Genomic DNA, 120105 nt, shown 5'->3' with positions numbered 1-120105 from the left:
TTTGTCAACAAGTCCTTTGTTATGCAGGTTGCCTGCATACCACTCTGTGTTCAAGAGCAAATTAAGTAGTCCATGTATGTAATATTAATGGCTGGGGAAGCGATACTGCAGCTCTGTGTGTGTGTACTGCCAGCTCTCACTAAGAAATTCCCTTTGCATTTTAAAGACGGCTGCTAGATTACATACGACAGGCCTCTTAAAACTGCTCTCTGAGCCCGGAGGGGATACACTCCAGCATGGAGACATCTTTCATTCCACCACCTAGCAGAACTCATCTGCTTTCCCCTCTGCTTTTCTTTTGCTCACTCTGTTGGTGGAAGCAAAGACACCCTCGCTCAGTGCTTCCTTTGAAGCAACTCAGGCTGCTTCTCTCGCTTTGATTGAAATAAGCGAATTATCTTGTTACCTGCAGAATGACAAAGTGCGAATATTAGTTATTCTGCACCCAAAGCTTCCCTAGCACGCGATAGTGCTTCGAATATCCATAGCAATGTCTGAATAATATAGCTTTCAGCTGAAGTCAGGAGGCTCCTCTTTCCTTATTTTCATTCAGAATTTTTAATTAAACAAGAGCTTTCTACCCTCAGCAACTACATAAAAACTGATCAAATTTGCCATTCTCACCACCAGCCAGCCATAGGCCCAGGGGATCCTAAAGGTGTTTTAAAACCCCTTTGCCTTCTTCCCACACTGATTCTGTGCTAAGTACGTCAAAGCTCAAACCTACTTTGCACATTTATCCCTGCACAGGCCAGTCCTAAGGATGCTGCAGTATGGTAGCTCCCTTGTAGCACTGCTGCAGATGGCCTGCAATCAAAGTGCAGAGGAGGGCTTTCCATTGGGGGCTATAGCAAATTCTAAAGACCATCTGAGCTGACAGCCGGCCTGAGCTGGATGGACTGATATATAGATTCCATCTGAGAAGCCAGCCCAGAGTTGACAGATATTTAGTTTTATCGACCTGTTTTTATGTGTGGGGCAGGCAGGGGCAAGGAGGGAGGGAGGGAGCCTTATAATACCGGTAAGGAAACAGAAGTCCTGTCTATTACCTGTATTCCAGAGTATTAGAAGAAAAACAGTGTCAGTGGATACAGCACTGGCCTGAGACTCAGGAGACCTCTTTAGTCCTAGTTCTGCCACTGAGCTGCCGGGTGACGTGGGAACATCACTTCTGCATCCAGGGCTGCCCAGAGGATTCAGGGGGCCTGGGGCAAAACAATTTCAGGGGCCCCTTCCATAAGAAAAAGTTGCAATACTATAGGATACTATATTCTCATGGGGGTCCCTGCAGGGCCCGGGGCAAATTGCCCCACTTCCCTCACCCCCCCGGGCAGCCCTGTCTGTGTCTCTCTTTCCCCTACCACCTTCTCTATTTAGATTGTCTGCTTTCCAGAGCAGAGACTGTCTCTTGCTATGAGTTTGTTCAGCATCTAGCACAATAGGGCCCTGATCTCAGCTAGAGCGTGTAGGTTCTACTGATATACAAGTAATAGAAGCTTCTGCTCCTAAAACAGGTAGTTTGGGATGAGGGTGGGGAGCGATTTGTAATCAAAGGGTAAGACTCTCCTCACCTCCACGCCTGGGCCCTGGCTGATTTCAGTGGGGTTAATCCAGATAGGCACCGGGGTGAGTCTGAGGAGAATCAAGCCCTGACTGATTTCTCTGACCAAAAAAGAGAGAGAGAGAGAGAGAGAGAGAGAAAAGTCCTGTGCTTTTCAAAGGTCACTGTGTTAGCCATTTTCTTAAATAAGCTGAGCACATTTAATGGTAGCTGATATAGTGCAGGAGGCGGGGGAGGGATTACATAGCTTTGGCAGTTTGCATCGTGGAAATTAAAGGCCAAGAAGGGGAGAAAGTCTCTCCCTGGGTTGGACACTTCTACCATGCCTGCATTTCTCTATGGATCCCCTCTGTCCAGCTGACTATGGGTACCCACTGTCCTTTTATCTTCATGCCAGAAATCCAGAATCACTCTATTCTTCTCTGCCATTTATACCATCTTACAGCTTTCTTTCATCATTCATCCCACTCAGACCTAATCAATAGCTTTCCTCTTAGCATTTGGCATTCTTTCTGTTCTGTCCCAAGGTCAAACCAGCCCCTTTTGTGTCCTTTCCTTAAGCAAATAATATTAAGCTGCCATGACTTGACTCAAAATATTTTGTGTTATTGAAAGATCCCGAGCATTGATTAGATTTAGCACCATACCTTGCTGTCTACACAATCTGGAATATGGCTTTAGAGCAGTACTCAATAAAATGTCATTTGCAAGACCAGTTCATACAGCTGAAGAGGCATTTTCTCTAGGCTGCAAGTCCACATTCAGATAGATTTATCACAGCATGGCAGTGAGGTAACACAGCCCCTCTGTGATTAATGGGATTTTAATTGGCTGCTGTAAATGTTTGCTTTCCCCTGGTACTGTATGGAGTCAGTGCCATACTCTTCTATAAGACCATGCAGTGCAAGTTGGCAAGCACTGAGTAGCTACATGAAAGGGGGCTTACTCAAGAGAGTAACCCAGGAGATTTAGTGATAAGATTCATAAAAGGGAATGAGGGAAAGGAGAACCTGTTAGGAGGACAAAGGCAGAGAGAAGGAACAAGTGTGCTAGCTAAGCAGATCAGTAATTACTCAGTACTAATCACAGGGCCTGAAACAGGTGGAATTTCAAAGCTCCAGGGCTGCACATTACCAAAAGATAAAGGGGCTTTCAGCAACCAGAGCTAATCACAGTCTAAATCTTTCCTCTTCTAAAACTAACCCCCAGTCTAATTGCTCTCTGAGCCATAGCCTTATATATGAAGCTTAGCTCCACCCCCATTCCATAGCCCCGCCTACATCAGTCACCCACTTTATAAATAGCCTGTCCTCCATTTTGAATTCAGTGATGAAGAGTCTGGAGGCAGGAAGCGATTCTGTTCTGCTGCAGGTAAGACTTCTAAAAACATAGGGGAGAAAGGAAAGAAGGGTTCAGGAGGCTGGAGAGACACATGCAACAAGATGGGCTGTGGGTGCAGCTTTTTTGTCTGCCTGCCCGCCCAGCCTTACGTGGCTATGAAAACAAACATTGGGTTTGGTGCTGCACGGAGCCCGGGGTTATTTTGTAGGTGTCCCTGTTGAGATAATGAAAGGGAGAGTCGGGCCTGTGTACTGCAGAGTCGCTGTTCCTTGTCCTGGCCAGAATACAAATGCCAGTCTTGAAAAAAATCACCTTGTTATTAGCCTGGCAGTCTCAGGTACAGCCCAGACCAGTCCACATTTCAGCTGAATCTCTCTCTTGTTTCTTGGCTTCGGAGGGGTCTGTGCTATTTAGCTGGTTACGTGCTTCTGCTCGGTTCTATTGAGTTCACTTCTGAACAGAACAATGGACTTTCCCCAGTGATTTATATCTATAGATTAAATGTCCTTTGTGAAAAGTTACTGTTCTAATCACAGCTTCCCAGTCTGTTACCGGGGAGGGTTAGCACTCAGGCATGTTTAATGCTGTAGCAACACAGAGATCTCAGAGGGGGATGCCACACTATATTGGTACCATCCTACGGCTTTGGATGGGGGTGAAGGGTGGGAGGTTACAGCATCGCGTCCTGTGCAGGCGGGGAGCCTTAACAACAACATAGAGACATGAGATGCCCTGGTTTCTAGTCTTATTCATCATTCCACTTATTATAACCCCCCCTCCCCTTTTAATATTTTCACTTATTATACTTCGAAGAGCTAGAAATAGCTTGTCGGATTGAGACAGCCCTTGAGAAGTTTAATTTTCCTAATGCTTGTTGGAAATCTCCTTTCTGAATTTGCAGGAATATTAAGGTTCTTAGCCTGATCTGTGCATGGAAGGAATTTGTGAGTAAAGCTGGCAGCAAAATGCAATTGGGTTAGAAAACACTCGATTGACAAGGGCTGACTACGGGAAGGGGTCTGCCTCCAAGGAAGAGGAGGAGGCCCTGCTGGCCAGCCCATGGGGTGACTCTGATGCAGAGTGTAGTGAGAGTTTGCGTTTGTTTTCTGGCTATAAACCTGTGAGGCATGTGATTCGGATGCTCAGGGGGTGAAGGAAAGTTTACAAGCAAAAGTAACTGCCAGAGTGCACCAGCTTCTGCAGCTGATTCCACACCAGGACTCCGAACTCTCTGTTCCGTCACAGCTGGTTACTGTTAGAGATGGGCTTGCCGAATTCTGCTCCTGATTTCAAACTGCTTGGAGATCTGGGAGCATTTGCCTCAGGGTTGGTTCATGAGAGGAGGGGCCCAATATTTGGAGTTAGATCCAGGTTTCAAAGCCAACTTCCAAAGTTACAGGGGTGTTTGTCCTGGGTTTTAGGTTCAGCTCCCTCTCTAAAAATCGACATGGTGTGTTTGAGCCGGAGCCTCAGCTGGCATAAATGGATGCAATACTGGTGACGGTGCATGCGTTCACATAGGCACATTCTCCTTTAACTACTCATCAGTGGCTCAGGAGAGAATGGTGGGGACAGGGGGTAAAAGAAGGAGAGGAGGGGAAAGGGACAGTGTGCAAAGAGAAGTGGACGGAAGGGAGAATGAGTCCCCTATGCCTTCGATTTCTGCGCTCCCTTTCAGTGGCATGTTTCCCTCTCTTGCCACCCACTCAGAGTACAAGGGAGAGCTTAGAAGGGCATCCCCAGTGGGTGGATTTTTTTAGCCTTCAGGGTGGTTGATATTGGGAAGCAGCAATATGCTCCAGGGTAGACATCTGCAAAGCTTGGGGTGTGGGGGAGAATTAAATGACACAGACTCCACTCCCCCGAGGGGTGTGGTCCGCAAGAATTCATTGGGGCAATGATCAGCGGTTCCCAAAAGCGAACTGAGACCCGCTCCTAGGGCCCGTGGCAATGGAGGGAATATCCCAGTTCCTGCACTCATCCATGCCCTAAACCTAATGAAATGGGAGTAGGTACGGCTGGCCAGTGCCCACAGCTCAAGCGCCGGCCTTAATGACATGCCTGTAGGAAACTGAAACAAGCTGAAACCAAAGGTTTGCACTCACGTGCCGGCCCTGCTGGTTCTGCGGCAGTTAGTCAGCATGCTCGGTTCCCAGAGCTGGGAGGCCACCTTGGGAGAGTCCTTTGTGTACAAACAGCCCAAGTAAATACACCCTGCGAGTGTCACTTGGGTATTTTCCAAACGGGTAACAAAAGAGAAATGTCAGGTCCAAGCGGCGCAGAGATTATCTCCAGTGAAATGATCCCATCCAAACGGCACCAGTGGAAAAGCCACTAACTCGTTTTATGTCAACATTTGGAAAATTTAACCCAGCTCCATGTCCAACCCGAGGCCTCAATCTAGGCAGATCCCGCCCCAGTGAGATCAATAAGACTATGCACAAGCGGAATCAGGGCCTAGCGTGACCCTAGGCCCATGCAGAGCCCTGGTTGAGGCCTAAGCACCCAATACTGCAAGAAGCTCTGGGCAGGCCTGGGGGATCCACCTGAATAGGCCTAGTCAGCAGAGAGATTAGCCAATTCTACCTACTACTAGGGCTGAGCTTGCTCCCGAGTTCTCAATCTAAGCTTTGTAAGGGCCAGGGCCGGCTTCAGGTACCAGCGAACGAAGCAGCTGCTTGGGGCAGCCAATGGGAAGGGGCGGCACGTCCGGGTCTTCAGCGGCAATTTGGCGGCGGGTCCCTCAGTCCCTCTCGGAGCGAAGGACCCGCCGCTGAATTGCCGCCAAGGAACGAAGTGACGCAGTTGAGCTGCTGCCTAAGTGCTGCCGATCGCGGCTTTTGTTTTTTTTCTCTTCTTCTCTGCTTGGGGCAGCAAAAAACTCTGAGCTGGGCCTGGTAAGGCCCCAATCCCCACGCTCCGGTGGGAGGCCATCTCTGTTACATTTCACTTTGTATTCTTCAGTGCAAGGCAGATAACTCGTAAATGGAAGTGATGACTTTATCAAGTGAGCTGCTTCCTGTTGGCTGAAGCCCAGTTCTCCCCGCTGACAGCCTTCAATGAACTGTTCAAAATGCATAGCAGGTTCACAGCAGAGTTAAAACGTGCAGACACAGAACGGGCCCTTTTCCTCTCGTACCTCACGTCATCGGAAGGCAAATGGTCCTCTGAGATCAGAAAGGCCGAGAGTCATTCCCCTCCCTCCCTCTTTACCTCCTTCTGTTTTCTTCCAGCGCTGCCGGACTCCAAGAATTACTGAAATTAAATATAGCAATTCAAGCTGCCATTGTTCCCCGCTCTGTAATGTGCCGGAGTGGCACCTTCGTATTCATCCATCCATCTCCATCGCCTCGAATGTGCTGCTTGCACAATAGTTATTGTTGTAGAAGGGACCTGGAATGAGCTCTTGCATTATTCACTTCATTTATTTTGATACAATATTTGGAGCCACTTCATTAAATTCTTTCAGAATGTCCTGTCAATTTTTTTTCTCTCCTTGCCAATGCCTGGCTCACACAGATAATATAACAATGATGGGGGGAGGGAGGGAAAAATAGGCTGCTTTCCTGTAAAAGGGACAGGGCTAGAGAATTGTTCAACTTGATTTATCGATCATGGGTATTTTTCCCCCCTCTAAAAAAGTGCAAGCAGCATGAAACATCTCATTTGTAAGCAATAGCTGTGCATCCTAAATATCTCAGGCAATTAAGTCTTCGACAAGGAAACAACTTCTGGGTATACATACAGTGTGTGGGTATGCAGGAGAGAACAGGTCAAATCAACTCCTATTTTTACCAGCAGTGCAGAAAGATGCATTCTGGCTCCCCTTTAAATATTATAGAGGTAAGAGGGGGAAAAAAACAGATGATGCATGAGACTAATGTTCCAAGTGCTCGTGAGCTGGGGAGAGGCTAAAGTAATGCAGTCTCCTTTGTTTATTTGGAGACCCCTGGTTTCTTGGTGCTATTGAATTTCTTACCACTCTGGGAATGTCAAGGTGCTTCTGCCCCAGGTGAGCGCTGCAAATCGCTCTGAAGGGAAGAGCTGCCCCTCTTGTTCTGCAGTTGTATTTTCCAGTGGGCAGGGCTGGCTTTCGAATCAATTTTTGGTTTTAAATGGAGCCAGGAAAGTGAAAACACCTTTCTTTTCCCTTGTCTCCTCTGTGCTTGCTTTTCACTGCCGGTCTTTCTCTCTTCCTTCCCTAATAACATTCTGAGCCTCTTTTAAAAGGGTGCCATGTAAGACAGCCTGAACGCTCACTGTTGGGATGAGTTTTAAGCAGCGGTGCAAGATTACCTGTGTTCGTCTCCCGGTCTGCAGCAGAGATGGACACACAGCAATCCCCACAGCCCGAAACGTTATTGAAGGTAATGGACTTCCGCCGGTCGCAACACTTATTTCTGACAGGTGAAAGACATGACATCTTCTGCTCAGGGGCGGCTCTGTGTTTTTTGCCACCCCAAGCACGGCAGTCAGGCGGCCTGCGGGCGGTCTGCTGCTCACGCGGATTTGGCGGCGTTTCTGCGGGAGGTTCGAGGGACCGGCGGACTTCCCGCAGGGCATGCCACCAAAGGCTGCCTGACTGCCACCCTCACAGTGACCGGCAGGCCGCCCCCCACGGCTCGCCGCCCCAGGCACGCACTTGGAGCACTGGTGCCTGGAGCCACCCCTGCTTCTGCTGGCCCTTTATAGATGTAGAATTCCAAGCCAAGATCGAGGCCAGTGCACCGTGGAGATGTGCCAGCAAAGCATCCAAGGGACTGCACTTCTTGGGTGTGATATTGGGGAGGGTTCTTAAAATAAAGTGTCATTAAAGCCAATCCCACCAAGCAACATCTTGCTCAAACAAGGACTGGTCCTAACACAGTTCTTGTACTGATATCACTCTATTAGATAGTGGTGTAATCTTTTACTGGTGCAGTTATACCAGTGCAACCCCTAGTGTGAACACGGTTGTATCAGTATAAACTGCCTTATCCCAGTATAGCCTATTCCCCTTCCCATATGGGAATAAGCTTATCTAGCATGTTTATACCAGTATAACTGCTTCCTCGCTAGAAGGAGCTATGGTGCAGGTATCGTTTGTTTGTTATTGTGCTTGCTTGCTGTGTTTCTGCTTGATTGAAGTTTATAATGTGGTCAGTTTGCAGGACTGTGTGCTGATCCTGGACGCTGCAAAACTCTCATGTTTCTGGGGATGGCATCATAGAGCAAGATGGCCAGAATTGTAGCTGTGATTAACTGTGAGCAGAACTATTCCATATGGGATGGAGCAGTCAGCCATGTTAAAATGTACCTGAGCTGAAAGAGTGTGCTGTCCTCCTAAGTGCTGTTTTTGATGCAAAAAAATCCCCCACCTCTAAGCTTTCCTGAAACACAGCAGTGCAAAAAATGATAATGTTGGTGTCATGTTTGCCTTGATTACAGTAATAGAGCAATGGCAGCTGTGATGGACGAGAGAGCTGGGATGGTTTAGGAGATTGGTGATGGGTTAACGAGCCTTTCCCCATTAGGTCACCAGTTCAAAGCCATTCTAGGTGGGTACAAACTACAAGTTAGTAGCTGTGGATCAGGAGTACTGAGCTGGTAGACTTAGTCCTTAGTGAGCAATTGTCTGAATTAAAAAAACAATTCAATCACCGTTGCATTTGATGGTAGCTCCCGTTTGTTGGTAGTCTTAGCAGGGACATCCAATACAGAGTAGGCCCCGATCCTGCAAACACTTAAGCACATTCTTGCCTTTAAATAAGTGAATGATCCCACTGGAGTGATGAAGCTAAGCACACGGCTAACGTTATGTGTAAATGTTTGCAGGATTGAGGCCTAAATTATCTTGTCTCCCCCTAATATGATCCAAACTGAGGCTTGGGCCTACCTCTGGTTGTCTAACCTGCATCTGCCCCAAAAGGAGCCAAACCACGATATTTGTGTGACTGGGGGATACTTGTCTGGTGTTAATACAAAACTAGCGGTAACTAGTTGTAAAACCCACAAGGGAAAGTGGAATCTCTGCCTCCTCCGAAACAGGGAAGGAAATCAGGGAGGGAGGCCAGGCTATTCAGATGCTTAATTCCTTAAATCAGTTTAATCACTGGAACTGGAGCGAGAGGCCTGTTCTCAAGCTGGAGGGGTAAAGAAACCACAGTGCAAGCCAGGACTAGTGGCTTAAAGCAAAATGCTGTGGGGAGTTCCCCTGTGGAAAACACAATCTACAGCTACCACTGTGCAGGAGAGAGGAAAGAAACAGCCGTAGTGGTAGGGGGGAAGAGAAGGCTTTTATTATTATTGGTATTCATTATTATTCCGAATGGTGTTCATAATGGCTTGTCATTTTACTACATAATTTTTTGGCACCTCAGAGAAACTTCTGACCACTGCAAGATCCAGAGAGCGGGAGGGCAAGCTCCCTCCTTCCAGCCCTTTAATGCAGGCTTTCTGCAGCAGCATAAATTTCCCGCGGTGACAGAGAAGTGAGCTGCCGAGCGAAAGGCAGCCCAAACTCTCTTTCATTCTAATTGCTCTGCGGACCGTTCCTCCTTCAAAAAGTGCCTCTGCTGAAATATTGCAGTGACCATAAATTTTATGTGTATTGAAAGGGCAGTGCGATTATTTGCCTGTTTAGGCTCCGTTTGCCCCTTAGCGCAGAGCGCGGTTGATTTCAGAGCCCCGTGTGTTGATTCATTGATGGCGTTTCGGCGAGAGGCTGGGTCAACTTTCTGGAAAGCGGTCATTAGCGGCAACCTCGCTTGGAAAGCATGTTGTTAATTATCCCCCTTCTCGGCCAGGCAGGGATTTTTATTTGTCAGGCAGCGAGATGGTTGGGGTTTTCTTTAAGCCGGCCCTGTGTGCTTTCACTGAGCTAGATGGCACTGTGGTGTTTTAGCTGCCACTGGCTGCTCTGTTTCTAGGCTGAGGGAGAGCTCGGAGTGGACCAAGCTTCCAGGAGAAATGACAAAGGAAACTATTCTGGGACTGATGATTGCCCCCGAAATGTTTGTCCTCATCCCCTCTGAAGCCATCCAAAGCTGCAGCGGCTCATCAATCTAAACGATCTGTCGTGCTAATCACTGGGAGAGCCTGGATTTCGGAACCTGTTAGGACTGCCGTTAATCAGATCTATACGGCACGCAACAAGGGGGAACAACGTTCTGGCAAGGTGCCTAGGGCTCAGTTGGTCAACATCTTGCCCCGTTATTTTGCATTTGCTGACAGGCAATATGGAGAGGGCACTGAACTGGGATTCAGGAGACCTGGGTTCCCTTCTCCCTATCTGCTGTATGACCCATAGCAAGTCATTTTTGTTTCTCTGCTTCCCCACCCTTTGTCTTGGCTGTGTAGCTTGTGAATTCTTCGGGGCAGAGGTTGTCTCTTGCTGTGTGTGTTTGTACAGGGCCTCGCACAACAGGGCCCCGATCTGGTTAGGATCTGCAGGGGCTGCTGGAATTCCAGCCACAAACGAAGCCATCATAACGTTGATCATTTTTGCAGGGATGGTATTTTGGCCCCCTCGCTGTGACATTCCCTTCTCTCTTGCTGTGCGTTTGGAGCAGTCTGATACACTCACGGCTGCTTTTGCATCTGGTGCCCAGGCGACATACGATGAAGCAATGATTTTCACCTGTTGCTTTCCGCTGCTCTGTGGTACCGTCTCATTTGCCTTTGACATTTCTTGAGCATGATTCTGAAGCTTTTCAAGCTGTCGGATGAAAGTGAGCAATGGTCCAGCCTGGCTGCAATGCTGGTTTAATATACTAAAGTGGCAGCAGAGGGATACAACGGGGAATTATCACAGCAGGGCCTCATTGGCAACCATTACTCATGCGGCTAACTTGGACTCTCATTACACTCAATGAGATGACTTGCATGAGTAAAGGCACAGATGACATTCACTAGCACAAGTCAGCAAGTGAGACTTAGGGCTTGCGTGCATCCTCTGCACAGGGGTGAAGCTTGCTACCTGTATAAGGGTTTGTATGTTCAGGAATAAAGTTGAGCCATGGAGATGGTCTAGGAAGCAGTGCTGCTTGGATTCCCAGTCTCCAAAGACATACTCAAGTCCGGGTGGTAATTTGACCTGCTAAGTACCTGCTTAGATTTGGGTTGGCTGCTTAAATATATGTTGAGGTGGGGCAGGGGAATAGAGAACCAATCTGTTGGCTCTGATATAAAAGCAGCTGTATTTCTCTCTACCATAATTTTCACATGGGGAGGCAATTGCGTGTCTTACCGGAAAGTAAGTGGCCTGCATGAAGATGTTCAGCTCAGCCTGATTCATCACAGTTATAGACACAATGTTTGCCTACCTGAAGTCACAAACTGATCAGGGCTCCACGGAAGTTCTCTCTATAGGAATAGTTATTTTACTTCTGTATATTTTCAGTCTGTTGAGCCTGGGATACTAAATTGCCTGGGATACTATTAAAGGAGGCCCTATGTAAATTAAATGATTGTTATTCCTGTGCTGTGCAAAGGGACATGAGGTGCATCGTATCATTCGCACCCTAGATGCTCAGTTTGGCTTTGAGGTGTGATCATTTGACGTGCCCCTATGGGTGAAAATCAAGGGATATAGATTAACACTATGGCCTTATGCCCTGCTCTAATGACTAAGAATCCCTAATGATACAGTAAAAGGAATCGAGCAGATAGGATAATGTGACTGGCTATGGCGAGTCCACTGGTCCACCTAGTCTGGTATCCTCTTCAACATCATTTATCATCCAAATTTTACTGCCTCCCCACCATAAAACAACTTCCTCTAGCAGAGGCTGCATTAGGGCACGTGTCCAAAAACAGCTTTCCAGGTGTGTAATTCTCAGATCATGTAGGGCCTGAGTTTCATCTTGCTCTGTTTTGAGGCCATTGACTTCAACAGAGTTACTTCTGAATACACTGGTTGGAAAATGGAGAGGGCTCAGAGAAGAGCCATGAGAATCATTAAATGATTGGAAAACACGCCTTAGAGAGAGAGACTGAAGGAGCTCAATCTATTTAGCTTATCAAAGAGACGGTTAAGCAGTGATTTGATCACAGCCTGTAAGTACCTACATGGGAAACAGAAATGTGATAATAGACGTCAGAGTAGATGATCACAGTGGTCCCGTCTGGCCTTGACTCTGTGAATCTATAACCGAGATCAGGAACTCTTCAATAACATGCAAAAAAGTAAGTAACAGGAAATCTTCACTTGACAAGGCTGAATGAGAACTCTTCTGTGTCCGAGGCAGGCTGAGGGTCTAATTCTGATCTCTCACTGCTGTTAAACTGGTCTAACTCCTTTGCCATCAGTCAATCACTCCTGATTTACACTAGTGTGAGGGAGATCAGACTCTGGCTCAAAATGTACATAGAATACAGGGTTGCAAAAGACCTTGAAGTCATCAAGTCCAGCCTGCTGTGCTGTGGCAGGATCAAATACGGCTAGACCATCCCTAACAGGTGTTTGTCCAACCTGTTCCTAAAAGCCCACAATGATGGGGATTTCACAACTTCCCTTGGAAGCCTATTTAAGAACTTCAGTTCCGTTATAGTTAGGAAGTTTTTCCTAATCTAATCTCTAACCTAAATCTTGTTGCAGATTAAGCCAATTACTTGTCCTACCTTCAGTGGACATGGGGAACAATTGTTCACCATCCTCTGAATAACAGCCCTTAACATATTTGAAGATCCTTATCAGGTCCCGCTTAGTCTTCTCTTCTCTAGATTAAACATGTCCATCTTTTTTAACATTTCCTCACAGGTCAGGTTTTCTAAACCTTTTATCATTTCTGTTGCTCTCTCCAATTTGTCCCCATCTTTCCTAAAGTGAGGTGCCCAGAACTGGACACAGTACTCCAGCGAGGGCCTCACCAGAGCTGAGTTACTCAAGTTACTCATCTCCCCCCTGTAAGGTCCAATCCAGTGCCCATCAAAATAAATGGAAAGCCTCCCTTTTACTTCAGAGGGAACTGGATTGGGTCCTTACAGATTTAAGAGACAGATTCTGATCTCATTGACGCCTGTGGAAATCTGGAGCATTTATTTTATGGGGCTTTCAAACATAGCATCTGAGCACCTTGCACTTATTGATTAATTTATCCTCACAATGCCGCCATGAAATAGACACAGAGAGATTCACAGACTTGTCCAAGCTCACGGAGGAAGTATGTGGCCAAGTGAGGAATTGAACCCAGCTATCCTGAGTGCCATCCTCCCTTTAGATGGTGTATTCTGGACATCATAGTCTGGCCATAAGCTTTACCTGCCAATGTAGTTCCTTGGTAAGTAGCTTGTTTGTCTGTGACTATTCCATTAACTTTTATTTTGTTGGAAATAGCACATGTGGGGAAGGAAGACAAAAACCGTGCCTGTCATCTTCAGCTTTTGATCTGAGCCAAGAAATAGGAATGAAATTGCATGTTTTGAATAATTCCGTATGTTTTCTCACTAGAATACTGAACTGCAATCTTAACCTCTGAAGCAGTTCCCTGTGGTTATAGCTGAGTTAGTTGATTAAAACAGTTTTACCAGAGACTTGCAAGTAATCTTGTGGTCTGATTTATTCTCATTGTTAGCACTTATTTTTACTTTTTCTTTCAGATAACATGAACTTACCGTTCATTTAGCATCAGTGCCAAGAGAACTATGGGTTCCTCTATTGTGTTAGCAAAATAACGGGGCATATTATCTAGTGCAACATGGTGGGTTTTTTTCTCATACTAATGCACCTCTTGAAATACAATGAACAACACTTAGCTGCTTTAGAGAATTAAAGAGTTTCACAGAATAATGGGTACCTGGAGCCATTGTACTGGAACTAATTTTATCCTCCGTTAGACCTTGCAACCCAGCCAAAATCCATGGGGTTGCATACGTGAATCCAGGAACAGAAACTGACCCTTTGAGTTTTCGCCGTGGGTAACCTGGCTGATGATGATATTAGAAGTAAATACTAATACAATAGTGGTACATATCACTCTAGCTCTTCTCATCTCCAAAGGCCCTTGTAGAGAAATGTGTATCTTTACCCTTGTGGAAAAGATGGAGAAATTAAGACCCACAAGTTTAAAGGCGGTCACTAATTTTGGATGACCAGCTTGAAATTCATGATGTAGTAAAGGGGTCGTCATAGTGTTAATTGTCTTACCCAGACTATTAGAGGAGGAGCCATAATCCTCTCCTTTCTTACTTCCTGTTTTAAGGGGAGTTTCCACCTTGCCACCACTCTGTTTGTTGTGATGCAGTTGAATAAAGCAGCAGGCTCCCACACCCTTCTGTCCTGCGAGTAAAGTATTATTTTGGTTGCACGGAGCAGTCCCTTTACAAAACATAGGGTCTGGTTTTGAGAGGGGCTGAGTATAATACTTAGTCTTGCCTCAGTGCAGAGGACTGGACTAGATGATCTATCGGGGTCCTACATTTCTACGATCCACAAGTCTTGTCAGAGTTGGTGGGAGCTCAGAGGTGCTGCCCATCTGAAAACTGAGCCCTAGCTCGCTCAAGTTGGGCACCTTTGAAACTTTTGGCCAAAGCAACTTGCCGTAAACTAGTGAGCCTGGAATTCCTCACCCCCCGGGTCTGCACTGGGCCTTGCCTCCCTTCCAAAAATGAGGCATTATTGTAAGACTTGTCACCTTTTAAACATTAGTGGCTTTTTAAGTGGGAACCTCTCAGATCATTTAGGCTGTAAACATAGATTCTGTTTTAATATCTACATACGCTCGGATATAAACCTAATCATGATGAATTTTACAACTGCCAGGAAACACGCTGTGCAAACGGAATTTCTTTTTAAGGTAAACATTCCCCGGCAGTGTCTGCAATCCAAACTCTGGGAGACAGATTTCTTAACAGAATGCCACAGCAACATGTTTGGGGTCAGGGTCATGGACCTACTTGTCTTCTTCACTCCTCCCGGGGTGGCCCAGCTGTTACCTGCCCTTTTTAAGTGATGTCAGAATCAATGGCCTGGAGCTCTAATGCCTCCTGCTAATGCGATTTCAAATAAGCTTTGCATGAGAATCCTCGGGCGTTCATGAATAACATCTCAAAGAGGGCGAGTGCATACGTGTGGGCTTCCAAATGGTCGCTCCAAACCAGTGGGGATGATTGTAGGCTGATTCTGCGTCCTAGGGTGAACTGCTTAGTTTTTTTAATGTTGTTGCATTCGCACTAATAGGCACTTTTAGCTGCATCCCCTGCAAGGGGTGAAGCAACAAGGCTTTATTTAAAACTGATTTATTTTGCTCAGTCCTAAAGATTGAAAGTTAAAGTCTAGTGGGTTCATGTGACTTATTCTGTTCCACAATAGAGACATTGCAGAAACCTCTCCCACTAGTTCAACAGAATTCTCAAATTTCTGTAGAAAAACTCTGTGCAGTAACTTTCCTTTTAACACACACAGTGATTTTAATATTTTGAGCAGGGAGACACCTACTTCAGCTCTAAGCTCTCCTGACATCTCTGGCTGAGATAATTATGTTCCGTTTGGGGACTTTTTAGCTGTGCTAAAAATAGTTAAGAACAGGGAGAGTGAGGCATTTGCAGGCAACATTCAGAAGATGCTACAGAGAAAACAGTGCCCATGTTACCTAACAGCTTATGAGAGAAAGTCCAATAGCTGTTTCACCGCTACGTCTTTATTTTCTTCTTTCCTAAATAAATCTTACATCACTTCTGTGGTGCCTGAGAGCGTCTAACATAAATGGGTATGGATGTAAATCCACACGTGCAGTACCCACTGATGTGAAGGCTACAGTGGAACAGGAAATAGTTTCTAGTCACTTGAGCCAGTGCAAAAACATAATCATGGCCCTGATCCTGCAAAGACTTCTATGCCCGCTCAACTTTATACCCCGTGAGTGCCCTTGTATCACTGCTCACGATGCACAAAGTTAAGCACCATGCATAAGTCTTTGCAGTATCGGGGCCCATATCTAGAATATCTCTCTGGATAAAAAATAAATATGAAATACCAAAGCAGGAACCAGCCAATCTGTCAGACTGGTGACACATGTCAAGGTTGGAAGCTCAGAGATGCAGGCAGGGCCGCCCAGAGGATTTCCGGGGGGGGGGGGGTGCGGCGCCTCCGGGGCCTCCCAACGCCGCGCCGCCGCCAAAAGACCCCCAGCCCGCGGCCGCCACACAGACCGGGCTGCGCCGCCGGCGGGCGCCGGGGGCGGGGGTAATGGGGGCGGGGGGCGGGCCGGCGGGCGGGGGGGCGCGGGGCCGGGTCCCGAAACAGAAGCCCCCCGCCGCGCGGCCGCCGCCGGCGCGCGCGGCGGCGCGGCGCCCCCCCCGCCGCGCCGCCCCCCCCCGCCCCCCCCCCCCCCCCCCCCCCCCCCCCCCGCCCGGCCGCACCCCCGCCCGCCCCCCCCCCCCCCCCCCCCCGGCCCCCCCCCGCCCCCGCGCCCGCCGGCCTCTGCTCGCGCGCCGCCCGCCAGAGGAGCCGCTCCGTCCGCAGGGCTGGGTGCTGAGAGGGGGCGGCGAGCCACGGCGCCCGCCGGCGCCCGCCCCCCCCCCTCCCCGGCGCTTCGGGCGGGGCTCGCTCGGCGCTGAGCGGGGGGCGGCTCGAGGAGAGCGGCGGAGGCGGAGGGCGGGGCTTCTCTCTTGGGGGGGGGCCGGGGCCCGGGCCCCTGGCCCCCCCCCCTTGGGCCCCCTGGATGCAGGCAACAGAAGATTTCCACATTTCTTTTCAATTAAAGGGAATTGTCTCTGTTTCCTGTTCAAGATTTTATTAACTGAACTGGACAAACAAAATCCCTAGGAAAAATTACAGATTCTATCAAAGGTTTCAGAGTAGCAGCTGTGTTAGTCTGTATCCGCAAAAAGAACAGGAGTACTTGTGGCACCTTAGAGACTAACAAATTTATAAATACATTTTAATAAATTTATTAATAAATGTGTTAGTCTCTAAGGTGCCACAAGTACTCCTGTTCTTTTTGCAGATTCTAGCTTTTTTTCTTTTAGTATATTTTAAAAAATGGAAAAATCAAAGAAGCAAAAACCCACAGAAAAAATACAGACTCCACCTTCCCTACAAATAGCTGTGGACATTTCCTGCTGTACTCTGTGTCTTTGGCTGCAGCACTAATTTTCTGACAGTACCTTGATGCATGGCATCGCAGCCTGTTTCACCTTGGAGTTACCATTAAAATGGTCGCACCCGTGGATTATACAGTTGCACGGTCAATATTAATAGAGGCTCAGAGCAGTTTTCAGGGATGGTTAAATACTGCTTTGTCATTTCTAACATAGGTGGCCTGATTAAATTAATGTTTCTGCCGTCACCTCAAGGCAGCAGGAAAAATCACAGAGCTTTCCTTTGAAACCTTGCACCTAGATACTTCATTGTGATGGGCGTGCGCACATAAAAGAATGCAAAGAGAAAACTGTACTTTCCCATGTGTGTTCATAACATAATAGAGAGAGGTTTCATACTACAGCGGGTGTTGTTTCTTGCGGCTTCTCAACCAGTTGCTTGTCTGAAAGGTTTCTGGTACCGTATATTATGTAACACCTCCCATCCCTACCTCCAGGCAATAAAGTAGTGATGTTCACATGGGGCTCCATGCAATCAGTTCCTGACTCTAAACCTACAGCTTCATGGAGTGTTCATCCCCATGGTGATTCCAAGCTTCAGTTTTCTAAGCCCTGGTCTAAACTTTGTGTCATGATAGGCAGGAGGATTTCTTCCTCCCAGAGATTTGTGATACGTTCACTGTCTCTCGGCGCCATTAATATTAAGCGTATTCATCACCCAATGTACTGAATGTGCTAGGAATCCATTCCTACCCACCTCCGCTGGAGGGTTTCTGCCCCTTCATCCCTCTCTCTCTCTCTCTCACAACTCCTGCCTCAGAAGTTTGTCCATGGCAATTTGCCACTTCGGCTGTGCTCCTCAAGAGTCAGTTTGTTCTAGCATAACAACCTAGTGGCCTTCCTGGAACCACCCCCCTGTCCACTCTGCAGAGGCTAGCTGTGCCTCATGTAGACTTAGAATTGCATGGGTTTTAATGAATGCCTCTTGCCATTTCAGTTAACTCTTTGGTGCTTGGGGTTGCGATTTGCATTAGACTTAGCAGCTGCTACTCATAATATGGTGGCTCCAAGAGGCCAGTGGGCAGCCTTTCTAGTTAAAATGGGGATTAGCTTTAAAAATGTTGGCAGTGCACAGGATAGGGTGGAGTGTGGCTTGGTGCATTTAGATTGTCGCTTCCGTAGACCTGTTAAAATGCTGATAGGGTCAAATCCCTACCATCTGTCAAGTTCACTAGTGGCCTTTAGGAAAGGAGATGGTAGTCTCAGCCCAGTTCCTACTGGACAGGCATCCATATCACACAGAAAACGCTACCACCTTAGTTAGCACTAACTGGCAACTTTGCTGCTGATGTGAGCAGAGACATCCAGCCTGAGTGGCTCTGGAGTGCCTATTACCTTCTCCAATGGACAGGGCTGAGGCAAGTTAGCGTGATAATGTGGGGTAAAGCTAGTGTATACTCTCCAGAGGTGCCAAGCCAGCATCTTTCCTGAGCATGATATTTTCCTTCAGCTTGTTTTTTAAGCTGCCAGAAGCTCAAGGGTGGCCCTTTGAATAATGGGGCTGAGTAATCTTGGAGGACAGCGATGTATCTACTTTGGTACTCTGGCTACCAGAGCACAGTGACCAAAATCTAGCTGCAGAAGATTAAGTGACCGTTAGATAAAGAAATTCACTGTAGCTTCCCCACTCAGTACTTTCAGCCTGGTCAGCATGACCCAGATATTTTGTCTTTGGCTATTTTTCTCTGTGGGGTACATTCTGACTTGAGTTACGCTGGTGTTAATTTGGAGAAACTCAGGTGAAGTCAATGGAGTGACACCAATGTGAGAGGAGAATCAGGTCCTGTCTCTTCAGGCTGCCTCTCGAGTAGCTGCACCTCCCTCTGTGGCTGAGTTTCATCTGTCTCGTGATCCGTAACAGAGGCGTTCTGCTCATCAGAGGCCACACAGATGCTTACCTCAGATGCCTTACTGTGGGGCTCATCACTTGTGCTGGCCTCCATAGCCGCTGTGGCTGCTGAAGAGGATTTAGTGGCTATTTTGCTATTGGTCACCCACTGCGGGATCCTGGGAGAATTCCAGAGCCACAGAACCAGCAGTCTCTGGGGGCTTGGATAGCCAGACAACCAAGCAGTACCACTGTAAAACCTGCTTGTAAATGGACAGGTAGTTTCACCAGCTGGGGAAGGGAAGTAAAGCTCCAAGCGTCAGTCCTCTTAAGGCCATTTCTTCGAGGCTTCTTTTATTATCCATAAAAAAAACCAAATCAACTGAAAAACACTGGGCATTAATTCCCTGAGGCTTTCCCTGATTCAGGCAGGTAGGAGTGGGGAAGACAGACCTCTGCTGTTAGTGACCCAGCTTCCTTTCATTTTATACTCTGCTGAATGGCCATATGACCAGACAGGGACCTGTTAACTCTTCTTTTTATTCGACTCTACCGCCCACAGATTTCCCCTTGTCAGGGCTGGTCTACACTAGGGGGGGGATCGATCTAAGATATGCAATAGCGTAGCTGAAGTCGAAGTATCTTAGATCGAATTACCTACCGTCCTCATGGCGCAGGATCTATGTCCGCGGCTCCCCATGTCGACTCCGCTATCGCCATTCGCGTTTGTGGAGTTCCGGAGTCGACAGGAGTGCGTTTGGGGATCGATATATCGCGTCTAGACGAGACACGATATATCGATCCCCGAGAAAACGATTGCTACCTGCTGATACGGCCGGTAGTGAAGACGTACCCTCACACTGCCCTAGCGGCAGTAATGGTTCTGTGTTGAAAAGGCTTGAGCAAAGAATAAGTAAAAAGGCAAGAAATCTTCCAGTGCCGAAGGATTTACCTTGGCAGCTATGGCTGGGAGCCTTCCTGCGCCAGTGCAATCCTAAATACATCCTGGTGTTTGATTCAGACAAATGACCGTTGCAAGGAGACACATGTTGTAACAGCAAAGCGGGGAGGATGCAGGTAGTAACAAGGGACTAATATTACTCCACGGATACCCTTTAGCACCTTCCAAGACTAAACCGCTAACCATTATAATCAGCATGAAACAGTAAATGTAATTGCCAAGCTGACTTGTGTCAGGTTTGTAACCCTGCTTGGAAAGGGGCTATACCAGGTCCTCGGGAGGTCGGCGAGAGGGTTGACATGGTATTAGGGCACGCTGGATATGTAGGGCACCTATTGGTAACATTCAGCTGTATCAGAAAACTGTTCTTAAACTTGCCCAGCCTCCTCTTACCTGGCAGGTTTCTTGGCATGTGCACAAGGGACATTTTTCCTAGCTGATCTTCCATACAGTCCTTAAAGAGTTAAACGACAGCCGATGCTCAGCCAGTGCAAGCTTCTTTTAAATCCTGTTACAAATTGTGGGCCAGAATGTGAGACCCTTCCACTGAACATTACCTTACTCCCGGGTCTCGTTGACTTAAATGACTGTGGGCTATAAGGTGCCATTCAGCAGGAGTAAAAGCAGTGATAACTTTAATGTATCATCTCTTGCATTAACATCCTTAAAATTTTAGGCTCCAGTTCTGCAAATGTTTAAGCCCCTGCATAACTTTACATATGTTAGCATCCCATTTTAATGTGAAGTTACCTAGCTTCAGCCTTGGGGCCTTAACTTTGGACAATGCTGGGAAGAATCATAGAATATCAGGGTTGGAAGGGACCTCAGGAGGTCTTCTAGTCCAACCCCCTGCTCAAAGCAGGACCAATCCTCAGACAGATTTTTTGCCCCAGATCCCTAAATGGACCCCTCAAGGATCGAACTCATAACCCTGGATTTAGCAGGCCAATGCTCAAACCACTGAGCTATCCGTGCCTCCAGTAACTATGAATACTTGGGATACATCCTCAGACCGATACAGCAAGCAGCCTCATGCAGTGGGCAGCAGAGATCCACTCGTGGTTAGAGTCTAAACTTTCAATATTAAAGCAATGGCTTGAATGGCTTGCCAGTTACAGAACCAGTTTCTCCTCCCTTGGTTTTCACACCTCAACTGCTAGAACAGGGCCTCATCCTCCCTGATTGATCTAACCTCGTTATCTCTAGCTTGCTTCTTGCTTGCTTATATATACCTGCCACTGGAAATTTCCACTACTTGCATCCGAAGAAGTGGGTATTCACCCACGAAAGCTCATGCTGCAAAACGTCTGTTAGTCTATAAGGTGCCACAGGATTCTTTGCTGCTTCTACAGAACCAGACTAACACGGCTTCCCCTCTGAATATTAAAGCAACTAGACTCGGACCAACCAGAGCAGAAGACGGAAGTGGAATAAATTCCAGGATGATGAAATTACTCTGGACAACTTAATGAAAAAAATTTCCAGCTCCCACTGAGCCATTAAATGATTGATTTCCACATGGAAGCACCCATCCCTTCGGACAAGCCTCTGACAAAAATGTTTCTTTCTTTTCTTGAAGAACTGCTCTTGACCAAAAGATTAAAAAGAGAGCGAGAAAGGGACAGAGAACAGGCTACAAGCCCTACTACACAACAGAAAAGATAGCATCAGATAAGATTAAGCCATGGAAAAGAGGGTAACGATTGATCAGATTTTCACATTCAATTAGCAGAAAGGGTCTAATTGCAACATTTTTTAGTTCACTTGGTGTTCAGGATAATCTGATGGAAAATTACAGTTGAAGAAGAAGCACCAAGAGCTTTTAAGTCTTAAAATAGAGTTTAACATCTTCCTCTGATTTTTTTTTTCAAGCGCTGATGTTTGAACTAGCTTAATAGCAAGAGAAAAGAGCTTGTCTCCTTGAGATCAGAAAGTAACTACCTTTGGCTAATTTGGTAGCTCTGAGCCATCCATTAAGATTTTAAATCACTCTGGTCAATTTTGGATTGAAAGTGGCATCCCAAAGGGCTGCGATTAATCCACTGAGCCATCCAGTCTACTGCAAAATGTCAGATTTAACATGTACGAGTCTTACAGACATTTGGCATCTCTGATAAACTGACAACTGCTCAGTAGAATTGTTAACTTTTGCCACTTTGGAAGGCCAAATTTAAAATGTTAACTCTCTAAGTGCCATGAGACATCAATTATAGTTGAAGCCTGTCTCCCCAAAGAGCCCTCGTGTATTAAAACACTTACAGAAAGTGCTGCGGTTCCTCACAGCCCTTTTAATACTCTGGTCCTTGGGAGAGACCATTTTATTTTGTTTGGCTTTTAACTCCTTGCACATTACCGTAATGAGCCATATCTGAAAGGAAAGCTCGACTTTGCTCTCTTTAAACCCTTAAGGAGCTGTTTGTAAAGAATTTCCCCAATTCTATCAGGGCGATATTGCTGTTTTAAGAACCATTTCATATTCTGGCGCTGAAGCTGCTAGAACTAGTAGATGGTGCCGAGGCTGCACAATTCAAATTCTGAGTAAGATCTAACTACTCCAAACTCTGGGTATTCAGACTGTGAATGCTAGAATTAGGGGCCAGCCACAAAGGGCTAGATTCTGACTCAGCCTGTGTGCCCATGCCCATCCTTTGCACCCTTATGCAGGCTACTGGGACTTTACACACAGGGGTAAGTGGGGCTACTCACCTGCTTGCTCCCTCCCCAGAATAGGAGTCGAGCATAGGTGTCGAGAATAGGTAGAGGATTATATCTACTTCCTCCATTTGCTGGCCAAAGTATCTGAGCCAATGTTGGGGGGCAGAGTAGAGTAGTAATTGATTACTGGTATAGGCCAAAAGTAAATTACTAACCCCTGGGAGCAAGGGAGGAGGGAAAGAATTGTGTCTGAGTCATAGTGCTTCCTGGGGTGTACCTAATTGGATTAATTAACTGTACATGTTGAGGTCCTGAAATACAGTACCAGCCACAGGGGGAATACTCAGTGTGAGTCTTCCTGGGACAGGAACTGGAGCAAATCATTTTGGAGCCATAGCTGTTATTAAATTGAGGCTGGCCTCAGTTGCAGGACTTCACAGGGTAAAGGAAATGGCTCTGGAAAGAGAAAGCTAAGAGTCTATCATAAGGATGGGAGTAGAAGGAAAGAAGGCCTCGGGTCAAAAATTATTAATGTTGAATGTAAAATGAGCTTGGCTGTTTTAAAATTAATTGAGGTTGCATGAAAAGTCCATTGTGCCTTAGTTTATCCATCCGTCAAATGGGTCTACTATTTACCTCACAGGGGGATTATGAGGCTTAATGAGTATTTGTAATCCTTGGATAAAAGGCTGGATAACGTACGAAACATATATGGAGTTGGGTGTATAAATACACATTTATTGTGACTGAAAAATAGCCCCTTGCAAATACTGTAGCCCTTAGCTTCCTAATCTTAGCTAGACATGGTCTTACTGCTCCCAAGAAAAGTTAGGTGATGAATGGCATCTAAACTGAATGCCAGTGATCACTGAACAGTGTCACTGGATGATTGTATAAAATAGGCCAATGTGCTGTTGTCAATACAACTTGGGTTAGTTTTTAATACATATATTTCAGGAGGGTTGCTTGTTTTCATTCTTTCTGCACAGTTATCACATGTAAATGAGTGTATTGCTCTGTTTCCCGGATGCTTTTTTCATATGTGTAGATTAAATGCTGCATGAAAAATTGCATGTTAATTACGTTTTGTGGGTGTAGCATAATTTCTTACTTGAACACATTTTTTGCTGGAAGTACTGCAAATGGCATATTCAGGTACAATTTGACAAGGTGTAAAGTTGCTTGATATTTGGCAATTAAGGGTATTGCATTTAAAACAAGTTTTCTAATCATCACACCATTAACTCAGTACTTAGCGGTGGAGCTGAACTCCGGCCCGCTTTTTCTTTTAATGACCGTGCTTCTGCATATTTGTCAAAAGACGTGTGTTGTAGGAAGGAGTGGAAAACAGGTCACAGTAGTGCAGGTGGAGGATCAAGGAAATACAGACAGGGAAGTCCTGTGAGAGCTGTTTCTGGGACACTGGAAGTCAGTGGAACTATGTCCATTTATTCCACCTGAGCATATACCCCCTTGTGGTTCCCTGGAAGAGTTTCCTCTTAAATTCCTCCTTCAGGAGTTAACTTCCCATGGAAGAAGTGGGGGACTGGCTAAAAGAGAGACTGTGGCCTGCAGAGCTACATCACCAATGACTGGCAATGGCGCAGCCCACAGCAATGTTGGGCCTACAGTCTGAAATAAGAGTGGCCAGGAGTAACTGATAGGTCAAGATTCATATATGGTGGCTGGTGGCCATTAAACTCAGAACTCGTGCTGACACAATTATTTCTCAGCATCTACATGGTGGCAGACTGCCCCCAGAGAGAGATTTATATCATTGATTTCATGGGACCATTGTGATCATCTAGTCTGAATTCCTCCAGGCCATAGGACTTCCCTGTATTAGTTCCTCCTTCAAGTCCAATAGCCCTGGTTAAACTACATCTCTTTTAGAAAACCATCCAGTCTGAATTTAAAAACTGCCACTAATGGCGAATCCACCGCAATGGAGGTTCCAAAGTCGTTACAATGAGGAACAATTTGCATCTTATTTCCTGTCTGAATTGGTCTAACTGTGGATCTTGTTGTACCTTTTTCTGGCAGACTGAAGAGAGTGCTCATGAAATTTCTGTTCCACATATAGGTACTTATAGACTATCAAGTCACCCCCTAAACCTTCTCTCTGATAAGGAGCTGAGTCTATTTAGCTTAAGTCTTTTACTATAAGGAATGTTTTCTTTCAATCCTTGACTCATTCTCATGGCTCTTCTCTGAACCCTCTCCAATTTATCAACATCCTTCTTGAACTGGGGACTCAGTATTCCAGCAGCAATCGCACCAGTGCCAAATACAGAGGTAGTATTACTATTACTTTCTACTCTTACTCAAGAATTCCCATTCATACATCCAAGGATCGCATTAGCCCTTTGGCCACACTGGGAACTCATGTTCAGCTAATTATCTTCCATGATGCCCATGTCTTTTTCAGTGGCACTGCTTCCCGGAATCGAGTTGGCCATCCTTTTAGGATGGCCTACATTCTTTGCGCCTTTGTATTCTTTGTGTGGCCTTATACTTAGCCATAGTGAAATGCATATTGTTTGCCTGTGCTCAGTTTACCAAGCAATCCATACTGTTCTCTATCAGTGATCTGTCCTCTTAATTATTTACCCCTCACCCAATCTTTGTGTCATCTGAAAACTTTATCAGTAATTATTATACATTTGTTTCCAAGTCACTGATTAAAAATGTTAGCATCGGACCAAAAAACAATCCTTGTGGACCCCCATAGTTGCTTAATGATGATTTCCAGTTTTCAGTTAAATTTTGAGACCTATCATTTTAACCACTTTTTAATCAATTCATGTATGCCATGTTGATTTTGCATCATTCTAGTTTATCAATCCAGATTATGTGTCATACCAAGTCACATACCTTACAGAGGAATATTACATCGACACTATTACTTTTATTAACCAAACTCATCAAAAAGTGATATGAAGTTAGTTTGACAAGACTTATTTTCCATAAACCCATATTGATTGCCATTCATTATATTACCCTCCTTTAATTCTTTATTAATTGAGTCCCATAGAAGCTGTTCCATTATTTTGCCTTGGATCAATGTCAGGCTGACAGGCCTACAGTTAACTGGGTCATCCCACTTGCCTTTTTAAAATATTGGCACAACATTAGCTTTCTTTCAGTCCTCTGGAGATTCCCCAGTGTTCAAAGGCTTATTGAAAATCTACATTACTGGTCCACAGAGCGCCTTAGCCAGCTCTTTTAAAACTCATACATGCAAGTTATCTGCACCTGCTGATTAAAACATGTCTAACTTTAGATAGCGACTGTTTAACATCATCCTTAGTTACTGTGATTGGAAAAATCTATCATATGATATAAATACATCATCTTTTTTTCCTCAAATACAGAACAGAAATATGGATTGAAAACTTTGGCTTTTTCTGTATTATTTACTGGTCTACCATAGCCATATAGTAATGAACCAATATCTAGGACTGTTAAGATTCCTTTTGTTTGTTTTATATAATTTAAAAAACTTATTTTTATTTGACTGTACTGCCCACAGATTTCTCCTTGTGTCTTTTTGCTTTCCTCATTAATTTTCTATACTTTCTAGCTTCTAATTTATATGCATTGCTATCAACTTCTCCTTTTCTTCCATTTCTATTATAATAGATGATTTTCCTTCCCCTTTGAGCCAAGCTGTTTTTTACCAAAAACCATAAGAGCAAGAGAACATATATAGAACGAGCATTGCAGTCACTCCAGTTTTGTCCCCCATGGTTTGCAATGTCCCATGCTATTGAGGACAATACCAACTGAGTCAAACCACTCCAAATATATTACAATCGAAAATTAGAAAAGGTCTCAGAAGTGAATGAAGGACACTAAAATTACTCTTTTTCTTCAGGGCTGCTGACTAAACATTTGCAACACTACCATGGGGTCAATTGGAAAGCCAACATGCACAGTAAATTCATTAACACAAACAGGGAGTGATGCAAAGCCCAGTAAAGTCAATGGAAAGATTCCCACTGGCTTCGGTGGGGGTTGGATCAGGCCCATATATAGCAACTATAGTTTTCCAACAACAGATGTTTAAAAATTGTAAACGCTTTGCGTGTTTTAGAAATAGCAGCCTTCCTTGACACCAGACTGTGGAAAACCAAGATATTACTTGAACCACCGAGCAGTCAATAAGATTGGTTTGTGCTTCGTGTGGGCATTAGCAGGTCTTCTTAAAATACAATATCCTGTTACATTAAGTTCACAATAATAACTCCTGAAAGTCACTCATGACAAAAGTACCAAATTACATAAAAAATATAAATTACATTGTTGCTCCTTATTACAGCCTCCATCCATCTTTTGTAAGAACATTTGCCATTTGTGAGGTCCCCGAAGTTTGGTAATTTTTAAGAGGTAGTTGCTGTCTTCCAATAATTCATAAATAAAGTAGAATATGTAAACAGCAAACAGTGAGTACAATTTTTCATGCTCGAAAGCATCAATGTCTGTATTTCTCATTAGCTCCAGCCAGTTACATTCTTGATAAAAGTGCTAGTTGTGTGATTAATTTATGATCTTCCCCCTTTAAAATGTAGATCATGTAGGCCTGGCTAACATGCTTAATGTATTTATATATTTGATCATTCAAAATAGAGATGAACCCACTCTTTCAACATTATGTTTATCATTGACATATATCTGAATAAATTCAGATTAATTAAATTTGAGTGTAAATGCCTTAATCCGCATTAGCTTTGTCAGGCTACAACACAGTAACTGAGTTTGCATGAGTTCACTGTGGATGAAATCCACCCCTGTGCACAAGGAATAGCCCTCTTTTGAGACCCATATGATCCCACAATATTAAGAAATTGACATATTCTTGATTTCACTGGTGCCGCCCACCACTGGAAACAGGATGGTGAATTGGATGGACCACTGGTCTGATGCAGTATGTTTGTAAACTGGGCAAAGTCGAGTGGAACAATATGTCCATAATATGTGAATTTTTTTCTTTAAAATAATCTGATTACAGTGCCACCATTAAAGTGATACAGAATAAGATCAGTTTCCACATTTGATACCCAATGATTCACTGGAGTCTCAGGACAAGATTTTGATAGGTCTCTCTTTCACAGTTCCATGAGTGGTGTTTCTTCACATACGCTTTTGCCTTTGTCACAATTTCTCTTTCCAAAGTGGGGTCATTCATCAGACTTTTGGAAAGCTGGACAAACTCCTAAAAAGTTAAAGAAAAAATAAATGTTACTTGAGGTTCTACTGATCCCGAAACAATCCTGGAACTGCAGTAAAGCAGTTGAACTTAGAGTGAATACACACACCAAGCAGTTCAAGAACCATTCTTCAGAGCTAAGCACCATTTTATATATACGTACAGATCAATAAATAACACATACAGTTTTTAATCTTTTAAACAGCCCACCAACTAGAGAACTTAAAACCACGGTTAAATCCCTAGAGCGCTAAATCAGATGAAAATATAGACAATTTAATGAGACAGAAAAGTGTTTGAACACCCGACATTTACAGCAATGAAGTGTGCCATAGCTGGGTAAGAAGTTACAAATTCAACTGGTTTCCTGGATGACGGAAAGCTGGTAGCAGACAGTTTTGATCTAGGCTCAACTAGGCATATGCCTGGTTGCAAATGAGGCACCGTTAGCTAACTGCATGCTTTTAATGAGGTTGAGAAAAACACTTCACAAAGATGTCTATTGTATGAAGTAAAGAACACACACTCAGCGGCAAATTATCTGTATTGTGCCAGGGCCTGGATGCAAGATTGATCCAAGCTAATAAAGAACTGTTGCACTGTGTGGTGCTGGAGGCTCGTGACCTGGAAGCTAGGCAGCAGCTGGTGCACGGTAGCAAAAGCTCTGCAAAATGCAGTATATGAAATCCCTTTAGCCCTATGGGACTTGATAGAACAAGACACTTCCCTGGCCAGTTGCTCTGCCATTCCAATTTTGTTTTTAAGAAGTGAAGATACCAAACTAGTGAATGTGAGAGCTGATGTCACAGTTGGAGGCCTCTAAGTAAACGAATCCACCTCTGCATGGCCAGTCTGATTTTCTGCCATTAAGGGATGACTTTCAACATTGAAGCTGGATTTTAGAAGTAGCTCAAACCCACTACAGCAATGTGCACTAGCTTAGAAATGTCAACAGCTGTTAGATCAATAAAAAGTGAAGATCATTAGTTGCTACACAAATCATGATGAAAATCAGTGATAGATTCCAAGTGGAACAGAAGGGCATTTGGACACAGATGGCATTTTCCTGACAATAAGCTGTCAACTGTTAAGGAGAAGATCACTGAGGCCCTCTGACAGAGAGCTGAAAATACAAATAAGACTGAAATTTGGTCAACAACTCATTCATTAACCAACTGTACTTAAACTAAATTATACAGTTTACCTACAAAAAACTTGGTTATCAAAGAGTTCAGATTGCTGATGTAATTCATATGGTCCATGTGCAAAATATGTAACTACAGCATGACCACTGGGAACCAATGCTGATATGTGAAATCATACTGTACACATTCCAAGCACAGCCTTTGATACTCATTGACAAGACATGCAATGCTTTCAATATATGTATCTCTATGACATGTAGTTTATACAGTCAAAGAGGCACATATATTAGGGGTGCCTATGTTGGGTTTGCAAGTAAGTTTCAGAGTCAGAGTTATGGTGGATACTAGACTAAGTAAGGTGAATTCTCACGTCTTACATTCAGTTAAAGTATAGCTTCAATCTTGCATGAAGATCTACATCGGAAGACTGCTATGTTTGTATAGTGCAGAATTGGGGCCTGCAAAGGTAGCAGAAAATGTACATATGTTACCTTAGTTGGCCATTACCAGTCTTTTCCAACCTTCCAGAATTTTTTCAATGGCCATGTGACGAAGTGGGACTGTTCTTTAATGTTTCCTCTGAATACTGTGTGGGTGCCTCAGTTTCTGGCCAACACTCTGTTTCCTGGCAACTAATGACTGGTGCCCTTCCCCACTGCAAGGGAATGCTCAAGGTGTGGAAGAACAAAGAGGTCAGGTAAAAACCTGGCCCAGGAAATACACAAAGGCCAGAGAGGAAGGGCTGGGGAGGTTTCAGTTTGGAGCTGGCTGGGGACGGGGAGTGAGGGCAGACGTGGGGGTCTGGCTCACTGGGCCCCAGAATGGACCCGGCTGAGGGGTCCCGTTCTCTGTACCTACAAGCTCTGTTTTAGACCGTGCTCCTGTCATCTAATACACCTCTATTTTACTGGCTGGCTAAGAGTCACGTCTGACTGCAAAGTGGGGGTGCGTGCAGGAACCACTGGCTTTCCCATGAACCCACGTGGGCGGACTCGCTGTGGAAAGCGCACAGAGGGGCATATGCTAAATGATCCAAGGTCAAACCTAGGAAGGTAAAGCCGTGTAAGCTTTTTGCCCTAAAAACAGTCTGCTCCAAGGGAGAGGAGGCTCCCCAAAGTCCTGACTGGCTTTGTGGGGAGCAGTTCCAGAGCATCGCCTGGGGACTCCGTAACAGGCCATGCCTTAGTCATGTGGTTAATATTAAGCTTATATGAATCACATCAGCAGCTGTAATTCTAAATTAACTGAAGAAATTCCCACAAACAACTTTAATTAAAAAAAAAAAAAAAAGACCTCTGAAAATGTAACCTGGGTTGGGGGATGTAGCTTCATCTGAGGGATGTTCAATATTACCTACCACGTCAGGCTACTAGGTGTTCATGCAGGAAACATTATGCAAGAGGTTTATAAAGTTTTCTACATCACCAGGCTCCCCTCCTAAGGTTCACAAGAAAGAACAAAAGAGCTTCCTTACTTGAGCTAGCAGAGAGGACTGCATTAGTAAGGCTCCCATCCTGTAATGATACACAGGAGGGCATTTCACTACTTGAAGTGCACAGAAAATGAGCTCCCCTTCTGCATAAATGCCAAAGATTCATCTGAGGAATTCTCTGTACGTATTATTTCTTCTGGGTCCATTTGTCTTCCAGTCAGCATTATTAAACAGAATGTCCACTTGTGGGAAAGGTATCTGATTAATTCACAATGGGGCCCTTCACGAACTCAAAGATTCCTACTGGTGTGTTCATCTTTAGCAATATCTGTAGTTGTGAAGCCTCTGAATGGAATAAAAGTATTCCTGCAAAATGCTTTCAGAATTCAGGGAAGTGCTTCCCAAAGGATCTTCCAGCCAGCAGTGCAGATTAATAAGTTTGGTGCTATAATGATAACATCAGAGACATTTAATATATTCTCTTCTAAATCCCCTCTGCTTTCCCCATTCTTTGTTGCAGTTGTCAGCACCAGCATCCTCCATTGTCGTCCAGGATTGCAACCATCTCTGACTCTTCCTTTTTTGTCTCCCACTATATCCAAACCCTGCTGCCTTTTTCCCCCTTAACAACACACAAAAAAAATCTGATCTTTCTTGCCCATGTGGCCAAAATGCTTGTCCATGCCCATAGCCTCTCCCATCTTGACTATGGCAACTTACTACAGTCTAGCCCTCTAGATATGTACATTGCCTGTACCAGTCCATCCAAAACATGACTGCAAAGGTTATTTTCCTTGCTCGGTGACCTGATCATGTTAGAACACCCCCTATTCACCCCACTCCCTTGCATTCATCTACTGGCAACTCTTAAAATACAACATAGAGTTCTAACTTCACATTCTCCCCTTCAAGGCACAGCACAACCTGGACAAGCTTTCAAGACTTGTCTCCTACTGTGTTCCCAATTATTTCTTCTGTTCCCCCAATGAGTCCAATCTTGATAGTCCTTTCATTTCCGTCTTCCACAACCCATCTCTGTGCTCTTTTCCGTACTGCCGAGAACACACGGGAGCAGGATAAGTGGGAAAAGCCTTTAAATGCCTTCACCTATTTAAAGCCAATCTCTTACGCTATCATAACAATAAATAATCATTTTCACTCCACCACATTCCAACTTTAATTTTATGCTCCTGTGGAGGATTTTATTTTGTTTAAAAACAATTTATGTAAATTATACATATCAGAAGCCGCAATGTACCATTGCTTGATGAGTAGTTCAATTAATATTCTTTAAAAATATGTGGATACAGAGGATGAAAACTTGGAAACATGTAAGTGATAGAAGCAATGAGATATTGCCACACAGTTAAAATCCCTTTTGCTGGTGATCATTTCAGCATAATATTAAACATGAATCCAAAGAGGAAAGGGAGAGATGGCAAATGGATAAAGCCAGGACTTCAGCTGTAGCTGTTCTACTGACTCAGAGTGTAACCTCAGGCAAGTCACTCAAGATGAGATCTGAAGCCACAGTATTCTGCATTCATGTCACTAGGTTTCGGATCCTGCCCCTGGAGCATCAAATTTAGGGTCCCTCCATTTTTGGATGCTGAGCTTAAGACTGCAAGGGCCTGATATTCAGGTGGTCCCCACAATTCCCACTGATGTCAGCTGGAGCTGCAGTTGTTTGGCACCTCTGAAAATCAGGCCCCAGGTTGCTGAATCTGAGCATCCAAAAATGGAGGCAACCCAGAATTGGATGCCGCTTCTGAAAATGGAGTCCTTAATTTCTTTCTGCCTCCGTTCACCCATATAAATGTGAGTATAACAACACTTACCTACCTCACAATTGATATGTGATGTAAAGAGTGAAGGCTGAGTTGTTAATTACAGGGCAGAAAAGTTGGGGCAAACACTAGGATGCTTAGATTTATAAGTAATGTGACGCATGCCCTATTTCTGGACAGTAGCTATCCCTCTAGGCCCAGTTATCTTCAAAAGTAATGTCACTAATATGTTTCTCCCTCAGGCAGACTGGCAATTAGCTTTAAAGAAAATGCAAACAGCACATATAAAAAAATTCAGTACAGTATTTTGCAAACAGCCCTACAGACCCAGATGTCTTTGGCAGATGAACCCTGAAAATACAGCAGGCACCAAGCTAATAAAATGCATGTCCTCTGAATTACTGTAAGAACCAGGCTGGTGCCATTTCACAGCACAGACACTAGGCAATTAAGAAGTGTGTTTACACACACACACACTCACACTCACACTCACACTCACACACTCTCTCTCTCTCTCTCTCCATTTCCGCGGCAGGAGAGGAAAGGAACATGGAACTTAGTTCAGTGTAAAGGCAGGGAAGACAAATTCCAGCTATAAAAGTAAATGAACAATTAAGAATAGCAACGCACCTGCTAGTTATGGCAGAGCACAGCAGCTGCAGGGCAACAGATTGGTATTTCCCAACCACCTGAACAATCGTTGCTGGCATTGCCTAAAACAGCAAGCTGCTCTATTCAATCCTGTCCTGGCAGCAAAACTCAAGTCCTCAAGACTAGAAACAGCCCCAGGGCTAAATGCTGGACATGTGGCCATCACACCTTACAGTAGGAATGGCAAGCACCCACACTGCCACAGGAGGGCAACATGCCCCTGGCTGTAGCTCCACTAATCGGTTCAGAGGAGCCTCCGCTTCTTCCCTGCCTCCCTTACAGGTTAGTGTTGCTGATTCCTGCTGCTCCATTACAGCTAGAACCGCTATTTTGCCTGGGGCTGAAGAGGTTTATATACCCCCCACACACACCCCTTTTTGTGAGCCTTCACAGATGCTGGGCATTCCATAACCCTAAAGCTTAGGCTGCTGAATAATGGTGCATGTCCTCCATTTGAACATGCTTCTGTGATTATTTATGGCCTAAACATGGCCCGCTACTCCTTTATTTCTTAGTTATCCATTTTCCTTTCGGGTCACATTAACTCAGTGTCACATATTCCATAAACTTGCAAATTTGAGTAATGGCAGGAATAAAACATGGCTTTAAAAGAAGGGTGCATAATAACTCAAGCATCAAGGTCAACATGTTTTGTGACTTTTCACTTTTATGTTAACTGCTGCGGCCAGCTGGATATTTCCTTTGTTATATTCCCTTTGTTGTCTATGTATACGGTCATGAGGGCTCAGAATACCCACCAAGGATTAAGTATAATGAGTATAATTAGACAAGAAAAGTTGGCTAATTTCTTTGTAAGCCAGGAGAGGTCACTTTTTTCCACTAAAAAGGGAAGTTTGTGCTTCAAATTATTATTGTTTCATAAATCAACTCAAACCCATTTCATTTAGTTTCCCAACATAAGAAGACGTAAAATAACCACAGACTGTTTCACATACCAGGTACAATAACCCAGCCCCTATGTTATCTAGCTTGCTCCTTTTCAGAGTTACTATTTTGGGGGGAAGGAAATAAAACAAATGTTTTTAACAAAGTAGATCTAGGTTTAAATACACAACTCTGCTACGTCTGCCGCGTATCCGAGGCAATGGAGCAATAAAAGAATAAATCCAGTATATCCGTCAAACAGGCTGGAAAGTCAGTTCCGGGGATTGCAAAGGAGGGCACCTCCTGAGGAAGAGGAAAAGCAGCATGAACAAGAGGCTTATCTGAAAGCTGATTGATGAAGGAGTAGGGCTGTGTAGTAGTTATGTAAGGAGGAAGGACACTTGTAAGAAACTACAATGAAAAAACCCTCACAAGTATACTGGACCTTCAATAAGGCCACCCAGATTGCACCATAATGTGTACTGTGGAAAGGAAAAAATACTAATTGTAAAGAAATAAGACTCAAAACTAGATCCAATTATACTGGCTACCCATCAGCTAAACTGTAGACAGGGAAAGAATGATCTAGGATACTGCTTCAGAATGCAAACACCAGCAGGAACATGACTGAGGGTAGGAGTTAACCTGCACTGGGAATAAACCTTTCTTGGCTGACTAAAATCTGGACAATTCAGATAATGTATTTAACAGATAGCAAGTGGCGTCTTCTGCTTCCTGAACGATCTGAATCAGAATCAGACAGGGATGCAACTACATGTAAACCTTTGTTCTTAAAGGAATTCCAAAGGAATAGCTCTAAACAGTTGGTTCTGACAGACAGCTAATTTAGAAGCAAACTAACTGAGGTTACTGTGGGAAATATTTTATCAAATACTTAAGAGCACGTGAAGTACTCAGAAGAGGGTGAAAAAACATATTGCTTTCCAGCATGTAGGTTGTCCTGCCTCTACTGGCATACTAGGTCCTCTAAGAGGAGACAATGCGAAGTGCTACAAAATGTATTACTGCCATTTCCAACAATACAAACAAGTTTTAGCAACAGGTTGAAATTAGAAGTCTTCTAATTTATCTGAACTCTTTGATCTATTATCCCACTCTTGATTTCATGATATATTATATATGGAGGTTTGAAAAACTGTATTTGATACAGATTGGTGGTGTCAAGAAATATGGGATAATCCTGTAATTGTCACTTTATCTTTAAGATTTAGTGAAACTGATTGGCATTCTGTCAGACACTTCAGGTGAAAGTTATCCAGCAATCCCCTGGCGAAATCAGACTATTAACATGCAAACAAACCTTATTCTGACACATTGTAAACCTTGATACTTCATACAATATTTAACACCAAAGAAATTTTAAAGGAGTGTTATTAAATGTGATACAATTGCTAGTGTACAGGGAAAGGACAGAGATTACTTCACTTTCCAAGATAGGGCACTTGCACAAATATTAATTATCCCAATGTAAATACTACCTAGGAAAATGCTAGTTCATATGGTAATACAAGTTAACACCTTTACTTAGAAGACACTCAGAGATGTAGAACAAGAATATCAGGAAAAAAGGGGTTACTGATCTTAGAGACAGTATTTTGGGGGAGAGCAGCAGAAGACCAGACTGAAATGGGATAGAGAAATTGAGAAGTACAGAACTCTAGAAATAACGACATCATATTTACAGTCTTTCTGTACTTCTGATCGAGTAAAACATTTAAGCATAAGAACAGCCTCACTGAATTCGGTTTAAACACATGTTTAAAGTGAAGTGCTTTGTCACAACTTTATGGTTTTAGGTGAAGGGGTCAGTGCTTAAGTATGGAGAAATGGTCTGAAGTAAACGGGATTCAATAAGGACAAATGCAAAGTACTCCACTTAGGAAGGAACAATCAGTTGCACACATACAAGATGGAAAATGACTGCCTAGAAAGTAGTACTGCGGAAAGGGATCTGGGGGTCATAGTGGACCACAAGCTAATTATGAGTCAACAATGTAACACTGTTGTAAAAAAAAGCAAACATAATTCTGGGCTGTATTAGCAGGAGTCGTGTAAGCAAGATACGAGAAGTAATTCTTCCACTCTACTCTGCGCTGATTAGTCCTCAACTGGAGTATTGTGTCCAGTTCTGGGGGCCACATTTCAGGAAAGATGTAGACAAATTGGAGAAAGTCCAGAGAAGAGCAACAAAAATGATTAGAAAACATGACCTGTGGGGGAGGATTTTAAAAATTGAGTTTGTTTAGTCTGGAAAAGAGAAGACTCAGAGGGGACATGAAACAGTTTTCAAGTACATAAAAGGTTGTTACAGGGGAGGGGAGAAAAATTGTTCTTCTTGACCTCTGAGGATGGGGCAAGAAGTAATGGGCTTAAATGGCAGCAAGGGAGGTTTAGGTTGGACATTAGGAAAAACTTTCTAACTGTCAGGGCGGTTAAGCACTGGAATAAATTGCCTAGGGAGGTTGTGGAATCTCCATCACTGGGGATGGTCTAGATATTACTTAGTCCTGCCATGAGTGCAGGGATTGGACTAGATGACCTTTCGAGGTCCCTTCCTGTCCATGAATCTATACTGTTGTACCATTCATTTTTGTTAATTTGACCTCGACACCCTGGGTCATAGGCCCTGCTCCTGCAAAGATTTATGCGTGTGCGTAACCTGTTTCATGATCAGGGCCTAACTGAAGGTGTGTGGGAGGCATTGTGTGTGTTCCTGCTATTTATTAATACCAGGAAGGTCACCAGTATGAATTTCAATATTAGGCCCCAATCCTGCAACTACATCCATGCTGATGGACCCCCTGGGCCTGTGTGCAACCGCACTGAAGTCAATGGGACTCCATGTGGACATAGTAGCAGAATCAGGGTTTAATTACATAAATAGGTCTAGCTTAGAACAGTTTATGACAGCTCTGCCTCTGCCACCCAGAGAGTAATTAAAAAAACCCAAAGGAAAACAAACTGCCGTAATTAACAAAGATTCGGTTGTGAAAACCATAGAGAACAATGAGTGAATTCTCCAGAGAGACAAATGTTACTTGAAATAATTTTTTCAGTTAAAAAACTAATGAAAATAAAAAGAATCCACCTTCCCAAGACTATACTTAATAGCATGCATTAATCACACACATACAGCAAAGCTGGTAAATGTAATGCATTTCCACTTTGCAAAATGAGCAAATAGTCTGTTTGAGGAAGTTTTATTTTATTTGGGGTTGGATAAAAAACTACCATGTTTAGCTGCTGATTGGTATTAGTAAATTATGGTTTATGTAATAAACAGATTGATTCATACCCCCCTCCGAAAACCCCAAACCATCTCATTAGCTTAACTGGGATATTGTCTGACCTGAAAAAACAATGCTTTTCACATAGAGGAGGAACATGGAGACTTGGAAAACTGTATATTAAAACTCTAATAGATTTTCATCACAGCCACTAATAGGGTACTAGGGTATTAGGTGTTTTAGGAATACACAGTAATAGAGCAATAATCCAATACACTGACATGCCAAACAAATAGAAACTACAGTACAACCTCTCTGTCACACTCATGATGAGAAGAGATTTTTGCAGTTTAAGGAATATCGGCCCAGCCCAACTCCAGTGGGACTTGTATCGGACCCCGGGTGACTATCTAGGGATACCACATTAAACAAATGTCCTGCAGAATAAGTTTGTCTTTCTAATCAAAACATTATCCGGCTCTGTCTTAGATTATGAATTAAAAATATTGGCGTCTATTTCTAATCACTGAGCCTTCCCTCTTCATTATCAAAACTAATGACTGCATGGTGAATAAGCAGGTTTTTGAATTCACAGAGCCTTCATAATAAAATTTTAAAACGTCTTTAGATATAATTAAGCTTGAGTCTAGCCGTTTTAATTGTGAAAGCACTAATTAACTTTTGCCATATTCCTATGGTATTACCGTCTCTGTTTTAATGATGGGGAAAGTGAGGCAGAAAAATTACGTGATTTACTCAAGACTGGAAGGAATTTGTGGCAGAGTCCCTTATGCACACAATGCACCAGGGCAATGGCAGAATGGCAAACCACATTGGATAAAAACCCACCCAAATCAAAGAATCTCTAGGACTTAAATATATACAGAGTTCTCTCCCACACCCACAGAGTGCAAAACATAGTCTTTATTTTCTATGTAACTGTTAACTATTTTCTGCCCTACTGTTATTCATGACCTACTAATTCTTTATATTAACATTATCTATAATCCCAGCAATGACCATATTATCCTAAACTTTGGACTCACAGCCCGTTTTGATTTTGTGATCCACTGTTTCTACAATATATGTTCACATTTCAGCGAGTGCTTGAAGGGAAATATGACATCTGCACAACATCTATTCTAGGGTTTGCCTAAGAAACCTCCAAAACTAAATTAAAGCAGCTAAGAGCTCGACGGAAGTGCATTCAAGCAACTGGCAGATTCTTAAAGCTAGAAAGAAGCATTCAGTCAGGCCGACCCCCCCCCCCCCCCCAGCATTCAGTGAACCTCAAAGACAGCATGAGATAGCAACAGCACTTCAGTAAAAGCAGGGCAGGCTTGTAGGTTTTTTAAGAGAATGAGAGTATAACCGCTGAAAGTTACCACAAGCAGAGCACCGAGACACGAGCAGTTCATGGAAAAGAAAAATAATTTTTGGAAAGGGTTGTTTTGTTATGCTCTGGTTTTTATTTGATTTTTGTTGTTCTTGTTACCTGGGGATCTGTAAATAATAGTCCTGTTACTTTGTGTTGTATTATTGCTGCGTTCCCAGGAATGTTCCTCGCCAGCACTGGAACATCTAAATCCATTGCCTAAAGAATGTGGAGAAAAAAGATTTTGTTAGTTAGGGTTCATTTTAAGAGGAGTTTGTGGTGAGAAATAAGAATAGCCATAGTAAGAAACCTGCCGCAAAAACTGCCCCTTCCTACCCCCCACCCCCAAGTAAAAAAAGTAAAACCCAAAAGAGGGTTCCAAGCATGGAGGGCAGCTGGCATAAGCTAATTCAGCCTGTAACAGTAATTTGTATCAGATTCCTCCAGTTCTTTCTAACTTTATTTTTATTGTTTTTATATAAAATATAAACTCATAATGAAAAAAATAATACTTCCATTCACACAATATAAGTAGCCTATAAATAAAATAAATTCACTGTTCATTGTTTGCAAAACCTGGAAAGAAACAAACCACAAACCAAATCCTGAACCTGCAGAGATCATGCAGGGCATCAATTATTAAAGTGAGTGCATGGATAAATAAGTGAGAACATAACCTATGACTATTGGGGGGCTAATATGTACTAAACTGCAAAAGTATGCGATAGTTTCATGTGTCACCAGACCTCCTCAGATTTCTTCTAAGCATTTCTATTAGACAGAGTCATTTTTTCCATTAATGCAGTAGTAGAGATCTCACTAAGTAGGCCTGTGTATGAGGGAGGAATTGCAGATTTTCTCAAAATAACTCTTTTGGCCACTAAAATAGTTACTGCAATCCAGGAGTTTTTGTGGGGAAAAATCTGGCCCATTCCCTCAACACCCACAGAGTCCCCAAGGCCAGGCTTTTGAGAAGTCAGGTAGCATGTTGCAGAAGCAGAAATGCCCTCCCCTTATGTGGCTGCAGACTCCCTTCTATATACGCATACATGGGGGTGCATGTAGCCTCAAGACGGTTCTCATATCATTTCAGGCTGTCTGTAGATTCAGGAGCATAGATATAGCACTGCATCGGTTCACTTCCAGTAAATCGTCTCCATTATAAAGAGAAAGACTAGAAACTTTGGAACGCAAGTTTAAGTGTGCAGAAACCAGTGTGTAAGCCCCAGTCACCCCATCCCTGCCCACCGCCTACTCATGCATTTGTCAAGCCCTGATGTGAAATTTTAATTACCATTCCTGGATTTGGAAATCTTGAAATTCACAAACCCTGAATGTATAATGGCTCGTCTTGTACAATTATCACAGTGTCAAACAGAAAGAAATTCACTCTCCAAAATGTTCAATCCATTTCATACTGATTCACTGTCACTTTGGAGAGAACACATTTTTAATTACTGTCATTACAGTCTCTGATGGGGAGCAATTTTCCTTCAGCATAAGTAGCATGGGAAAAAAAGCTAAGGGGTAGGGGAAGAAATGAGGAAGACGAACACTTCTTTTGTTTTTGAATCTGGACAAGACTTGATACCCCAACCACTAGCATACAACGCCAAGTGCGAGTTAAGGGTAAAGGAATGCATAGCGTAGCAACATGCATTCACAGTTTAAAATATCCAAGGTAAACATAGTTTACACTGTACCACTGTAGAGAAATTTGCCCTACACATACAAATCCCATTGTCCTCTTGATGCTAACATGCTTTTCAGCAGATAGCTCTAAAAATAATATTAATAATCCTTAATGACATACCTCTTCTAGCCTATATACCAGAAATAGTGGGTCAACTGGAGGTAATTCAGAGCAACAGATTGATGAGAAGAAATTAAATGGTCTAATTAGCTTGGATAAATGAGTAAGGACCAGATTTATGTAGGGATTTAGGCACCTAGAGATGCAAAAAGGAGTCTAGAGCGATTTTTAAAAGTGAAAGTCAATGGGAGGCGCAGGCACCTAGCCCACTTAAGTGCTTTTGAAAATCTACAGCATTAGGTGCCTAAATACCTTTGTAAATCTGGTCCTAAGCACATACGTATGTATGGTGGGGGATATGACAACTGTCTCCAGATATGTGAACCAGGTAACCACTAGAGATGGGCTCAAGACACTGATTCAGGCCTAGATTGTCTAATGCCTCTGTTTTTTTATGCTGTGGCCCTCAAGGACAGGATTCAGAAGTAAGGGACTACAGGCTGCCGCTTCTTTCAGACAACCACCTCGGCAATTAACATTTTGGAAGACGGGAGGGAAAGCTAGCGTGATGGCAATTCCCGAAAAGCTTCCTATCCCCCTGAGGATGACAAGGCCTTAGGGAACATTGCTTTCCCACTGGGTTAGAACAGAACAAGTATCAAAAGCACTATCAACTTCCAGACAGGCTCAGAGTGAAATATGGTGGGCTCTAGAATGAAATGATGGGTTCCCTGTCTGAACTAGCTTAGTGACAGGAAAAATCCTCTCTCTGAAAGCACCACCACAAGAGCAATATGACTAGGTGACAATGGACATATTATAAAAAAATATATTTTTATATAACTCTTAGGGTCCAGTTCTGCACTGACTTACGCCCCATGGATTTCAGTGGGGAGATATGCACAACACAGTACTTGGCTCTCTGAATTTTATATTTCTCCTTCACTTTAAAAAAATGCTGTGGTACTTCAAAACTGGCTACTTCGTGTAGAATTTTTCATATTAACAAGGCTATCCTGGATGCTCTATCCAAGTGAAAAAGAGCGTTAGTCAAAGAAATTATCCTTTTTTTTCAGAATTCCTCTCGGTGCTCCAGAATGGGCTGTTGTAACTGTCTGCTATCCACTCAAGTAAATTAGATAGACTGAACAAAAGGACATCACACACCACTTGATACATGAATAATGATGAACAACTCAATTTACTAGTGCCCCATCTCAATTCTGCCTTAGGTTGAGTTTAGTGTTGGGGCCTGGTACATTTATTACAATATTGCTGCACCTCCGTCTGGGCGAGTGTGTTCCCACATTATTATGCACTTTGTCATAGCACATTTATTCATTTTTTGTCTCTGAATGCCACACAGACTGCAGCTCATTAAAAGTGGCCACAAAGGCCCAGATCCTCAAAGGTATTTAGGCATCTAACTTCTATTGAAATCAAAGGGATATAGGCAACTACAAATTTTTGAGGATTTGCACTTTAGTTTTTATTTCATTTCTGAACCCAGTGGAGAAAGAGCGTGATGTTCTTGCTAGCTGGAGATTGAGGACGATTAAACGTAACATCTGAAAAACTCTGAGGCCTGGAATCACATAGGTATTGATGAATTACAACCACTGAAAGATAGAACAGATGGCCAACTGGATAAGACAAGAGTTGGCCTCGCACCAGCCAGTCTTACACAAATGGATGGTGCTGTAAATAATTACTGCATCAAGTAGCCTTGAATTTAATTTAGATGCTTACTCTATTTTTAAGCAGTAAAAAGAATCATAGACTCATAGACTTTAAGGTCAGAAGGGACCATTATGATCATCTAATCTGACCTCCTGCACAATGCAGGCCACAGAATCTCACCCACCCACTTCTATAACAAACCCCTAACCTATGTCTGAGTTATTGAAGTCCTCAAATTGTGGTTTGAAGACCTCAAGCTGCAGAGAATCCTCCAGCAAGTGACCCGTGCCCCATGCTGCAGAGGAAGGAGAAAAACCTCCAGGGCCTCTGCCAATCTGCCCCAGAGGAAAATTCCTTCCCGACCCCAAATATGGTGGTATTGCTGAAAATATATATATAATTTACTGACTTGGGCCCTGCCAATAACAAGTTAACGTAAGAGTTTATTCTAGTGGCCCACTGTTTTGTTACCTTATCCTGACTGCAAATGTGTTTAAGAGTAATTTGAGAAGGATACAGGGTGTAAAGTTACTTTTTCAAGCATGGTACACAGTATGCATTTCTAATTAGCAATGCTAAGTCTGGAGGAGGGAATTGCAGTTTTTATTCACTGTGTGGTCTTTTTTGGAGTGTCCTTCATTTTCTGCCTTATAGCCCTTTCTGTTTGTGTCATTCTGGTATCCCCTCACTTTTTACCTCCTGTCCTGCAGCTTAATTTTTTCTTCCTTGGCTTTCTGGGAGTTGTTCTGAGACACCAGGTCTGGGCTTCACATGATGGCTGAGATTGGATTTTGCACCGCAATACAGTGTATTGTATATTAGAGGGTGGACACCCAGTGATTCCTCCATTTCCGTGTTGTTTTCTTTAGTTGGTTCGTTGCTTTGGGGTTTTTTAATTCCAGCAGGATCTCATGATTTTTACAACAGTTTACATAAATTTTAGAGTGGAGGAAAGGTGCTGTGGTGAAAGGTTGTTAGAGTCAAAATCTTTCATTCAGCCATTACGCAGCAAGTTACTATATGGATAGTGATAGTAATCAATTCCCTGCACCCGCCCAACAATGTTTTATTTCTGATTTATAAGAGGTCAAAGATCATCTTCTAAGCCCACACATTGCTTGTCCCTTCTTCCGTGACTGTTAAGAAGAAAAGGTGGCAATTGTGACATTTTTGTGTGTGATCTGGATGCTAAAAACAGGTCTTAGATGACTAAATCAAACAATCAGATGGTAATGATTTCTGGTCACTTCAAACCAGAGCTAGATTTGAACCAGACATGATTTTATAGTTTGTAGGAACAACTGATGACTCATGAATAAACTTAAGCATGTGCATAAGCATTTAAAGGATATATGGAGGGGAGGGATAGCTCAGTGGTTTGAGCATTGGCCTGCTAAACCCAGGGTTGTGAGTTCAATCCTTGAGGGGGCCACTTAGGGATCTGGGGCAAAAATTGGCCCTGCTAGTGAAGGCAGGGGGCTGGACTCAATGACCTTTCAAGGTCCCTTTCAGTTCTAGGAGACTGGTATATCTCCTATTTAAAAAAAAAAAAAAAAATGACCTCACTACATTTTAAATTTCCCAGTTGACAGGAATTTGGTTTCTAAACCCCAGCATGTTTGTTCCATCTCTGATCAAAACATTTTTAGTTTTATTTGTCTTGTTAATAAAACAAGACCTTGACAGATGGCTCTTCCTATTGGCCACGTCAGGTAGCCAGTTTGCCTAATTAAACTGAGACTTCTTTCAAGAGAGATGTTTTTAAGGGAGGTGGTTCCACTGAACCATCAAATCCTATTGTGTAATTATCCAAAGGGAATTAATACAAAACCAAAATCATTCTAAATTTATAACAGGCACTAGGTGGTTCAAGGGTCAATGTCACTAAAAATGCTAGCCTCATGCAGTTTCTTAATGGAAAACAAAGGACCTGATTCTTCTCTCATTGAGGTCAATGAAAGACTGTCATCAATTCTAAACTGGACTGAGCTTCCTACTGTCTTTAAAGTGAGCTAACAAATAAAAGTTACCACCCATACAGGTATTTATATGGCCTTCATTATTGTAATATCTGGGCACATCATAATCATTAGTGGATTTTAGTCTCCCAACTCCTCTGTGAGCTATTATTCCCATTTTATAGATGAAGAATGAGATTAAGTGACTTGACCAAGGTCATACATGAAATCTGTGACTGAGCCAAAAACTGGACCCAGATCTCTTGAATCCCAATCCAGTGCACGATCCATTAATCATCTTTCCTATACAGTTTGGGACTCCAGCTCGGTAACTTATTTGATGCGAGCGTGACCCAGCATGCTCAGACTTTTGAAGGGGACTAGCGCTGTATCACTGTCACATGGCCTCCAGGGTCAGCTCAGGTTATGTTAGCACACTCCAAAAATGGATGTGCCCATAGAATCAGACAAGCACGGGACTGGACTGGAAGGGACCTCCAGAGGTCTTCTAGTCCAGTCCCCTGCACTAAGGCAGGATAAAAGCCATCTGTCTTCATTCAGCAGTTGACCCAGTGCTGGTTTCATAGAATCATAGAAGATGAGGTTGAAAGAGACCTCAGGTGGTCATCCAGTCCAACCCCCTGCTCAAAGCAGGACCAACCCCAACTAAATCAGTTTATGAGTGGTGGAAGGAAATGGAGTCTCCTTGTGGCTTCAAGTCCCCTGCTCTCAGAGAAAGTACAAGCCCTGAAGGAGCTATTGATTTTTGAAAAATACTTAGCTGTGACATCTTCATAACTCTTTACAGTTGTTCATTCTAACATAGTCCCTAATAAGGTTTGAGTAAGTAGAGTGCTACCATAGTAAGTCAACATTTACCAACAGATATCACTCACGGAGATAGGTAAAGGTTCTCTCCATTACTCCTGAATGGTAACTGGGGCTGACTTTAATAGCAGCACTGTGGAGACAGTAAAGAGAGGTTAATGGCCTGACTTTCAGAAATGCTGAGCGCCTTCTCTGGGGAGAGCTGGAGATCAAAAACAAATGTGAATTGTGAGTTCTCAGCACTTCTCAGGCGGTAAGTCACTTGTCCAAAGCCCAAGAGGGAGCCATTGTCAAAGCAGGGATTATTACTCAGGAGTTCCTGACACCAGTGACATTCTCAGGCCATTAGACAACGCGTCTTGTTATGAGAATATGTTATACAGTATTCACAGTCAAGTGAATTGGACTCAATAGCCAGGGCCATTTTCAAGCCTCCACTATTAGATCCTATTTATCCCAACTGTAAATTATCAGGTAGCATTTTCTTAACACAAAGAAAACTTTGGTAAAATAATATATATAAAGAAATTTGGTGGAGGCAGAAATAGTTGCAGATGCTGCCTTATTTTATCTCCAGAATAGGAAGCAAAATAAACATATTCTGCATCAACATACATAAGAAGAAGAGGCCAACGTAAAACAATCCAGAGTCATAACAAGCTCAGTTTGGAAGATTTGGAAGTAGATGCATTTTTTAATGCATGATTACGCATGAACACAAGCCAAAATTGGCTACATCCCATCAATACAATGATGGAAAATGGGTGGAATGATACCTCTTTAAATAGCATCATGTACAAGAAAAATGACACGCAAACTACCATGGGTCAATTCTTGCACCTAGAGAAGGGGAGTTTCATCTTTCACTTCAATTACTTCACAGGTTATTTGAGCGTATTTAGCAACTACAAAAATAGAAGACTAGCCCTCCATTTTCAGTGTAGTGAGACTCTGAAAATAGCTTTAAGTGGCTTAAACTACAAACACTACTAAACTGGGCCATGTCTAGTAGCTACCCACACCAAATGAGGGTAGAGAAATAATACCAAAGGATCTACTGTATGAGTAGGAAATAAAATGAAATTCAATACAGAGAAATGTAGATGAAAGCCTCTGGGGGATTATGTATCCCAAATACAATTTTTCAATGGGAGGCAAACACCCAGAAAGAAAGAAATTAACACTGTGAGTGACTGAGTGAGATGTGTGATAAAGGCAACGTGCACTGGTGCAAGGAGTGCTCCTTTGGCTTAGTAGCTTTGTGGGGTTTAGTGTACGGACAGGGTAATAAATGGGAAGCCATTTACTGTTCTATTTATATGCTGGTTTTCAAGGAGAATAGAGGTTTTGTGGCAGCCCTACACCTTGAAACTTACTCACTGAAGCTATGTAACAGAAATTTAGACTAAGGCAGGTTTCCCCTTGAAGTGCTGCTTGACTCTTTCGTAGTACAGTTATGAAAAGCTGCATATAGAGTAGTGATAGTCTATCTCTCTCACACAAACCTTCATCAGAATCCTGCTGATAACTGATTTAGTCTTTCAGGCATCAGAACGAAACCTTGTCAGAACTGTGGCTTCAACAAAGCAGAGCTGAAATCAATAATCCCTGAACTGAGGTCAACAGTTTCTTTCAAGTAAATTCACACTGACTTACATTTTTCACTCAACAAACACTTGTTAAAATACTAACCTGCCTGCTAGGCCAGATTGTTCCCTCCCACATTAAAACCTAAGGGAGGGGACTGGAAATCTTAGTCAGAAGATCCTTGTGGAGATTATTACAAATATTCCACCCCCGTGGAAAAGTTATTCCTACCCCCAGCAGAATCAGTTCTGTGGGAGACCCATGGAGATCTTATATCCCCACATTGGTTCTGTTCTCCCCCTCCCTCACCAGATAAATCAGGTCGAGTGTTGGTCATTTCTTGGATGAGAGACCTTTAAGGGAACATGCAAGTGCTGCAGGAGGTAGTAGTGGTAGTGGTGGTGACTTGACAGGTCACACTCATTCCTCTGATTTAGTACTGAACCACTGCCCTGGCATGATGCTCGGAGTTACTGTGCTGCTATTTTCTGGAGGAGATCTAAAACCGAGTTCCAAACCACTTCAGAAATTAAAGATCTCAAAGCACTTTATATGTTAACTCTACACCCTGGAAAATTCAAATTCCGATGATAATATTCTACCTAGTTAACTTCTCTATATAATTTCAGTTGGATGTGGTTGGTATTCCTTGATTCTTCTTAGATCTCAAATTAGAGATAAGATGCTGTTGGTATACTCCAGCTATTCTCAACAATTGGTGAACATTAAAAAAAAAATGCAGCAATGAAAACTTTGGAAGCATCATAGCCTTCTTTAGCCCTCGCCCAAATGCAATACTGCTTCTGGACTTAATAGGTCGCCGAATAAGAACATAATGTTGCTGTGTGCAGTCAAACAGTGTCTGCCTTCCACCCTAGAGGTGGCTGCAGTTCAGTGATGAGTGACATACTCCCTATCTAACATTTATCTACCTTGCAGAGGTCTTATGAAGCATAATTAGTTAATATTTATGAAGAACTGTCATACGTACAGATGAAAAACATTTTAGATGTGAAAACTGCCGTCATTCGTTAGGAAGAGCAATAGGAGTGTCATTATTATTATTATTACTAGTAGTAAAAATAATGTGGTAGCACCTACGAATGTCAGTCATGGACCAGGACCCCCATTGTGCTAAGCACTATACAAACACAGAACAAAAAGATGACTCCTCCCCGTAATGGCAGCATGCAGAGACTCTGCACTCCCAGCTAGCCTGGGTATAAATAGCATTGCAGATGGTGAGGCATGGCATAGGTGAGTAGAGCAGAGTGCCCTACATACCTGAAGCCCCAGGGTATATACCCTACACAGCTCTCTACATGCCCAAGCAGCGTCTCCCATGTCTACACTGCTATTTTTAATGGTGTAGTGTCCTGCTGCTTTCCCACTGCCAGAGCCTTTCCCGATGCAGTGAAAGGCTCTGGCAGCACAGCAGTGACAAGTATGGATGCAGCTTGCCTTTCACTGTGGCATGTAGCTACACATGCAGTGCCTGTCTTCTACATGATGTCATAAATATAGACAGAGCCTGAGTAAATTATGATTTTTCATAGGAGACGTGTGAGAGCAAGCAGGACCCCACTTTGACTGGTATGAAATAAACCTGAGATTTTTTTTTTGCCACCAATATGGTAAATTAATAAAATGAGCTTGTCATTAATGTATTATTCACTTCAGTAATCCAGCCTCAGACTCACTTCTGTAACATGATGTAATAATAAAGCATTTTCTAGTAATTTTATAAGGAGATGAATATTAAACCAGGAATAAGTGACAGCCACAAGGAATCCAGATCATCCTACCTAAGGTTCTGTAATATTAATTTAACAGGCTTGATGAAATTACAGCCTGTCTTTAAACAATAAAGTGTAATATTTAAATACATTTTTAATTTTAAAAAAAATCTATTCTTGTGAAGAAAACATTTTTGTTTTGCCTTCACTGGCTTTGGCTTTGAAATCTGGATAGGAATGTTGACATAAATTTCAAGAGATACAAAGCAATTTCAGATTCACACGCTGCACACATTCAACACTTGGATGTAATTACCTCCAGGATTGCAGCAGACATCCCCTCTGAAATAGAGCTGTTCACCACTGCAAAGCATCTTTTCACAGCAGCGTGAAGATCATCTTGAGGTATCTCCTGTAACAAATGTACCCCAGGTGTCCTAGAAGTAAAGTGTGCATAATTAGGACAATTCCTACTGCATGCACTGTGGACTTTCCCCCTGAATTTAGGGTAGCTGGGTATAGCCTAGTGATTAAAACAACCCTGGCAGTCAGGAATCATGGTTCTGACTGCACTAAGTATCAGTACGTCTACAGTGCAATTGGAGATGACTGCAGCTCATGTAGGCATACCCACACTAGCTATAATCTAATTAGCCTGAGTACCACTTGCAGCAAACTGGCACCACATAGGTTAGCATCACGAGTACATATGCAGGGGGACTGGGTGGGGTTGTACCGACCGCACTGAAGCCCATGCTGCCGCATCTTCATTGCTAATTTTAGCTGTGCTAACTAGATTAAAGCTAACGGGGTAGACCTATCCAAGCTGCAATCACACGTTTGATTGCACTGCCGACATCCCCAATGACTTGCCCATGGGAAAAACAAGAGAGGTATGATGAGTCGTAATTAATATAACTAAATCCTTCGATAAAAGATTCCGTGGGCACAATGTAGTATTATTACTAGCATTTGTGTAGTGCTCTCCATCTGTACTGAATATTCTGATTAGCTATTATTTGTATCACAGTGGTGCCCAGAGACCTCGGCTGAGACTGGGGCCTTAACAGCTCACAGGATGGGGAAAGTGACGTGCAGAAGCTCATGCAGTAGGTCAGTAAAAGAGCTACAACTCTTTTGGATCCCAGTCCAGCACCTCTCTCCCAGACCACGCTGCCAAATGCCACCATTCTAATTTTGTAGCATTTTCCACCCAGTTTGCACAGCTGTAAATGACTATATAAACTGCATGGCCATGGAGAATAGCACTGTAACTTAAAATAACATCAGTGAAAAGCCCAGAAGAGACCCTTAAGGAGACTCAATAAGGATTGGAAGAAATTTTCTCTTGCAACAGAATATTACAGAGAACATGCACTGTGCTGATTCTTAACTGTCCATCTGGCATTGGCTACCAGAGTGAGGAAACTGCTCTCTTGTTCTGTTCCAGTCAGGCAATTCTTATGTACTGCAGAAGAAATCTCTGTTTTCTAAAATTTATATGCTTCAATCAGAAAATACTTAAACTAGAGACAGAAAAGAGCTAACGCAGGTTATCTTGTCCACCCACCAACAGCACGTAAGATCTTGCAGAAACACGGGGGGGGAGTGGAATGAGAATATCCACATGAATTATAAATGGAAAAAATCTACTTCTAAATCAGATACGAGTTAACACAAAACAACATACAGAGTTCTACTTAACTGCTGGAACAGTCAAACGTGCAATATTTTATATGTGAGCCTTATACGCAAACTTCCAGAACTAGTTTGTTAGACATGCAGACAACTGTGCACATAAGGTACAAGGATTTGCGCACACACAGATATAGACAATAAAAGACTAGAATTACTCCCTGCTTCCTTTTAAACTGATAAGGTGCATACCTGCTTACCTATTAACTTTTTCATTGACTTCACTTGTAAACTGTGTATCAACCTATAAAGAAACACATACACCGTTACGTCTCTATTTAGCAATACAACATACAAACTAAACACCTAAAAGGAAAATACAAATTTCCACGGTTCAGTATTTACAAAAATGTGCGACTAGTTTAAGCTGAAAGTCAGATTTTAAAATCATGCTATAGAAAACCATATTTGGTAGATTCATGTTCTTGAGAAGAAGGATGGTCTTATGATTCAGGCACTGGGCTGGGACTCAGGAGATCTGGGTTCTATTTTCAGCTTGGGCATAGATCTCTTAGTAACCTTGAGCAAGCCACTTCACTGCTCTGGTCCTCAATTCCTCAACTGTAAAATGGGGGTGATGAGATTTCCTTTCTCCCACCCTTTGTTCCTCTTGCCTATATAGACTAGAAGCTCTTTGGTGCAGGGACTTACTCTTGTTATGTGTTTGTACATTGCCTGAGACCATGGGGCCTTGATTTCAGGATGATTCTCTAGAGCGACTGCAGTACACAATATTAATAACTATGGGATGGTTTGCCACCTTGTAATCCAGCCTTAGCAGGGAACAGGGCATCTATAAGCTGCCCCGCTGAACAGAAACTGAAATTCGGAGGCAGGTAGTGGCCCAGCAGTAGCCCTTTGTTCAGGATCTGACCATTTGAATTACTTGTGAGGGAAAGTAAAGTGACTTCTTGGACCCCCTCCTCCCCCTCACAAACACACACCCCTTGCTCACAACTGAGCCCGGCACTCTCAAACACATTTAAAGCATTAGTAGAAGAATCTGTTTGAAAACTAATGTAAAAACCTAAAATGTGTGACTATAATGGGAAGAATGTTCTAGATTTATTAAAACACTTCTGCAAAGGTGGGAAATTAAGCAGGCTTTTTTACAAAGACTAACAAAATCAGTTGTTTTCATTTAGTAGGTTGAAAAAAAACCCTATAAATAGGCATTTGAAATCATAACCAGATGAACAAGAACAGCAGAAGTTGGGTAGTTGTTTTGTTTTTGTTTTTTGGTTAAACGTGAGTTGATTAAGTTGATTTATGAGACTGTGCAAAACACAGCATTTTAAAGCGGTGTGGGGACAGTAGGGTTTAATTTTTGCCCCCATGTTAATGTATTAGCTCTCTTTCTAGAATGAGCACATAATGCATAATTATTATGAAAGTCACTGTCTACAGATGAGCTTGTCAGATAAATATTGTACTTTGCTGTGTAGAACAGAGTATGAAACGCATACCCAAAGTATTTTAGAAAACACTTTTTGTTCTGGAAAAGTAATTCTATCGGTAGTGATTACAATGTAAGCAGCACTCTAATACTTGTGTGTGCATAGGCATCCAACCCCAATCCCCACAGAGATAAGTTTAAGTTGCATGCGAGCAACATGACTGAAATGATGTTGGAGACGCACACAAAAATGTTAGTGCTTTCTGAGCCAATCAGTTGTGCAGGATGCCTAGAAACCTCGTAGCCGCAGCATTCAAGTTACTGGTCTCAGAAAGTTACTTCCAGTGCAAAAGATCTCCATGGTCAGATTCCTCGTACAGCCAAGAGTTCTTCTTGTAACATTTTATCTTGTGTTCCCTAACGATGCACCAGGTAAGGGTTGTCATCAGTCACCCAGTGCATTTTATTAAACAACTCTCCCTTGCAAAAAAAAATCCCAAACAGACAGGAAAGCCGTTGAGGATTTCATGTCTCATGAGATATCACTGAGCTTGTGTTGTATGAACAGTTTCTATAAGTGCAGATGAGGCAAAATGAAAATTCTGTGGATGCAGAGAGTGTAAGAAACCACATCTAACAGGCTGAGTTAGGCTATTAGGGAGACACTAGTTTGCTGACAGGAAAGAATCATCTCTACGACGTGTTCAACACTGTGGAAACAGCCATAGATCAATCATTTCAATGATGAAGATGTCTTTGCTTCAGCCCAGGGCTTAGCATGATCAAAATCCAGAGGGACTGTCTGCAAACACACTATATTAAACACTTGCCATTTAAAAATGAACTTAAACTAAAGAAATGGTCCAGAATGTTTTGATGATAAGACTACTGCTCTTGTCTAAACCAGGGGTAGTCAGTAGGCGGACCGTGGACCAAATCCGGACCACCACATGCTTTTGAATGGACCCCAAAATCGTTTTATTTACTACTTATCATCATCATCACTATTATTTTTATATTATTTTCTCTGGGGTCCGGACCTGACTATACCTTGACCAAAAAAAATTCCCTATCCCTGGTCTAGACTTTGTAGAAAGCAGAGCTCATAGCACATTTGCAGTCTGCCCTGCGTGCTGTGCCTGCAACTTCAATAAGAACAGGGTTTTGCTCAGAGTGTAGGGAATGTGAGTGACAGTGAAAGACGACTTCCTTAGCTTCACCGCTGTGGGGGACCTCGTATTCAAATATGATCAATTACTGAGCAGGCTTGTACAACTAGGTTTTAATGGTCAGTAGCTTTAAGGAAAACTTTGGAAAGAACGCAAAATACAAACGTTGTCTTTCAAGGAGCTCTGTCTGTCTGTAATGGGTATCTACAAGAAATTTACAACTTCATCAACCACAAACTGAATCCTGTGATTCTAGATTCCTCTTCCATTATATAGCTAACAATTAGTATTTCTTAATGTCTTCTGATGGATCTGCACCACTACAGCTTCTTCCTCCCTTCCTTAACACAGCTTTGCCAGCAGCTGGAGAAAAAACTAGCTGGAAGCTGTGTGAGGTGTGTTAGATGAAGAGACTATTATTAACTATTAATTAGTTGTATTACTGAGCACTTCGGAGCCCTAATAACCTGGGAACCATAGTCCTGTGCTAGGTGCTGTACAAACACAACAAAAAGACAGTCCTTGCCCCTAAGAGCTTACCACAGCTGGCCACAGACTGGGGACGTACAAGAGAATGATGAGATGATACAGATCAGCATGATAGGCAGTGGTCTCTGCACAACAACAATCTAACCATTCTCCAATATTTTGTAGTCATCACAGTAAAGGAGAGTTTTGAGGAGGGATTTGTAGTTGGATAATGAGGCAGCTTTGAGGATGTTTACAGGGAATGCCTTCCAAGCACGTGGGACTGCAGAGGAGAAAGCACAAAGGTGCTTGACTGAAAATTTAGAAAGGGGCCGAAGGGAGGCTGGCATGATGGGCCCCTCAAAGGCGAGCATCAACAGCTTGATACTAAACAAGAGACGATAGATAGGGTGGAGATTGACTGTGGAGCCTTGATAGTGAATATAAGGATGCTAGGTCCTCTCTATTTGTTAAACTATTAATAATTTGCGCTTCTGCAGTACTTTCAGGTAAAAAGATCTCACTGTGATCACTAACCCTAATAAATTATACTTCCCAACAGATTGAGCCTTCCTGCATGTTTGGGAATATTGTTATCCCCAATTTTCCAGCTGAAGAAATAGAAGCACTGACCAGAGAAGCAACTTGTGTACGGTCTCATAGCAAGTCAGTAGTAGCCAAGACTAGAACCCACAGCTCCTGACACAATAGCAGGGAAAACCCGCTAGACCATGCTTACTCTAAATTTTGATGAATAAATTGTCTCCTGCTACTTCAGATGTCCTAACAAAGATAGCACATGATAAGAACCTGAACAAACGTGTAATGATAATAAGGGTTTCTTTAGGACCGGAGTCCAGTGTTCTGTGAATATTTAACTAAAGTCCCTTTAATTTAGGGTTGTTTTTATCTCACTGCCGGCTGATCATAGCAAACCAATTTGGCGTGTTATTACAATTTTTATTCAAAAGCACTAATAACTACAAAGTTATATAATTTCTTATACTTTGTACGCCTGGCTTAACTTAAGTAATTGGACAGGTCTCATTTCTTGAAAAAACAAAATTGGGAAGGTAAATGAATCAGGCTAAAAACAAAATATCTGTACTACCTACAATAAGGAGGAACACCCACTGAATCATTTACAATAAACAAAATAAGCCTAAAACCTATAACAAGGTTAAAAGAAGGTTGTGGATAAACAATGTGTGAACAAACTATGCTCTACAAAAATGGGTTCCTGCAAAGTAACCAAGCGACTCCAAAAGCATGCAATTCAATGTACAGTTAAAAATGCACATGTTGTTAGTGTTGGTAAAAATGCAATTAAGAAAAAGTTTTGCTGTGTAACTTTGGATGTATGGTATGCCCTATATCCATCCCATATGCTTAAGTCTAATCAACTCAGTGTAGCTTTGCAGTATGCAGAATAAAGGAACCTGAGTGATGAAACTAAAGTCAAACTGAGTTCTTAGGGAACTGAGAAGTCACAGAGGAAACCCAACATACTTCCCTCAAGTATTAACAATATGATAATATTGATATTACAATATAAATTGAATTAGTCAATCAAGGAATTGATAATACTACAACTTAAAATCGGATAACAACAAAAAGCATAATTTAAGACCAACAATTGGTCAGGTTATTACATGAGCACAAACAGTAATCAAACCACAAAGTTAACATAACACCAATGACTAAATGCCTTATTTAATTTGCCTGCACCTATCAGTTTTACTTAGCAGCTTATACTTTCCCTTGTGGAAAGAATGGGCTACGGTTTACATTTTTATGTATACTTCACGATGTATGGTAAGATTTACTACAAGCCTAGGTTAGTTAATACCCAATGGCAGCTTACACTATGGGCTTATATGCACGTGCTATTACTATTAGTGGCCACAAACACACACATACACATCCATGCTTAAAAAAGGCTAGGTTAGCTCTTTCTTAGTAGACATCCCTGCACAGGTGTTGAAACGTCCTGTTAAAGAGACAAAAAGAATAAAGTTACTTAGAAAAAGTATCTGTTCTTTAGCTCGCTTGTCTTGTTGAGCTTCAGAGTCAGTCAGGAACTGCAGTTTGGGCAACCTGGCAATGTCTTCTGGCTCAGGTATTGTCACGCTAGCGGGTGTTGCTCTCGGGTCAGCTGGCTGGTTTGAGATGTCTTTGTTTCTGCTTTCTTTAGTAGGGGAAGTTGCGGTATCAGCCCTTGAGTTATTGTTGTGGGGGCCTTGGAGAGGAGCACACTTCCTCCTCAGTTACCTTGTCTTGTATGGTTGGTGTGATCCCAGGACCACCTCTGTGCTCTTTGATCAGATCAAGGAACCATAGGTCTCCCACCTCAACTGCACTGTCCAGTTTCAATTAGGCAATGTCAATCTGATTCTTGGACCGCTTTTGAGGTTCTCTTTTCAGAATACATTTTCTTAGACACATCCATGAGACTATGTTTTCCCCAAATAAGTTACATTGAGTGAATAACAGGAGAAGATTACTCTTGTCAATATGATCACAACCCCTTGAGTTTAGGTAAACAGCTGTAACTCTTCAATGGCCTCTTGTCTACTGGGGTCTGTTATCTTCCTGGTCATCACTTATGGCTCATTGTCCATTAACTTACAAAAGTAGTTCCTTACCCATTCATGCTTCCTTACACCTCATGCTTCCACGTCCCCAGATGGACACGATCTCATACATAAGAATTTTCAGAAGTGTCACAACATCTGGGATACTGGGTGAGAGGTTATTTCACTCTATCCAGGCTCAAAAACAAGCTGCTTCAAAGCTACTTATTTAAATCCATTAACATAAACTTATTAAAACCATAACCACGTAAAGTTTATACTCAATGTCCACAAGAGTATAGCACTATATGTCCTGCAAATGCATTCTATGCAAATGCCATCTTGATTTCTGGAACTACTTTTGGGGTGCATCTGAAAGAATATTTGCCATATCAATTGCACGATGTTTTAAACAAAGAGGAAATATTGAAAGAATTGACTATATAGACAGACTGACTAAGCTGCTAAGTGAGAGGGGATATAAAAATGTACAGTTATTTGAGGTTGTAAACATCACAGATGGAGGGGAAATATTTATTATAGCAGAAGATTGTGGGGGTGGATACAGGAGAAATGTGATGAAAAGAAAAATTTAGACTGCATACAGGGAAATCTTCCCAATACTGAGGTCTGGGAGCCTGTGGAATAACTTTGTACTTGAATTGGTAGAAGCGTCATTTGCAGATTCCTTTAAAACTAGATTATAAAAACCATTAGAAAACATACAGTCAGGAAGAGTCCTGATTATTTAGGAGATGGGCTAGATGACCTGATAGGTCCTTTCCATCTCTAGATTCTATGATATTCAACTCAACAACTGTCTTGATGGGCACGGGAAGAAGTCAGACATGAAAAAAATAGTTGTCAATGAAAAATGTCATTATAAACATAACAATATTCTGTACTTTCCACATGTATGGTTAAAAATTACATGGTATAGTCAAAGAGGGTTTCAAGAGGGGTTTATTGCAGTACAAGAGGTGAAACTGCAGTAGGGAATGCTCAAATGAACAAAAGTTCTGCAACAGGATTTTATCTTTTCAGAGAGAGATTCTGTAAGCCCCTATCCTTGCAAGGCAGAATTGCTGAAAATCACCTTCTGCTACGAGTATCTTTACAATTTAAAAATAGAAATGGGGGAAAAGAAAAAAAAATTGTGGAGGGGCTAGAAGCAAAGGAATGTGAATGGTATTATAGGACCTGTTCCTGCAACCGTTACTCATATGATCAATCCAATTCAAGTAAACAGGGCTACTCGTGAGTGAAGGATGCAGGATCCAAGCCATAATCGAACACAAACAGAAAATAAAATACATTAGCCTATTATGTGATGATAACTTCTAAGAGCTAGATTGTGATACCCACAATGAATACTATCTTACACTACAAGTAACTCCATTGACTTCAACGGGATCTTGTGGTGTAAGAGTTAATGTAAATACGGGTATTACAATAGAAGTTAGAATGCAGCTAAGATTTATTTTGAGATATAAATTTCTAGTTGCCCCTCCTATGTGCAAATACATTTTAATAGTATTTGGAGAAAATTGCCTTGTGTGTGTGAGGAAATATATTTTTTAAATGTTTTAAGAGTTTTAAAAGTTTGGTCAATCATTCAACCTCTCTGGATATGCTGCATATATTAATGCTGGGCTCATTGTAATAACGTTCAATTCATGAAAAAGTGAAGCAAATTTAAAAAGACAACTGAAGTGCCTAAAGTCTTCATTTGAAGCAGCAAATGCATCTTCCAAGTTGCAAATACAAACTGCATTATACCTGCTCCAGATTTATCTTCCACTCCAGTTCACTTTCAAATCTTTTGGTGTACTAGAGTGGAAAGAAATGACGATAAAAAGGAAAACATAAAAGAGGGAAGATAGTGGCATTTTTAATAGAAATGTATGTAGTGAAATTTAAAGAGAACAAAAATGAGTAAGAAGGAGAAAAAAAAATCATATCTGCCCATTCAGATTTTATTCATTTTCTCATGTTACCTGGAAGCTTTTGGGGTCACGTGAAAATAAGTACAGCAAATTTAACTGTGGAGTTACTGTGTTACCCTGTTGTGAAACTTTCGCTACTGTGAATAAATTGTCACAACTTCCTGAATTCTTCTGCAAAAAAGAATACTGAGAGTGAGTGCAGCAAAGCATTTGGCCCACACGAAGCAAAAGCATTGGGGAAGTCTTTGGGTTAGATGAGCATTTCTTAAACCTCTCTGTTATTTTTTTTTAATGGTTCAGTTTATCATCTTGTACTCAAACAGCTAAAAGCCATCTCTCTCTCGGCACTGCACCTGAAGCCTTAAGGTGATTATAAAGGGTAAAATGCATCCCTTTGAAGAGACCCAGCATAAAGTCTATGCAGCACTTCACTCCTATTTAGAGCTTCAAAATCAAGCTTAAATTCTGTGGAGGCTTTGTGCTGGGCTCCTATGTACAGGGATGCAGTACTGCCAACCTCAAGCATTCAAAAACCATGAGTCAAGCCCTAATCAGTCATGAGGTTGCTTAAAAATAATCAGATTTTAAAATAACAACAACAAATGCTGGGTTTTTCTTTTGCCTTGGTTTTAAGCCTGTGTGTTAACATTTTCAAGATTTTTCTCCACAACCATGAGGGCTAGTGTGATGGGATGTCTAAACCCCACACTGGCACTGAAGGGATTAAGGAGCATCTCTGGGCCCAGGTGACCTCGCCCGTTCCCACCTACTGAGCATGCTCCAGCTGGAAGAGGAGCTTAATAGGGAGCCAGACAGCTCAGAAACATTCTGACGGGGCAGGGAGAGTGACCAATTCTGAGAGCTGCAGAAGAGGGGTGCTGCAGAAACCTTTCCTGGGGAGATTCTGCCTGCCTGCTAAGCCCAGGGGGTCGAAGGTTTGGTTACTGTAAGAAGGTGGCAGGGTGGTGGGTGGTAGGAAGTGGCCCAAGGAGGCAGCCATAAATCAATCCTGGGTGCTCAACATCATTGCATCTTATAGGATCCTGGCCTGGGCTCCCCTACCAACCACCCTTGTTACAAAGAGCACAAAACCCCTCACTTACAGACTCCCCCTTGGGGAAGCCAGGGGAGGACAAAGGCTTTGAAAAATCCGTGGTTGAGACTGGCATCTGCAGGGGCCAACAGACCGACTGAAAGTCCCCCCGAACTGGGACGGCACAGGACCCAATATCTTCCCTGGGACTCTGTTACCCCAGAGGGGGATAAGATTACTCGGCGACCCGACACAAGGGTCAAGTCCACACATATCAAAAAGGAGACTGCCAAGGGGAGTGACAGGCTAGGGAGAGACATTGAGGGCAGGACACATAGAAACCTAGTGCCCTAACCACTATGTGCTGCTGCCAGTGAACATTGCCCATCACAGCTAGAAACTTACTTTTTTCATTATCATTTTAAATCATGCCCATATGATTCCAAGAGTTGGGCTTTAGGACAAACTACAAATATTGTGAGACATCATGAAATCCTGAGAGTTGGCAACACTGTAAAAAAGGCGGATTTCACTCAGACAGAGGGCAATCAAAAGTATAGTGGCCATTTATACAGACTATACCCTACACTTAAAAATCACAGTTATTAATGGTATCCATATCGTTTTTCACCTTCTCTGTATAAAGCCAGTCTAATCCAAAAAAGGAACAAAAATTCCTATTGTAAAATGCAATCTAACACTTTCATTAAAAGATACGCAAGTCATTTCCAGGGATGCTGCGAATTCATACTTAGCTTGAAATATGGATTGTATAAGAGCCACACGTCTGTAAAACCTAACACCAATATAAATGCCGGGGGGGGGAGGGTGTTAATATTCTAAACCTTCCCCTTTAGTGTCTCCACATAAAACTTTACAGCACTCAGAATCTAAAAGTGAAACAGACATCACTGATTTTCAGCTCGAGTGCTGTGCTCACTGTCTGGTGTCAGAAATAAGTCTAACATTTTTTACCAGCTGGCGTCTGCTAATTGTCTGCAAATTCAGACTAGTACAAATGACATTAAAATAATCTAAACTGAAGGAAACAAAGGCATGACCCTCTGCAAAATCAGCAAACTCAATGGGAACAGAAACTGCATTACACCAAAACGGAGGAAGGGAAGACTTCATATCAGCAGACAAATACAAGTCATAAGACAGGCTGCAGTTCAGCAGGACTCTTAAGTGTGTAATTGCAGGAGAAGGCTATTAAAATATTTATTAAAAATTAAATGGGTGACTCAGCTTTTTAGTTTTTGCTAGTTAAGAGCCCTGTTCTGGTTACTAAAGGTAAACCATCTCAAGCAGCTGAGATATGAAATGTCCTGTGGAGCTAAATTTTGAGATACATCCTGCAAACACTTACACAGTGCTGAATTTTTTATAGGTTAATAGTTCCACTGAAGTTAATGGGACTACTCATATGTGAAGTTAAGCATGAGTGTTGGCAGAACTGGAACCTAAATGTTCACCTCCCAGGCTATCATGAGTAGTACTATGCATGTGCAGGTAGCAAGATGTATGGCTTAGTGGGGGAATTAAAGCCATCAGGATGTTGCTTGCAGTTGAATCGGTAGGAGACACATTGAGAACAAACAGATGCACATACCAACAAACAACTCTCGGTGGTTAAGAAGAAATGGGTGATTAAAGAGACATTGACTTAAAAAGAAATCAATTTATCTGGATTTTTTTTAACCTAATCTTGTTACAAATAACCCTAAAACAAACCTATCAGGAGAACTTTAGAAGCAAATAAGGGCTCAGTTCTGCAAGGTACTAAGCACTAGATCCCTGACCTAACAAAGCACTTGAGCATCTGCTTAACTTTGTCCCCCTAGAAGTTGGGCTAGTCACAGACTTAAGTACCTTGCTAAACTAACACATATAGCTCTTTAAAAAAATCGTTATTAACAGAAAATCAGTCACACGTCTTTTGTATCATGTTAGCAACTTTCACACCAAATTCCACTACTCTCTCTTTGTACACTTTGCCTGCAGTAACCTGTATGCCCTAAACACTGCAGAGTAGCTACTAGAAGTATGCCAGGGAATAGGTGGTGTTCGATATCACCTCCATATTATTAAAATTTTCATAATACAAGGCTCTGGAAAAAACTCAGAAATGATAACTGCTGTCTTTTAAAATGTTGGATAACCTCTGCTCATAAAATATTCACACCGAAATATGAATTTCTAATATTTCATTTACAAGATTTGACCTTTTAACTCCTTTTTGAGTCTACGGTAGAGATTCAGTGTGTTAAACCAATGGTATAAATACCCTAGTAAATATTAAAATTCAAATGCTAAACCAGCAGTTTTCCCCTCCAAAAGTTGGTCCTGTAGTCCAATGTGAGATTAAATCCTCTTCTCTGAGACTGAAATCAATGAATATCATTAACAAGTCTTGTGAATGTACAGAATTTAAAATTCTAAATTGGAGAGAGTATATGTGCTCCAATCGCAACAGTGTCCTCTACATCTACAAACCTGACACAAGGCCATTGGATGCAGCCAGCTGGGCTAGCTCCACTGATGTCAAGGGACATATGCCAGTTTGCACCCGAGGGTCAAATTCAGAGGTGACATATAAAGTCTAATTTAGAATTGCTTGCTAGTCGAAGGGCCCTGATTCAAAGCCCACTGAAGTCAATGGAAAAAGTCAATGGATCAGACTGTACATTGGTGGAACTTGTATGCCAAGGAGCTGGATGAAGGTGAAAGGTAAAACGGGTGGGGGCTACTTCGGCGTACACTTGCTACACTACTCATTCTTGTCTTTAGGCGCGTGAGATAGACCAGCTTAGAATCCTTACACTCAGAGAGCCAAATTCAGATGTCATGGGCCAGGAAGTAAAAGGTGTAAGTTACAAGGCAGTAAGTGGGTCTGAGTCTCCCTCTAGGCATCTAAGTTGGTGAACATACATATTGGAGACCATTACACCAACTCTGACTCTCTCTTAGTTAGACTGTAAGCTCTTTGAGGCAAGGACCACCCTCTCCATATATATCTATGTAATGTTTAGCACTGTGGGGCCCCAATCCTGACTGGGACTGCTAAGTGCTACCATATTACAAATAACTTCAGTCTGTCCAGCTCCCACTGAATGAAGCCAGACTTTTGTCATTGACTTCATGGGGAACAGCTCCTTAGACTCCCTTCTAAATGTAGCTCTAATACCTCAGGCTATCAGGAAATCATCAGACCCTACTGAACCATTGGGAGCTTTGGAAATTGGAAAATTAGAATCTGATTGATTTCCACAGCTCAGAACGTCTTCTGAACAGCCATGGAGTCTTTGTAAAAGTTCAAACACCATTAACTCAGTTTCCATTTGCAAACAAGTGTCAAAAATATCTCATTTGTCCACTAAAATAAATCTGTGCAAGTAAACATAAATTAAAACAAGCAAAAAAAACCCCAACTTACTGCAGGTCCAATTATAACAAGGTGGATATGGGGCTCTCTTCTGTGCCACTCTAAAACACAACAGTAAATTTTTTTAATATTAACAAATTATGCTTAATATTCTTACAATCACATACAGAGACTAGGCGAAGTCCTCCTCCCTTGAAGACAATGGGAGCACTTGCATGACTCAGACAGGTAGAATTTGGACAGTAGCATTAGTGATAGTGTTTAAATATGGAAAGTAGATCAGATTTTCACTTCAACATTCACACACAATATTTGATTCATTAACATTATTGAAGTTAGTGTTTATTTTTCTTTCACTCACTCTGTTATGATTCAAGTGTTATTTTTTGTGCTTAAGCTGAGGTATTATTTTAGAATAATTTTAACAGTGAAGCGTTTTACAGGATGCTGGTGAATGGGGTTACTTAATCAAGGTGGTTTGGATTCTTGTTCTGCCTAAATGACCAGGACTTATTCTTACCACGAGCACCTGCATGTGGCCCCCAGGAAATGCTGTGGAAATGCAATGTTTTGTTGTTACCGGTGGGGGGAAAGAATAACTGCAAAGTCATTACAGTTGTATAATGTTTGTAACTCTAGAATCTGAAAAAATACCTCTCTTCAACGATTCCACTCGTGAACACTTACTTGACTTTAACAGACTACACATGGTAATAAGCCCTCCACAGTATAGTAAGGGTTTGCATAATAGGATCAACAGAATAGTGGTCTAAGATTTGTACTCATCCATTCACGCTTTTGACACAGCTAAATTGAGAAACATGCCTTTGCTGTGTATGTGGGTCTTTCAAAAGTGAACACCTAGTAAAAGGTATGACTAGCTTTGATATGGATGATTCCAAAGGGTATGCGGTATGTCTAAACTAGGAAAACAGGTTGTGTTTTAAAATATGTTAGGCTCTCCTGTAGATTCACCACCCACAGTCTAACAACTTTCTTTTAAGAAGTCAGACTTTGTCTATCCTTTAAAACCTGTTTTAAAATGTTTCAGCCAACCTCTTCAAATGTAGTCTATTTTCCTAGTTGAGACAGAGCTTGGAACTTTGAGAGTAACTTAGTGAATCTCATTGGCTGGTGTGATCTGTTTTCTGTATAATTATCAAATATATTGCTTTTTAATTGGTGTATCAAATTTCAGACCTGCCTTATTTTGGTTGTGCCTCACATGAACCTTCGTATCAGTGTTCGACTTTATACATCTTGATGTGAAATGTACCAAAAAGAAATACTGAGAACAAAAAGACACAAAGGATATAAACATTACAAATACGAACTTTTACTGCTCTTCTCACCTCTGACCACCTCCCTCCTAAGCTGATCTGTTGTCATTACTTTCCACATTATATCTATTTTAGACCCCGATCTTGTTCTCAGTGCAGGGATTCTGTCTTATATGTATGGTAAGCCCTGTGTGAATTATGACACTGTAATAATCATAATTGAACATGGAATAATTGTAAATCAATTTTCCAATTAGAAAGGACTTTAAAAAAAATTTGTTGTTCGTTTAAAAAAAACCCACACTTTTCCAATCTACAAAATAAGTTAAAATTCAAGTTGGTCACTCATCTTTTTAGTTCATAATTTTTAGTTATATTTTAAAGTGTAATCTTGTTTTGAAGTTGAGAAATGATAGAATCACAGAAATGTAGGGCTTGGAAGAACCTAAGAGGGCCTGTAGTCCATCTCTCTGTACTGAGGCTGTATTAAGTATAGCTATGATGAGCTGACCGAAAGAAACCCTTACTACTTCTCACTTGTCTCATGTACAAACCTGATGAATATCTCTCTCTCTCTCAAAAAATATATATATAGTCCTTGCCCATTCTTTGTTAGGGGAAAAATAATGAGAAAATGGCTTTACAGAAATCTGATGATGAATACAAGAAAAGTCTGCTCGCAGGGGATACTGAACAGATTTTATACTGAATCGAGTGTATTCTGACACAGAGTTTGGGGAGTTGTTTCTGTTCTATGATTACTTATATGGAGCAACCATTCAATAAACTGATATTTCAGCTAGTGCATCTCATTATCTTGGGTCAGTGAACTGATTTACAAAGCTCCCAGTAATCTCAGAATACTCCAAAGAAGGAATATACCCTATGAAAGGCATCAGTGCTTCAGTTCAACAACAAAGTGAAACAATAGAGTAGAGTGTAACAAAGCATAAAAGTAAACTTTTAGTTTAGACAATTACCTGATTCTCTAATGTAGAACAGAGACAGGTTCGTGATACTAATAACGCCAATTTGAAAAAATGATTGAGATGTGTAAGATTTAAAGTAGCAGATATCTGCAGACATCACAGCCCTGGCTCAACCTCAACATCCACTTCTTTTTGCTCCTGCTCTTGCACTGGGGAGCGTCTCTGGTGGAAATCCTGTGATCAGGTTGACTTCCTCCACTACAAATTTGTTCTCTCCTTCAGTTCTGCCATATTCCTAGCTAAATAATTTTACTCCTCTGATTTTAATTGAATCCAAACCTACAATCCCAGCTGCTTTTTTTTATCACCTTTGACTTATTCCTCAAACTCTCCCTTCCTCCTGCCACCACTTCTCTCTCTGCACTGGATCTTACCAATTTCTTGTCACAAGAAAACTGACAAAATGCAATGTGAGCTTCCCCCATCAGTCCCCACCTTCTCCTCTTACAACTCTCTCCTCCTTCTCCAACTGTTGTCTCTTGTCATATACTTAGATTGCAGCTCCTTGGGGCAGGAACTCTCTTTGTGTTCTGTGTTTGCATAAGGGGGTACTGCTCCATGACTGGGACTTTTAGGTGGTTTGATACTACTATTACTACTAAACCATACCACAGATAAAAACCCTGTAAAAGCAGGAAGAAAATAAAGGAGATACTGATGAGCACCTCGTTTAAAACATAGTTCCTAGAAAGACGGCCCTGCTTTCCTTCTCACTGTGTTCAGCAATGTTTTATGAAAGGCAAAGGCAGAGCTGTGGGAGATGAGCAATTTGAGTCCTGCTCATGGTAAGTGATGTCAACGGGCCCGAACTTTGGAACTGAATGGAAACTTTTTGTCATAGTTGAACTTGATACAGGAGTCCAAGTAAATGAAATATGTTTGTTTGCAACCCTTTCTAGCGTTGTAAGAGCGTCTCACATGCTATGTGAAGAAACCTCAATTTAGATTGCTGCTTTGCCCTAAAAACATGAGAAAAGAATTTTTCTTGTAACTCTAATAGTACTCCTTAGTACACCTGCAAACATATGTAATAACCATGACACAATAAGCCCAAAAACTTCTTTGGAAATAGGTGAACTTCTTTCTTTTGTCTACTATGAATATTGTATGCTAGCAGCAAAATAATTACTCCCTCAACAAGCAAAAGCATCAAATATTTCTCTTTGATTGCAATGCTGTGTTATTCCCAGGAGGCAGGAAAAGACACAGTACAGAAATAATGTGTTCAACAGATCAATGTTTATAGGAACACTTTTTAAAAACATAAATATATTATGAAGTATTCTGCAGAGAAAAACACAACTTACAGTAAAGTCATCAACACCAAATTTATCTGAATGGTGTTTGGAGGAAAAAACCAAACCCAGTGAAAATGCAGAGACATTTAAACAGCAGGGCACGTACCTGAAAATATATCCACTAAATAAAGAGGGTCCTTGACTCTTCTAAGTCCACATATCAAAAGAAACAGGCGTAAATTTTCTGTGTCTTGAGGGATCCCTGTAACGTGATACCGAATGCAGTTAGAACAATAAAATATCTTCACAACAATTGCTTCCTGAGTGAGTATGCAACTTGTGCAGTAATCCTAGGAATATAAATAGGGTGACATTTTTCAAAAGCACCCAGCATTGAACTAACTACTCCCAATGGGAGTTAATTTCAGTGGGAGCAGTAGGTCAACACTGAGAGTTTGTGAAAACCCTACCCTGTAACGCTAAGAACGGTCTATCTCTATGCATTTCCTCAGCATTAAGCGCCTAATCCAAAGCCCACTGCAGTCACTTTCCAGCATCTTGAGGAAATATTACTCTTTTTATGGATGGAAAACCTGACACAGGTTAAATTTCTTGCTTAAAGGGAATCTATGCCAGAGCTGGGATTAGTATCCAGAGTGTCTGGCTCCTAGTCCAGTAGTCAGTCAACTGGACTGCGTATTTGATTAATGTAATGATAAATTCTAAATGATAAAGCCAAGCAAATACCCACAATAATGCATATTATGTATAACTCGTTGGGTGCAAGGTTGCGTTGTTGTATTTGTTGTTGTTAGCCTGCAGGGAATGAAAAAGATACAACTTTGCTGTTAGGTGATGGAATGCTCTAAACCTCCGATACTGCAAGTTTACATTTATCTATAGTTGTCCAAAATCTCTTAGCCAAAGCAGACTCCACTTCTTTCCATGTGGTATTGAGTATAACAGAGTACTCCAATTAGTTACTTTTACAGTCATACACATTCAGCACAGCAGTCTTACATTAAGAGTCTATAGATTACAAGGAATAAATATTTATACTGTTTATATCTAGAATTTGTTTCAGTGGAGCAACAGGCAATATTTTACAGTCTAGAATGTTAAGGTCTGCTCTACCTTTGTTAGGTCGACATTGCTACATCAGTCAACGGTGTGAAAAACCCATACCCCTGACCTAACTTAAACCCTACTGTTGATACATTTATGTCAAGAGAAGAATACTTCTGTTGCTGTAGCCACTCTCATTCGGGGACGTGGTGTTCCTCCATCTACACTATGGGTTTATCCAGGCAATGTAGTGTGCTGGGATAGTCTCCATAATGTACGCGTACCCTAAGTGATGTAGCAGTTAAATACCAACCTATGCCATCAAGACCACTTTAGTTCTCTGATGAAAAATTTAGCATGTTGGTCTCATTTAAAATGACACTTATGGAAATGAATAATTCATCTGTCCCTAGAAAGGAAGATCTAGTCAGTTAGGGTTGATATTACCAGGGGGATATAATGGAGAACTTGATAGTATATAACAGGGGTTGGCAACCTTTCACAACTGGTGTGCTGAGTCTTCATTTATTCACTCTGATTTAAGGTTTCGCGTGCCAGTAATATATTTTAACGTTTTTAGAAGGTCTCTTTCTATAAGTCTATAATATATAACTAAACTATTGTTGTATGTAAAGTAAATAAGGTTTTTAAAATGTTTAAGAAGCTTCATTTAAAATTAAATTAAAATGCAGAGCCTCTCCCCAGACCAGTGGCCAGGATCCAGGCAGTGTGAGTGCCACTGAAAATCAGCTCACGCGCTGCCTTTGGCACGTGTGCCATAGGTAGCCTACCCCTGGTGTATAATCATATGAACTATATTCAAAACCCATTCTGGTAGACAGGCAGTAATACCTGGTGTATAGCGAAAGCAACTGGTAACCAAAGGTTCTACTGCCAACCCTATAAGAGTAGGGGCAAATTATATAAATCCTCTGTGCCTCAGTTTCCCCAATCAGTAACATAGAGATCATATGTATTTAGGCAAGAACATGGCCCCATTTCAAGAGGGTTGTGAGATGTGAAGCTCTTCATGTTTGTAAAGAGATATGAGTTCTTCATATGAAAGGAATGTCATAATAAGAGCAAAAACCTTACTATTGCTTCAGTTTCCAAAGCAGTATCTATCCTTTAAACACCCAAGCTGTCACAGAATATTTAACTAGAATTTAAATGACTGCAGAGCACTTATTTTAATCTTAAATTTTCTTTGTAACACACTGACAAGAAAACCTTTTGAAGATAATGAACTATACCCTTCACTATTTATTGTATATCTTTCTGTTAAAATGAATCTGTCAAGAGAAGTCCTCTCAAGTCGCACTTGAACTAACAGTTGGTGCGTTGTGTGGATAAGAAATGCAAATTAAAAATAATTGAAAAATCTCAATGTAAAAAAAAAATAAAAGCACCCACACTTAAATGCTGCTGGAAACACAGAGATAGGAACCATAAAATTCCATCGACTCTTGTTAGAATGTCGTTTAAAAACTGACAATCTAATGTATGCGATTGCAGTTGCTTGGTTCTGCAATAGCACAATTACACTCAGAATGTAATTCTGGGGATGGGTCACCATGTGATGTGCTTGGATCAAATGCGTTCACCGTAATTTAATATAATCCACAAACTGCTGAATGCATGTTCATAACAGAAACATCACTTAATCAATTCTTAGGGGTTGGTAGTTTCCATTTCCTGGCTGAACACTGCACAAAGCAGATCAATTCATTGTCCTTCCATGCACACATTTATTTTGCCGGTGGCAAGGATAGCCAATATACCTAATTGTCGCAAAACTTTACAGCGGTAAACCATTTCATCAAGTGCTTTATTTATGAGGTCATCTCTGCCCACATCTGAGTGTTTTAATTTTATTAAAGAGTTGCTGGCCTTTCAAATATGACTGAAAAAATCCACACACACTTCAGGTGGTGGAGATAAACAGCTGCAGCAAATAGACTCTTCAGAGACAAAAAGATCCTGTTTTAAGTCAAGTGAGCTCTAGAATAGAAAGAAGAAAATAACAAAAACGGAGACAAGACATGATAAATCAAAAAGAGTTTAAATCATTTATAACCACTTCTATGAATCATCAAGTACCTTTATTGAAGGGAAACAAGTCTCTAAAACTCTGTTGGTAAAACAAAACCTCAGCCTTATGGCCAGCTAATTTTACTGAATTGCTAAACTGAGCCTAAAAGACCGAACAAGATTGGCTTGGTATAAATTTGCTTATTTCTGACTGTTGATTGATTTGGCTCGCGTATTGTCTCATCATTACACAAACACAAAGGAATTTATCCTCTCACTATTCCTGTGAGGCAGGGAAGTAGTAGTATCCCATCTTACAGATGGGGAAATATTTAAGTGACTTGCCCCAGGCCATATACACGTCCGTGAGAAAGTCAGGAATTGAACGCAAATGTCCCGTGTGCTGAACCACAAGGCCATCTTTTCTTTCTGGAATAGCTTGTATGTATCTACTGGTTCCCTTGGAACAAAAAGCATCAACAGTAGTTAAGAATCATAGTTTATTTAAACAAGGACAATCTTGTTTTATTCTTTGTCACGTTGGCTCCCTCCTCACACTTTCTGCTTTCCCAAAGATCCTGTAACTCTAGAAGGCAATAGGAAATGGAATGAAGCAGCTTTATTTAGATTGATCCCATATTCATGATTTTCCATTTTCACTGAATGCTATCTTTACATAGGGGTTTATTCTAATCTCACTTAAAAAGGAGTAAATCATGAATAATTCCCCTGTAGTCAATGGAGTTATACTGGTGTAAAACTAGCATGAGATCTGAACTGAACTTGCATTTTGAAAATGCCATAAACAATCGGTGGTTCATGACATATTCAAGTGATATTGCATTTAAAATTAAAATCTAACTTGGGGATTTAAATGCTCATTTTCACAGCATTTGCTATTGAGTCATTCTGAGTTAATTTGAATAGTTTTAGCTGTCACAGAGCGGCTGCAGCACACAAGGTAGATAATGATGCTGTTTATTGGGCCAGAATAATTCACAATACACAATGTTTGGGCTAAAAAGGTCCTTTTGTCTGCTGTGATGCCCCATTAAGGCATTATGCTTTTAGGAGAACCAAGGCTGGTTTTGAGTCATAATCTAAACTTCCACAAAGCAAGTTGCTAGAAAAAGGGTCAGACTATTTGAGTACCATAGCAAAACTCTGCCTGAATTTTAATTACATGTACGGCACAGATATTTGATTTAAATTAAGCTCTCTCCACCTTCTGATACTTTTTAACTTCTTTGGCTGCTGTGGATTGGAACATCAGGTTGGCACTAAAACTTCAGTCATACTGCAATGAGTATCCAGATCACAGTTACCGTGAGTATAGAGTCCATCACAAAAGTTATGAAGATCCTTGGGTTTAACATAAAATCTGGCCTTAATAAAATCTAATATCCTTGCACTTGTTTCTTCCTAGCTCTTAGCATCTTTCTTTCTGCGTTATCTTTTTTATTTATTTGTGTAAGTAATGTTTGTAAAGCAGTTTGAAGATGAAAAGCACTGCGAGACCAAATCTGGAAGGTGCTGAGCACCCCTGTGGTAGGTTCTGGACAACCTCAACTCACGGGATAAATAATAATACTTAAAGTGCTTTTCATCAGTAGATCTCAGAGCACTTTGATCCAGTATCGCCATGTAAAATGCAGGAGTTCTCAGGACAAATTGTTTGGTAGCCTCAGAGTGCAGCCACCAACTCTTGCTAGTGGTCGCTCTCACACATTTTCCTAAAATACTTAATTAGCTTTAGGAAAAACAAATAAATATGCACATAGACATGTCCAAATGATTGTAATTTATTTGTTACTAGCTAGTAAGTCTGTTGTGAAAAGCGATATTAACGAACATACAAGTATCACTTTTCACAGCAGACTTACTCAGCCCTGGATGAGGGGGGTCAGGGGAGGCAGTTTGGAGGGCTGGAGCCAGAAATCCTGCAGCTGGAGCCTGGGCTCTGCCGCTGCACAGGCTGGAGCCCGAAGCCCCCGGCCAGAGTCTGCTGCCCCACCACCCCAGCGCTGAAGGCTAAAGCCTGAGCCCCAGTGCCCCTGGGAAGGTGGGGAATTCACTGGCTGCCTTCTCCTCCAGCATTGTACCCCAGGTGTCTCCAGAGGGGAGCAGGGTCCAACCCCTGCTGGCAGCCGCAGCAATCAACACCAAGGCAGTGCATCCGGGACTGCTCTATGATCCCCTGCCCCACCCCGCATCACAGCCCAGGAGGCTGTGGCCACAAGGAAAGCCCCGTGGTCGCCGCATGCAAGAAATACTGACACAGATGAAGTGACTTGCCTGAGGCCGTCTAGCAGGCTAGTGGTGGGGCTACGAATAGAACGTGGGTCTCCTAAACCCCACCATAATGCTTTAGCCCCCAGGCCACACTACTCTGCAGCTCTATGGTTTGGATCATCTGTAAATGCTAAGTGGTAATAGCTTTATTTTGTAACAGATTTTCTCCATCCTTCCAGTATTTAAAGCTACCATGATATCACATATGTACCTGTGCACTTTCTACACATCTTACTGGAGTTCTGTAGGACAAATTGCTGAAAACATGTATAATCTCTACTGATTGTATTTGGACAAACGTTCACAATCAGCTTTTCTTATGGGCAGGTTATTTCATAAGGCTGTGATTTTTTTTCAGTGGGGCTTAACGGAGTTAGGATTTTAATGGGAACTGGGTGCCTAACTCCCTTAGACAGGAAAACCCCATTCTAATAGTCCATTATGGGATTTCTTGCACCTTCCTCTGAAAGCTCACCTAATATCCACTCTGAGACATAACACTGAATTAAATGGACCACGGGTTTGATCCCATATGGCAATTCCTATGTTCCTAAAAGCTGTCAGAAAGGAGCTATCTGGGGAAGGAATTACCTGCCACTACAATTCAATTTATTGAAGCAGGAATCAGTCGTACAATTTTATTTTATTATATGCAGTAGATCTTAGTCATTGCCCAATTCATTTTTATGACCAGACTTTCCCCAACTTAATCCTCTTAGGGACATATCAAAAACCAGTCCTGAGAAGATTGCTTCACAGGAGCATCGCAGCCAATCCGCACTGCCGGTAGTCTCTTCCGCTCTTGGGCTGCTTACAGTCAGACTTAAGCAACACCTGTGTGTCTACTTGGCTTTCTATTTATTCACTGAAGATGATTAAATTTTCACATCAAGATAATGCTACCATCAGATTTTCACCTCCTCGGTGCTTTTTCAAGACATCTTGGAGCCCCTGCTGCGAAAAGCAAACTATAGCTATCTGTACAAGAAAGCAATCATTTCAGCATTCTCACTCTTGAGTTAGCCTCACAAAATACTCAAGAGCCCTAACGGGGAGCACATTAATACAGTAAGTGCAACGCTGGCTTTTTAGGTGCTACAGCCATAACAGCTATGTGGAAATTGATGTCTGAAAGGAGGCACCTGGTTTTTGTTTTTAGCTTAAGTGGAAGCTTCACTTTCTGCTGTAGTACTGCACCTCCAAGAAGCTTTACCTAATCTGTAATACAATTTTAATGCAAAAACAACACTTTTAACAGATCTGCCCCTTTGATGTGTTCTTCTTGCGTTAGTGACAAAAATAATTTTTTACTTGTTTTTATGTTTTACTTCTGCTAGTGCTACTGAGTCAATGCTTTGGGACAATGAGCTGCATTGTGTTCTGGCTCATGCATCATAAATAGAAAAAAAAGTGTCAGCTACTGCTGGGCCAAATTCCACTCTCCACTTCAGATGTGTAACTGAGCACAGATTTGACCCACAAAAACTGTATTGCACATACCATCTTGATTTTGCAAAGGGAACTTGTAAATTAAAGAAACTTGATAGCCATTAACAGGCTATTAAAATAACTGCCCTACTGTGATATTTCAGAGTATAATTGCACTATAAAGAGGAGGCCAAATTTTCTATGGTGTAACTCCATTGATGTCACTGGAGTCACACTAGCAGAGAATGTGGCCCAAGAAATGTTGTCTAGTAGCTATAACAGAGGACTAGGAATTGAGACTCCTGTATTCTATGCCTGGCTGTATTCTTGACTCACCTGATCTAGGGCAAGTCACTTAATTGCAAACTGCCTATGTTTACCTATCTGTAAAATGGATATAATACTTCGAGGGATATTATGAGGCTTAACCAAATAATGTTGGTAAAGTGCTTTGAACCCCTCAGCTGAAAGGTACAACGAAAGTACAAAAAGCTTCTCAAGATCAGGTGCAGCTTGTGCAAAACATTTTGCTTAGATATTGCCCTGCTTATATAACACTTCTGCATGAAAACAAGATCTTTGTTGGTTCCGCTCCTACAGTTTGGTCCTCATCTGAAATCATAATCCTATCTTTGTCATATCAGTCACTTTCACAGCAAGCAACTGGAATGTCAGTAGCAAAGAATTATGACTTTCGGTGGGGAACAAGAAAGCAGAAACAGGTAAATTCTTTCTTAGAATCTCTGCCCCTATATTTGGGGAGATGTCCTTAATATTTTGCTTCCTTTGATCTTTATTTATGCTGTACAAGTAGACTTATTCCTATGTCCCTAAAATAAAATGTTTTACAAAGTTTTCCATAAGGTCAGAGCAGCTTTTTTAAATAAAACCGAGTAAATAATAGATGGTCTTTTAAGAGCCAATTATGAAGAAATGGCTTCCTAAATCCTGGGATTTTGAATTTTCTTTTAAGTCCCTTATTCTAGTGGTTCTCATACTGTGGGTAGGGACCCCAAAGTGGGTCGCGACTCCATTTTAATGGAGTCACCAGGGCTGGCATTAGACTTGCTGGGGCTCGGGGCCGAAGCCTGAGCCTCACCGCCTGGCGCCAAAGCCCAAGAGCGAAGGGACTCAGGCTTCAGCTGCAGCCCTTGATGGCAGGGCTGAGGTTACAGGCCTCCTGCCTGGGACTGAAGCCCTTGGGCTTCGGCTTTGCCCCTGCCCCTCTCCCCTCCCGGGGCTGAAGCCCTTGGGCTTCGGCTTTGGCCTCCCTGCCTGGGGTGGCAGGGCTTGCCCCTTAGCTTTGTCCTGTCTCCCCCCATTTAGGGCTCGGGCAGGCTCAGGCTTCAGTCCCCCCTCCTGGGGTGGTGTAGTAACTTTTGTTGTCAGAAGGGGGTTGCGATGCAGTGAAGTTTGAGACCCCCTGCCTTATTCAAATCCAGCCAAGGCAGACAGTGCTCAAATGGTATTACCACGTGATGGCTGTTCAGTGCTCTGTAAATATTGTGTTCTCACTCCAGTCCTTAGTGGATACATGTCAACATTGCAAATACCATCACTGCAGCAGGCACCATTACTAACAGGCTTTGTAGAACTGCCATGGACTTGGTGACACAATTACCTTCTCAAACTTGGTGGTGGTGCCTCTAGGTTTGAAACATGCTAGTGGGGAAATAACTTCAGGCTCCAGGGCTTTCAAATCTTTCTTGGCTACTAAACGGACAGGTTTTAAATTAATATTTTGGATGAAATCCTGTTAGTTTCCAGACACTTCAAGTTTTGAATGCTAGTGATCATGCTTTTTTTTTTTTTTTTTTTTAATGAAATGTTAGTATTTTAAAAGTAATTATAAAGACTACATTTTGCTGCCCCGAAGACAGAACTATCCATTATCATCTGGCTCCATGACTCTTCTCACTCTTGCTATGTGCTGAGGGCTAACAAAAAATATATTATTCTCTTTGCTTTGCAAAGTCTCGTGTGTGAATGCTTATAGTCTAGGCTTTAATAGAGTCATTAATTAAGATGTGACTGTAAACTGATTTAAATGGATGTGAATGCTTTTATTTCACTTTCAATTATGCTTATTTCAGTTTAGCTTAAGTCAATTAGGAACAGGTTTAAGCTAAACTGAAATAAACCCCTCGAAGTGTCCACACAGGGGTTTGAACCAGTTTAACTTAAACTGGTTTAATAAAACTTGTGGAAGTTTTTATGTAGCCAAGGCCTCTGTCAGGATGACAGCCTAATAAAAGCAATCTCCTAGGGAATCTATTTAGCTTGATGGTAGTAAATGACAATGACTGATACTTAATTGGGAAAGACTATGTATATTCTGTTTGAGGGAGACATTTGGTTAGTACCAACTGCTTAAGTGGCACTAAATCCTAGGTGTTGGAGGATCCACTGCCACATAAATCCTCCAGTCCTTTCCTTCCTGCAGCAGGAATGTGAGGGTCATAGAAACTGGGGAAGATGTTGCCAAAGCTAATATATAAAAAGATTAAATAAAGAACATATATTAGGCAGCAAAAAGCAGGGGACTCTGCTTCAAAATTGAGCTATAGCATGGCACTATATATATGGGGCCTTGAGAATATCCATGTCTTGGGTGTCAAGACAGTATAACAGAAACAAACTAAGTAGTATCTCAGGAATAATTTCTGAAGCATTCCTGAATACATTATTTTTATGATAAAGGCAAGAGTAAAATACAGCCCGCATCACTTAACAGGACTTTAAAATAGCAAATTTATTTAACACCATCCCAGTATGAACAATCAAGAAAAAAATTGATAGAGCAATCTCAGATAAATAGTATAAAATTGTTCTTACAAATCTTACTGAAGAGCCGCAGGCTTCTATGTGCCTGGGTGATATCAAACTCTGACTTGCTGGAGGTAAGGATGCAGTTTGAGATCATTTTATCTCAAGTGACCTAGTTTCTCACTGTTTGTTCAAATAAAGACATTTTTCTTATTTGAGATTTTAATGGCTGCTTTCATGAAATATATTCACGAGTTTCCAAAGGGGGAAAACCAAACTTTAGATTATTTATATTCAAAGTGCTTGTTTTGGACAGGATTTTTTTAAAAAAAAATCCTTAAAAAACAAACCTTTAACATATGTTTTTATCTTTTATAGTTTAAGATTTGAAAATGATACATATCAGAGGTCAAATATATATTTTATATCAGGAATATTGATTGTATTTGTGCATTTAAATAACTTAAGACATGAGGTTACACATAAGCGCACACTGTCTTCAAACAAGATTGCCCTTATGAATGCTGAGTCAAGGGCAATCAAAGTCTTCAGGGTTAATTTTTTTTAATCCCTGAATTGAACTTGATTTTCACTTGTATTCCAAAGACCTTTAGATCACCATACCAGGTCCACATTATTTAGGCTTATCCACCTGACTTCTCTTTTGTTCAGAAACTATGTCTAAGTTATGACTGGAGGGCGAGGTTAAATCCCCTCTCGAATCCTCCTTTCTGTTCACTTTGAACCATACCAAATCTTTTATCTCTCTTGAAAAATTGTTCATTTTTCTGTCTCTGACACATTTCAAAGTCTTAACTGATCTCCTACAAAAAAAAATCTATAGGTTTCTTGCTGAGATTTCAGATTCTGTCTGAGATGGTTATTTTATCTTCCAGAGTTTGAATCTTGGGTGACTTTGTCCACCACTGGAATATATCTTTGATATGCTCAGTAAGTCTTCTAACTCTACTTTGTCCTTTACATTCATCTCTTCAGCCACATGTTGGAAGTGTCACAATAAATCATCTAATTTCTTTTGTGTTCTCATAACTAAGAGTTTTGCAGCATTAGGTCTTCAACACTGGCTTTTTTAAATCTTGTCTCTGACTCTCAAAATTCAACCCTTCATGATTTTAAATACCTTTAGCTGTTCAGCCCAGCCAAATTCCCCATTTTGTATACTACAGTAGCATTACATGGCAGTTCCCATAATGCAATCCAGCTTTTCAGTTCTACCTTATCATCTGCTGATCCTGACGCCACTGACTTGACTGGGAACAGAATTAGGCCCATCATTAGTACAATCAGGTCCCCATTCAGCAACAAACTTAAGAACAAGTATATCATCATTCATTCATGCCCGTCACCCCAACCGGGGTATGGGCCGCTAAAACTTTAAAAAAATGCTTAAATGCTTGGCTGAATTGGGACCTTAATCTACAAAGTAATCCTTTCCCTTGAAATGAAAGAAGGGGGAGGAAACAGGGGACAGACTCCATTGTAACTGAAGAAACTAAAAGTACCGTATATATTCGTTCATAAGCCAAATATTTTTGGTAAAAAAGTGATGCGTCAAAGAGGCGGGGTCGGCTTATAAACAGGTCTACACCTAAATTTGATTTTAAACTCTATGGAATCATTGAATTGAATATCTAATACAGTGTTGTTTTGTTTACCTGGAGCATCTGCAGGCATGGAGCCCCTCAGCTCCCTGTGGCCACGGTTCGCCGTTCCCAGACAATGGGAGCTGTGGGAAGTGGCTGCGGCCACAGGGAGTTGAGGGGCTCCATGGCTGCAGACGCTCCAAGTAAAGAAAACGTCCCAACCCACCAGCAGCTTACCCTGATGGGCCAAGAGCCAAAGTTTGCCAACCCCTGAAATATAAGGTCGGCTTATGAAAGGGTCGTACAGTTTTTGCTATTTTTACCTAACCATCTTGGGGGGTCGGCTTATAAACGAATGGGCTAATGAATGAGTATATACGGTAGTTTATCATAAATTAATCACTAGAGGGCATTTGCACTTTCAGGGCCCTAATCTTCCTAGGTGCTGCGCACTCTCAACTTCCATTGATTCCACTGAAGTACTCAACACCTCACAGGATAAGGACCTTATCTGGAAAAATTAGACTGCAGGAAATGTAGCATCATATGGCTTCTATAATTTCTAGTTATCAGTAACAGATATGGCAGTATGCTTTTCACTGTATGTGAACAAAAAAAAAAAACTGAGATATTTTCCCCCAAAGATTCAACAATCAGACTTCACAACATTAGTGTGAATAGGACTGCATTTCTTTTGAGCATAGGCCTGGCTTCCTATCCTACTAGTAAATTTAAGGCCAGTTTATGAGCATCTCACATTGAGTAGTAGCTCACTCCAATAATCCTATTTACTCCAATGCGACCACTAGGGTGAGTAACTGTTGACTGGTGTAATTAAGGAGTTCATAATAGCCCTCAAAAAATATCCCGTTACTAGGAACATACCTAAGAACTGTGTTTTGATCATTGGTTAGATAGTGACTGTGAGGAAAATACCAGACTGCCCTGTGTTATGACCATTGCTTGCTGAAGTCCCTTGGATTTCTACAGAGGCTTTCACCATCTGGTCTTCCTTAACATTGCACTCACCTCGTCTCTTTCTCCATAGTTTTAGGAAAACATAATGCATCTGTGCAATCCCATCTATGCCACCATAGGTCACGTAACATTTTCAATCTTACTCCATAGCAAGGCATCTTCAGAAATTGCCCTAGCAGAGGGAAATTACACACCAAGACTATGTCTGACGCTGGTTGTTTGATTCTACAGTGACCCTTGATCCTAAGAAATCATGGGACCTTCCTGGAGTGTCTAATATTGGTTCACTTTCCTCCCAGAATAGGGTTGAAATCTAATTAATCTTTCTCAATTTATAACTAAGAAATTGCAGTACAGTAATCTACCCTTCTGAACCATATGCCCTTATTTGGATTTTAGGAACTTAATCCAATGCTCAATGAAATCAGTGGAAGTCTTTCCATCAACTTAAGTGGGCATTGGACCAGTCCCTACCTCAAACAGCTATATACCATCGTTGAGCAGAGAACACAAATCTAGGTTTTTCACGTTGACGTCGGTTGTGTTGTTATTTTCCATTGACAAATTTTCAGTGGAGTCTACGCTATCTCATTGTTTTAGGTCCACAGATGGGCATCTCATACTGGTGACATGACTGATATGCTTCGGATAGTTACTAAGCATCAACAGGAAACGTTTCTCTTAGAAATTTGCTTCCAGGATAACTTGTCTTGTTGCAGTTTAAGTTTAAGTCTGGGGGTGGCCATGATTTTTGGTGTATCTTTTGATGCCTGCAGTCTTTCTTTTCATCATGCAGAAAAGACTGCAAAGTTGACAACAAATAAAACACTAATCAATTCCAAAAGTTCCCTCTTTGCAGATTTATCCAATAAAATGCTTCATAATCTCCAGTTGGTGAAAATTTTGCCACTGGCTGCTTAGGTGCACTAACTCTAAACAGGCATTACTGTTAGTCCCTTGATGTCTGCACGGAAGCCTAATGAGTTACAATACAGATTCCATGATTTTATGCCATTCTTTCATTGTACCCTCAAAGATTATTACAAAAATTAAAAATCCCTTCCTTATACTAGGTAATTGTAATTTATATCCACCATTCACTGAAATCTGCTAGGCATTTTGCAGGTGAGGGAAGGCTGGTTTTAGCACCAACTGTAATTGATCCACGCCAGATTCTGCCACCCTGTCTCTACTTGTACCTCACTCCATGTACAGTCACACTGCTTTCAATAGGACTATTTGTGGAATAAAGTTCCATTCAGCATGAGTATCAGGCATCACTGTGGTTGTGGAACTCAATACCAAGTTGGACTATGTAAGTGGGGCATATACAAATAGGAAAAAAACAAAGTTTTCAAAAGGGTCCAGTGGTTTCATGACACTTACTTGGCACTATATGGCCTAATTTTCAGGGCTGCTTAGCATGTATGGCTCCCAATGACTTCAGTTGGAATTGTAGGGCTAGGTACTGTCTGACTTGAGTTGGGCACACAAGATGGAGAACACTTCTAAAACTATGTGCCAGTTATTGGGACGGGTTTTGGAGAAAAAACTATTAACTCTCTTTAGAGACGGGATAGAAGTCACAGTGAATACATGACAGAAGTCAAAAAGAAAATAAATTTAATAAAATAAACTAGATTGGGCAGTCACAGAGCCACATAAATAGTAGATGAACTGGTTAAAGTGCACTGCACTGAGCAAGTATATGCTTTAACTGAATCAAAATATCACTACTTTCCAGGAAAATATTGTCACTGCTATATTTTCTAAGACTTGCCACTAACTGCTACTAGTTTACATTATTCTGAATATGAGAGACTGGCTCTAGAAATTGCAAACTCCGTGAAAAGCAGCACCCCTTCTGCTGCCTTTGTTATTCTCCAGCAAGCACGGAATTAGGGACAAGCATCCAGACCCGATCTGCTACAATGGGAGATGTTCTAAATGCTACAGTGATGCTAGGGTATGGGGGGGGCGGGGAGTGTTGATGAGAACTGCAGCCCATCCCAGGGGACAGAAATAGGAGCAGGACTGATGATAAGACAAATGAGATGAGATACTTGGTCATAAAACCAATACACACTGAATAATTTTGCCAGTTTTCAAGTTATTACTTAGCAGGCAAGGAAGTGACAGTCACTGTTTGCTTTTGTCTGTGAATTATGAATTATTTTGCACTTTTGCATTAGAGTACATTTGGATAAAACTGCCCTTAATATATCAGACAAAATGCATTGATGAGGAATCTTCTCCTCCCCCGCACCCTCTGACCCGGCTGTTCCTTTAATCACAAAATAGTGAGACACAGGAGCCAATCAATGTTGGGGCCATACTAGGCAAGTGACAAATCATTATACTTCTGAAAATTATTAATCTTAGTGGTGCTGTGCTGGTGTGCTGTGATTTACTGAGAACGAAATAACCTCACAATGCTCAATTTAAAATTGGACATGGGTTCTGAATAATGACACACATTTACTGACATGATAGGGCAATTGAATAATGTGGATTCATTTGTAACAACGGAGGAGAGAGCTGTACTACTGAAGATCAGATTGATGAGTACGATGCAAAAAAAAAATTTCCAGGGCAAAATGCATGAACATTTTTCTAGTTGGGAAAAGGAGCCTTAATAATCAAAGTGTTATGGGGAGATGGCTTTTTGAATTAGCCTTTCCCCCAGATGTGCCAGTACAGGGGAAAGTTTAGAAGAGCTCGCTTTTACTTAAGGGTTGAGGTAGGAACTCAGTGTAACAGTGCTGGGGCTCATAAGCTTGCTGCACAGGTACAATTCACTGGCCTACATGGCAGACATATTGCACACAGTAAGGAATGATCCAGACGCCTGCATTTCCCCCAGGGTCATTACATGAAGAAGTAGCATGTTTTGCATATATGTTTCAGAAGTTACTGGGCTCAAAATGCAAGATTGTATGGCATGTGTTATGCAGGATGTCAGACCAGATGATCACAATGATCACTGAAATCTATGAATCTCAGTGCAACCAGCCAGGCTATTGTAACTCTTGAATTTCCCTATCCACTGGATACCTCAGTGGCTGCTTCTTTTTTGTCTCTTCTGGTCAAGCACCATAGATTTAGCTCCCCTGACCTATGGCAGTTCAGAAATTGAGACCCTTTAAACGGAAAGTTTAAGAAGCCAGAACTAGTCTGTTATAAAGTGGCACAGAGCCACTGAAGTCAATGGAGCTACTCTAGTTTACATCAGCAGAGGATCTGGCCCTAACAGTCTTTTGGACATACTGTGAAACCAATCTCTTTTTGCAGGCTTTATTTATTACTACTTATTTGGTAGTGGATTATGACCAACCATAGCTATATGGTAGAAACACCTTCTCAATTTTCATATAATGCTAGTATATGTATTTGATCTGAGTTTAACAAATTTAGAAGGGTCCCCAGAACATGAGATGGCTGTTGACTGCCAGATTACGGGGGGCGGGGAGAAGAGAAGAAATAACAAAGCTATAAACCCTCAGTTGCCACACCTCACTCTGCAGTCCTGATTTCCCCACCCCCCAAAAATTAGGCAAACCCTTTGCTGAGTCTAGTCTGCTTCTATGTATGTATTTATTTGTATTCAGATAAGTAAGTCAGTGAGATTTTTTTTTTTGTTCTTGGCTGACAAATGGCAAAGGTGCCCTCAGCCCAGAAAACAGTTTGTGTTTCAATTTGAGAGGGGAAAAATTAACTTTCCAATTTTCAAGCTATATGAACTATAACTTTTAAAGTATTTATACTTACTATTCAAATGATGTACTCAAAGGAGTCGTGCTCCAGGGGTTAAATCAGGGGTAGGCAACCTATGGCACGTGTGCCGAAGGTGGCACACGAGCTGATTTTCAGTGGCACTCACACTGCCCGGGTCCTGGCCACCGGTCCGGGGGGCTCTGCATTTTAATTTAATTTTAAATGAAGCTTCTTAAACATTTTAAAAACCTTATTTACTTTACATACAACGATAGTTTAGTTATATATTATAGACTTATAGAAAGAGACCTTCTAAAAACATTAAAATGTATTAATGGCACGCAAAACCTTAAATTAGAGTGAATAAATGAAGACTCGGCACACCACTTCTGAAAGGCTGCCGACCCATGGGTTAAATGTATAGTAGGCATACTAATTCTAAATTAATTAAATAGGCATTTTAACCAATAGGCAATTCAAAAATCCTTTTAAAATATATCATGCTGTATCTGGCACACAAATCTGCTTGTATGTCGTTTTCCCGTCCCCTGGTATTTCGCTGTTTGATTGTAAGTCCTTCAGACCAGGGACTATGTTTCTATGGTGCCCAGTACAATGGGGACCTGATTAAATATTTAATAAGAATAATTAAGGATAGGCAGGAAGTCAGTTTTCCCATCCCAGGAAAAATTTTGAAAATCTTAAAAACTTTCCATCCCAAATCAGGACAAAAAGCTGCAATATTTTGTTTTAGAAGCAAATATGCTCTCTGGAAATATATTCATCCAGCCGTAGATGCTGACTGAAATTGACATAAATGTCAGTTTCAGAGCTGCATATCACTCAATAGCAGCAGTGAAACTGAACAGACTCTTGCTGTCAGCCTGGATCCATGCAAAGTTCATAGAAATCTAATCAATCCCACAAAACGTTTTGACAACTCAGCTAATTCCAACAAAAAAAAAGTTGTGTCTGAATTTTTTCAACCAACTCTAACATGCAGATTATGCTTGATTTCTATGAACTCTAGGTCAGGTGCTAGGGGTCTCATCCCGCTCTCCTTGAAATAAATGACAAAACTCCCATTGATTTCAGTAGAAGTTGGTTGATACCCTAATTGCCTATTTAAAAGACTTATTAATTTATTAATAAAACAATCTGTTATTTCCCTAAATTTTCTCCTGCTTTGAAACCAAGTTTCAGCCCAGACCGAAATATACAAGTTGGCACCATAAAGAGGTTGCCAGATAGTTTAGTGGCAACACAATGCCTGTCCAGAAGTCCAAGCATGCTTACCATTCTTGTTGAAAGTCTTCATAGTGAGGCCATATAGCATATAGGCACAAATACTGAATGATATCTGACCTCTCCAGGTCAAGAATTAGGCTCACTGTGGGGGTTAGATTGTGAAAGTTTGAACTGCAGTTTCAGATTCCCTACCCATCTCTTCTGTCATACTGGCCTCCATCACATTTCTGTGTATCACAAGCACGCTCAGATATCTGTGCTTTGGTCATGAATGAAATGAGTGTTACTGCCAAATATGTTTCCAGGGGACATTTGTCCATATCTCATAGCCACTTTATTGTTTTGGTGCAATTTCATTTTTGTCAGTTTAAGCAGGGCTGTGACTAGGAATAGCAGGGGTAGTTTTCTGCTGTGATTAACAAGCAAGGGCAGAATTCTGACTGCATGATTTTAGCTAGCACTGTTAATCCCTCATTTTCAAGAGCACTAAAAAACATAACCATACCACAGATCAACTTATATTCTAAGATCCCTTCCAGAATGGAGACAAAAACAGAAAATCATTCAAACATATCAAGAATATGTACTGAAAACTTAATTAGAGGAAGAGGCAGCATATGTAAGCTATGATCTTCATGCACTTTGTTCAGAAGCATAAAGCAGTTTTACATTATACCTGCATTTTGTAGAAATCTCTTCCAGTTAAAAGTTGCACTGGGTGTGGTCATAATTCCTAGATTCAAGGGAAGAAAAGGACAACATGTTTTACTAGACCTAGGGTGGCAGAACTGTAGCTCTTAAAGTCTTGTACTGAGTGAATGTCTTTGTCAAATACTCTAAATCCCACTTGAAATTGCTCCCATTTCAAGATTTCCTTTCCCATGTACATTTCCTTGCCTAGAATTTCTGTAGCATTCAGTTTGATTTTTCCAATTTAGGTTCCAATATTTATACCTTGGGCCAAATGCACTCAGAGGGTGCAACTCCATGGAAATCCACAGAGTCATGCCTACTTGCACCAATGTTGGTTTGGCCTCTTAATACTATGTTGTTGTCTGGATGTCTCATAGGTAGATTTTACTTGATGGGAAAATCATCTGGATTGGTTCTGAAACATACACCAAAGTATCATGGAATAAAAAAAATCATGCCTAAATCCTTCGATGTCACTGCTAAATTATATGTATATTTAATCTCTTAATAAATCTTAAACCCTAACCCCATACTACACTTTTTTAAAAAAAAAAAATCTCTTTAGAAGGCCAAAGTTAAACATCTAAAATTTTATTTTCACATTCTACAGTTGGTTAGTTTAGTAACATTAGTAGCAGCTGAAGCAGCCACATTTCAAATGCTAAGCTAGGTCTTAATTTTGATTAAATATTACCTAGATGGCACCATAGATGTATATGGCGCTTTACAAACAGAATGCATCACATTCCCTGCACTAATTGTCCAACCAAGATTTTCAAAAGCAAATACTGATTTTGGGTGCCTCTGGTTTTGGGACTCCAACTTGAGGCATGTTAAAGGGGCCTGATTTTTAGAGAATGGGTGCTTGGCACTTTTTGAATATTAGGAGTGAAAAGTTTATGCAAAGCTCATTGAAGTCTATGGAAGACTCTCACTGACTTCACCATGCTTTGGGTCAGGCCCATAAATGTCATGTTGGGCAGCTGAAAGTTGAGTCACCCAAACTCAAGAGTTCACCTGAAAATCTGGGTGAAATCTTGGCCCAATGAAGTCTACTGCAAAACTCTGACTCCAGTGGAGCCAGACCATCATCCTATGCCTATTTCAGCAAGACTTCTGTATCACTTGAAAAATCCACCTAAGTAGGCATCACAAGGGTAGCAAGCTTCAAAACAAGCACATACCTTGAATATTTCAAAACTTACCTTGAGTCTGGATGTATATTTTGCTTCTAGCATCTGGCTTTAAAGAGAGGAGAGCAAAAGAGTAAATGTCATTGCTCATTCCCCGCAAAAAACTGTTCAGACTCAAAATAATCTAATGCAGTAATATGCTCAACTACATAGTTGCCCTTTGAGTATTGAGAAGCAAAAGAGACTAGCTGTATTTCTAAAGGGTTTTTGACCATTAGAAAGGAACACTTCTGCAAGGTCAAATGCACACGAAGATCAGTGATTAAAATTAGGTTTAATCAATCTTTATAGTATCAACCAACCAATTTTGCAATTTGATATAATTATCATATTAATATAAAACCTACTTTTTCGCTTATGCCAATGACACTTCTAGCATCCATTAGTCTGCTCATTGCATGGAGAGAGAGAGAGAACTAATTCTCGGCAGAAGGAAGGCTGTAGTTTCCAAAAACACTGGGACTAGCAGAAAAACCATAATTGGTTTAAAAGCCACAGAATCAGTTTCATCGAAGTGCATTTATCTAAAAAGGGCCTTTCAAACATACCAAGCAAGAAACAAAACCCCACTTATCTCTCACAGCATCTTTTGTCAAAGACTGCTGCCGAATATATATGGACTTATCTACGTGTGAAAATTGACCAGCATAGCTATTCTGGAATAACTATTCTGCTATAGCTTCTGGAATAACTCCCCTCTGTGGACACTACTCCGCTTCCACCGGTATTCTGGAATAGCTATACAGTGCAGATATAGCTGTTTCCGCCATGTAGACAAAGCCTATGTGTTTAAACAAGGGCTTGCTCCTTCACAGCCTACCTTCTCTCCATAATTGATTCTATAGCAAATCAGGCTGTATAATATGCATTTTGCCATGAAAACAGCCAAGTAGGCCTTTGGTCAAGAAGTACCCTCAGGTCCTCTCTACAACAAAAAGGCATTGCAAATAACCAAAGGAGCAACGTCTGCACAAAACTTTGTGTTCACACAAAACCACCTTACAAGCACTCGCTGTAACACCTGTGAAGAGGCATTAAATTCCCATCTGGCTGAACTGGTGTAGTCAGTCTATGAATTCTCCCAAGATATCCCTGAAAGCTTCAGGGTTTGAAACTGCACAACAATTATGTTTTCTATCATGGGGCAAATATAACCCCCTCCTTTGCTGCAGGTCCTACTACCCACATAGGGGGAGGCACTGGCCTCGATTTGGAGGCAAGGGTGCACTCCTGTGAAGTACAGATCACTGGTTTGTGGTGTCTCCCTCTACAACATGGGGCCTGAGGACCAGCTGCCATCCAGACAATCCTATCCGCCATCTTTTGGAGGATACTGGCCCCAGAGCCATAGTACGCTGTACTGTAGTACTGGCTAGTGCTTGCCTAAATAGCTCAGACTGAGCACTGTGGTACGGAGTTGCCCACTGGGGCAGAGAGTCCCTATATTATCCAGAGTTTGGCATCCCCAGATATAAGCAATTTAGGATATTCACCTGTATCAGCAGATTGTGAACCTGCACATCACCCACAGTTAAGGCTGTCCTTGGGCCGCAGCCTGTGAAATCACAAGTGCCAGTTTTTTCTCTTAATTAATTAGCCTCTTAGAGTTGGTAGGACAGCTCCCACCTTTTCATGTTCTCTGTATATGTATATCTCTCTCCTTACTATATGTTCCATTCTGTGCATCCGATGAAGTGGGCTGTAGCCTACGAAAGCTTGTGCTCAAATAAATTTGTTAGTCTCTAAGGTGCCACAAGTCCTCCTGTTCTTTTTAAGTGCCAGATAGTGACTTTCTGGCAGGAAGAGGAGACATGCTGCTTTTAGAAGAAAGCCCCAATTCAAAAACAAATGTGAAACAACTGCACATTTTGTTTTTCAGCTTTGTCCTATGTGACTGGCCCTCTCTATAGCTCAGTCACCACGTTCAGTTTCAAGTACTGAAAATTAACATCAACGGAAACAAGAGAGAAAGTAATTCAGGAGGAAGTGGTATGTCATCAGCCTGAAATAGCCCAGTCAAGGGGATAGGAAGTTCACTGGAAGTCATTGAACTGGCTACTTCACAAACACTGCTCAGATGAACACCAGTGCTGTAATTAAAGGGGGGCCGGGGCTGACAAGAATTATGCTGTTTAGATTAGGTCTTTCCATAGTCATGGGCTGCACCCTACAGATCCTGTATGAATACTCTTATTCCATGAACTCTAAAAAAAAACTCTAAAACTTCTTTAAGAGGTATGCAACAACATAAACACCTCTCAGATATACTGTAACAAATAACCTCTCATATTTCTATAGCACCTGTCTGTCCAAAAGAGCTCCAACACTTCATTAACTATACATGGAGAGCAACGGTGGGGAGGAGGATGGCAACCAATTGTTCTGCAATTTGATGTGTGGACAAACTAGGGAAGTTGAAAATCTGGGCTAGGAGACTGAAGCAAACCCCTACAAAGGCCAGGAGATCATTAGGGTGGGATTTTTAGAAGTGTTCAGCAGCATCTAACTCTGCTCCCCTTGAAATCAATGGCAAAACTCACTCTAACTGCAATGGGAGCAGTGAGGCCAATACTGAGCTTCTGAAAATCTCACCCTTAATGTCCACACAGAGCAAATAACTTCATTACACACACATGCAAAGGACCAAATCCTCAGCTGGCATAAACTGGAGTAGCTTCATTGAATCTGATTTACACTAACTGATGATCTAATCCAAATATTTCAAGGACCTCACTGAAACCATAAAAAAAGCAAAGGAATGCCAAGTTCAAAATCAGAGCTAACTGTTCTTACTAAAATAAAAACTGCAAGTGTTGCCAAGAGCCCCACGTGTATTTATATATTTTATAATGCTCTGCGTACAGATTGGACTTTCTTGGCTCAGTATTTGTTCTTTCACTTGCCTGGAAATACCATAACTGCTTAGGATCTAGTATGTCACTTGCTTAAGAGCTAAGTTACAAACCCAGTGAGTGTACAAAAATACAAAGCTAAGCATGAGTCTGAAAACTTTCAGTTACGCACTAAAGTGGAAAAAAGTAATAAAGAACATATTGTAACCTAGAACATTCTTTATAAGAGCACCTGTGGAGAGCACACTGCCTCAAACTATAGTTCTCTGCTGTCACCAGACCAGGCATTCTTGTTGAAACAAAGATTAATATATGATGATAGGTGAACTGTACACTGAGCTGAGATTATGAAAGGTTGGTTGTTTTTTTAGGACCACAAACCCTTTTATCTGCAGCCTCATTTGTCAATGACACTGAAGAAACATAAAACAGGGACGCTCCAGTCAGTTCCAATGGGAACATTAAAGAGTGTCCAATGATAATACATGTTTAAATTGCATCATCTAACTTAAATTCTTATTAAAAATGTACAAAATGACACCCTCTCATTTAAAATTAACTAGATTTTATATTACAAATCTGATAAGGGATGATCTATATGTACATCTTAGTGACTCTTTGGGGAGGTGAAAATTCACCATTGGCCTGTTCCTATGAGGATCTGGTTACTCTCAGAGATTTTTAAGGTCAGAAGGGACCATTAATATGATGTAGGCTGTGAAATTCATCAAGTAATATCTGCATCTAGCTTGTATCTTGTGTTTTAGAAAGACATCCCATGTTGATTTAAAGATGTCAGCATTCAGGTCCATTGTCTCCAATGGGAGCTTTTGGTGCTCAGATCTTTGTAGAATATACTTGAAAATTGCAGATTTGACCCCTCTTTTATTTAGCACAAACATAGGATTCAATTTCACTGTACTGCATGATATTTATTGTACAAACATGATTGTATCGATACAGCTTTTTTAACCATTTCTTGATTCGGATACTATTGAAAGACTGTGTCTCAGAATTATCAGATATAAACTCAGAGCCTTATCTTGCTGTTACTTATGGGATGTGAATTTCACATTTCCATGTACAGTGTAGAAGGCAAATCACATGGCTCTGTCCCATACAAAAATTATATTTAATACACACACACACACAGAGCATCATGCTACTGAGAGTTTGGCAGCTTTGCACGGGAGGACGTGTGTTACAGAATTAGGCTAAATTCTAATTCCACCTTTTACATTGGCTTAATTGTATCCTCAATAGGTACACGTTTCAAAAACCACCACTAATATGAGCCTGTCCTCTGGCTGCCTTCAGTCTAATTTATACCTCCCTGGTGCAATTTATGCAGCAATGTGCACAAGAAAATGGTAGACAGGGCCTGATCAGGAATCGTATTCACTCAAATTCGCACACTATATGGCCTGGCTCTTAAGTCTTGCTTCAGAATGTGCCTCAATCCACGAGGACTTGCAGAATGGCACTCCTGCTGCTTTGGAAGGAGTTAGCATAGGGGCAGGCAGTTTCAATGCCACAGCTCTGGTCCTTGATCCCAATTCCGCAAAGCATTTAAGCACATGATTAAATCCATTGAAGTCAATGGGACTCACATATTTAAAGTTAAGGAACTAGTTAAGTGCTTCGCTGTGTAGGGCCTTTGACATAGTTTTTCTAGTAGATGTGTGTATTTTACTCTTGAGAGAACTTTGCCTATAAGGAGTGAACATAGGGGAAAATGGGGTGCATGTGAAATTGGCCACAGATAACATTTCTTTTGTTGTACTCTCCTTTTAAAAAAATTGGGGAGGGGAACAGTTGAGTGGTGATAAAACTGCCATTGGAAAGCGTTTTTTTCCACTGAGATTACACTGTTGGAATAACAGACTGATCATAACCACAGGGCTTTTTACAATATTTCACGTACTTAGATTATGTATTATTAAAATGTAGTATTGTGTACTTCCTAATTAAAGATACTTGATCCAATACAATGAAAGGAGTTCGTTGGAGGATATGACCCTCTGAGTACCATACAATTTCTAGTACTTGCTAGGAATTTAAATTCTTAATTTACTGACTAACTAAGAAAGTGCACATTGGAGGAGTGATGCAGCTCACGTTAGTATGAAATAATGGGTAAGGAATCCTAATATTCTGAGGAGAATAGCACAGAAAAGTGCATTTGTATTTCTCAGTGTTTGTAGTTGAAATGTCCATGTCCTGTGCTTTTTCTTAGAGGATCGGGTGTTTTATTTGACATAACAGTACTTAAGAGCCAGGTCACTAGCCTAGGACTCGGGAGACCCTTCTCTGCCACAGATGTCCTGTATGCTCTTGGGCAAGTCACTTAGCTTCTCTGTGCCTCAGTTCCCCATCTGTAAAATGGAAATTATAGCACAGCCATGCCTCACAAGAGTGAGGGAAGGATAAATACACTGAAAGATTGTAAGGCAATCCATTACTGTGGTGATCAGAGCCATATATACCTAAGACAGATTTACAGAAGCAATTAGATGGGTAACTGCTAATATATTAATTACTAATAGCCAACATTATCTGTGCCAAGATAAAAATGACTTGCCTAAGGTTACCAAAGGAGTCAATGTCAGAACCAGGGTTAGGAATTCCAGAGTCCAAGTTTACTCCTTTCCCCAATCTTTTGTCCAGCTGTTTGTTTTGTCTTTTTCAAGTGTAAGCTCTTTGGGGAAGGGACCATGTCTTTATATGCTAGTATAGTGCCTGGCACATTGTGGTCACTACTGACAACAAATAATATAAAATTACTAGACCACACATATCTTTGGGTGTCCTTTTAAAGAACACGACAAAATCAGATTAAAATCAATTAATGGTGAACAAACTGTAGATAGTATTAGGTGCAATATTAAACTGTTTGGACATGCGGGCTGTACCTCCAAACAGTTTTCTGTTGGTGGAAGGAAGGGTGGTGAAGCAAATGCCTAAGGAAAATGATTGCATGATTATGGAAATTAAAATGGAAGAGATGGTACATGCAATTAGTTCCTATTGCTGTTGGTGATTATTAGATCAGAAATAAGGGAACACGTGGAAAGGAGGAGAAGGAATGAATTGTAAAGAGACAAATACCCTCTTAAGAAATGCCTGGAGTCAGTCATGTTGCAGCTCATTCAGTCAGGCTAGTATATGCAAACGGTGCAAATTTTCTGAGTTCATTTCGCCGTGTGAACAGTCCAGGTGGCAGCTAAGGGATTCCTCTTGCTATCTGTAGATCAGTTTCCAAAGGAACTGCTGTTTCAATTAATGAATGGACCAAGTTCTGGTATACTGTGAGGGTGACTCCCAAACAAGCTTGCAATAATGTAAAGCAGTGGTTTCAAGCACCTGTATTTGGATCAAAATCACTCCCCGAGCAGAAGTATTGTATTGTCTGGAGCAACTGGAGAGCAGACCTGCTACACCAACCTCTTAAGCTATGCAGTATGTACTCCCCTTTGAACGTGGCGAGCTCTGCCGCCTGGTGTGGAGGATGGGTTGGGCCAGGGCCTCCACAGCTCTCTTTGGGTTTGTTAGAGCTGCTAATGACACTAGCCAGGAGCAGTCTTTGTACTCAAGTGAGGGCAAAGACTGCAGCTGTGCCCAGTTCCTTGTGCCTTCCCCATTCTCAAGCATCTGTGAAGGGTCCAGGTTCAGGCCTCGTCTACATTTGGCATTGGCCCCAAATACAGCCATTCGGTGGCCAGCCACAAGTGTAGCTGCCCTAGTGCAAACACCTGTTATAGAAAAGGTAAAGAACGCTAAACTGCTGCAGCTTACCCAGCTTCAAGCAGAGGTTAGCCCCACCATTACAAATAACAGCGTTGCCTGGAAGGGAGTTGCAGTACTGCAGGTACAATGCTGGTTGTAATTGGGGGAACAAATACAGGCCCTTAAACTGGTATATTATGGGCCAGAGCCTCAGATGGTGTAATCTGACCTAACACATTCAAATCAATGGAGGTTTATTGATTTACAGCAGATGAGGATCTGGCCTGAAGTTTGTGAAGCACTTCAAGGCCTTCAAAAGGCAGGTGTTATCGAAGTGCAAAGTATTATTTTATTAGTACAGTGGATACTGTTGCATGATCTAAACTACTTCCACTCAAAACAAATAAAAAGGTTATTTCCTTTTAATATCTTCCAGCACATGCAGTGCAATTATAAAACAAAACACACAAATGACAAAGAGGAAAAAATATGACCAAACTAAATGCTTTCAATTCTGGATTATTGGTGTTTGGGTGACTGCTCTACTGCTTTTCTATTTGAGGATAATTAGTGGGATTAGCTAAATTATATACTGGGCCAAATTTGTTCACTAAGAAGGATTATTTAAACAAAGCAAAATCTGACGACAATGTAATTACACTAAACCCATGCCTTTAGAAAGAATGCTCAGACAGAAATCGGCGAAGAGAATCACATTTCTTGCACAACTGATTTTGTCCAACCTCACTGTCTGATTTATTTGCAAGGCCTGTTTCTTAAACTTCTTTAATTTTAGTCTCTCTCTGAAATTTGTGAGGGACTCTCTGTAAAATTTCAATGTAAGTTTACATTTTTCTCTTGTATTTTACTTTCCCCATTCGTTTGGTCTATTCAATATATTTTTAATAGTATAATTTTAGGAAAGTGGCCACATTCACCCATGGTAGGACTACACCTGACTTCAGTTCAATTACCCCCAAAATGAATTTGGAACAAGACATTTAAGATCACAGTCTCACTTTAATTCCTTTTTGTTTTAGAGACTGTGGTGGCTTTAAAATTTTGGAATAAATTCTGGACTATGCAAAGCTTAAGTAATCAATTGGACACATCCACCTCACTAAAAAAAATTGGATGAGGCTACTGAACTCATTTCATATGTTACTTAAATAATAATTGAATATCAATCTCTAGAAGTAAATTACTTAACACCAGATCTTGGGAGAAAACTAACCCTAGCAATTAAGGGCCTGATCCTCTAGCCAATGAAGTCAATGGCAGAGCTATCATTGACTTGAGTGGTGAAGCATGAGGGCTTAGATGAATGTTACCACATTTAGGTCCCAGTCCTTCAAAGAGTTCCACACAGGTGGATTCCTATGTCCATGTGGAACTCCACTACAGTCAACAGGGCTACATATGGGGAAATATGTTTGCCTATAAGATCAGGACCGTATGTATTAGGTGTATGGACTTTCATAAATACAATATACATTCTCCAGAAACACACAGTACAAGTACCAGAGAAAAAGCACAAAAGTTGTGTGTCCCAAAAATCTTTTCCTGACATCCATAATGGTTCAAAATTTATCTTTGAGCGTTACACAATTTTATTAGAAAACATTCCTTTTTAACAATCTTCTCCCGTTACAGTAAAGATTCAATGTAAAGCTTACTGTAGAATTGAATTCAATGTGGAAATACATACTTCATGCAAATAAAAATAATGCTGCCTCTAACAGGACTGAGAGTGTTTGGAAGAACTGGGCAACTATCAGTTATATTTTCTGCTGAATATATTATTTATTATTCAATGAATTTTATTTTGTTGTTATTCATCCAGAACTACTGCTGATCAGATAATATCCTTCAAATAATGTATTTTTATCTAATATGTTATATTACAACTAAATTTATCCAGTATTTGGCCAGCTGCAGCATTTAGCATAGAAAAGTTTTTCATTTTGTTTTCAGAAACTAACACAGTTTTTGAAAAGGCATTACATATTTTGGTGCTGTATACCTTTCGCAACCTGGTAAATAGGGGATCTCATATTGCTGGGGTTGGCCAAACATTCATTTTAGCTTTGCAATTCACCTTAAGGAGTTTGCTTTATTTTCTGTGTTGAAAGAGCAAGTATTTACAAATTAATTTTAAAAATTGCTCACTGTAAATAGAGCTGTTTAGTAAAATTGTGGCAACATCCAGGGGCTTAGTAAATGATGTAAAAGGAAAGAACATAAACATACTATCAGGAGATACTCAAAAGGCAAAGGCTAGTTTTAATTGCTACGGAGCAGTACTTTAAAAACAACTATAAACTCTTCTCAAATACTAAAGGCTTTCAAATGTCAGACCTATTTGACCCGGCAAAGTGCATAAATATAAAATGTTTTCTCCTCCAGAAAAAAATCAGAAATACACAATATGAAGATTATTAAAATTCTCCCGCATTATTTAGAATTACATTTTATGGTAATGCCTAGTTGATAATGCTATAATAATCATATAAACATACCCACTCTGCTGCTGCCAGTTCCTTCATTTTCTCTGTGAAAGCCACTGCAAACCTAGTTAAATGGACAAAAATGGGTAGGATCATCCGCTTAAAGTCTTTAAATATAATAATAAAGGGGCACTTCAGAACAAAAAGTATATAAGAACAAAGACTGGAAGCTGATAAAAATGATTACAGTAAGATGGAAATGCAGGAAGCAGGAATTCTATTTGTTTTGCCAAGTAGAGCTAAAGTGAGGATTTATTGCATTCAATGAAAGTCCAGACACTGGGGATGCCCACTGCTATTTATCCAGATTGACACTGTTGCCTCCAGGCTGCTCTTCCCACTTCTAGTCCCAAGGTATGGTACACCTCTTTCTAACGAGAGAAAGAATCTGAAGTCCAATACAGTTAGGGCATGTCTACACATACAGTGCTGCAGCGGCCCACCTGTACCAATTCACACCCCTGAGCAACGTGAGTTATATCAACATAGGTAGTGGTATAGACACAGCCCGACATATTGCTGGCAGATCAGCCCAGCCCAGCAATGTGCACCTCTTTACCAGTGAGTACTTATATAACACCCCACCTTCCCTTCTCCCCCGTCTCCTTTTTGTTTCTAAGCTCCTGTATCAATGCTGTTTACTTAAATCAGCGTTGATGAGAGAGGAACATCTGTGCATCAAAAAGTTCACATTATAGAATATTTCCTTAATGGAAGAGGAATAAATAAAATTAATGAACAGGAGGAATAAATACATTAAATAAAGTAGAAAGATGGTCCACCGTTTAGGGTGCTAGCCTGGGACTCAGGAACCCCAGGTTCAATTCCTTCCTCTGCCACAGACTTCTTGTTTGGCCTTGGGCAAGTGACTGAGGGCTTAGCTACATGGTGCAACAATGTGCACAAAGGGGGTGTGAATTCTGAAGTGCACTGTGTTGCGCACTAACTGGCTCGTGTAAACCCTGCTGGTGCATGTCAAAAGTTCCCTAGTGCGTGTTAACATACTATGTTAACACACAGTAAGGAACTTGTAATGTGCATCAACAGGATCTGCATGGGCCAGTTAATATATGCCTCCCTAATACTCCTGTGAGGAAGGAAAGTAGTATTACCCCTGTTTCACTGATGCACAAGACTGCTTGAAGCCAGAATTTACAAACGCGGTCTCTAATTTTGGGTGCCCAAATTCAGACTCACCCGGCCTGATTTTCAAAGGTCATGCGTATATCAAGCGCCAATTAAAGTCAACATCAGCAACATGTTTAATACCTAAAAGTTGTATGTGCCATACAGTTATCTTTTTACGCCTCAATTCAGGAAAATATCCCTATTCAGAACAGCTCTTAAACACATGCTTTAATTTAACTTTCAATCCCAAGGGGATTTACGCATGTGTTGGAGTTGCTGTCTTTAACTGGGTCCTTAGCAATAATGCTTTAGTGACTGATCCACTGGGGTCCTTAGTGACAATGTCTTAGTGCCCACTGGGACTTGAGCACCTGCACAGTGCTACCCTGAACAGAGCGGCTTTCTGAAATCAGCATGTAAGGCCTCAGTTCTTTTTTTCCCTTTCCCTAGATTGGGGATAAAAGTATAGGCATTGGGGAGATGGGTTACCACATTAAATCTGTGATTCTGGGTTTGTCTTCCATAAAAGTAGTATAACAATCTGTGGTTCTTATACTGCACCCCCATGGTATGTGGGTACCAATGGGTGAGGCACTCTGGAAAGTCACAGCCACAAAAATGCTCTTTCACTAGAAGCTGTTAATGTTGTAATTTGTTGGTGTGAAGTCACAATCATTCATTAGAAGTCATAGTGCTGAATTATTATACTTATTTTCACAGTCACAAGCCTGTTTCCATGCAGTTGCTTGGCAGTATCTGCTCTACACCATTACAATGCATTCCACATATACAATTTGACAGTTTAAAGGTTATTAAAGCCTTTGCAAATGCTTGTTTTCTCAAGTTGCATATGCTCCCTTTCAAGTTTTTACAATTATACTTTCAATACATCACATTAACAAGCAGAAAAACTCTTGCTCCCAAGTCCACAAAGTACTGTCAAATTGAAAATATACCCTGGAGGAGTACAACCACCATTTAGAGGAATTTGATTAAAAATGAAACACTCATTATAAAGCTAGACACAGTTCAATACTTTGTTTTATGGAATTTGTTGGTATATTGTGCTGGACAAGTAATCTACGATTCATGGAATTTTCTGCTTAGAACCCTGAAATCAATAATTAAAAAATCAATTTTTATTTTAATAACTATGCAATGAATAATACTGCCAGGATGATCTGTTCACCGTAGCTTCTAGAAAACTGAATGAACTCTACAAAGCATGTACATTTTGAAGCATCAGAACAAATCCAGCCTAATAAAATACCTTTAAAGTTCCTAAGCTAATTATCACAAAACTGCATTGACTACACATAGAAGCTATTTGACATATGCAAAAGCTATGTTTTTGCAAGATTTCATATACTCTAAGTACAGGAACACAGATCTCAATGGAGAGACTTCAAATTAAAAAGAATAGGGGTCCAGTTTTTATAAAAATGTTCAGTTTGCTTCTGTCTAATGTTCACACTTAATATTTTTGTATCAATTGCCACACTATCTCTTTTCTCCTCCTCTTCCAGAGTTATTTACCATGGGTGTTTCTGAAATGAAAACTACTAAACTTCTAAGGCCTCGATTCAGGTCAGCACTTAAGCATCTTCTTAAATATAAGTCCCACTAGGACTTAAGCAAGGAGTGGGCAAACTTTTTGGCCCAAGGGCCACATCAGAGTTGCACAACTGTATGGAGGGCCGGGAAGGGAAGCCTGTGCCTCTCCAAACAGCCTGGCCCCCGCCCCCTATCCGTCCCCTCAGAACACCCAACCCATCCAAACCCCCCTGCTTCTCGTCCCTTGACCACCCCCTCCCGGGACCCCCCACCCCTAACTGCCCCCCAGGATCCCACCCCCTTATCTAACCCCCCCACCCACTCTCAGTCCCCTGACTGCCCTCCCGACCCCTATCCACATCCGCACCCCTGACAGGCCCCCCGGGACTCCCACTCCCAACCCTCCCTGTTCCCCATCCCCTGACTGCCCCCCCAGAACCTCCGACCCATCCAACCACCTCCCTCCTTCCTGACTGCCCCTCAGGACGCCCTGCTTCCTTACCCAATCCCCCCGCTCCCCGCCCCCTTACCAGCAGTAGGAGCTCGCAGCCGCGACACCCAGCCAGAGCCAGCTGCGCTCTCCACACTGCCCAGCAAAAGCGACAGGCCAGAGCGCGGCCTGCGCAGCGGCATGGCTACGGGGGAGGCGGAACAACAGGGGAGGGGCCGGGGACTAGACTCTCCAGCCGGGAGCTCAGGGGCCGGGCAGGATGGTCCCGCGGACCATAGTTTGCCCATATCTGACTTAAGCACATGCTTAAATGCTCTCCTGAATCAGAGTGTTAGTGATAAATGAGGCGTTAGTGATTGGTTCACTGGGACGCTGACTCGTGCCCATGCACAAGCGCTGATGTGAATAGAGATACTTTCCTGAACTGGAGTGTAAGGCCTCGGTTCATTCACGTATTTAAGCATGTGTCTAACTTTACGCATGTAAGTAGCCCCTTAGCTTCAATGCGGCTACTCAGGTGCTTAAATTTCAGCATGTGCTTAAGTACCTTGCAGCTTCAGGGTTTAGAGTCCTAGTCTTCAGTGAGCTCCACCTCTGCATTCATGCAGAGCTCATTGTAGAATCAAGGGCTACAAAGCCTATTCTGCCACCATTACTTAATGTGACCATTACTTACGTTGATTAGTACCATATTCTATGAATATTCCCACTGAAATCATGTTTTACTTGCATGTCAGTGGGATGACTCACAGAGTAAAGCACTACTCAACACGAGTAAAGGTCACTGAATCAGCCTCCAAATAAACTGTCAATAAAAGTTAAATCAACTATTACATTAATTTTAAAATACACCACTACCTCGATATAACACAAATTTGGATATAACGTGGTAAAGCAGTGCTCTGGGGGGCGGGGCTCGCACTCCGGTGGATCAAAGCAAGTTCAATATAACACGGTTTCACCTATAATGTGGTAAGATTTTTTGACTCCCAAGGACAGCGTTATATTGAGGTAGAGGTGTACCAATAAAAATGTACCATGGTTTTGAAATACTCTTGAGTTCTAGTGCATGAAATGGAAGGTCCCACACCTGCCTCCAAACCCCACTGAACTCAATGGAAAGATTCTCATTGACTTCGATGGACTTTGGATCTTTGGATTAAGACAGACCCTCCTTTTCTGTCAATGTAGATGCTGAAAGAGTGAAAAGTGTCATCAAAAAGTCTGTTCATTGTTACATGTATATTCTGATTCAGGAATTAGTTCTTGCAGTGTCTTGGATAACTTTATAACTAGTCACTGGATTTTTTCTTTCATTGTAAAACAACAGGTTAACACGCAATACTAAATGACTTTTCTTGCATGGTCTATACTGCTTTGTTTACGCAGCTCTAAAAAGAAGCATATTAACAAAAAAATAAAAGAAGAAAGAACAAAACCACTTTCAACTTGAGTCTCAGACACTACAGTCAAGTGCACTGTCAACGTGACAGATGCAAGCACCACATGAGCCACAGAAAAAGCTTTTGGGAGGCATAGGGGGAATCAGATTTAAGTCTGTAATGTACTGATCCTAATGCAAATACTTGTTAGTTGTGGTTTTGCTGAAATTAAACAGTTGGGCCGCTTTGAACTTGGACTGCAAATGCTGATGGAACGGGGTTCCCAAGATAGACATTATTTGTAGTGTAGAAGGGAGGTTAATAGAAAATAGACATGGAGCTTTAAAAGTATCATTTTGGGGCAATGATTATTGTTGTTTACTATATGTTTGTACAGGGCCTAGCACAATGGGGCCCAACCCAGTTTAGGCCTGTAGGCACTACAGCAATAACAAATCATCATCATCCCGGTTTGGGGGTCAAATACCCAACTGTCACGTTAGGTATGAATGACAATTCTGTGGATATCGTGGGACACTCTCAGCTGTATTTTAGTCCTCGCAAACCACTGAAAATATACATTGAACTAAGTGGGGGCAGGTAACATTGATTTGCACTCACATACTAGGGTGATGAGCTTAATCAAAAAAACTAAGATATATAGATCACATTTTTGCAAGAGAAAAGACATAACATCCCAGTGCAAACTCACTACCAGTCTACCATTAAAGAGCAATAAACGGCCAGAGGCTCTGCCTTAAAAAAAGCAAACCTATTATTTTCCAAAAAATTCTCCTCCTCCTACACACACACATCTGATCACATATAAATTAAATATGCTAGGTATTATTCTTACCGCATTTCTGATTATAAGATTATTACACCTTTTACCTGCCCTATAATATGATTTCCTCCTCACATGCACACATCCACTATTCTCGGGAACAGTTGTGGTTTAGCAGACAAAGCACAAGGTTAGATAATTAGGACCACAAGTTCCATTAACTTTTAATTGGACTTGAGCTTCTAACTAACATTGGTGCTTTGGAAAATCCCACGGGTGTTTTCGAAAATCCCCAGGGCTCTTCCACCAGTTCCTTGTCTGATTTGGGCAAGTCATTAATATAGTCAAATACCACAGTGGTGACTGCGGTATAAGAACAGAATGTTTACACATTCAGGTTTACAAAGGGTTTGCTCTGTTCTTATTGAAGTCTATGCCAAACTCCCAGTAACTCTAGTGGTAACAAGTTCAGGCCTTTAATAAACACCAACCACAATATTTATTTATTATTATAATGATGAACAATAATCTTCTGCATAAACCCTACATTCATTGTTACCTGGCTTCTTCTAACACTGCCCCCATCACCCGGTGTTTTTCTTCATGTTTGACGTCTTCATTTATATCCGTGCCACCAAAGATGATCCCAAAAGGAATTCTACTACCTACAAAATGAAAATAACTATGAGACAGACAGACAGGCAGGAGAGCTACATGTAATCTAATAAGATTAGGACTTGAAGAAAGTACTAGTGAATAGCGTTGGTGAACATGAGATGTTATTCCTACAACAGTGTATATCTCCAAGCTATGTTTCTACACTCATCAGCACAGTCCTTTGATGACACCTGGTTAAGCTTGAATTTTAATGGGATCGTGCAATATGTATACTCTATTACACACACGCTAGTCTATTATCTACCTGCAATGTTTTCTTAGGCCCTGCCTATACTCAGCCAAAAGGCTGTTTCAATAAATAGTTGGTTGGAACAGCCTGAGCTTCCATACTCAGCTGCCTTCCAAGCATTTTACAAGCATTGGTTGAACCACTTAGTTGCTACATTTGAGAAAAGGTCTTTAGCTGAGATAAGGCAGAATAGGTGAAGTCTGCTATAGTTTCTCCCTAGAGAACTGAAGCTGCTCTGTATCAACCATTCTACTTAACTCTGTCCCATGATACAGCACTTGCTCGGGTTTACAGATTATCCAGAAGCAGCTTCTGTAAAGAACAATGTTTGGTCACTATATGAAATGTACTTCAGGAGTCCCAAAATGTGCTGGTGCAACAACAATTGTACGAGTGCTGGGTGTGCCAACATGTTATTTTATTGGGGCTGCTGTGAATGAGGCCTTGTCAACACTCAAGTTTTTAGTCAGAGGTATAGCTACATCAATGTACTGCACTGGTGCAAAAACCTTTCATAGACATACTGCACCGGTGTAAACTGGGACTTGCACCAGTATACGGGTAGGGTGTCAAAGTTTACACCAGGACAACTACATCTGCGTTTCTACATTGATGCTAAAGCCTTAATGTGAACATGGCCTAAGATTACTTAGAGGAGGAAAATTGTGATAAAAATGAGATTCCATTCTAATAGCATTTGTTTATTTGGAACCAGACGATTTTTAGTACATAGCAAGTTACCAAAAAACTAATCAACATAGCGGACTGAGGATATTATCCTCGATTCCTTAAGAATTACAAGAGCACTGAAAACAAGTGGTCACTTTTAAACTTCATTAAGCTACAAATAACAACCTGATTGCTGCTAATTACAACACACATGCTTTTAAATTCCAGATAAATGAGATTACACTTTGGCAGAACAAACAAGTCTCTAGCAACATTGGAAGAGAGGGATGCAGTTATTAGATCTGTCATCTAAGCTACTGATTTTGTGGGTTTCACATGGAATTGTGAAGTTCTATAGGTCAGGGTCGAGGAACCTTTACCAACTGTCTATTGCCTGGTGTTTGCAGCTAGTCCTTTGGGGAAGAAGTCTGTCATTTTGTCTCTAAAGCACAATTGTGCTTCATAATTGATAACTCAAAATATTGCACATATAAAGATGCTTTAAAGATGACCGAAAAGGGATGACGATGTAGTGCCACTCCCCTACCGCCCCTGCAAAAGGGCTTTTATTTTCTCCTTTTTTTCCACCTTTGGGTGGTAGTGGTGTCAATGATTCAGCAGATGGCACTCTTTCCTCTGAACATTAGACCGATGTACAAACATGGCTTGGGAGCAACATGCTTCTGAAGACACCATCTTTTGGAGGAGAGATAACTAAGGCCCTAACTACTAATCGTTGTTAATATTTTATTACAGAACCTCATCCTGCAGCCCTTTCTCATGTAAGTTATGGTTACAGGATCAGGATCAAAATATTCACATATGGCACTACGCTGGTAAATGTTTTTTCAATAATGACAAGTTTTTATTATTATGAAAAATACAGGGAATAGATGTTACTGTTAACATGCCAATTACTAAATTTCTGAAACCAATTATTGCATCTCCTCCACATTCTGTTCCCCCCCCCCTTCAAACACTCAGTAATCTCTTCTAGATTTGTCAGTTCAATCATCCTGGTAATCATATTACTGTACCTTTTTTGTGTGTGTGGATTTCCATTTTATTTTTCAATATAATTCTGTTTGCTGTTGCAGCTGTTTCTAGGAACAGTGGGATTGTGATTTATTTAAATTAGTAAGATTTTCTCTAAGTACTTAACATGAACTGAACTTGGCTTCCATCAAAATCAGTATTGGTGTAAAGTTAGGCCAAACATTGAGCACTTTTGAAAATCCAACCTTATGTTCACTCCTCTACCTAAAATAGCATGTAAAATCAGTCTTAACCTCTTTCATCAGCCTTTCCTGTAACCATTTGGTCTTGTCACAGAATAAAAATCACAATACACCGATTAACAGAGATTATTATTTATTTGTATTCCAGAGTTCCCAGTCTGAATAGGGTTCCATTGTGACAGACACTGTACAAATGCATACTAACAGTAATAAATTAAACTTTGAAACTCCTAGTACCAGAAAGATAGAGACTTTGGGGCCCTGAAAACTAATGTTATTTCCTGGTCTGTTGAAAGTAATCCATTATCTACATTTGACCCAATGTATAGACTCGGATGATCTGAAAATGAGCTCAAGAATTGGACTGTATTTGCAATTTCAGCTGCTGACACTGTCTGTAATTCTGGAAGCCAGTGTTGCTAGCATGTCATTAATGGCAGACTAAAATTTTGTTCTACTTGACCAGTTACAATAGAAGATTTTATTGTCAGCTAACATGCTGTCTCCTGCAGTTTAGCTGGCATGACTGACAACTCAAAGTTATTTCATGTCTAGAAAACATGATTCATTTTTCAACAGAAAATCAAATTAGCCTCTCTCTTTTCTTCTGTTTGACCTCTGCTATACTTAGCCAAGCTATTATCATCCTCTGAAAGAGCACATTTGTTGAAAGTATCTTAATGTTACTGTAATGCTCTTATCTTACTGGAGTAAAAGTATTTAATTATAAAACACATTGTGTCCTTTAAAAGTACAGTTACTTAGTTCTCTCTGCTCTGGATCAAGTCTCCACAGAGAAACATTTTCAATGTTTATTAACATTTGTAGAAATGGATAAACTGAATAACTACATTATATATGGGTTTATGCACATTTTCCATTTGTAGCTATTTGTATTCATTCCTGCTTTCTTTCAGTCTCTTCTTTTAAGGGTTATTTTTACTGCTAAATTGAAAGAGGATTACCTTGCAGAAGTCTGCCTCCTTTATAAAGATGAATAGCCAGAGCTGCTTCAAACTTCTCTGCAGAGATTAGATTTGCTATTTCAGATGGGTTCTCGTAGTCAAAAGCATCCTTAAGACTGCATATGTGACCCACAGCTTCTAGATGATCCCTTCATCACAAAAACAATAGAACAAATGGAAGATGATGAATATTAATATGCTGCAGACTTGCCATTATGTTAAATAGCTTAATAAAAACATATTTTGCTTAAAAACTTTTATCCCCTAGATTCACCCTCCTTATGCAACCTGGGTTGGAAAATACTCTCTCATGAAAGCCCCTTTCTGATATCTCTATGTCCTTCTGATTTTTATTCAACAGGGTGTGTGCTGCCAGCAATAGGATCTGCATCCCCTCACATGGCCCAATCTTCCAAGGTACTGAGAACCATCAGCTCCCTTTGAAATCAATGAAAGTTGAAAACATTCAGCACATTGCAGGATCTGGCTCTATGAACCTGATCCAATGTCCTTCAAATCACTGGAAAGACTCCCTTTGATTGCTGTATGTGTTGGATCAGGCCCTCAGTGGACTGAATCCAGGGGGCCTTGTGAAAGAAAATATAAAAGCATCCAGTTAATTAATCCCATTAAAAAAACTACCAAACCATCACCACCAAAAAAAAAAGTGCAACGTAAAACTTTGTTCAGTGCAAAAGGATTTTAGGCTCAAGCAGAGGACTAAAAATTGTATTCCTCCTGCTAACACATTATTTGACCTTGGACTTCATTTCTCTTTGCTTCAGTTTACTCATCTGTAAAATGGGGTTAGTTCTCTATAATTGAGCCATTTATTTAAAAAATTGTTATTTAACATGTTTTCATGAACATACCAAAAATTAACGCAACTGAGATTTTAAAATATCAAGACAATATTATTTTTTATTGTTGGCTTTCAAGATGGTAATGATATACATTTTGCACAATATAATCTAACAATATTCTTCACATTAAAGCCCTGATACAAACACTGTTAAAGTCAATGGAAAAACTTCCACGGATTACAATGGGTTTTGGATCAGCAATCTACTTACTACCAGTGAGATTTTACATCCCCCTACTGAAACTGAGATCAGTTGACGGTTGTGCCATTGTCATTAGCCAGTGGAGGAACATGCCTGTATTTTGATAGAAACTTGCATATTGTGTCAGTAAAATGTATATAAAATAACTTCAAATATGAAATGTTTACATTTCCAGCATCATAAAAAGAACACTACATTTTTGTGGTCATTAGATATTGCTCCAGTTGGTTCATTTCTCATCTACATATTAATTATTCTGGCGTTAAAATCCGTGACTTCAATAGCTTCTTGAATATTATTCTTTTTCCTTTCTCTGTCGCTTCGCAGCCTCTCAAAGAATGTAATTATCTGTCCTGGGGAAGTTAGTTATCAGTGCAGAAATTGCTGCTAAAAATGCTATAAAACGTCTTGAGGCTCTGGAAAGACTATTAGCACTATAACAGACAGAGCCTTATTGGCACAACATATGGTACTATATTTCTCCATTATATTGAATAGGAATTCATTTTACTTTGGATTTCACCATTTGAAATAAAACTAATAAATTAGAGTAAGCATTAATAAATAATAAAATACAGCCAAATTGTAAGGCCTTTATTCACATTGTTGAGCAATTATTCACATGAGCAGTCCCATGTACGTTAGTTGGGGTGTTTACCAATGTATGGGGGTTTAAAATTTGGCCCTAATTAAATAATAATGAACTGCAAACCCCACAGCTGTAGAAATGCATTCTCTCAGGCAGGCAGGCAAGCAATCGGGGTGCTCATGCAAACATTTCACAAGTTCTCATGTGCTCATTAACTTGTCTAAAATAATTTTTTTTCCCTTCAGTATTCCAATTAGCATACATCACTATCATGTACAAGCAATATGTTTGCATGTTACAGTTAATTTGAAAATAACTCCCTAACACCACACTCCAAGGACTTCAGAACCCAAGAAACTCAGCTAGAAATTCTGAGCTGACGCAGACTTGTCTAACTACAGGAGGTGATCATATTTCCATTTGTCTTCAATTACCACAGCTCCAAATCACGTCGCTATTTTTTATCATTTCAGAAATTATGATGCAAACAAATACTCCAAAGTAATTTGGGTCACTCATGAAACTGTTCCTGGGTGTTGCTCAATCAATGTTACTCTTTATATTTTGATCCCCTCTACATAACAAACTATCTGCTGAGGGACCCAGATGCAACATACTAAGGCCCTGACACTCATAGACTTTAAGGTCAGATGGTACCATTACGATCGTTCTAGCACAACGCAGGCCACAGAACCTCATCCACCCACTCCATAACAAACCCCTAACCTATGTCTGAGTTAGTGAAGTCCTCAAATCATGGTTTAAAGACCTAAAGGTGCCAAGAATCCTCCAGCAAGTGACCCGTGCCCCACGCTGCAGAGGAAGGCAAAAAACCTCCAGGGCCTCTACCAATCTGCCCTGGAGGAAAATTCCTTCCCGATCCCAAATATGGCGATCAGCTAAACCCTGAGCATGTGGGCAAGACTCACCAGCCAGCACCCAGGAAAGAATTCTCTGTAGTAACTCAGATCCCACCCCATCTAACATCCCATCACAGACCACTGGGCATACTTACCTGCTGATAATCAAAGATCAATTAATTGCCAAAATTAGGCTATCCTAACACTTTTCTGTCCTCTGTCTATATGTGGGACTTTATGGTGTTATCACTGGTGTTTAGTGCAATTAAAAAAGCTTGGTCTAATCTACCCTATAGGGTTGCTATGTGCCCAGGTTCATCCTTTTTTCAAGGTAGCTGTCCCTTGAAATCTGTACGGGTGCTCAGTACACACTACCACCTGTCCAATTTTATGGGCTCAGGATCATCCTGGATGTCCTGGGGCTGTGGGGGGTTGTACCTCAGAGGTGGCAAGCCCACCTCTCAGGCAAGATTGAACCATGTTTTAATCATGTCAAGAAACTGTGACTGGTTCCCTAATATTTTAGTTTTTGTAGTGTAGAAGTAGGATTGATTTGACTTGCCTTTCCCATGAGTTCCGAGCAGTGTATGTGTCGTAAAGAGCAACACTCAAGCCAGATGAGAAAGGTGTCGAAAGGAGAGCTCTCTGCAGTTCTTGGCCCTGAACCAAGCTGATGGCTACCCAGATGACAAATTTCCCTACTCCAGCTCTAGCTGTTACATATGGGGACAGTGGGATCAATGGCAAAACCTGCCAACAGAGGTGACCCTGACAGACGCAAATCAAAGCAGAACAATGGTGGTCTCAATGGTAAATGGAAGGGGAGACTTCCTTGCAGTGTTCTAAAAGATGGCTATTTATGAAGGAGACACTTAAGGAAGCAGAGCCTTGAGTTGCCACTATTGAGGTCCTGGATATGTCTAGAGGTGGGATAAAAAGCTGGACTCACTCTATGACTGGTTGTTCAGGGGCACGTAAAAGATAATATACAATTTAGGAAGTTAAAATGAATACTTTGAAAATTCTTTACAATCCCTAATCCTGAAAACATTTATACACATGCCATTGAGTTCAATGTAACCACTCACTCTCATGCTTCAGGTTAAGCACATGCATAAATATCTGTGGGATCAGGGTGTTAAATAGGATTTATCTAAAGTATTAGAATTTGCAGAGTGCGATTTTCGTCCTCCATGAAAGGCTTATTTTCGCTCAGGGAATGAAGAGTACAACTTCCTGTACACTTGAACACGCACCACCACTTCAAGGAGGATGGGGCGAGGATGCTTTAGAGACTATTTTACAAGGTTTTTATTTCATTCTGTTTTGAAAGCTCGCTGTCTGTGAAGTCACAGATGGCCCTGGATCAGGCCAAGGCATATATACACTACTGATATATTTTGTTTTCTCGTCTGATAAAAATTGTGTATTTAAATTGTTTTGCCAATTCATAAACAAACACTTTTGGAATAAAAATTAATGCGTTCTCTGCTCTCTGTAAAGTGAACACACGTGACAGTGTTGAGCCTTGCAAGAAATACTGAATTTTGAGGTAGTGTTTGCTCTATTGTTTCCTTGTAGAATGTGGGTAAATTTCCAAAGGAACATCTGCATTACTGACATTCTTTACTTCAGGCCAGATTTTGCCATCCTTACTTATGCTGAGTAGCACATTACTCCATGAACGGCCCAACTGAATTCAGTGCCACAACATGTGGAGTAAAGTGCTTCTACACTGGAGTTTGGGTCTCAGAATCTGGCAGTTGGCTGTTTCATTGGAGAGAAGTCAAATCAGAGGAATTGTGAATTGTCCACTACTCAGGCTGAAACAGATCATTTGTTATGGTCCAGTTGAATAATAACTTGGAGGCACAGCTTCAGCTGCATCACTTACAGACTCCAGAATTAAATAATCCAGTATTTAGAGAAACACTGTGAACTCTGGATTCACTTTATTGGATTTTGTTCTCTGTCTGTGGGCTTCAGTTACTTTCATATTTTATCATCTAGTATTTTTGGTAATAAAATTTGGATGCTGATTATTCAACATAGTGCTGGGCATCTGGGACTCCTGCATTCCAGCTTTGGCTCAGCCACTGATTTACTGTTTGGCAGTAAGTAAATCCCTTCACTCTTGTATAGACCCAATTCTTCTCCTTTTAATTCTAAGGTGAACTTCAGGTACTCAGCACATTTCAAAATCAAGCTGTACGTCTCAGCTTCTTAATCTCTGGGAATAGAGAGAATACGCACCCACCACACTCACATGAGTGTTGTGAAAAGGCAAAGAAAGAGAAGTCTTTAATGCTGTGGCATACTGTAGATCTATACTGTTTGTTAGTAATACTGCTGGTAATATAAAATTAAAAGGTGCAGTTCTTTTCTGACTGTGTGTGCCCCATTCACACTTTAATGAAGGACTTACATAGGAAAGCAATTTTTGTGTAACATGGCTACAAAAACCCAGGTGATGTTTTATGATCCATTTCATACATTCTTTCCTAGTCTTATTGATTACTCCTGGGGGAATTTTGCACCTCTGCACATGCACAGAATTTATGCCCCCTGCAGATTTTTTTGCTTCCCCACAGAAAAATGACTTTCTGATGGGGAAGCCATGGGAAGCCACAAGAGCGGTTACATGCGCCCCCCCACCCCAGCAGTATGTTTCAGATGCCCAAGGCAGCCGGCAGAGAAGTAAATCACTGTGGGGCAGGGGGCAGAACTGGGGAAGACCCAGCTTGTGGCTCCTACCCTGCGCAGGACTCAGCTACTAGTCCCTGCTGGGCTACAGAGAATGGGACTTCCTCTTCCTCTGCATGGCATCTGGGGATGGGTCAGACCAACCCCCAGATTTCTCCCCCAGCTGCAGGAAGCTCTGCGAATTCCTTCCCTCTCCCCCCAGCCGCACACCCACTTCCTGCACCCATTGCTCCTAAGCTACAGGAGGAGGAATCCCTGTACAGGGAGCTGCTCCCCCATGAATCCAGACCCCCTCATACCTAGACCCTCCTGCTGAGCTCCACTCCCCCCTGCACCTGGACCACCCCACTGAGCCCCAACCAGCTGCACCTGGATCCCCACCCCACTGAGCCCCACCCCCCCAGCATCTGGACCACCACACCCAGCCATCCCCCCACTGAGCTCTGTTCCCTCACACCCAGACCCCTGCCGAGCCTCAACCACCTTCACCTGGACCCCTTGCAAAGTCCCATTACTGTTGCACCCACAACTCTCCCTCCCCCCCAACAATCACCTGTGCATCCAGATCCTCCTCCACACACTTGGATCCCCCCACACTAAGACCCTTCACACTTGGATCCTGCCTTGCTGAGCCTGCCTGCCCGCACCTGGCACAGAGGGGCAGGGCCCTGGGGTGTTTCTGGGGCAGGCCAGTCCTGGCGTTGTCAGGGTTGAGTGCAGCCTCACTGCGGAGTCCATGTCTGGGCAGGGAGCTGCACAGTGATCTCCCACCTCTGTGCAGCCAGGAGCCTGTGCTCCCCAATGTCGTGCTGGAGCCTCCAAATTTATTTGACAAATAACATTTGCAGAATTTTTATTTTTTTGGTGCAGAACGCCCTCAGGAGTATACTGATTGCTGCTTCTGGTTTGTCCCAGCTAGCAATCTGAAAAATGCAACACCAACACCCCCACCTGAGTCCAGAGTTCATGGTACTTCATGCACTGCAAGTTTGTTTTGTGGTTCCAAACTGATTGGGATTCCAAGGTTTCCTGCGAGTTAAAATAGTCTGTGGTTCTTACATGCTGTAGCTTGCATCACCTGTGTTGTGTTTTGCACTATATCCACTCCTCTTCTTCGCTCCCCACCTCCAAAAAAACCCACTTTCTTTTATATTCTCATTTTGAATGGGGTTGTACTGTACAATAAGTTACGGGGATAGAGTGACTGCTGTCCAGGAACTTCTTTTTCTGTGTTTGTACAGTACCTAACACAACCAGGTCCTGGTCTATGATTAGGGCTCCTAGGTGTTACAGTAATAATAACGCCCCTTTTTTAAATACATTTCATACTACTACATTGATTCTCTTCCACAAAGCCTCGGTCAGCAGGTTGGTTTCCAAAGCTGCTGCTGAGTGTAGAGGTCCTAATCTTAAACCTACTGAAGTCAATGAAAATTTCTACTTCAGCTGGTATTTGGATCAGGTCTGTATGCCTGAGCCTCAGAGGTAGTGACCAACCACAATTCCCAGTAAAGTCTATGGAAGCTGTAGGTATTTAAATTAAACTTTGAGAGGCTGTCACTGTGAAACCAAATCTGTCCTCATATAACCTTTTTTGGTTTGAAACGGCCTTATCAGTGACCTTTGTTCCTCTCCCTTACAAAAAGAACGAGGCACCTTTATTTGCACACTATACACTATTCTTGTGAGTGTAACAAACTGTAAGGATGGCCAGCAGTTTACAATTACTCCTGTACACCTTCAAACATTCACTTAATTCATTCATACTTATTTAATTAACATCAATTTTTCTTTAATTTCTCCCTGCCTTGGACATCTCTTTCCAAACAGCATGGGAGGAAGGAATTAACAGATGATTTGTGTTGGCTTGAAATGAGTACACCCCAACAGATTCATAGATTCTAGGACTGGAAGGGACCTCAAGATCCATTGTGGAGTGGGACTTTCAAAACTGCATTCGTGAGGGGCAATTACTCTGCTTCTAGGGCCCGAAATTAGTAGTTTTCTCTCTAGAAGTAGAGCTGAACCCAGTGAAGTTTCACTCTGCTTGTCAACAGGTCCAATCCTTTTGGAATGCAGCACTCATCACTTGCTGGGACTGTAAATGTTGGAATGCGAGGCCTCAGGAGTGGAAGATGAATGGGGAATACCTGCCTTCTGCAGGTTTCAGAGGGGTAAGCCATGTTAGTCTGTATCAGCAAAAACAATGAAGAGTCCAAACATGAAACCACACTAGTTTTATGCTTTTAATCATAATGCTCTTTTCTTACACATTTTATAGAAAAGTAAAACTGCAAGGTAAACAGTAGCATCAGCAATGTGTATTTGTACAGTGCCATTAGTCCAAAGATTTCAGAGTACTTTATATTCATTAATGAAGCTTCACACTGCTTATAGGAAGTATGTACTAGGACTTGTCTACATGGGGAAACTGACCAGAATAGTTATTGCACTTTAAATTCACATCCTATCTTATCTTGGGTAAGTTCTTTGTGTAGACAAGCCCTTAGCAATCTGATTTTACAAGTGGATAAACGGAGGCACACAGGGTGGTTACCTGACATCACACAATGTAGAAAAGCTAGGGAAAAAATGTAAGAATCCTGATTCCCAGTTCCCTGCTCAGACACAGATAAAAATATTCCTTTTCTGGAGAGGTAACTTTTTAGAAGCTCTATGTAGCACCCACCTTATTAACCTGACATGCCTCGAGTCTCCCTGATTTAGAGGTTGCAATGCTTCTTTTGTGACTTATTTTGAGGTTGTGTTTATAGTCTCAACCTCTCTGAATGAAGGAATTTTTCAGGGCCTGAAAGAAGCCCTGATAGGAAAATACATTATGCTGCACCCACTCTTCACATGGCTGTCCCTATGGAAGTGGAGGTGGGGGGGAGGAAGGACGGTTTATACACAAAGGAATTCACCCACTTCTTTCGGAATGGGAGAGAGAAAGAGAGGCAGGCAGCGTGCTCTCTTGCCCATGTGGATAAAAGGGAGGCCAGGCACAAGGGAGATGACAGCTCCCTCTTGCTCTGGTGGGGAGGCAGGGACAACACGGGGAGGGGTATCCCCCTTGTCTCTGTGGATGAGGAAACAGGCATAGGGTGCCCCCATTTTTCCTATGCAAGGGGGAAAGGCAGACGTGGGAAAATCCTCCTTGAGAATGGAGAAGACAAATCCCAGGGCATCCCCCCTTGCCCCTGTGAACGTGGGGAAGAGAAGAAAAGCGGGTCCAGGGGAGCCTCCGGCCCCTGTGAACGGGGGAGGCAGCAGCGGAGGGAGGCCGGTCCAGGGGAGCCCCCGGCCCCTGTGAACGGGGGAGGCAGCAGCGGAGGGAGGCCGGTCCAGGGGAGCCCCCGGCCCCTGTGAACGGGGCAGGGAGCAGCGGAGGGAGGCCGGTCCAGGGGAGCCCCCGGCCCCTGTGAACGGGGGAGGCAGCAGCGGAGGGAGGCGGGTCCAGGGGAGCCCCCGGCCCCTGTGAACGGGGCAGGGAGCAGCGGAGGGAGGCGGGTCCCGGGGAGCCCCCGGCCCCTGTGAACGGGGCAGGGAGCAGCGGAGGGAGGCTGGTCCAGGGGAGCCCCCGGCCCCTGTGAACGGGGGAGGGCGCGGGGGAGGGAGGCAGGTCCCGGGGAGCCCCCGGCCCCCGCGAACGGGGGAGGCAGCAGCGGAGGGAGGCGGGCCCAGGGGAGCCCCCGGCCCCTGTGAATCGGGGAGGGCGCAGCGGAGGGAGGCCGGTCCCGGGGAGCCCCCGGCCCCTGTGAACGGGGCAGGGCGCAGCGGAGGGAGGCGGGCCCAGGGGAGCCCGTAGCCCCGTGAACGGGGCAGGGCGCAGCGGAGGGAGGCGGGCCCAGGGGAGCCCCCGGCCCCTGTGAACGGGGCAGGGAGCAGCGGAGGGAGGCGGGCCCAGGGGAGCCCCCGCGAACGGAGCCGGCACTTACCGTATCCTGCCCGCGGTGGTAGCGTTCCCCGTCTGGGCCCGGAGACAGGCCAGCAGGAGCAGCCTCATCGCGGCGCGGTGCGTCCCGTCCCACCGGGCCCGGCGGCAGCTACGGGCAGCTCCCCAGCAGGGCCAGGGCAGGGAGCCACCCTGGAGCCGCGGCCATCGCTCCGCAGCCGGCACCCGGGGCAGCGTTACCGGCCGGCGGCTGCCGCTGCCTGCGGTCCGACCCCACAACGGCACCCCGGCCGCAGGAGCCCGGCGTTAGAGTTCCGCCTCCCCCGGGGCGGGACGGAGAGACCCTCCCGCCTGCTCCCTGCGGCGGGGCGGGGGCAAACAGACAGTCCCAGCCCCTCGCCACCTTCCACTAGCCACGGACACCAGTGACACCTCACACAGGGCTCCAGCCCTACGTGTGGGGCCAAGCCCTATTCTGAGTGGATCGGGCCCACCCAGGAGCGAGAGAGACAGACCTGAGGGGGGGGGGGGGGCTGACTCGTCTTTAAACTCCCCAACACTGATCTAGCCTGTCAGGCCAGTAAAGTCAGAGAGAGAGAGAGAGAGACTCCCCCCGCCCCTGCAAATTCAGGTCTCACAAAGCCAGAGTGTTGCTTCACTTGCACCACTTTTACACTGGGGACTTGAGCTGAGTTACTCCTGATTGACGCCTCTCAAATCTGTCCACACTAGAAAGTTGTACCTCTTTAACTATGCCGGCATAGTCAAAGTGGTACAACCTGCCCTAGTTTGGACCCAGCTATATTAGTATAAAGGGGTGGGGGCTGTTATACGCATTGGAAGTATATACTAGTATAGGTACACCACACTTGAGAAGGCTTTGCAGGTATGATATATGGGCATACCATATTGGCAGAGTACTCCTTATATGGGTCCAGTTTATAATGGCAAAAGTGGCATAGCTTATTCCAGTCCCCCTTGCGTAATACACTAAGGAATTTTGCTAGCACAGCTATGTTGGTCACAACTCAAACCTCATCACATCCCTGACCGACATACATATGCCAGCAAAAGTTTGCAGTATAGACCTGACCTAAGTTACCTTTATACTGATATAACTGCTAGAGCTTTTACTGGTATAATTATGTTGGTTTTAAAAAAAAGTCACACCCCTTACCAGATCTACCAGTCAAGTTTTTATGCCCTTAGTGAGATTAGAATTAGAACCTGAGAGAGAAACATATGCTTTCTTCCTCACACATGCACATAGCTGACAGACACACACCCATCCTTACTGCATACACATTACTGGAGCCAAAACGTTCTCAATATTAGAAGCATTCAGATCTGGGATTTTTATTTAAGCCTAGCACAAATTAGCATATCCACGCTAACTGTGTATGCTCACATGCATGAATTTAAACAGAGCTGCCCAATGTGAATTAGGGAGATTAAAAATTGAGGCTCCCTCCAAACGAGTGAGATGTGGCAAATCGCCACATATTAACAAAGAAATGGCCCATTAGGAATATTTCATCAAACTGAGGGGTGATTTATAAAAGCTACATGTTTTCCTTTTTTCCTCATTGTTCTGTTTTGCATATGCAAAGAAACCAATCATCTGTCAAACAACAGCCCACAAAAATACATAGCTTACTGTGCTCTGTAATAATATTTCCGCTGTATGTGTTTGCATTTTTTTATATAGTAATTGGATGTGAATGTATTATCCATCAAGATGAAAACCAAATGAAAAAATTAGTAGATCCAAACTTTCTCAACATTAGGCGCATTCAGATCTGGGATTTTGGTTTGAGCCCAACACAAGTGTAAAAACTGCACCTTTCTTTCAGAAATATTTGCCACAGAATAAATTTTTGAACCTTAGGGGAGGACTTAGGATTTGTCTTCACTACTGCACTGCAGTGGCACAGACGTCTGGTGAAGACACACTACATCGCACTCTCCCATCGAAGTAATTACTCCACCTCAATAAGAGGCGGAAGCTATGTCAGCGGGAGAGGGTCTCCCGCTGACATAGTGCAGAGTAGATACTGCTTTAAGTTGATGTAATTTACATGGCTCCGAGGGGTGGTTTTTTTCACACCCCTGAATGATGTCAATTACATTGACATAAGCAGAAGTGTAAACAAGCCCTTAGAAATCCTGGCAAAATGATTATACCTCTCAAGAATTAAGGCTTAGTAAGCCCTGTTTTGGAGAAGTTTTATCTGATTTAAATCTGAATATTCATCTTGAACAAATTTGTCATACGTGGAGGAAAAGTAAATCCCTTGTTTCTTAGAATGTAGAAATCCTCACACGGGGGAAACAGAGTCCCAATTAGAGAGATGGAATCTTGAACACTTTCAAAACGTAGTGTTCCTGAATAGATCATAAAATAGCCTGCATGGACCCTAGATTTTCAAGAATTAAAATTTCCAGGATGATGAAGACCAATCAGTGGAGTATATTCAGGGAAGTTGTAAGCATTCTGTACAGGTGTGCCTGTGCTTTGCAAGGGTGAGGGCAGGGAGAGGAGGTGTATGTATGTGTGTGTGACTGAGGTCCCAGTGGGGGCCAACTGTGGTCACTCAGGGTGCTATTCTCCACAAATAGTGTCTCATTACACTGAGCTACTTTAAGCACATCACTTTTACCTGGGTCAGGCTGACTTTTACAAACTTCACTAGCCAACAATCCATCACTCACCAAGACTATACCCTTTCCTTCCTCAGTTAGGGCTTTAACCTGTCCATCAGGTTTAATCTGCTCTAGAGAAACATTTCCCTGAGCCTTATCTAATGCCAGATTCACTTCTGAGATACCAGATAGACACTCAGAAATGTCTTCCACATATGCACTGCCTTTTTGTACAGATAAACAGCTATCTTTCTCAGACAAACATTTGGAGAAACCCTCCCCCAATAGATACAGGTTTAGGATTATTTCTTTCCTATGACTGGTTTATGTTATCAACTTGACTGAACAAAGCCTTTATACCATCCCCAATCAAAAGATCCTTAGGCGATAACTTCCTTACACCAGCTATAACTTCATGTTTAACACCATTCCATTCACGATGGATTCTGGCTAAAGGCACACTTACAGTAAACTCATAGAGGATTGCAATATTCACACGCTGATCTGGTAAGTAATCTTCCTCTTTGACAAAATCTGCTTTAACAAGAGTGATGTTAGAAGCTCTAATTTGCCCTAAACAGCTTTTACCATTGACTTTTACATTCTCTGTACAAGTTATGAGGTTATTTTTACCAGAGCGCATTTACATAAAAGGTGTCACTGTTGGGGTATATTTGCAAAAAAAAACAGGAGTACTTGTGGCACCTTAGAGACTAACAAATTTATTTCAGCATGAGCTTTCGTGAGCTAAAGCTCACTTACCCTCTTTCTGGTCATAGCAAAACTGGTTACACACAGCTTTCAGAGTAGCAGCAGTGTTAATCTGTATCCGCAAAAAGAACAGGAGTACTTGTGGCACCTTAGAGACTTAAATTTATTTGAGCATAAGCTTTCGTGGGCTACAGCCCACTTGATCAGATGCATAGAATGGAACATATAGTAAGAAGATATATATATATATATACACACACAGAGAACATGAAAAAGTGGAAGTAGCCATACCAACTGTAAGAGGCTAATTAATTAAGATGAGCTATTATCAGCAGGAGAAAAAAAACGTTTGTAGTGATAATCAAGATGGCCCATTTTAGACAGTTGACAAGAAGGTGTGAGGATACTTACACACAGACAACAGCTTAGAGTCAAACAACATACCAACATTGTTACACACTGGATAGAGTCTATCCCCATCTTTGTTGTTGAGAGGAGCTCGCTTTCCAGGATGATACAGTTCCTGTTGTTCCTTTATTCTTTTGATTAGGAGCTAAAGTCTGTTCACTTGTGCCTTAGCCAGCGGCGGCTCCAGGCACCAACACTCCAAGTGCGTGCCTGGGGCGGCAAGCCTCTGGGGGTGCCCTGCCGGTCCCTCCGAGGGCAGCAGTCAGGCAGCCTTCAGTGGAGTGCTTGCAGGAGGTCCACAGGGCCCTCGGATTCGGCAGCAATTCGGCGGCAGGTACGCCGAAGCCGCGGGACCAGCAGACCTCCTGCAGGTGCGCTGCCGAAGGCAGCCTGCCTGCCGTGTTTGGGGCGGCAAAAAAGTTAGAGCCACCCCTGGCCTTAGCTTCTAGTTCCTGCAATCGAATATATGCCATATTTTGTTCACGTTCAAAACACAGGCGTTCTCATTCCATATTAGCTGTTTTTTGCTTTTCCTGCAATCGAAGATATGCCACTCTTTGTTCATGTTCAAACTGCTGCCGGTTTCCTACTGCAAGCATTTTTGCTGGATCTGCTTCCTTATCACAGGCAGTTAACAGATATTTCAGTTCCTGCTCTGGGGCCTTTTTCTTTTTCTCTGTGAGCACAATTCTTCCAGGCTTTTTCTGTCAGGATCTCGATCTACATTAAAAGATTCGGATTCCCCATCAGGCCCAGATAAAAGAATGTTAGGACCCTGTGCACTACTGAAATTCCCCTCCCCTCCCCCTGCACACACACCTTCCTTAAACCAGATAGAAGACGTGATATACAAGCGAATTGGTGCACTAGGCAAAACTTCAGTGTGCTGCCCCGCTCCTGCGCCCTAGAACAGAGATTCTCAATGCATTGAGCCTTCTGATGGTTTGATGGTTATGGTAGAAGTGGCAGGCCAAGCCCCAGGTTGCAATGCTACTCACTCAGGTTTGGCCCAGCACCTCCTCCATCATGATGGAGGGGAAGTCAGGCCAAATCTGAAGGACTGACGTTGTACCCTGATGCACAGGGTGGCAGCGCCAATCAATTTGTTTCTTCTGGTGGCTGGGGCCTCCCCTGAGATGAGGGCCTGTGCAAGTGCACATTGGTTAATCGGTGCCTGTTCCCCATGACAGAAACAGTTTTAAAAGAAGGTGATGGGCAAATATTTTTGAAAGAGAGATGCTGGCTTCAAACTGGAGACAGCCTCAAGAAAATGGTCAAAATAAAGAAGAGTGACGAAGGAGGGAAAAAATGTCAGAGGAGGGAAATAGGAGAGATAAAGGGAAATAGAAACAAATTCAGAGGGGCCTACTTATTTTATTATTAATTATTTATTATAGTGTTTAAAAAGTGCATGGTGCTTTCCAGACCCTCCGTAAAAGAGCTAACAATCTAGAAATCTGTGGCACCATTAATTATTCAGATGAAGGGTTTGCTTAACCCTTTGGGGAGTGACTCCTAAATTTGAGTTGCCAACACTCCCAGTTTCGCCGGGAGTCTCCCGGAATTGGCCTCTAACGCCCAGAGGCTACTGGAGCCACTAAAAGTCCAGCAGCACAGCAGAGCTAAGGCAGGCTCCCTGCCTGCCCTGGTTCCATGCCTAGGGTAACCAGATGTCCCGATTTTATAGGAACAGTCCCGATTTTTGGGTCTTTTTCTTATATAGGCTCCTATTACCCCACCCACCCCCATCCTGATTTTTCACACTTGCTGTCTGGTCACCCTATCCGCGCCGCTCCTGGAAGCGGCCAGAATGTCCCTGCTGGAGAAAGGGTGGGGAGGAGGTCTCTGCATGCTGCCTCTGACCCAAGCGGCAACTCCGCAGCTCCCATTGGCCGGGAACTGTGGCCAATGGGAGTTGCAGAGGCAGGCCTGCAGGCAGGGGCAGTGCGCGGAGCCCTTTGCCCCCTCCCAGGATGTGTCGGCCACTTCCGGGAGCGGCGCAGGCCAGGGCAGGCAGGGAGCCTGCCTTAGCCCCGCTGTGCCACCAACCAGGAGCTGCCCAAGGTAAAGACCACCCGGCCAGAGCTCGCACCCCTCATCCCCTCCTGCACCCCAATCCTCTGCCCCAGCCCTGAGCCCCATCCCAGAGCCAGTACCCCAAACCCCCTCCTGCACTCCAACCTCCTGCCCCAGCTCTGAGACCCCTCCCACACCCAAACTCCATCCCAGAGCCTGCACCCCACATCCCCTCGTCCATCCCCCAGTCCTGACCCCTCTCCTGCACCCAAACTCCCTCCCAGAGCTTGCACCCCCTCCCACACCCCAACACCCTGCCCCAGGCTCAACCCAGAGCCCCCTCCCACATCGCAATCTCCAGCTGGAGCCCAGAGCCCAGCCCTCTTTCCTGCACCACAACCTCTTGCCCCAGCCCTGAGCCACCTCCTGCACCCAAATTCCCTCCCAGAGTCCACCCCCTCTGCCTCAGCCTGGTGAAAGTGAGTGAGAGTGGGGGAGAGCGAGTGATGGAGGGAGGGGGGATGAAGTGAGCGGGGCAGGGCCTCAGATGGGGCAGGGCAAGGGTGGTTGGGTTTGTGTGATTAGACAGTTGGAAACCCTACTCCTAATTCAAAAGTAAGTAAGCACGGAAGGGAAAACAATTCTCCATCCATTTATCTGGTGTTGATTAAGCTTTCCTGGAACGACTTCATAGTTTTTTCAGACAGGTCTCCCCTGCTTTGAAAAAATCATGCCTAATTCCTTTATAAAATATTGACTTTCCATGGAAAAAACATGGTATATCCTGGGTATACCTGGGTATATCCTCATGCAGGAGTTTTAAATGTACTGTAGCTAAAAATGTTCTTGTTTGGAGAAAAATGAAAAATTTCTCCGGTGAAGCCACTTTATTTCATAAACAGTAAGTTCAGTAGATACAGCTGCTTTTGAATTTCAGTGCGACTGTCATAACTACTTATTTCTCAGTACTGAAAAGACAATAACATTTTTATAATGTGCATCTCTAATATTAAATATGACTATTTCAGTGTTACAACATGTTTTTAACAGTTGTTGGATGGGCCAATATAAAATGTCACCTCACTGCTGCTAAGATAATTTGTGCAGTGACTAGAATGTGATGTCTGTGTCTATTAAAGTGTGCCCTAATGCAAAGTAATGTTATCTACTTGGTAGTCTCTGGGCAATGCCATTAGAAACTTTAGACGATGTAATCACACTAGTTGCATCTAGGTGCCTAGTATACAAAATTAGGTAAGTCATATAAAACTAAAATTTTGGTCAGTTCCTGTTAAATTATTGGTAACTTTCCAACAATAATTTACAAACATGAGATCCTTCACCCACATTTGGCTGTATGAACTTTGCTGCACTTTGTCATTCAGTTTAAACATTAAATTGAGCAAATATATTTCATGAGTCACTTCCACGGGGTCAGTATGTTATTTACAAAAGCCCTTCTTTAAAGATAAGTGCATTTTTTACTGGGACCAGCTGTTTAATTAGCAGCACTTAGCTACACTCCTTTACTGACAATATAAAATCTTATAAAATCTTGATTTGCTACCAGATGCCTGGGTGTGGTGGTATATTGTCAGTCTGCCTTTTTACTGAAAACAGGAAGAGTGCAATATCTCTTCCATTTTGTTCAGAGAAAACATTTTACCTTAAGTATCAGAGGGGTAGCCGTGTTAGTCTGGATCTGTAAAAGCAACAAAGAATCCTGTGGCACCTTATAGACTAACAGACGTTTTTTTTTTGATGGAGCTGGTGAACTGAGTGAATACCCTGGGGATAGGCAGTGAGTGGTGGAAATAGGGGCAAAGATATATAGCAAGAAGAGAAGAAGCAGAGAGATAGGTAGGTTAGTTCAGGTTGTTCTAGGAGTTGAGTGAAACCAAGAGAGGTGAAAACCAGAGGAGAGACTGGTTCTCTGGTTGGCAAGCCATTCAAACAGTCTGCATTATAACTTGCTCTCTCTCTCCTCTCTATATAAACTCTCTGCTTCTAATCTTTGCTGCTTGCATATATAAACTGCACCCTGAAACCACACCATTTCATCCTGCAAAATGGCCAACAACTCTCAACTCAAACAACATGCTAACGCCTCGCGGCTCTCATGCGGAGTCTTCTCGGCGCGCCCCGCCGAGCGCCAGGGCCCTCCCCCGGGGGGGGGCCAGAGGGGCCGCCCCAGGGGGGCCCGGGGGGGGGCCGCCCCGGCCCCCCCGCTCCCCCCCTCGCCTCTCTCCTGGCAGCGGCGAGGCGCCGGCCCGCTGAGCGCGCGCTCGCCGCGCGCCCCCCGGCCGGCCTGCCCTGGGGGGAGGGGCTGGTGGGGGCGCTGGGGGAGGCCGGGGGCGCTGCTCGCTCTGCGAGCGCGCCGCTGCAGCGGGCTCCCCGCTGGCCCGGCGCCGCGGCAGGAAGCGGGGGGCGGGAGGGCCCGGGCCGGCCGGGGGGGGGGGGGGCCGGCGGGCGGCGGGGGGGGGGGGGGGGTGGGTTGGTGGTGGGGGCGGGTGGGTGGGGGCGGGTGGGTGGGGGGGGGGCGGGGGGGGGGGGGGGGGGGGGGGGGGGGGGGGGGGGGGGGGGGGGGGGGGGGGGGGGGGGGGGCCGGGGGGGGCGGCGGGGCCGGGGGGGGGGGGGGGGGTGGCCGGGCGGGGGGGGGGGGGGGGGGGGGGGGGGGGGCGGGGGTGGGGCGGGGGGGTGGGGGGGGCGGGGTCCATCGGGCGGTGGGGGCGGGGGGGGGGGGGGGGGGGGTCGGGGGGTGGGAAGGGAAAGCCGGGCCGGGGGGGGGGCGGCGGGGGGGGGGGGGGCCGGGGGGGGGGGGGGGGGGGGGGGCCGGGGCCGTGGGGTGGGGCCCCGCCGCGGGGGCGGGGGGGGGCCCGGCGGGGGGGGGGGGGGCGGGGGGGGGGGGGGGGGGGGGGGGGGGGGCCCGGGGGGGGGCGGGGGGGCGGCCGGGGGGGGCCGGGCCGGGGGGGGGCGGGGGGGGGGACGGGGGGCCGCCGCCCCCCGCCCGGGGCAGGCCGCCGCCGGCGCCGCGGCGGGCCGCCCCTAGTGCGGGCCCGAGGGCCCGCAAACAGCTGGGTGAGGGAGGGGGGGGGGAGGAGGGGAGGGGGGGGGGGGGAGGAGGGAGGGGAGGGAGAGGGGGCGGGGGGCGGGGGGGGGGGGTGGGGGGG

General features: G+C 42.4%; 1 protein-coding gene and 1 long non-coding RNA gene across 2 annotated transcripts; one reads left to right on the top strand and one right to left on the bottom strand.

The window, feature by feature from the left end:
* The first annotated feature begins 2674 nt into the window (after nucleotides 1-2674).
* Nucleotides 2675-8247, top strand: LOC120386315. Its single transcript, XR_005589647.1, has 3 exons — nucleotides 2675-2932; nucleotides 7133-7269; nucleotides 8046-8247. It is a non-coding gene; the product is annotated as an uncharacterized LOC120386315 (long non-coding RNA).
* A 16908-nt stretch (nucleotides 8248-25155) lies between these two features.
* GLT1D1 (glycosyltransferase 1 domain containing 1) lies at nucleotides 25156-111494 on the bottom strand. The gene is made up of 12 exons (XM_039505476.1): nucleotides 111201-111494; nucleotides 102047-102195; nucleotides 98827-98932; nucleotides 92981-93032; nucleotides 83896-83932; nucleotides 82674-82730; nucleotides 65038-65133; nucleotides 61416-61465; nucleotides 49595-49638; nucleotides 48016-48136; nucleotides 38278-38376; nucleotides 25156-27640 (listed from the first exon to the last, which is right to left on the bottom strand). The coding sequence occupies exons 1-12, from the start codon at nucleotides 111266-111268 to the stop codon at nucleotides 27494-27496; spliced, it is 1026 nt and encodes a 341-aa protein (XP_039361410.1). The 5' UTR covers nucleotides 111269-111494; the 3' UTR covers nucleotides 25156-27493.
* Nucleotides 111495-120105: the final 8611 nt, after the last annotated feature.

The sequence above is a fragment of the Mauremys reevesii genome, linkage group 18 (assembly GCF_016161935.1).
Source record: "Mauremys reevesii isolate NIE-2019 linkage group 18, ASM1616193v1, whole genome shotgun sequence".
NCBI lineage: Eukaryota > Metazoa > Chordata > Testudines > Geoemydidae > Mauremys > Mauremys reevesii.
This window is presented reverse-complemented; position numbering and strand designations above follow the sequence as displayed.

Excerpts from the sequence above, each read along its gene's own strand:
- GLT1D1 (XM_039505476.1), bottom strand. The coding sequence starts at position 111,268 with ATGAGGCTGCTCCTGCTGGCCTGTCTCCGGGCCCAGACGGGGAACGCT. Across the intron at positions 61,466-65,037 it reads TTTAGTGGATATATTTTCAG|AGTGGCACAGAAGAGAGCCC; the intron begins GTACGTGCCCTG and ends GTTGTGTTTTAG. Across the intron at positions 38,377-48,015 it reads TGTCTGCTGCAATCCTGGAG|GCAATGGATTTAGATGTTCC; the intron begins GTAATTACATCC and ends CACATTCTTTAG.